The sequence below is a fragment of the Momordica charantia genome (genome assembly GCF_013281855.1).
Source record: "Momordica charantia cultivar OHB3-1 chromosome 1 unlocalized genomic scaffold, Mcharantia_2.0 BLBB01000001.1, whole genome shotgun sequence".
In the NCBI taxonomy this organism is placed as follows: Eukaryota; Viridiplantae; Streptophyta; class Magnoliopsida; order Cucurbitales; family Cucurbitaceae; genus Momordica; species Momordica charantia.
Window position 1 is genome coordinate 9560986 of NW_028275157.1, and position 144179 is coordinate 9705164.

The 144179-nt window shown below is 36.0% G+C and overlaps 6 protein-coding genes and 1 long non-coding RNA gene across 7 annotated transcripts; 1 reads left to right on the plus strand and 6 right to left on the minus strand.

The window, feature by feature from the left end:
* Window positions 1–3093: 3093 nt before the first annotated feature.
* On the minus strand, window positions 3094–6587 carry LOC111022064 (FT-interacting protein 3). Its single transcript, XM_022299226.2, is given in 5 exon segments — window positions 3094–3916; window positions 3919–5589; window positions 5592–5905; window positions 6163–6241; window positions 6427–6587. Coding segments are annotated over 3 exon segments (2325 nt in total). The 5' UTR covers window positions 5869–5905; window positions 6163–6241; window positions 6427–6587; the 3' UTR covers window positions 3094–3539.
* Window positions 6588–14461: 7874 nt separating this feature from the next.
* On the minus strand, window positions 14462–15621 carry LOC148213242 (uncharacterized). Its single transcript, XM_088123778.1, has 2 exons — window positions 15220–15621; window positions 14462–14656 (listed from the first exon to the last, which is right to left on the minus strand). The coding sequence occupies exons 1-2, from the start codon at window positions 15619–15621 to the stop codon at window positions 14462–14464; spliced, it is 597 nt and encodes a 198-aa protein (XP_087979904.1).
* A 6719-nt stretch (window positions 15622–22340) lies between these two features.
* SPC98 (spindle pole body component 98) lies at window positions 22341–25379 on the minus strand. The gene is made up of 2 exons (XM_022299241.2): window positions 22974–25379; window positions 22341–22877 (listed from the first exon to the last, which is right to left on the minus strand). The coding sequence occupies exons 1-2, from the start codon at window positions 25250–25252 to the stop codon at window positions 22586–22588; spliced, it is 2571 nt and encodes an 856-aa protein (XP_022154933.1). The 5' UTR covers window positions 25253–25379; the 3' UTR covers window positions 22341–22585.
* Window positions 25380–53655: 28276 nt separating this feature from the next.
* LOC111022066 (E3 ubiquitin-protein ligase SINAT2) lies at window positions 53656–59571 on the minus strand. The gene is made up of 4 exons (XM_022299228.2): window positions 59237–59571; window positions 57025–57352; window positions 54955–55341; window positions 53656–54379 (listed from the first exon to the last, which is right to left on the minus strand). Exons 2-4 carry the CDS (start codon window positions 57262–57264, stop codon window positions 54059–54061), a joined length of 948 nt encoding a protein of 315 aa, XP_022154920.1. The 5' UTR covers window positions 57265–57352; window positions 59237–59571; the 3' UTR covers window positions 53656–54058.
* Window positions 59572–62724: 3153 nt separating this feature from the next.
* LOC111022077 (uncharacterized) lies at window positions 62725–64746 on the plus strand. Its single transcript, XM_022299238.2, has one exon. It carries the CDS (start codon window positions 62725–62727, stop codon window positions 64744–64746), a length of 2022 nt encoding a protein of 673 aa, XP_022154930.2.
* Window positions 64747–65144: 398 nt separating this feature from the next.
* LOC148213243 (uncharacterized) lies at window positions 65145–66626 on the minus strand. Its single transcript, XR_015792278.1, has 4 exons — window positions 66293–66626; window positions 66093–66227; window positions 65870–65965; window positions 65145–65797 (listed from the first exon to the last, which is right to left on the minus strand). It is a non-coding gene; the product is annotated as an uncharacterized LOC148213243 (long non-coding RNA).
* A 24485-nt stretch (window positions 66627–91111) lies between these two features.
* LOC111022059 (uncharacterized) lies at window positions 91112–111914 on the minus strand. The gene is given in 9 exon segments (XM_022299219.2): window positions 91112–93450; window positions 93453–93756; window positions 93847–93975; window positions 101213–101344; window positions 101567–101938; window positions 102104–102245; window positions 110238–110497; window positions 110590–110958; window positions 111385–111914. Coding segments are annotated over 9 exon segments (3828 nt in total). The 5' UTR covers window positions 111508–111914; the 3' UTR covers window positions 91112–91453.
* Window positions 111915–144179: the final 32265 nt, after the last annotated feature.

Consider the following 144179-nt stretch of genomic DNA (forward strand, 5'->3'; position numbering starts at 1 on the left):
ACAATAATAATAGAAAAAAATAAGTCGGACCAACTACAGTGTCACAACATGCCCCTTTTATGTATTCTTGCAAAATTAAAAGGGTATATAAAGGAGAAAGACAAAATATTGGGAAGGCAAAAATTTTGCTCAAAGAAGGCAAAAGGCAAAATAGTAGCATACCCAACTTGACACCCCAGGCTTGACTTCAACAAACCTGCGCTTAACACAGGCTTCGACCTCGATTTTGGATCGGGTTCGATTTAACCAAGAAGATAATAACATACAAAGACTTGCGCTATACACATGTTTTGATCTTGATTTTGATCGGGTTCGATTTAACAAAAAATATGATAAAATTTAAAGGACTTAGGCTATACACAGGTTTCAACCTCGATCTAGGATTGGGTTCCATTCAACCAAAAAGATCGACAAAATGGAAGGGGCTTGTGCTATGCACAAGCTTCGATTTCGATCTTGGATCATGTTCGATTTGACCAAAGAGATGATAAAATGTAAGGACCTATGCTATACACAAGCTTCGACTTCAATCTTGGATCAGGTTTGATTTAACCAAAAAGATGAAAATGCACTAAACCTATGATAGACACAAGATTCGAACTTGATCTTGGATCAGGTTTGAATTAACCAAGAAGATAAATAAAATGCAGCGGACTTGTATTAGACACAGGCTTCGACCTGGATTTTGGATCGGGTTCGATTTAACCAAAAAGATGATAAAAATGCAATGTACACAGGCTTTGATCTCGATCTTGGATTGAGTTCGATTTAACCAACAAGATAAATTAAATGCAGTGGACCTATGTTAGACACATTCTTCGACTTCGATTTGGGATAGGGTTTGATTAAACCAAAAAGATGATAAATGCAAAGGACATGTGTTATACACACACTTCGGCCTCGATCTTGGATCAGGTTTGATTTAATCCAAAAAAGATGATAAAAATGTAATGAACCTATGCTATACATAGGCTTCAACCTCGATCTTAGATAAAATTTGATTTAACCAACAAGATAAATTAAATGCAGTAGATCTGTGCTAGTTACAAGATTTAACCTCGATCTTGGATCGAGTTTGATTTAACCCAAAAAGATATAAATGCATTGGACTTGCGCTTTACACATGCTTTGACTTCAATTTTGGATTAGGTTCGATTTAACCAATAAAAGATGAGAATGCACTAGGCCTGCACTTCACACAGGTTTCAAATTCGATCTTGGATCAGGTTCGATTTAACCAAAAAGATAAATAAAATGCAGCGGACCTGCATTAGACACAAGCTTCGACCTCGATCTTGATCGGGTTTGATTTAACCAAGAAAGAATGAAATGCAATAGACCTTTGTTTTATACAGGCTTCGACCTCGATCTTGGATCTAGTTTGATTTTATCAAAAAAGATGGTTTCAATTTTTCTAAAAAGTTGAAGTGATTTGATTTGTTAGGAAGTTCTTCACCTAAGTGCAGGATTTAGAAATCCTCCTTAAAAAGATGTCCAAGTGAATGAGATGTGCACTTGAAGCATGATGAAAAAACCAACACAAACCCAAGTGTTCATGAAAGTGTAGACTTCCACACATTGTATGCATTACTTGTCGTGTGAATGACATTTACAAGAATGATGGGTGTATTTGCAAATATGCATTGTCCCAATATCTTGAATGACAAGCGATAAGCAAAAATACTTTTTTAAGTTTGAAATGTAATAATGCATTTGAAAACGTATGAACATATGCTCTCTTTTTGCTTTTATTTATTCAATGTATTTAGCTTACATACATGATACATATACATGTGAAAGCTAGATGAATGCAACAGATATTCATGATATTCGTAGTTGCTTTGGCACAACCAATGAATGTCTCTGGATGCACATTCATGTGCATGATAAAGCTAGATGGATGCAAAATGTATGCATAATATTCATATTTTTATAATTTAACCATGGTATGAAACTGATATATATATATATATATATATATATATAATGCAAGTGATGTGAATGCATGATTTGTGAAATATGGTTGAGAGAACAAAAATATTGTCTACTTTTGAAATATTGTCTACTATTGTTCTTCTTATTAGAAAATATTTAGCATTGAATCAAACGAAAAAAGTATTATCAACATTGGAGGAAATACGTCTACTTTTTTTTTTTTTTTTTTTTGTGAATGTCTTTACTTGATAGAAGATATTGCATCATATTGATTTCTCAACGATATCAGATATGGTGGGAGATTTTTGTTTTTTTAGATGGATCTCATGTGCTAGTTAAAAGAACTATGAAAGATAATCCATTAGCATTGTGCATCTTGCTTGTTTAACCTGCTTCATAACCTCAGTCTCGTAATTGACAAGAATGTTGGATACAAGAAAATGAATTGGGGCTTAGGAACAAACAATGATAGAAATCATGATTTTTCAACAAAGCTTAACAATGACGAAAAATCGACGCGCTTTGTTGAACGAAATTGTGTTTCTTATGTGCAAGTGTACAGTATCGTTGTAGCAAGTAATAAAATGCTCGAATCTACAGAGAATGTTCACTACACACTTTAACAATACCTCAAGAAAGCTAAACTATAAATGCAAACAAATTTTGGCCAACGCAAGTGAAAAGAGTTTTATATAAACAAAAAACTATGCTGCACAATGACTATTGTAAATCCACACCAAGATCGGCTCCAATAGCCCTTAACAAAATGGTAATCGATGAATATGGTTAACTAACTTCTTTTTAACAGGGTAAGGGGGAAGGTTGAATGTGAATTTTTCTTGGTTGCTCAAACAGTGTTGTAGCATTAACAATGTGAGTACAGGCCAAACAGACATAGAGCATTTCCAGGTTTCCTAGATTTTCTGCTGTTAGGATTTATCGACAAACTTACACAGCATTTAAAAGCAATTTATAGCCATGCTATGTGAGCCCTATTCCTAAGCACCCACTCTCTAACACAAGCAGAATCTAGCACAAGTTGAAGTCCATCAACTTTTTAACTTCGAAAAAAGAAAAATTGATTTGTAACTATTTGCAAGGATATGAGGGAAGGTGAATGCAAAAACAATGGCATTGAATGGATAAATATTTTGAAGGTTCAATCACCAAAATAAGAGTTAAACCAATCAAGTAAAAATATTGAAACAAGAATATGAAAATGCTAAATCATCCTTAGGATACATTATGTACAAAATAGATAAATCCAAAAGTCCAAACACCACAAAAAAAAAATGAAGGTCCACAAAATGGCCAGTCTCAATGGAATTCTAGTCATAATCTAAACTGAAAAAGAAAGAGAAAAAAAAAAGAAAAAAAACCTCAGAAACTTAATAATGCCAAGAAATTCTATTTAAAAGATAATTAACATAAAAGAAATCCATAAATAAAAACTGCCTTCACCTGCTGGGGAAGGCCATCATAAGATTTAAACTCTTGAATGCCCCAAAATTTGCCCCCTAAACAAAGATGTGATAAAACCAGCAAACAAAAGCTTCTTCATGTTTTGCCCCATCATTTTTTACCCAGAAAAGTTCAGTTGATCCTCATAGCATGCAGTCCGTTCTTGCCGGCAACCTCCGGAAGAAGTTCAGAGGCACGGATGGGAGCTTGTACCGAAACCTCGGGTGTCTCAGCACGTAGATCCCGGAGAGAAGCGCCACAACTTGGAACGGCGTAACATACAGAACAATGGCAGAAACCAGGCAGAAGATCACAAACAATGCTGAAGCTCTCGGGTCGCGCCAACTGAGTAGAGACTGCAGCCTCTCGCCCTGCGTCGCGAGGTCCCCGACTACAGTCTGGATCCTCCCGGCAATGCTCCTCAGCCGATCGTACCTCATCCTCACGATGTCAGCGGGTCGGGAAGTGGGAAACGTGTCGAACTCCTCGTCGAGCTCGTCGGGGTGAGCGGAGTCGGCGTGGAGAGGCGGGTGTCCATGTGAGGAGGGTGCCTTGGCCTCCATCTATAATGCCAAACTCCAATTAGGAACAGGTAGAGGAAAATTGTGGGAAGAATGAGCTCAGGGTACATGACAAGGATGATGAACAAGATGTGAATTAGAACAGTTGTAATTGGGTTTCTCCAATTGCAAATCTGATCAAACCATTTCCCAACTGCAATCAAGCCACTGAAAACTCCCATGATTCTGAAGAAATTCGCCTTGCTTCTCCTCATACTCCACATGTGGGAGCCTACGTCGAGCATATACTCGACGATCTCTTTTCGCAGCGGGGGCTCGGCACGGTTCAGCCTCATCGAGACGATCTGAGTCGCCTGGTGCCGTAGGCTATCGAGTTGGCTAACAGTCAATGGGTGAAGATAGTGCATTTTGGGGAGGAGGGGATGTGAGTACATGTGCAGCATGTTTAGCAAAGAAGAGCAAGTAAATCTCACAGCCAAATGAATCTCACCCATCTTCTTCACCCCACTTGAGTGCAGAACCAGCAGAGGATATGAATGTGTGTAAACTCGATCGGTTTCGAGCGTAGAAAGGCGAATTCTTACCTTCCCTATCCGTGCATCTTTCGCTGCTCCAGCCTTATCCCCGCCGTGCAGATGGCAGTTGTCGAAAACCCCAATTGTGATGACAGTGCAGGGGTCAAAAACCTCCCAAGTGTACTGCTCATTCCACTTGGGCATGAAACTGTCGATGATCGTCCTCGTTCGAACCCACTTCTGCCCGTATTTCGCCACACAGTACGCATCAGTCGTTCCTCGCCCATCTTTCGTCTTCATTGGCATTAGCCCCTGAGCATTCAGAATCCCCAATTCTAACACCCCAATGTGGTTCTTCCACAGTTGTTTTGCGGTCGGTCGGAGATCGCTACTGTAATGTGTCGATTCATCCAAAACATGGTAGCCACCTTCCAAACAAATCCTCATGTGAATCCTACTAGAGAACTTGATTTCCTTCTTCTTCTCCCCTTCAACAACAACAACGTGTTTCTCAAGATTGAACCACTTTGTGTTCACAGGTCTATGGTCCAATCTCCTATCGACATACTGCAGCGGGATTGCACACCGTCCCAAAACCTCATCCTTGTTCGGTGCAACTCGGTCTTCCACACTTAGTATCAAAGGCTCTTCAAATGGTTCGGCCGCAACAAACATCAAATCCTCATTCCACATTGGATTGATAGTTCTAGACTGCGAAATTCTAGTTCTCAAAGCCTGATTTCCAAGTATAGCCTTCACAAAAACCTCTGGATACCGACCCTTATCACTCGGCTGCAGATCCTGAGCTTCAATGATATTCACCCTCAAGTACCAAAGCTTAGCGGAAAGATACACCTTCGACCGAATATTCGCGATCCCATCAGCTCCGCTCACGGTTGCAGCATCCGAATTCCAAGCCTCGGAAAATGCTTCATCTGCCTGCGTTCCCATCCAAACAGCCAACATCAGCTCTCCTTTCACCTTGTCCCCCTTCCTATCATCCAACCGATACCATTGCGGCGCCAGGGGACTATCGGGCGGTACCCTTCTCGGGACCTCATTCATGTCGAAAAGAACCCTCCCCATGAAGTCATCCTTCACAAAATCCTTATCCTTCACAATCACCTCAAGAACCGAAGCCTGAATCCGATCCTTCGAAAGGCAAACACCTGATTCCATTCGGGATTCGACTTCTTCTCGAAATGGCGAGTGGTACCTTTGTAGTTTCCAAGCTTAACCTCGACGTAGGGGTCGCAGCTCCCGGTGACATCTTTCCCGGGCAAGTCTTTCGCCTTGACGACCCGAACGTAGAGGTAATACATTTGCTCAACGAGGTCATAGGTGCTGGCTAGTTTGTCGCCAGTGACCTTCCCCCCGCCCAGATGGGGATTGGTCTCTTTCAGTAAGAAATCCTCTGGTGGAGGCTTCTGCATCATCTTCACACTTTTTGAATGCAATTTTTCTCAAACAGACCTAAAAAATAAAACCCAAAACAAAGCTCAAAATTCAAAATTTCCCTCTTGAAGAGCCGAAACATCGGATAACAGAGTCAGAGTCAAGCGGTTGCCGGAAAAATCGGAAGAAAAAATTCAAAAAAATCTCTCCATTGTAATACGGCTTGCAGAACCCAAAACGACGTCGTACGAACAGTTCTCGACTAGAAAATAGAAAACTTAAAATAAAAAATAAAAACATAGAAAAAAAAAGAGTTCAAGGGTGCGTGAGTTCACCTGAAAGCAAAAATGAGGGAGGAGAAGAAAAAAATTCCGGCAAGTCTTGAAAGCTTCAGATCTGGAAAGTTCTCAGGCGCTGCAGAGAAATGGGAAAAGAAGAAAGAAATGCAGAAGAAGTGAGTTTGATGAAGAGCCGTAGATCCAAAGAAACAAAAAAGTAATCCGCCACATTGTTTGCTGTTTGGTTGCCGAGAAAATGCCAGATTTTCCCTCATTTTCCAGGGAACCAAACAGAAAAATAGAAAAGTTAAAGGTACCGACCGGCAGCAGTGGTGATCTTCCATGGCATTGCTGAAAAGAGGAAGAAAAAGGAAACCCCATGAGAGAGGAAAATGGAGAGATGGGCCTTCGGTTTTAGAGAGAGAGAGAAGTGGGTTTTTTTGGTTTCCGATGAGAAGTATATACGAAGTGAACTTTATTGGATTTTCCATTTTTTCTTTTTTAATTTCTTTATAAAATTTTTTTCTGTTTATTCAGTGAAGGAAAGCATGTGAAGGGAGCGTCGGAAGTGTAGTTGGAGTCTGGTGTCGGTCCGCTGGGGCCCACTCGCACGTGTGCAACGGTGTACTTCGCACGTGTGAGTTGTATTTTTCTTGGGTCAACTATGAGCCATTGTGTGCAATGCATGTTCTTCATTTTTCATTTATTCTACGGTCATTTTAAAAATTTCAATACTACCTGCAATTTTGTAAATCTTTTAATAACTACGAGACTCCATAATATTTTGAATAGAATATTGACGTGGTAAAATTTAAAATGCATAATAATTAACGAAGATTAATTTGTTGTAGTACTAATTAATTGTTCTAGGCATGCTTCTAATTGTTCCATAATTCTAGATTTTGTCATGCTGATTTTTTTTTCAAATTTTAATGAACATTTGTAAAATAGTACCCTTTGAAACATTTACGAAAGGTTAAAAATAAATTGAATTTTTTATAAAAAATTTGGACGTTTGTTCAAATGGTACCCTTAAAACATTTTTGAAAGATTAAAAATAAATTGAAATTTTTTAAAGAATAGAGATTTTTTTTTAACAAATGACAAAATGTAGGATACTTTTTGTAATTTAGTCTAAAATTTCAATAATATCGAGATAGTTCATATTGGCCATTCAATTTCTACCTTCAACTTTTGATTTTATTGGATTGAAAAAATAAACCTTAAATTTAGGTTAGTGTGGTAATTTTAATAGAAATTCTTTAAATCACCCCCTAACTTTAATAGAATAGAATAAAGTAAGAAATTCTAAAATCATTAATATAGTGCAAACTTAGTTCGGTACCAAGTTAAAGTTTGATTAATGCACAAAATTGGTTATAAATAATTTTCCCAAAACTTACCTATTTCAACAAAAGAATCTCATTTTTTTTGTCCGAATCCTATTAATTTCATATAAAAATATATGTTTTAATTTATAGCTCATTTAATAATTTTCAATTATACTCTTATTAATGGGTGAATTCTAAACGTCCCTCGTGATAAATTTACTATGATGTGATATACTTTGTCCATTAATAGAAATTTAGATTAGAAATTAGGGCACCCAACAGAAAAAAAATTCAATGCCGACTCACTAAATGTCAAGAGTTTATATTCTCACTCAATTTTAACATTCACCAAATAAAATAGTATAATTAAAAATTGTTAAAACATAATGGATTAAATTGAAACATTTTAAATAATAAGGACTAAATTGAAAAAACCCACAAATGTCAGACTAAATATTATTTAGCCTGGTATTGGTTCTCATAGAAATTCAATTTTTGCTAAGGTAGTTTTCGTCTGAATCTTAAATAATTTCATACAAAATATGTGTTTTCATTTGACACATATGAAAATACTTTTTTCAACAATTTTGCAAACGAAAACTTATTCAATGATAAAAATTACAACACCCTGGAAAGTTATAGGGCAAAAATTGAAATATTTATCCAAGTATAATGTACAATTCACTGAAATGGAAAGTTTTACCTCCCTAAATTTAGGGTTAAATTAATATTTTTCCTTTTTTTTATTTAGTTCAAATATATATTTTTCGTTCCTCATGTTTTGGTATTTTTTTAATTTAGTGTTTAAAAGTTTCAAAGCTAATCTATTACATTTTAATATTTTTCAATTATTATCTTATTCATTCGTAATTCTAAATGTGGCTCATGTTTATTAGATTTATGATATATAAGTGGTGCATTTAGAGGAGAAATTAAGACACTCAAGAGAAGAACAAGTTGAGATTTATGTCAACTTCTTAAAAATTTGGAGGAATTTTAAATTATGGAAATGATTTCAAATCAATAAAAATAAAATTTTTTATTTGATTGATTGCAGGAAATGAAAAGAAATATTTATTTTATCATCATGTCCTTGTAATTATATATAATTTTTAAAAATAATATCCTAACAATATTCCTCTATATTAGAGGAAAGCAAATGATGCCCTCGTTTTCTAGCCAGTAATGACGAATCTTGTATGTGTTCCGAAGAAAAGTTGTTCGGTTTTCGGGGTCTTGAAGGAGCGTGGAAATACATAAAAACTCTAGAATAGAAATGGAAAAGAGATGTAACTCCAGTTCCTTCGGAAATGGTAAGATCAAATATTTTTTTAGTATATATTAAACTATAGGCGGTTCATCGAAGTCTTCTCGGGTGATCGATCGGAAGGGCTTAAGCTTTCTATTATTTAGTAAAGGGCAAATGAGGGACGTGTGCAATAGTTTTCTTTCTTTCTCCCGCTCGATCGCTTCAATGCCTCTAATTTGAGAGATAACTAGAAAGCCTTCTCCCGAATGAGAGGATGTGTACCCTCGGAGGCTCCACTTTGTCGTAGATCCACTTAGGTTTTGTCCCGAACTTCTCCTTGACCCATCCTCTTTGATTCAGATTGTGGAGCATTCAATGCACTTGATGTAGACTACAAAGAAGAGGCTTGCCCGTGGGCTGGGCTAGGAGAGTAGCCACCTCTTCACTCTCCTTCAGTCGATTCTGATACCAATCTTATCTCTTGGAGAGAGGTGCAGAAGCTCTCTCTTTGATTTAGGAGAGCGTTCCACCACTTCGATTGATGTGGGTCGTATCTATAGGGTTACCAGGATAAGGTACCCAACCTTATCCATGTACTACAGACCATTTAGGTTATTATTGGAACATTATCCACTTGTATATCGAATGTATACTGTATATCAAAAATATACACTATATATTAAATATATACTGTATATCAAATATATATTGTTCCGGTTACAGTAAATAACCTTGGATATTAGTTTATTGGAATACGAGTAATGCAAATAAATAATAAGATAACTCTTTATTGAATAAATAATTTGTTCATAAATTACAAATATACGAGCTAAGGGCACCAAACCCAACAATCTCCCACTTGTCCGAAAGCGAGTGAGATGTACAAGTATTACAATGAACTAGGATATACAATATACCCAATAACATCTCCCACTTGCCTTAGACTAAATGATACATGTCTCGTAAACCTAGACTCTCTAGATGACCCTCAAACACTTTAGCCATGAGAGCCTTTGTAAACAGATCAACAATATTGTGCTTCTCCCAAATCTTTCATTTAGAATTGTGTTGCCAGCCAGTTTTTTAATGTTGGTGAGAAAACATACATCATTTCCAATGGTAGGATATCATCAATGTATAAAACTAGGAAAGCTACAGTACTATTAACGACCTTCTTGTAAACACAAGGTTCGTCAACGTTTTGGTCAAAGCCATAAGATTTGACTGCAGTGTCAAACCTTATGTTCCAGGATCTTGAAGCTTGTTTCAATCCATAAATGGATATCTTAAGTTTGCAAACTTTTTGATCTTACCTTGTTCTATTAAGGCGGAGCATCGGTAGTCGGCGTCGATTTTTGGCTAAAATCGGCGCTGAAAACCGACCTAGTTGGTTTCAATTTTAGGAAACCGACCTTTTCTTCAAAGCTCTTTTGCACTGATCGAAACGACTTCAGTTCGGTCGGTCGATTTAGTCAGTTTCCACCAAGAAGCTGCATAAACTGTGAAGGAGGGGAGATGCGACATTGCCCATGGAAGAGAAGTGAGGGAGAGGTCACAACGGCGCTGAACAGAAGAGAAAGGAGGGACACTTAAAATATTGAAGAAGAAGAAGAAAAAGTGAACCTCCCTCCCGGCGGCGCTGTGAACAGAAGAGAAGGGAGAGGAACCTTAAAATATTGAAAAAAAGAAGAAAAAACGAAGATGTAAAGATAAATATTGAAGAAGAAGAAAAAAAAACGAAGATGATGAAAAGATGAAAAAGCAAATACATTGGGAAGCTAAAAACCATCGATAAAAGAAATTTTGAAAACTAAAAAGTAAACTTAAAACAGCTGCTGTTTTTCAGCTGCGCTGCTTTATTGAGTGCTGCTACCAGTTGGTAGCAGCTTTTCTTACTTTTTTTTCCGGTCGGTCAGTTGGAAAGTAGATGTTTTGACCATTCCGACCGACATATCGGTTTTGCATATTGCAAAACCGACTCCACCATACTATCAACTAAATTGACCGACCGACGTCGGTTTGGTCGGTTTCGTTCGGTCGGATAGGTTTTTCGGACATGTTTGCTCACCCCTACGTTCTATGAATCCTTCTATTGAGACATGTAAATGCTCTCATTAATATAGTCATTCAAAAAAGTTGTCTTGACGTCTGTTTGCCATATCTCATAGTCATAATATATGGCAATCGCTAAAAGAATGCTGATGGACTTTAATATGACAACATGGGAGAAAATTTCTTTATAATCAAAGTCATTCCTGCTGGGTATAACAATTTGCCACAAGTCTAGCGTTAAAGGTCTGAATCTTTCCATGACATCTCTCTTCTACTTGTAGATCCATTTGCAACCTACAGGTTGAAGGGACATTAATCCCGTAGCAGAAACAGAGATCTTGTTCTTTGAATTTTGAGGAACAAAACCCACAAAACCAAGCAAAAATACAGGGGTAAAGAACTTACTTTTGAAGAACCTTTCTTCAAGTGATCACCAACAAACACTACCACTGATTTTCTCGCTATCCTCTGGGAATGACGATCTTGCTTGTAGGAACAACGAATTTGGAATTCAAAAGGATTTTGTTATATTTCTTGAGAGAACTCTACAGGGGAAAAGAAAGACAAGGAAGAACCTCTTTGTTATATTCTGTTTTGCAGAACTATTCTGTAAAACGAACATGACGTGGGGTAACTTCCCCACTCCCCTACAATTTTACAGAGGAGTTTTAATTAACTAAATATTAATAATCAATATATATATATATATATATTATATTAATCTTACTAATCAATTAATTAATAATAATCTAATTAACAATTATATATAGGCCGTCCATTAGGTTTTGATCTGTACGTCCATTAGGTCCCCTTGTTAGCTCACAACAGGTAAAACAAAGATCAAGTTTCTTGGAAGAATTTGAAATGTTCAAATTGCTCAAAAGATTATATATGTATATTGATACATTACGATATATAGTTAATTCTAATTAAAACTATATATTATGAGAGAAATTATTTGAATGAGATTCAAATGAAATTAATATGAATATGATTCATAGTAAAATTATTAATTATATTAATCAAATAAATAAATAACACTTAAGTATTTATTACCAAAATAGAATCATATTCTATAGCATTTCTTTCGTATAACCTATAGTTGTAATGTACATTTTATGTACATTATTTTTTTAACCTATAATTTTACTATGAATAATATTCATATTAATTTCATTTGAATCTCATTCAAATAATTTCTCTCATAATATATAGTTTTATTTTAGAATTAACTATATATCATAATGTATCAATATACGTATATATAATCCCTGGAGCAATTTAAACATTTCAAATTCTTCCAAGAAACTTGATCCTCATTTTACCCGTTGTGAGTTAACAAGGGACCTAATGGACCTACAGATCAGAAGCTCCAATGATACGAGATCAATCGGTCAAATTCATTAACCGAGTTAATCAACATTCATTAACTACGGGTGACTCCACTAAAGACCCGCAATTGCATTCTTCTCAATACAGAATATTTTCGTGTCCACGGATATACAACCATTAATGACAAGTCAATCCTACACGAGTGCTCGTAACTCAAGCTGGGTTAAATTACTGTTTTATCCTAAGTTACGTCTTACTACTTAAATACCACTGCTCTTCTAATGAACAACCCGATTATGGTCCAACCAATAACCGAAAGTCCCTCTCGGGCCAGTGAGAGGGTGAGGCCCATTGTTCAATTCTCAGAGTCAGCATTTAAGAGAATACTCATCTACTCCTCTAAAGTCGGGAGGAGTGAACTCCATCTTATGAAGTTATGTTCCTAACTCCCCACTTGGTCTCGTCCCCACAATGGTAGGAATGTTGAGTCGGCGACTCGGGCCACTCTCACCCATACAGATCAAAGGACGAGCCTCATGGGCAGGAGTCCATAACTCACTCAGGATTGAGAATGAGTTGCTTGGTCATCCTATGAAATAGCAATCAGTTAGTCAATGGCGTTACATCTAACGATTTGTTATTTTGCCATCCGATCTTATACAAACTCATTGTATAGGATACCCTCACTCGCGTGTCTCCACACGAATGATAAGGTACCCTGCCTTATCCATATACTATAGACCCTTTAGGTTATTCCCGGGACATTATCCATTTGTATATGGAAGGTATATCAAATATATACCAGAATATACACTGTCCCGGTTATATGATAATAACCTTGGGTGTTTAGTTTATTGGATTTGGACAGTACAATGCTATGAATTCAACAACAAATTGATTGAATATAAATTTGTTTTTACATAAATACAAACTATGAGTTTAGGGCAACACACCTAACACGTTTTACCCCATCAAGTTGATCCACAAGCTCCTAGACAGAATTGGAGTACATAGACTCCATTTCCTGATCCACAGCTTTGACCTATCCATCTTTTGTCAATATCTTTCATTATCGGTTTATAAGACAACGAGTCCTCAACGCCATCATCAGGTATGACGACCTAGGATTTTGTTAATCCCACGTTACGGCCAGGTTGAGTTACAACCTTCCCGCTACGTCGAGGCCCTCTCAAATCTTGTGAAGTTTGATGTTAGCTCGATGTACTGGCTCTGTCAACAACCCTTGTTGATGGTCCAGCAGTATCGACAACTCTTGCTGTCGTACTGATAGCTTCATTCGGAAATTTCATTTATCACCATTTTACTACGTGGTTTATGATCTCTTACGTGATTTTCTTCTAGGAAAGTAGCATTTGTCGATACAAATACTTTATTTTCATTAGGATCGAAGAATTAACCACCTCTTGTTTCTTTGGGAAAACCTACAAATAGGCATACATTTGAACGTGGTTCCAATTTCTTTGGGTTTGCCACAAGCACATGTACTGGACACTCCCAAGCTCTGAAGTGTCTTAAACTAGGTTTACGACCTCTCCAATGTTCAAACGGTGTTTCAGAGACACTCTTTGATGGAATATTGTTCAGGATATAAACTGCATTCTCTACTGCATAACCCCAGATCGAATCAGGCAATTAAGCATAGCTCATCATTGACCGAACCATGTCAACAGTGTTCTATTTCTCCTTTATGACACACCATTTTGTTGTGGTGTACCGGATGCTGAGAGTTGGAAAGCAATTCCGTGTTCTATCATATAGTCTTAAAATCTTAAGTCCATATACTCACTACCATGATCTGATCGAAGTGTTTTAATGGACTTACCTAATGAATTTTCAAATTCAGTCTTATACTCTTTGAATTTTTCAAGAGCTTCAGACTTATGTTGCATTAGGTAAAGATACCCAAATATTGAATAATCATCTATGAAAGAGATGAAATATTCATACTCACCACGAGCTCGAACATTCATTGGACCACAAAAGGTCTGAATGTACAAGTTCTAAGGGTTCTTTGACTCTATAACTCTTTGTTGTAAATGACCTTGTAGTCATTTTTACCCTCAAGTAATGATTCACATACTAGTAAAGAGTTGTTCTCTAACTCACTTAGGAGACCGCTCTTAACCAGTTTCTCAATCCTATTGAGATTAATGTGGTCAAGTCTGAGGTGCCAAATATGGACATTTTCTTTAGGAGAAATTCTTTGTCTTTTGGAATGTGTTGTTGTAGTTTTAAATAATTCAGTGTTTAGAATTGTTTTAGTTAAAGTTGGTTTTAGTACGTACAAGTTATTTTCTAATTTTGTTGAACAAATTTCAACACATTTTCTTATAATAAACGCTTCATTAGAAAGAAAATAGATTGACATAGATTATTCAAGTAAGCAAGCAACATAAATTAAATTTCTCTTCATTTGAGGGACAATGTACACATTATCTAATAACATGTATCTACGCTTGCTGAAAAATAACTTGACGCTGCCCATTGCAACAACAGAGATGATCTCTCCGATTCCAACTCTCAGAGACATCTTTCCGGCCTCTAGTTGCCTCAAGGAACTAATTCTCTGTAAAGAAAAGCAAAAGTGATTAGTGGCTCCCGAATCAATTATCTAGACATTCTCCACCAAACATGTTTCTAAAACGAGTAAATCGAATTTACCTTATTTTTCTTTCTTCTTCTCGGCCAAGTACTTCGTGCAGTTCCTCTTCTAGTGCCTTTCAACACTACAGTGGAAACATTTTTCTTTGTCTACGACCTTAGCCTTTTTTTTCCTTTTGGGCAGCAGCATGGACAGTTTTATTCCCCTATCTACCCTTCTTCTTCTTGAATTTCTTTAAACACGAAGAAGAAGATCCAGGCTTAGTCCCAAAGGTCGAAGCTTTGTGGAAGTTTTTGTTGGAGGTGATAACATTTGCCTTCCCCTCAGGTCCCCTGTTTTTCATAAGGGACTCGTAAGTCTGGAGCTCATTGAGGAGCGTGGTTAGGTTGTATTCTAGTTTATTCATCACAGTGTTGCTGCGAAACTGAAGGAAGCTCTTCGGAAGAGACTCCATAATAAAACTGACTTGCTAGACTCATTGATGACAACGCCATTCATCTCTGCCACATTGAAGTGGACCATCATACCGAGAACATGTTCCCAGACAGATGTTTTCCCTCCTTCATCCGTAAGTTGGAGATGAATTTGAGAGCTTCATGCATGACTTGTGAGAAAAGTTTTCCAAACATGTCGTACAATGAATCCATGATCTCGAGTGCAGTGATCATGGTCTCATGCTTCTTTGCCAAAATATCAGATATGTTGGCCAAGATGTAGACTCGGGCCTTGGAGTTGGCCTTTATCCTTCTTTCATATGCGTCACGAACAACTTTCGTGGCGTCAAGTCTAACGGCCTCCAGACAGGCCTCCGTTAAGACAAAGTAGAGATCATCTACTACGAGTATGACATTAAGGTTCGTTTTCCACATGGGATAGTTATCCCCAGTCAGTTTATTGGTGTCGAGAAGTGAAATTAAAGACGTAAACATAATTGCTGATAACAAACAAATTATTTACATTAGAACTTTTTAAAAACTCTTTAAACCAATCAAATTTAGCAAATTAAGGAATAATCAACCCTAACAATTAAATAATTTGCAATGATACTTCAATGATTTAGAACAACCGCCACCGAAGGGTAGTCAGTTATTCCTTCACTGAATTGAGACTATCTCAACCAAGCACTATACTAGGACAACTCTTACCCCTATAATGATTAGCTACCATTTCATTTGGTCCAGAAATCATTAACTAACTTAATAATTTCTTGTAAGTATAGCCCTTTCATTTTGTACCCTAAAATTCTGCCCCGACACACCCACCGTAGGGTAGGACAATACCGTCGTAAAAACTTTAGAATCCTATCCATTTATGGAGTTTACCATAGCATTGATCTCATGCAAACACCTTCTGAAGGGAGGATGCTCCCAGGACACCACGAGGCCGAGCATGAAACCCTTGCTTTGCAAACTAATGAAGGAGACCATAGGAATGTTGTCACATGACTTTCTCTCACTTACTTTAAATACTTTCTCCATTCACCTTGATATTGATCCATGCAAACACCTTCTGAAGGGAGGATGCTCCTAAGGCACCATGATGCCAAGTATGAATCTCATAGTGTAAACTTCACGGAGAGCGTGAGGTAAATAGTATATATTATACATATATCGTATATGAAACATACTGGTATGTTATATACATACAGTAATCCTCTCACTAAGTATTTTATAACTTAGGGTTTATTATTTAAGAAAAAAAAACGGCTAAAACATTTTTCCTTAAATAAAATCATTTTCCCAATAGAACTTATTTAAAGTTTTGACTAATGTTTTTAGTTTATGAAACAATTTAATAAACTAAAACATTATTGCATGCTTTTATAGAATTGACAAATTCAACCCCTAGGTCGGTTCCCAGGTAGAGATGTTCCCTAAACGGTCAACTTAAATACCTTAACCTAGACAGAATCTTGCTAAGACAGGGTTCCTTTATAGGCAATATTTTATAATTTTTTCTTTAAAGAAAAAACTCTAATCTTATTAGAAAAATTGTTAACGTAAGGTTTAATTAATTAATTTTAAAACCCTTTTCAAAACAAATTAATTTACTCTAAACATGCAATACTAAGCTTTAAACATACATATAACAATTATACATATAATTAAGTTTATAGGCATGCATCAAATGAAATTCATAAAACAATATAATAATTATATTTACTAAAGAAATTTCATGCTCAATGCAACTCATTTTTCCATTAATTAACATAACAATTATATTAATTACAAGAAAATTACAACATGCTTCATGTAATATAACACTTATATTAATACAGCTTCACGAGGGCAACACTGGACACTCTAGGCAATGTCACAACATTGTGACATTTTATGCAATGCGCATGTAGTTGGGTTAGCGTTTCAACGTGATTTTTTTTTTTCAGATTTTCGAACTCAACCTCGAGTCTTCTCCTTCAACAGTGAAAATTCTGCCTAATAGTGGCGAAAAACCTCCGAATTCATCCAGCAGGAATGATGATTTACAACATTAAATGCCCAAAACCCCGGGAACTTTACATTGATCCAATCAAATGAATTTGTAAATCTAAATGCCAAAACCAATAAACATCCAATTGCAAAACTCATAAACCTTAAACATCAAAATGCAGAAGAAAACCCACCATATTCAGTGCAAAATTTCAACAGAAAATTCAGAACGAAAAACTGCACTCTGATACCAATTGAAGGGGATGTGAATCCCGGAGCGGGAGTAGTAGAACGCGTTCTTGAATTTCTTATGAAATTTAAAATACATAAAAATATAAATAGGGAAGAAAGTTGGATTTTACGTCTGTAGACTTTCCTTCGTGTAATCCCAATGAAACAACACCACTTGATATTCCTGGCTAAGTCTCTCGGTCGAGAATCCAGATTGTGGGATCCAATTGCAAGGGATTGAGAGAGTAAGAGAGTTGAGAGATTTTTTTAGCCTTCCTTTAGGGTTTAGATTACTGTCATATTTATAGAGAGGGAAAATCATAAGACCGTTAGGATATCTTATCATTCTTGATATATGATATTAAAATAAATAAATAATTAACAATTAATTATTTAACTTTTAATTAAATATCACATATTTAATTAAAACTGTATATTTAAATCATATTCAATGCATCTCTCTTGTATAACGTTTAATTTTAATATGAATCCAATTCATATTAATTATTTGAATCCTATTCAAATATTTATCTCATAACATATAGTTTAACTATTGAACCTTTATTCAAAAGTAAACTATATATATAATGTATCATCATATATATTATATACATTCCCTAATATATAATTTGAACATTTCCAATTCTCTCAAAATCTTGATCCTCGTTTTACCCATTGTGAGCTAGCAAGAATACTCAATGGACCTACAGATCAGAAGGTTAGTTAACTGCATATGATTCCACTAAAGATCTGCAGCTGCACTCTTCTCACTGTAGAATATTTCATGTCCACAGAAATTGACCATTGACGGTAAATCGATCCTTCATGAGTGTTTGTAACCTCAATGGATCAAATTACCATTTTACCCCTAGATTACTTATTGTACCTTAAGTACCACTGATCCTCTAATGAACAATCTAGTTATGGTCCGACCAATAACTAGAAGTTTCTCTTGGGTCAGTGAGAGGGTGGGCCCCTTATTCAAGTCCAGGAGTCAGTCCTTGAGAGAACACTCATTTACTTCCCTAAAGTTAGGAAGGAGTAAATTCCATCTTGCATAGTTATGTTCCCAGCTCCCCACTCGGTCTTGTCCCCAAAATGTTAGGATTATCATTCTCACCCATACAAATCAAAGGATGATCCCTTATAGGCAGAAGTCCATAACTCGCTCAGGTTTAAGATCGAGTTACCTAGTCATCCTATGAGATAACAATCTATTGACCAATGGTGTTAGAGCCAATGATTAATTATTTCGCGGTTCAGTCTTATACAAACTCATTGTATAAGGTACCCCCAATCTCATAACTCTACATTTACGACCTGAATAAAGTTGTTTGTAAAGTTGTTTGTAACTATTACAAAGTGGGTCGTATCCATACTGTTACCAGGATAAAGTACCAAACCTTATCCATGTACTATAAACCATTTAGGTTATTACTGGAACATTATCCACTTGTATATCGAATATATACTATATATAAAAAATATACACCGTATATTAAATATACAATGTATATTAAATATATACTGTATATCAAATATATGCATTATATATTAAATATATACTGTATATCAAATATATATTGTTCTAGTTATATTAAATAACCTTGGATCTTAGTTTATTGGAATACGAGTAATGCAAATGAATAATAAGATAACTCTGTATTGAATAAATAATTTGTTCATAAATTACAAATACAAGAGCTAAGGACACCAAACCCAACATGTTTGCCTTGAAAGACATAAACTTGAGGAAAAGATTGGTGTTCCAAGCTATATCAAACCATGGCGCCCTTTTCCAGTTCCACTCGGTGTGGCTGTTAACCACCCTTGGGGTTGGGTCCATATATGCTAGCTACAACTTTCCTCCAAAGGGCTCTTTCTTCTTAAGTGAAGTGCTAAAGCCATTTAAGCAAAAAAAAACATTGTTTCGCTGCTTGAAAGAGCCAATACCTAGGCCTAAATACATAAGTGAGAGCAATGTCCATTCCCATTTTACTAGGTGGCTACACGAGTGAAAAGATCCTCTGTCCCAAAAAAAAGTCTTTCACATATTTTTCCATTGTTTTGATTACAGAAAGAGGGGCTTTCAACAAAGAAAAATAATAGAGATGTAAGTTATTAAGCACTGATTGAGCCAAGATTAGGCACCCCCTTTGGATAGGTTGAAAATTTTCCATTTGCATAGCTTGCATTTGAATTTTTACACCATAGGTTCCCAAAAATCGATAAATTTTACATTTTCATCCAGGGGGAATCCCAGATATGAAAAAGGGAGCCTTTATGTTCTATAACTAATAAGGTTAGCAGTGACCAAAATGATGCGCTCCTCAATGTTTATCCCTATAAGAGATGTCTTATCCAAGTTTATAGAGAGGTTTGCAGCAAAAATAAAGAGGGAGATAAGTCCCCACCAATCCATTAGGTCTTCTGTTTCACCTTGGCTGAAAATTATTGTGTCGTCCTGATATTGGAGGTGTGTTAAAGCCACGTTCTGGGAACCCACCAAGAAGCCTTGGGATTCTTTTCTCATGACATAAGTGGACTAGACAACTAAAAGCATCTCTAATGAGTGTAAAGAGGAAGGGGGAGAGAGGGCAACGTTGTCTAAGACCCCTTTAAGCTAGGATTTTACCTCTGGGCCTTCCATTTATCATCATGAGAAGTTTGTTGAACCAACACAACCTTGGATCCAAGTGCACCATCTACAGCCAAACCCTTTCATCTTTAGCACAACCATCAAAAAGCTCCAATCGACCACATCATAGGCTTTCTCGTAATCAAGTTTCAGATCAAAACCTTGCGTCTTCTTAGCTCTCCATTCACCTACTCCTTCAGAAGCAACCAAGATCACATGCAGGATGTTCCTGCCCTCCACAAAAGCAGCTTGGGAATCGTGAATTACAGATGGTAGAGATCTTCGAAGCCTCCCGGCGAGGACCTTAGCAATAATTTTGTAGAGGGAGGTGACTAAATTGATGAGGCGGAAATCGCTAACTTTGCTGGCTGTCTTTTTTTTTTTTCGCTATGAGTCAAATATAAGTCTCATTTCTTCTCCCATTGATAATCCCATTTTGAAAAAAATCTTAGAATGCTTCAATGGGATCAGATTTCAAAATGTTCCATGACTTTTTATAATATTGGTTTGCCATTCCATTTGGGCTAGGAGATTTGAGAGTACCTAGGTTCCGAATAGCCTTGTGCACTTCCTCTTCACTGAAGAGCACCTCATGGGGAAAAAAAGGAATATTCAAATTATTTTTCCATTTACATCATCCAAAGAGCAAGGAGTAGTTTAGGCTCTAACATATACTGACCCTCTTTATGTAAAATTCAGTAAAAATGTCATTAATTCCCAGCAGTATTTATTTATTTATTATTATTATTATATTTTTTTTACAATAAACAAAATTTTCATTTCTCAAAGAAAATAAGTTCTCCCAAAGGGAGAAAAAAAATGATAAAAAACAGAACAAAACTCCAAATACAAGGGAATAAAATATTGTTCAACAAAACACACACACATTTTCAGCATGTTCGAATTTGAGACCTCTAAACAAACATGATCAAGAGACCTTAAGTGTTTGCCAAGTGGGCTCCCCCTCGCAGCATTCAATTCGAGCTTTCTTCTAGAACGAGCTTCAATGCAAGTTTCTTTGTGAAGCTGTCCAATTATAGATCTAAATGATCAATCCTAGCAGATTCTTTCTTCGTAAATTAGCATTTAAGTGCAGAATCAAAATCATTGCCAAACCAATGTTTCTTTTTCCAAGTTGTAATTTCAATTTCATATAAACAATGTAATTATAATAGTTTTTGAAGAGGTTCATCACACCTAAATCGAAGAAATCTACAAAATCTCTATAAGAATTGTTGGAGGACTTCTTCCATAGTTTCTTGTTAAGACCATGAAAATAGCGTTTTCCCGTAAAATCTTTGCTCTTCCTCAGAAAGTGTGACCACAAAGAAGTTGCTGAATAAAGTCTAGAAGAGAACCACAATTCACTGTTATCAGAGATCATACTTCTGGAAAAATCTTTCATGTAATTTGGAAGCAGAAGAATAGTAAATGAATAGATAGTTTTAACTTTCCAAGTTAGTATTTTTTTTTTTAACAAAATACAAACTTCTCATTGATTAATGAAAAGATACAAGATGTGCAAAAGATACAAACTCCTAAAGGGTTGCGAAAAAATAAAAAGACAAGAAAAAGAAAGATTGTAAACAGAGTAATACAACGCAAAAGAGCCACCGAAGAAAAACTAAAAAAGGCTAAAGCGGTTACGTCCTAAAAGAACCTCCCAAGAGCAAGGAACCAAAGATAGAAGCTTTAGGAATCTTGAACATCAAGGACATCATCAAGGTCATCTTGATCTTCTGGGAACAAAACTTTGAACTTCTGAGAATATTTGACCCGAATATTTCTAACACCTTCTGCAAACTTTTTTTCCTGCTGAGCTTGAATCTCCATCATTCCATCATTTTTATAGAGTGTGCTTCAATACAAAGAGTCTTTTCTTTGCGAATTTTGGCAAGTTCAGACTAGTTCAGACTGAAGGGAGGATAAATAATCATCAATTAAGAGGGGGGGATAAACTTGAAATGAACTTAGGGAAGAAACGATGTCTTCTTTAAAAACTTGAAGGGATAGATCCATGAAGCCAACGAAAAAGACCCCACTAACACACCGAAAATAACTTATGAATTGGAGAAAACCAATAAAAGAACCGCTGCCTCTAAATAAGAGAAGCAAAGGCAAAAGAGACCTTTCAACTCCTCGAAACACCAAGGATAATAAAAGGGGAAAATACCTTCATAGAGAACCGAGACAGGCTGCCTTTGGTAATCCAACAAATAAGAAAAAAATTCTGCCAAAAAGACTCCTCAGATCCCGCAAATACCACCAATAAAGAAGAACATAAAAGCTGGCTAGGGAAAACATGAGGCATGTCCAAAAACCGTAATAAGACACCATTCCTAATCGTTAATGATAAAAATGGCAAAAACCCTTGAGTCTTTTATAAGAACTCAGAATTGCACATAAATGTAAAAACAGCCTCTGCATCAGATTATAAACAAATGAACAACTCCATACCTAAAATTACATGCCAGTCAATGAAATTTTCAATGGTTGAGCCCTGTGGCTGCCATGAAAAAAATTGTTTGGCGCCCTCAATTATGACTAACAATGAAAGGATATACTTCTGTTTGATGTATACATCTGACATCCACTCTACACATGAGGCCGGAACTGACTGTAAAATTCAGTGAAGTCAAGGCGGAATAAGAGGAACTTCAAATCTACATGTTGTTGCAAAGGCAGCTGAGAAATGAACCCCTCAAGCAATGACGAATATTCTTTAGCTAATGCTGCTAGATCTTGCTCAACATTCCGAAGAAATTCACCAGCACGTTGTGTTAGAGCCTTCCTGCCATCAGCTATCCACGATGCTGTCTCTAAAGATTTCTCGGCTGCACGATTCTTTTTACTCTTGTCTCTAGAGGGTAGAGATGATTCTATTGTTCTAATAAAACACAAGATGCACAGAGTCAAAAAAAAATAAAAAAAGAAATAGTACATAGAGGATCATTAAAATAAATAAACAAAAACAAAATATTACCTGCATTGTAGTTCATGTATTCCCTCATATAACCTGTCCGCATGACTTCGAAATCGCAATATTAGATCAAATAAGACAAAAAGTGACTTGCAAAGTGTCTGAGATTGTTCTCCAAGAAGAGACTTCTCAAATATTGAATGAAGATACTTTTCATGAGCGGCAAGTAAATCATCCAGATCCATTGCTGCTTCCATTTCATTCGAGAAATCAGACCACGATACCTCCAAGACTTCAAACATTATATAGTACTGCAAGTTTGTAACAAAATGATTCATCTCAACCCAAAGGACCTGGCATCGCCTCAACGTTGAGAGTAATCGCAACTTAACCGATTGGTGCAGCTTAGTCAATGAACACGACGTGATGCAGTTTGGTTTCATTGTCTTCCAAGTACCTATAAGTGCGTGCTCAACACGTCTAAGCTTCCACAAAAAATTAAAGATCCTTAAATATTTTGACATGACAGACTCTGTAAATACAGTATCTAGTGGAACTCTTGCCTCGTATTCCAATGAGAATACATCCCAACCCCTATCTCCAGTTCCATGAGGCATCATCTTAACCCTCAATCTATCCAATATGTCTGGATCATCATACTGAGCATTAGACGAGCGAATTGCAGTTTCCAGCAGACCAGATAACTTAAAGGAGCTAATAGCATTAGCAGGCTCAGAAAGCTCAGGCCCAACAATATCCATCAAATATTGGACAAAATCACCTTGTCCTAATAGTAAATAGCGTTTAATTGCTAGACAATGTTCTTTGAACTTGTACCGCTTGTGCATTACATCCAACAAGTGTTTATCTATTCTTTTTGCTGCTCCATCTACCAAAGATTCAAGGGCATCAGTCTCACCATATCCAAGACCTCCCCTTTTGGTTGTGGTCCCAGCAGCTACTGCAGCTTCTGTTGCAGCATCGGCCCATCCCATATCCTCACAACAAACACGAAGGAAGTTAATCGATTTCCCAGTCCTTAAAATACGTTGTGCAAGAGACTGTGGAATGAAAGATGGAAGCATGGCAGCATGAAGCCTATAACCCTCCCTCCAAAGAGACTCGGCTTTCACTTGCTGACCAACAACAAAAAACTCAGAAAAAATGTCTTCCAGCTCCCCTTCTAAAACCCAACTCCGTACCATCTCGAACAGTGGAGAGCATACACGCCGCAGCAAATGCCTCATGAATTCAAGCACCAAGGGGTCACCATGCTGAGCATGTAAATGAATAGCCCCAGCCATTGCCCCACCCTTCATGACCCGGCACTTGTCCACCAATACAGCCATCAACCTCATTTTCGCCATTGGCTCAGCAAACCAGACCACTAACCTCCTTAGAGACAGATAGTTTCCCGAACTTGCTGTCTCTGAAACCAAAGGTATTGGATTCATCGACTGGGCTTCAAGAACTGCTAACAATTTATAGTACTCCGAAAGCTCATCCTGTAATGCAGCACAAAAAGCATGCCCCACAGTTCCAACATCCTCAGCTGGAAAACGTTCCATACTCTCTGAAATATAACCTTTAACCTTCCTAAATAGCCACCCCATTTCACAGAGCTTCCGAACCATTGTCCTAGTTGCCCTGGGAGCCTTAACGAAACTGGATAAAACATACCCATCAGAATTATTGTCAAATTTCACATACTTTCCATCGATGCCCTGACAAGCGTACAACACATCCCTCACCAAAACCTCCTCCGTCACTTCATTTTCCTCCTTCAACAAATTGACAAACTCCTTGAAAGCAATATCGCGAAGATTTTCAGGGTCTTTCGCGACCAGCAAAACCCCCTTCTGCCACTCCTTTTCAGCGCTTCCCCGCGGCCGTAAACCCCCAGAATCAGAATCCTTCCCCAAAACGGGATCACTGGCTACCAAATTTGGCAGCAGCACAGAAGACTCAAACTGGGTCTGCTTACATTTCCGATCCTCGGACACAATTTTAAGCAAATAAAGCACAGCCCACTTGTTATCGACACTCCCAGGGCCGGTTTTGGAGGCAAATTTAGTGTAGAGATCAGCGAAGGTGAGGGCCTGAGAGGACTTACCTTCAGTGGCGAGGCGGCGCTTGATGGACTCGGCAATGGCGGCAGCATCGGGAGCAATTGAGGGAGCCATACGGCTGGTGAGGATGCGGATTGCATAGCGGAGAGAGTTGTGGAAATCGGAGGAGCTAGGGCTGGGAGGGGCGGATTCGGAGGTGGGATTGTGGGAAAGAAGGCGAAGAACAAGCTCTTTGATGAGATCAAGAACCTTACTGTTGTCGTCGTCCTCCATTTTTAGAGGGAGAAGAAGGAATAGAAGTGTAGTCTCAGTCTGTTGTGTAATAACAATAACGGAAGATCAAATCCAAGTCTGCTTTTTGATTTTCTTTGCGGGCGCGGATTTTGCCTCTGCGCTTGCTTTGCCTTTTCTTTCTTCCTTTTTTTTTTTTGGGCAAAAAAGAAAAATCAATCTACATATAAAGATTTGTACAATTTCATGGAAATATCATAAAATGTTAATGTGGATAAATATTTGAGTAAAAGTTAGAAAAATTAAAAAATTAAAAAATATTTAAATTAACCAATAAATATTTTTTCTATTTCTAAATTAGTTAAAAATAATTAATATTAATATTAATTATATATATATTAGTGATATTTTGTTGATATTTTTCATATTTTGTCAATTTTCTTGTACTATGATGTAAATGTCGATTCATCTCTCATGTCGATGTCAAACCCATGGAAACATGATATGTCGATGGAAATGTTGACGTGTCGATGAATATTTAGAACCATGATCAATAGATTTAACATTTCTGCTAAACGAGCATGACTCGATAATTGACATATATCTTCAATTAAGAGGTTGTGAATTATTTGACATTTCAAGATATCAATTAGAGATTCGACATCAAGATCAATCCACATTTTCTTAATATTACAAAAAAATCAATAAAATATCGAAAATATCGATGAGTGTCATTAATAGATATAATACTAATATTAATAATTTTTTATTTATTTAGAAATTATGAAATATTTATTTATTAATTTAAATAATTTTTAAAGATTTTTTTTATAACTTTTTCATAGATATCTATCATCTTCGACATTTTATCAATATTATATTGATATTTTCATAAAATTGATACCTCGACATTTTCATCGACGTCAACATTTAACAGTTTGGTTGCTCCAATGATTTCTATTTTACGCTAAATTTGATTACAGATTCTTTATTAATTTAATAATTATCCACTCTCATTCTTTGAAAAACATTGGCCTCTCATTTGATTGTAGGTTTTAGTTTTTTAAAATTATGGGTATGTAATCACAATTCTTTTGGAACGCTTTTAACTTTAAAAGATTTCAAAAATATAAATTAGTTTTCGAAAAGTACCTTTTGTTTTGTTTTAAGAAATTGGCTTAGATTTTGGAAACTTTCTGTCTTATTGGCTATTACCCTCTCTTTCTTTCTGTCAGTCTACTTTACTAACTGAAAAACACGAAGTCGCTCATTCAAACTTCCCGCCCTCCTCAGAAAGAAGTGGATACAAAATAAAGAAATATATTATTGGTGGAAGTAATATTTGTGATAATTCATCTCAAAATGAATGAGGATTCTATTGTATTAATTAAAACTGATTACAGAAATTAATAAAGGCTTCAATAAGCCAAAATAACAGAAAGGTAACTCCTCTTAACAAACTAACGATACATAAGTATAATTAGCATATAATAGTTATCATAACTACTCTACTTTAACAAACTAAACAATACATAAGTAGAATTAGTATATAACAGTTATCATCCCCCTCAAACGAATCCTCAGAGAGACATGAGTTTGGACCGAAAAAACATCAGACGAGAGGAAGGAAGGGGCTTGGTAAAGAGATCTACCACTTGAAGATCAGTAGAAATATAAGCAAGCTCAAGTCTTTGCGAACCACTCGTTCACGAACAAAGTGAAAATCAATTTCTATGTGTTTGGTACAAACATGAAACACCGGATTATGAGCCAACTTGATTGCCGAAGTATTATCACACCACAATAAGGGTGGTTTAGTGCTGAAAATACATAGATCTTGAAGTAACTGGCGTAACCAAGCAAGTTCTGCTACAGTCGATGCAAGGGCTCGATATTTAGCCTCTGTCGAACTACGAGACATAGTTGACTGTTTCTTAGCACCCCAAGATATAGGATTAGGATCTAAGAAAATAATAAACTCTGAGGTAGAGCGACGATCACAAGAATCACCGGTCCAATCAGAATCAGAGTATGCATTCAAACGAAGAAAATCATGTTAGCCTTTACAAAAAATCAATCCAAGACCAAGAATCTCATTAATATAATGAAGAACCCGATTTGCAGCAACAAGATGAGCAACATGAGGCATGTGAATGTATTGGGAGAGCTTACTGACAGCAAAGGCAATGTTAGGCCGGCTGAAAGTTAAATAATGTAAAGCACCAATGAATGCTCTATAGCTCTTATTATCCTCTGATGAACAAACAGCACCCAGATCAGTAGGAAATACCAAAGGTAAAAGAGTCGTGCAGGGTTTAGCACCAAGCATATGAAACCGTTGTAAAACATCATTAGTATATTTAGTTTGATGAACCAGAAGACCAGCTCGTGAATAAGAAATTTCCAGCCCAAGAAAATACTTTAAAGAACCCAAGTCAGTCATGTCAAATTGAAGCTTGAGTTGGGAAATGAGAGTAGTAATATAACAAGGATCAGTACGAGAGTAGTAATATAACAAGGATCAGTACCAGTTACTATAATATCATCCACATACAATAAGAGGTAAGTGATTGAGCATCCCGCACGTCAAACAAAAAGAGAAAAGTCAACCAATGAAGCCACGAATACAAGAGTAAGCAAATAAGAAGTGAAGCAATCAAACCAAGCACGAGGTGCTTGTTTGAGGCCATATAACGACTTAAGAAGCTTACAAACAACAGTGGGTTGAAGAGGATCAACAAAACCTTGGGGTTGTTGCATATAAACATCCTCATGAAGCTCACAATGAAGGAACGCATTCTTAACATCAAGTTGTCTTAATTGCCAACCATATTGAGCAGCCAAAGAAAGAATGATACGAACAGTAGACTTTTTGACAACCGGACTGAATGTTTCATCATAGTCAATCCCTTCCTCTTGATGATAACCTTTAGCCACAAGACGGGCTTCATAACGAGCAACGCTGCCATCAGGATGTCGCTTAATCCGATAAACCCATCTGCATACTATAACATTTTTACCAGGAGGAAGAGACACCAAACACCAAGTATTTTGCTTAACTAAAGCATTGAACTCCTCAGTCATTGCATTCTACCAAACAAGAATTTTAGAAGCCTAAGTAAAGGAAGAAGGCTCAAGGTTTTCACTTGTGTCAGCACCTACATTAGCAAGAAAGAGCCTCTTTTTGGTAATGCCAGACTTGCTCCAAGTTTGCAGTGAGAATTGGAGGTGAGAATTGGTGGAACAGAGGCTATAGGAATATCAGAAATAGTAGGTTCAAATAAAACCACTTCAGATCGCGAAGGGGCAGCAGTCGGTGACCTTGCTGAAACAATCGGAATTGCACCTGCGGAAACATCATTTGAAGAACCCAAGGAAATATCAAGGGAATTAGAAGTAGATGGAGTTGCAGAAAGTGAAGAATCCATGCCAATAGGTGTAACAGGTTGTGATGTTAAAGAAGGTTACAGAAGTAGAAGAGGAAGAGAATTGGAGGATATAAGACTCAAAGAAGAAATGGAAGATAGTGATAAAGAAGTAGCAAATGGAAATAAAGCTTCATCAAATAGAACACGATGAGTAGTGTATAGACGACTAGTGCTCATGTTGTAACAAAGGTATCCTTTAAAGTCAAGAGGATAACCAAGAAAAACAACCAAGTTGCACACCCAAATGTTTTAAGAGAAGCATAGTCTGGTGGTTTATGAAAAAGAAAATTCCAAAGGGTTATTTATGGTTAAGTATAGGCAATGGAAGGCAGTTAATAAGGAACACTGCAGTAGCAAAGGCAAAAGGCCAGAATTTGAGAGGAAGAGATGCTTGAGACATGAGAGTAATGGCTGTTTCAACAATGTGACAATGTTTGTGTTCAACAATACTGTTTTGTTGGGGTGTATAAGCACAAGATTTTTGATGAAATATGGCATGAGTTTGAAGATAAGAATCGAGAGAATGATTGATAAACTCCCCTCCCCCATCAATTCTAAGAACTTCAATGCGTGAAGTGAGTAAATTCTCAACAAGAGGTTTAAAGGACTGAAAAACAGAGGAAACATAAGATTTAAATTTCATGGGATACAACCAAGTGTATTTAGAATAGTCATGAACAAAGGAAACATAATAGTTGAAGCCATTTATTGAACATTTAGGGGAAGGCCCCCATACATCAGCATTCAGCCTGATCAACAGGCTCAAAGCCCAAAGATCGGCTCAAGTCCAGCCTAGGCCTGATCCAAGCCTGGCCCAAGGTCAACATTTGACCGACCCGGCCCAGCCTCGCCCATCCATAAATTGGATTAACCCATTTGGGCCATATTTGGATCGGTCCATTGGGCTGGCCCAAAGATCCGATCCAATATTTATTAATATTAAGATTATATAATAATAATATATTATTTTATTATTTATTTATTATAAAAAATAAGTAACACATAGGTATGGTAGGATGACATGCAACAACTTTGATTTCCACTCTATTAAATAAAAACATCTTATGAAGAAACTTTCAGCTTCCCAATATCTGATTTAAATATTTGTTTTGAAAAATACAAAAGATTTGAAAGGTTACAACTACATGATATTTTAAAATTCAAAATTCAAAATTATTTTAAACATATCTAATATTTATATATTATCAATATATTATTTTATTATTTATTTATTATAAAAAAAATAATACATAGGTATGGTAGGCTGACATGCAACAACTTTGGTTTTTACCCTATTAACATGTTAGGAAGAAACTCTCAAATTTCCCAACATCTCATTTAAATCTTTGTTTTGAAACATTTTACCAAGAAACTCTCTAGCTTCCAATATCTTATTTAAATACTTGTTTTGAAAAGTACAAAAGATTTGAAAGGTTCCAACCCCATGATATTTTAAAATACAGAATTTAAAATTATTTGGAACATATCTAATATTTATGTTGTAATTTTTTAAAATTTTCAATACAAATTTTTCTTATAAATATCAACTTCTTTTCTTTTTCTTCACTCAAATTATAATTCTCAATCTCAATTTCTTTCTCATTCTCAATCTTAAATTCTCTCAAGTTCCAATTCAAAGTGTTTAAGTTTTCAATTTTTCTTGTATTTAACCCCTGTTTATCTCAAATTTTTTCTGTATAAAGTTAAAAAAATAACAAAAAATGTACCAAAAACTATATAAAAATACATATTCTAGAATTAAAAAAAACTTAGTTTGGAAATTATTTAAATTTTCAAATTTAATAATTAAAAAAATATTAATACACGGGCCGATCCAACTTTGGCTCATCAACTTAGGCCCATGGATTGGGCTATGAGCCTAGGTTTGAGTGGTAGGGCTGGCCCAAGCCCAGCCCAAAGAATACTTGAGGCCCGTAAGGCTTGGGCCATTACTTCTTTGATGAGGCTGAATCGGCATGAATTAATTGCAAAGGAGTCAAAGAAACAATATTTGAAACAGGAAAAGGTAACCTATGTAGTTTACAATAGATGCAATGTTCACAACTACAAGCAGAAGGTTTACAAGAAGGTAAATGTAAAGCCGAAGAACAGGGTTGAGAGTGGAGTTACTGGGATGTCCTAAGTGATTATGCTAGACAACAGAGGACACATGTGTTGCAACATGAGCAAAATCAGGAGTAGAAGTTGAGGAAGACGAGCACGAGCAATGGAAGGAATGGTATATAACCCATTGATGTTAGGGTCGCGGAAGAGAATTGTGCCCGAAGATTTGTCCTGAACAAAGAAGTGATCAGAATTAAAAGTGACAGTACAATTATTATCAATGCACAAGTTATGAATATAAAGAAGATTACAAGAAATTGAAGGAACATGTAAAATAGTACGAAGAGAAAGAGATGAATTAGCAGTGTGAAGAACACCATAACTTGTATGAGATATTGGCAAAGATTGTCCACTACCCACTCCAACGTGCCCATCACTAGAGTATTTAGAAACAGAGGTGAGATGGCCCAAATCATTAGTGACATGCGCATTACAAACGGAGTCGGCTAACCATGGGGTGTTTGGAACTGCAAGTGTAGAGTAATTGTGATTGGCAACCATAGCAGCCAACTGAGCAGATGGATGGCAGCCTTGAAAACTATAGTTCATACGGTTGAAATAGTCAAGCGTAGAGTGACCAGCCTTGAAGCAAATTTGACAAACAATTCTGGTAAAAGTATCAGTTGGAGTTTAAGACCAGCAGGCCCAAAATACATAAGTATAATTAGCATATACTAGTTATCATAAGTACTCTACTTAACGAAATAACAATACATAAGTATAATTAGCATATAACAGTTATCAATATTTACAAGTTTAAGGTTTAAAAATGGAAAATTAGAGCCAAAGTAATATAAAAGATTATTTTTATAATTTAAAATTTTGAAAATAGGAAATTAAGAAACATGTTTTTGTTTCTTTTTTAACAAAAAAAAAGAACAAATAAACGAAGGAGAGAATAAGAAATAAGAAATAAGAAACAAAAACAAAAACAAACAATAAAAATGTTACCAAACCCTTAAACACTCAATACCATCCAGAGTAGCCTAAACATTTTTAAAATTAAGATTAAAATACTATTTTGATCGATATGCTTTTAGTTTTAACTTAGGTTCATTTTAGTCCATATACTTTAAACTCTGGTTCATTGTAATCCATGTACGTTTAAAATATTCGTTTTTGTCCCTGTACTTTAAAAAAATGATCATTTTAGTTCTTTTAATTTTATTTTGAATCTCATTTATATCACTAACACTACATTTAATATATTTTTTAAAATGTAACTGTGACTTTATATTAAAGGTTCTCTATTATGTATAGAATTTGTGTTAAAATTTCGCATGTAGAGACCAAAATAGTTATTTTTTAAAAATACAAGAAAATGAACATTTAGAAACTACATAAACTAAAATAAATCAAAGTTAAAAATACCTAAACTATATTTTAAGAGTACAAGATCAAAATAGTATTTTAACCTAAAATTAATGTAAGTTTTTAATCTTTTATCTACCTTTCTGCCTTATTTCTAAGGCCTTTAAGTGGAGATTGTTTAGTTTGAGGTAAATGTGGGTTCAACTTTTAACCCAGCTAGAAAGTATCTAGATTTTGTTGAGTCATTCCTCTTTTTGTGTTTTTGCGATTTTCTTCTTTTTCATGAGTGTCTATTTTGTAGCTTTTGTAGGTTAGAATGTTTGTGTTATTTTGGTATTAAAAAAAGTGTTGAAATCATTGTAGGGTATTAAATTTTCATATTACTGCAAAACTCTTTTTATAAAATATCACCCATATATTAATATTACTAATATAGACATAATATTAATATTAATAAATTTCAACTTATTTTGAAAGAGTGAGATGCTTATTATTTATTTTAAATATTTGTTATCAATTACATTTCCATCAATGTCGATATTTAAAACTTTTGAGTCTTAGTACCACTTAAAGCTAATATACCAAATTTAAAGTATTTCAAATTGGATGAATAAAACTCAAAGGCATGAGTCCCTTTTATAGCATTTGGAGTATACCTCCACTTCATATCTTTCCGACGTGGGGTAATTGAACTAACAATATTTTGCCAAAACTCAACAATTAGTTATGATTATCTTCAAATATGAACTAGGTTAAATTTTTTTTTTTTGGTCCTTTAGTTCATTTTGGTGGGCCTGTTCTTTTAAATTTGGTTCATTTTAGTCTTTATACTTTCAAAACATTCATTTTGGTTTCTTTACTTTTTAAAAGTGACCATTTTGGTCCCTATATTCGAAATTTTATTATAAATTCTATACCTAACGAAAACTCTTTAACATAAAGTTACGGTTGCGTATATTGAGTGTAGCGTCATGTTGAATTGTGATCGAAAATTGAGATAAAAATAAAATGAAGAGATCAAAACGAGCACTTTTTAAAAGTATAGGGACCAAAATAAATGTTTGGACAGTACAATGACTAAAATAGATAAAACTTAAAAGTACAATGACCAAAATGAACAAAAACGGAAAGTATAAGAACCAAAAAAATATTTTAACGATTCACCTATATAATTGGGTATTGTGGTTTTTTCTTTATTCTAGGATTCCTATGTTAAAGTTGTTATATGACTTCTCTAACTCTTTATTAGTGTACTCACCGTTTCAAAGAAAAATTGTTCTTTTATCTTTGCTCTTTATGTAGCATATTTTATTATCATATCTCAGGCATATGCTTGTCAAATGATTTTTTACTTTGCAACTTATGTTAACAAAGACTAATTAAAGTTTTAAAGGGAGACTTATTATTATTATTATTTTTCGAGTTTTTTTAATATGAAAGCATCAAATAGAGAGATTGCTAAGATTAAAAGTTTCTATTATAATTTTCTTTTTTGGTTAACATCGTTCTATTAAGTCAATGAGGACAACCAGATACCTAGCACAACATTGATAGTCTTCCTTTGGACTGACAATATCAACTTACAAGTGATACTCTCAATGTGATGATTAAACATTCATAGCCAATCATGTCAAGTGAAAGCCTTTTTTTGGACGGACAATCACTCACATGACATAATTTTATATTATCCCTATTTATTACCATCTAACTATATGTGGACTTGTTATTTGGCAAAACTGAAGTCTTCCTTTAGACTGACCACAGAGCACATAAACACACAAGCCCACAAACATCTGATAATTTTGAAAGATATCAATATGAGAAATCAGAGGCTATTTTGGCAGTTTGATTCATCAAAACAACACTAACCAAAAGAATCAGAAAATTATGCAACATATATAGCTTTAATTATTATTAATTTTATCTTTATGAAAACAACTTGACATAGGCTACGAGCACTAATTTGTAGCGGACAATAGTAAAATATCAACAATTCATTCCATAATTGTAAATGTATTTGTTATTTGGTCAAATTGTGACTTTCCTTTGGGCCAATCACAATTGCATAAATAACAATACTCAAATCTCACAATTTTTTCTTAATTATTGTTAATAGTTTCCATATGAAAATAAAATACTTCAGTTATTTCCAACAATTAACAATAATATTTTTAAATAAAAACATTCATAGAAGTTTAAAAATTGTGCCAAGTATTGATTAAATTGTTAATTTATTCACCATAATCATCAACCTTTAATTTGCACAATTTGAAAAGGAAAATTAAACCGTCATAAACATCTTATTATACCAATGACAGATTTATAAATAATTATTTAAAGAATTAAATAAATAACCAAATTAAAAAAAACAAATAAAATAAAATAAAATAAAAACACTTCATGTTGCAGTGGGCTATTCCTTTTAATGTTGCTAGGGAACTGCCAATCCTAGCACCTTTCTCTCATCTGGCACTCTTGTAGTACCGCAACTTTAAGGCGGCCAAACCGTTTTTTTTTTCTTTTTTAATTTGAAACTAAATATCTACAATCTTGATTTGTTAAAAATATCAAACTTTATCAAATCAATAAGCATGAATTCGAACAATTTTAAAATTAAATCATGCAAAATTGTTCAATAATTCATCAATCCAAACAATTCTAATAACATGTTGTTTACAATCCAAACAATTCTAATAACATGTTGTTTAAACAAATATGTTATTTAAAATAACTACATATTTATAAGTAATTTTAAAGATCCAGTAATCATCCATGCAAAACTATTGTCTGATACCACTTATTGGAAAAATTAAATAAATCCTAATTCATGATCGTTCTAAAATAAGAGCCATAAAATTCCAGAACAATCAAGACCAAGGATCTAAGCATGGAAATATTAGAATTACCTGGAATCATTAGATAAATTGATCATATCTACTCAAAGCAGCATAGTGTATTAGGGACCATAACCATATATTTATAGGTTAATCCTAGGGTTTCCCATAATCCGCTAAGATTAATGGGTTAGTTTCTACTCAGCAAGCCACACCACTAAATGGAAGTCATGGGCCCATAATCAACAGATCACTCATATGGCCATTAAATAGTCCAAATATTATTGCTCTTTAATTTGTTACCTACATATGAATTAATTATTAAATTAATTCCAACAATCATTTGATAAAATATATATATTCATGTATTCTCACACTTGGTTGTAAGATGAAAATCTGATATGATTTGATATGATTTAGGTTTTCTATTAGGAACTAGAATTACATTTGATTTAGATGTCGTATTCCTATTATAGTTTAGGAATTATTATATTATCAATAAGATGGTAGGTTTGTATCGAGAGTAATAAAAGGTAATTCAAAGAAATAATTTGTTATTATGTTTGTTTATGCAAGGATATGCACAACAGTGTGTTCCAGATTGTAGCTCGAACTCGGCCTCCGGACTGACCTGAACACTTGGGCGGACCTGCACAAAAAGGTGAGCACTCCGACGATCAAGTCAGTATAGGTCGGATTCCCAGTTTAGTTCGAGGCCAGAAATCATCATCATACCTGATCGGGGAGTGAGGCCCTCTATTTATGGGTGGTAGTCCCGCTAATCTTGCGACGGTTACATTTGGTAATCTCGGGACCGTCGGTTACACCCGGTAATCTCGGGACCAACGGTTACGCCCGATAATCACGCCGCAGACAGTTGCTCACATCGGCCCCTACCAAGCTCCCCGGTAGGTCAGACCTGGGCCAGGTTTACCTCGGCCCTCATACTTAGCATTTGTCGACGTTAGTGGAGGCCATCTCGGCTATCCGAGCTGGGCATGACTCATGAGCCATCTTGGAGAACCAATAGGGGTCTTCCACGTGTCCAGGGTATTCTCTTCCCCAAACATTGGCCCCCTCTCTGTCTGGTCCGATCTCGACCTGGCAGAGAAGTTCATTCGACTTGCTTTGGACACGTGGCGACTTCCTATTCGTGGGAAAATACAACCGTCGCAGAAGATTATCGTCGGAATATTCAAATATTCCGACGCTTCGGATCTCAGGGAGGATCCTAGCCGCTTGTTGATTACACGTGTACGGTGGGGAAATTCTTCCGACGGGCTATAAGTGCCCCCAATCCTTCAGGTCATACCTTACGTTCCCTGAATTCTTAAAGTTCGATCTGAAGGCAGCTCGAACCCTTGGTAGGTCGGTCTCTTCCCTCTCTCTTTCGAACGTAGTTGCCATGTCGTCCTCTTTTAGCAGCAACTTAGGATCCGATTTAGCTCGTAGGTTAGGGTCCAAGCTCGAGGAGATAGAAAACTTTAGATTCTCCGATGACGGGGAGGATAGTGACGCCTCCACTTCAGGTCAGGGTTTAGAATACCCCTCTAGGATACCTGAGCACTACCTCGGATCCCTTCGTAGGGGGTTCGCTATCCCTGAGAACATCCTCCTCAGGCTTCCGGAGGAGGGGGAGAGCTGACAATCCTCCAGAGGGATGGGTCACTCTCTACTTCAAAATGTTTGAGTACGGCCTCAGACTTCCCCTTCACCCTTTTGTCCAAGAATTTCTCTTCCGGACTGGGTTGGCTCCGGCTCAAGTGGCCCCCAATGGGTGGGGCGTCATTTTCGCTTTGGCCATCATTTTTTGGCTACGAGCTCGGGATAGTGAGGAGGCCGAGCTGTTGGACGTAGACCAGCTCCTCGCGTGCTTCGAAGCTAAAAGGATAGCTAAGAAGCCTGGTCGGTTCTATATGTGCGCAAGGAAAGGAGCATGCGGTATAGTTAAGGGGCCGACCTCCATCAAGGGATGGGTGAGGAAGTGGTTCTACGCTTCCGGGGAATGGCTCGCAAAGGACGAGTCAGGTCGTTCCTTCTTTGACGTCCCCACTAGGTTTGGGAACCTAGGTACGGAGTAGTTCTTGCTTTTCGTAATTTTCTTTTCTATCATTCAGGTCTAACTCGGATTTTGTCTCCGTGCAGTTTCAATCCGACCAGTCCCCGAGCTTACGCAAGCCTCCTTCGACACGCTGAAATACTACAAGGAGCGCTTTCCGAGGGGTAGGAAGGTCGGAACCCTGGTGACTGACGAGCTGCTGCTTGAGTCCGGGCTGCTAGATTACAACCCTGCAGTTCGTCCCATTGAATCCTCAAGGCCGAACTCTGAACTTGGTATGTCGAGCTTGCCTCCCCCCTTTTTCCTCTAACCTTGTGTTGACCCCTGTTTTTATTTCGCAGCCATGGTTTGCGGATTTGCAAGCAGCGTGAAGCGCAAGTCCAAGGGCCGAGCCCATGCTCTTGAGGCCGCCCAGAGTTCGAAACCTACCACCCCTGCCGTGGCAGGGCTTGCCTCGGAAGATCCAGCCCCAGTGATCGAGCTGGAGTCTTCTGGGGGTCCCTCGAGGGAGAAGCGCCCTAGGGATCAGACCGAGGCGGTGGACGCCCCGCCTTTGGGTGAGGAGGTGAGAGAGGAAGCCCCTCTGAAGCGAAGAAGGAAGAAAAAGAAGGCGATCTCCCCCTCGGAGGTCGGAGCTTGCAGGGTCTTACCTGCAAGTTTCGCAGATCGGGTGGACGATCCTGCGGCCAGGATGGGCGGGACGTCCGACGTGACGGCACGGTTCAGAGTTGAGCCGTCAAGTTCCGGGGTGAGGGACCAAGTGTCCTGCATCTTAGCTGCAAGTTTGGACCGCTGCCTAAGGAGGGCGTCCAAATTTGTGAGTGACCCTGGGTCCGTTCGTCAGTGGTTTTGGCATCGCACCTCGTACCCTTAGGCTTCGGAGGATTGAATTTGAACCAACTGCTGGAATGTGATCGCGTGGGAGTCCGTGGCCCCCATTTAATTTCTGGTCGAACTTGGAAGCATGAAATTAAATCATCACATTTATTCCGATCATAATTCTTTTGGAACAGTCTTTACAGATTCATTGAAAATCCTTTTGGCATTTCAAGGATAATAACGCTTCAGGTGCTCCGCGTTCTTTAACCCGAAGGGCATGACCTTGTAGTAGTACAGACCTTGGTCTGTTATGAAAGCGGTATGACCTTCATCTGGGACATGCATCTTGATTTGGTTGTACCCAGAGTAGGCGTCCATGAAGGTGAGCAGTTCGTGCCCGGCTGTGACGTCCACGAGCTGATCAATCCTCGGTAGTGGGAAGCAATCTTTCGGGCATGCCTTATTTAAGTTCGTAAAATCTACGCACATTCTCCACTTGCCGTTAGATTTTTTAACTAATACAACATTGGAGAGCCACTCGGGATACAAAATTTCTCTTATGTATTCAGCTTTCAAAAGTTTGTTAACTTCCTCAACAATTACATCACTCCTCTCCTTGTTTATAGGTCTTCTCTTTTGTTTCACAGGTCGGAATGATGGATCTATGCTGAGGCGATGCGTCATAATTCGCGGGTCAATGCCAGGCATGTCCTCATGGGACCACGCAAAGACGTCCGAGTTGGATCTGAGGAAGTGGATTAGCTCCTCTCTGTCGGTGGCCCCCAGCTTGGTTCCTATGCTTACCTGCTTCTCGGGACTAAGCAGAGGAACAAGCTCGAGCTCCTCAGTGGGTGCGGCAAACTCCTTCCTCGGCAGGTCGGCCTCGAACTCGAGCGTCCCATCCCTACCGGCGAGAGTTTCGAGGGCGCAGACCGATGAGCCTTTGAGTGCGGAGGCATAACACTCCCTCGAAGCGGTCTGTTCTCCTCGGACCGTGCCCACACCATTGGGGGTGGGATACTTCAAAACTTGATGAAGTGTTGAGGGAATGGTCCGAAATGAGTGGATGATGGGTCTCCCAAAGATGACGTTATAGGCCGATCTACCGTCAATTACCACGAACTCGGCCATTTGAGTGACCCGAGTTCGGTCCTGCCCCAGCGTGACCGGCAAGTCGATACAACCCTCTGGGATGACCGATTCTCCAGAGAACCCATCCAGCGGTGTCGGGCTTCTCTTCAATTGCGACCTCGTCCATCCCAAGGCGAGGTAGATCGGTAAGGACAGGATGTTAGCGGATGCGCCCCCGTCTACCAGCACTCTCCTGACCACCACATGATCAATCAAGGGAGCAATCACAAGTGCATCATTGTGGGGCAGGTGGACCTCCTCCAAGTCTGCACCGTCGAAGGTGATTGGGCAGGTCGGCCCCTGCTCCCTGATGATGCACACCTCGCGCCTGGCTGCACGAGCTAACTCCTTTCTTTTATGTCCGGACTGACCCCTGCTTGGCCCTCCAAAAATGGTATTGATGACCGCAGGTCGGTCGGTGCGCCGGGGTGGCGTCCTTGAACGCTTTCGCTCTTCCTTTTTCTCTGCTGAGCTGGTCCTGGGCTTTCCCACAAACTTCTTGAAGTAGCCATCTTGAATTAGATTCTCAATTTGGCGCTTCAACTCCCAGCAGTCCGACGTGTTGTGGCCGTGCTCCCGATGGAAGCGGCAATACTTGTCCTTGTTGCGCCTCTCCGGGGCTCCCCGAAGTTTCTCAGGACGCTTGAGTAGTTTTTCCATTCCAGACTCCTCGATGTTCGTTAGGATCTCGGAAATTGGAATCGTGGTCGGGGTGAAGCGCTCGTAAGGTCGGCTCCTGGTAGGTCCGTTCTCCACCCTTCGATACTCAGCTCGGCCGCTGGAAAAGGATCCCTTGTCCTTGGACTTGGGATCTGCCCTTTCTACATCTTTTCCACTTCTACCCCGGCCGATCTTTCGCTCCGGTCGGCCGGTTTTCGTTCGGAGGAGCTCCTGTCCATCGATGACTTTCTTCGCCTTCTGAAGCACCTCGGCGAAGGTGGCCGGGGCCTCCTCTCCAAGTTTCACCGTGAGGGCTTCGTCGGCTAGACCGGTGAGGAAATAGCACATGGCTGAGTCATCGGAGCAGTGTGTAACCTTCAACTGCTCCTCCTGGAATCTGGTGACATATTCTCGCAGCGTCTCACCCTCCTTCTGCCTGATGGTGGCGAGATGGGTCGCTGTCTTTTTGTCATAGTGCCGAGAAGAGAACTGGGCGAGGAACTCCCTTCTCAGCTGAGAGTAGGTTGAGATCGACCTGGCTGGCAGTCTCCGATACCACAATCGCGCGCTGCCAGTAAGCGCGATCAGAAAGGCGCAACACTTGATTGCGTCTGATGCCGCTTGGAAGTCTATGAGGCCTTCAAAGACCTCAACATAGTCCTTGGGGTCCTTCGTCCCATCATAAGGCTTCACGGTAGGAGCTTTGAACTTCGGAGGGATTGGTGCTTCCAAAACGTCCGAGGTGAAAGACGATTCTCCCAAGTCGCCCTCGTTAAGTGAATCGTCTTTCTGCTCACATTTGGCCTTTAAGGCCTCCACCTGAGCATCGAGCTCCCCCCTCAGCTGGTCGAACTCCTCCCTTGTGATTATCCCTGCGGGATTGTGAGAGGATTCAGCCTGCTGGTTGGAGCTCCTGTGTGAGCGGGATGGTGACTGCCATTTTCGGAGAGACGAGCCTCTCTTTCTGTTGAGATGCTCACGGAGGTCTCCCCTCTGGCGAATGTACCCCTCGCTCTCGTTGTCTTCGGGACGTTCCTCCTCGGTTGGGCCGAGGTGGGAACCCCTTTGCTCTCGTACGTCCACGCGCGTCACTCGATTTTCAGATCGGGACCTTGCGCCTGCAGCTAGCATCATTTCGTTATACATTTCCTCCATGGAGCGCATTTGTGTGCGCATTGCCTCCATTTCTCTCTTGAGCGCATCAAAGTTCTTGCTTGTTGGAGCCGGGGCTGGACCCTGGGCGCCCTTCTTAGAGGTCCCACCTCGGCCACGGGTGGCCTTGGACGTCCTCGGGTGCGCAAGCGGTAGGGCAGGCGTGGTGATCCGTGCCGACCTGCGGAGGGGTTCTGCTGCTAGGCCGTCGTGACCTTGCCCCTCTACCGCTGCTGCTCCGACCTCCCTTTGGTGGGCATCGCTGGCAGCTAGAGTCCTTCGATCTGTCGTATTGGTCGAGTTCGCTGGTTGAACCATGTTCGCTCGCGTGTTGGTTTAAAAGAATTGGGATGACTTAGATTGTCGTCCCCACAGACGGCGCCAAATGTTTATGCAAGGATATGCACAACAGTGTGTTCCAGATTGTAGCTCGAACTCGGCCTCCGGACTGACCTGAACACTTGGGCGGACCTGCACAAAAAGGTGAGCACTCCGACGATCAAGTCAGTATAGGTCGGATTCCCAGTTTAGTTCGAGGCCAGAAATCATCATCATACCTGATCGGGGAGTGAGGCCCTCTATTTATGGGTGGTAGTCCCGCTAATCTCGCGACGGTTACATTTGGTAATCTCGGGACCGTCGGTTACACCCGGTAATCTCGGGACCGACGGTTACGCCCGATAATCACGCCGCAGACAATTGCGCACATCGGCCCCTACCAAGCTCCCCGGTAGGTCAGACCTGGGCCAGGTTCACCTTGGCCCTCATACTTAGCATTTGTCGACGTTAGTGGCGGCCATCTCGGCTATCCGTGCTGGGCATGACTCATGAGCCATCTTGGAGAACCAATAGGGGTCCTCCACGTGTCCAGGGTATTCCCTTCCCCAAACAATGTTTATCTTCTCTGCTCCCTAAAAGCTTCCTAAATTTAACAAGGTATCAAAATTCTAGGTATTTTCTTAGGGCCATTACAGATTTTTAACTCTAATACGTGGTTTTGTTTAGCACGACGATTTTGCTAACGTCTGTCACCTGAAATCAATCCTGGAGACTGTTGTTGCAATTAAAAGCAGGTCGTAGCTACTACATTGTTTCAGATGTTGCAATTGTTCGTGGATATAGAGATGCTTGTACACCAGACTCACGTAGTTTTCTTTTCCCACTGCTCGTGAGTCACCGTGGTTCAGAATTTCGTTTTTCGCGATATTGGGTTTTAGCAAAATATTAGAATTAAAGTTTGTCCCACATAAGAAAGATACAAGGAGAGAGTGTGCTCACAAAGTAGTAGAAGTTGTTGTTGGGTTCTTTGCCCCATAGCTCATGTATTTGTAATTAATAAACAATTTATTTATTCAATAAAAGTTATTTCTTTGCATTACTCATATTCCAATAAACTAAGATCCAAAGTTATTTAATGTAACTGGAACAGTATATATTTGATATACAATATATTTAATATATAGTGTATATATTTGATATATAGTATATAATTAATATATAGCATATATTCGATATATAAATGGATAATGTTTCAGTAATAACCTAAATGGTATATAGTACATGAAAAAGGTTGGATACTTTATCCTGATAACATTATGGATACGACCCGCTTTGTAATAGTTACTATCCAGGTCGTTTATGTGGAGACATGCGAGTGGGGGTATCCTATACAATGAGTTTGTGTAAGACCGGACCGCAGTCTATAAGGGATCGTCTTTTGATTTGTATAGGTGAGAGTGGCCTGAGTTGCCGACTCAATAATCTTACCATTTTGGTAGCAAGACTGAGTGTGGAGCTGAGACATAACTACGCACTATGAAATTCACTCATTTCCAACCTTTAAGGTAAGTAGATGAGTATTCCCTTACATGCTAACTCGGGGACTTGAACAACATGCCCCATCCTCTTACTAGCTCGAGAGGTACTTCTGTTTAATGGTCGGACCATAAATAGGTCGTTCATTAAAGGAGCAGTGATACTTAAGGTGCAAGATGTAACTCATGGATAAAATGGTTATTTGACCCAGTAGAAGTTATGAACACTCGTGAAAGGTTGACCTACCGTTAATGGTCAATTTCCATGAACACGAAATATTTTATAGTGAGAAGAGTGCAGTTGTGAATCGTTAGTGGAACGACTCATAGTTAACGAATGTTGATTAATATGGTTAATGAGTTTAATCAATTAATCTCGTATCGTTGGAGCTTATAATCTATAGGTCCATTAGGTCTCCTTGCTAGTTCCCAATGGGTAAAACAAGGATCAAGTTTTGAAAGAATTTGAAATGTTAAAAATAGGGAAGATTTATAATCTATATTGATACAATATTAATTTTGGATAAAGATTCGAAATTAATACTATATATTATGAGAGAAATATTTGAATAAGATTCAAATAATAACTAATATGAATTGAATTCATGTTAAAACTATAGGTTATGCAAGAGAGATGCATTTGAATATGATTCAAATATATAGTTTTAATTAAATATGTAAGGCTACATAATTAATTGTTATTTATTCATTTAATTAATTAATGATTAATTAGATAAATAATTATTAATTAGATTAATAATTTAATTTAATTAATTATATTATTTATTAAAAATTAATATATTAATTATTAACTCCTCTACATTTAGTCGGGGAGTGAGCAGTTGTTGTGACGTGGGGTAAGTCCCCACGTCACCTCCCCTTCATAAGATGTGCAAAAAGGTTTTGTACAGGTTCCGTTCTTCCTGCAAAAGGAAAAATAGTGAAAATAACAATCTCTCTAAATCTCTCTCTAGTTCTCCATCCCTCACAGTTTCCACCAATCGGATTCTCGTCAAAGTAATAGTAAGGAAGATCCATTGGAGGTGTTCTTTAGGTTTTATTTGAAGAATGTTTTCAAAGGTCAAAACCCCATTCTTGCCTGGTTTTGTTTTGTTTTCTATGTTTCAAATTTCAAAGGAAAATTCGAAGAACACATTCTACGATTTCTGCTTGGGATTCACAGCTCATTAGTTATCCCACATCAGAAAGGAACAAAGAAGAGGTGTGTTTCAACTACTATAAAAGAAGTTCAGGGGCTTGAGTTTTAATCATCTCAATTGAAATACTTTAAGCTTGGTATACCAGTTCTAGTTAACTAAGTAATATTTGCTTTGAAAAAGTGTTTTGTATCATTGGGGTTGGGGAGAGAAATCTGTGTGATTGTAATAATTTTTCACATAGTGAATTTTCTCTTATGGGCTGTGGTTTTTTCTCCGATTTTGAGTTTTTCCACGTTAATTCTTGTGTTTATTTATTTGATTGCTTTCTTTAAATCTCTCAATTACTTTCTACTTATTTCTGCAGTAGAAGTAGGAGATTTTTTCCCATCAAGTGGTATCAGAGCTTTAGGTTGTAGTTTCTAGAATTTCTGAGTATGCTTTGTGGTTGCAGTATTGTCTGAACTTCCACATCAAAAAATATTTCTTGAAACAAGCTACAGTTCTGTGAATAGTGTGAGTTGTTCACTATTTGCAGATTCGTCAGGAGTGTGAAGCAGATATATCATTCCTTATGAGTCCAGTGAAGATTGACGTGGAGAAATTTGACGAAATGATCAACTTCGGCTTGTGGCAAGTGCAAGTCAAGGATGTGATGATACAGTCTGGGTTACACAAGGCGTTAAAGGGAAGACCAAGTGAAGATGCTTCTGAAAAGCTAAGTGGTGATGGTGGTCCAATGGAGTCCAGCGATGGCTCCGACAGAGGTTGAAAGAAGTCCAGCATGAGTGATGACGATTGGAAGGAAACAAATTTGAGAGCTGCAAGCGCGATACAAACAGGTTTGGCTAAGAATATTCTTGTGAATGTGCATGAAATTTCGACAGCCAAAGAACTTTGGGAGCAGCTCGAAACGTTATATCACGCAAAATGCATCTCAAATCGACTGTACCTGAAAGAGTAGTTTCACACTCTGCGAATGGAGGAAGATACGAAAATTTTAGATCATCCGAGTAATCTCGATAGCATAATCTTTGAGCTGGAGGTGATCAAAGTGAAGATAGATGACGAAGATAAGACACTTAGGCTCATCTTGTCACTTCCACTTTCTTGTGAACACATGAAATCGATCTTGATGTATAAGAATGATAATTTGAATTAGACTGAAGCTACTAGTAAACTGTTGTCAGAGGAAAGAAGTTTGAAGAGTGAAGGGCATACTTCACATTAAGATTCAGCACTGATAGTTAACAATTTGAAGATGAAGAAAGACTTCGTACAAAATAAAGTTTGTTGCTAGGGATGCAGACAAACTAGGCACATAAAGAAAGATTGTCTTAACAGAGCCGGTTCATCAAATGGCTCTAGGCCAAATGCTAAAAGTGTTTTTCTCTCATCAGGGGAGAGGATGATCAATTCCTTTTAAGAAATATAAAAATTATCCTTATGGTATGTCCGTTTTACCATTATAAAGGATGAGATGTTAGCAGTTCCATAGGTCTACACATGGACATTGGCTTGACGGTTATACAGGGTATGTGTGGTGGAAGTTATGTCGATGACTGAAGAATTTTCAGGTGAGACAAGTAGGTGGAAGTTGCACCATAAATTCCAGCAAGATTTTGTTGGGAAAAAATATACAGTAATAATAAAATATCTCTAATTCTTAAGCAAGAGCAATCCAACACGATTTAACTAAAATTTTTCCCATTCCACAGTTATGAGCAAGTCACAGTTCTATCAATGCAATAAAGAAAATACGAGATATGAATAGAAAAGCAAACACTAGAAAATATATTGGTTCACTCCAAGCTCAGAGCTACATCCAGTCTTCTGCAATATGCAGGTTCCACTATAATGAGAAAATTACAATGGACCTCACTTCACTTTCACGCTCTCTAGATGCTATAATAATAGCCGCCTAGCTTCTAAGCACTACGACATAGCTACTTTTTAATACATATGAAAAAACTCACAAGAATCGTGAGAACGGATTGCAAGCAACGCTCTACAACCCAAATAACTCTTTTCTTCATCTTCTCTACTAAGATTGACCAAGTGCACCTCCAGACTAAAAAATGAACTTAATTCATGTATATAATAATAATGGCAGTAGATAGTTAACAAAGAAGGAAAAAACAAGTTGGCCCAAAAAGTGATTTCCTTGGTAAAATAACATGTGACATTTATTACTATTATCTTTTTTTTGTATCCACTTTTCCAACAATCTCCCACTTAAAGACAAAATATGCCCCCACTACAGCAACAGTGTCAATCTTCTTGGTAAACAACCAAGGCTCTACTCCAACTGCAACAATAACATCTAATCATCTTGACAAACAACCAAGGTTCCATCTGTGCTTGCCTTGAGACTGGACAACCTACGTGGTATTATCTCTCAGACGTAAAAGACACAGCCACGTACTCCCACTCGAACTAAGTGGTGTCTCCTGATGCTTCCTTCTTTGATCGCGACCAACGACTTCCAAAGAAAGAATTATTCTTCGATGACTTGACACTCCCACTCAAGTCTGTTACCAATCTAGAGACTTCAACCTCGACCTCAGCACCAACTACAGTCTTGCTCTTTGATGCATCATTTCGTCTATGCGACTTTATCAATTCGCTAAACCGTCTGACAACTAGGGCTATCACCTAACAACCAACTGAATTCTTCTTGTTTCTCTGACCTCCCAATTGTTGAACCTGAATTGATAGATCTATCCTAGTTGTCATTGTTGCTGGTTTTGTCCTGTCTTCTTCTAAAGCATCTGCAGCTCTGTGCATCATTTGTCTATTTGATCCTTTGGCAACACCAAATTTTGTTGTGTACACTGTAGATGTACTACGGCCAGTAACCACCAACTCGGATCCTCTAGTGAGTTTCCACATGTTTCCAGCAAACTCACTTCCGTAACCATTGTCATCCAGGTTCCCTGCAGATATTAAATTCATTCTGATTTTGGGTATGTACCTAACATTATGCAGAATCAACTCAGTCCAATTATCGGTCTTCAGACTAATATCTCCAATTCCTCTGGTCTTAGAGAGCCTACCATTTCCCATCTTCACCATGTCATAGTTGCCTGCAGTGAAAGATGTGAACAATCTCCTATCTGAAGCTATTTGTACTGAAGCTACATTACCTACTACCCATTCTGATGACTGGTCTACCGATGTTGTGTTACTCTCAGTAGAAACAAGAGCATCATGCACAACCACGTTTGCATTTGCATCTAGCTTATTCAAATCCTCATTCAATTTTCTACAGTGGCTCTTCTTATGGTAGTAATAACATTCGATTTCACCATTCTCATTTCTCCTGCTATTTCTATTTTATCCATCATCATACTAAATCTTTTCTTTACCTTTATGAACAGCCAATTCTTAGCTAGATGCAGAACCAGAAGTGGATTCTTTTCTACTCTCTTTCTTACGAATTTCCTCAGCAATTTCAACATCATAAATTTCTGTAAATTTCAAACTCTTATCTCCTAACGAATCAAACATAGCCATCTTCATCGTTTCCCAACTTTCAGGCAAATAAGTTAATAATAAAATAACATTCACCTCATCACTAAACGTAATCTTCAGAAAAGCTAACTGATTGATTAAATTAGTGACTTCATTTATATGGAAATTCATAGAAGCATTCTCATCCATACGAATATTAAAATATCTTCTAACAAGATATACCTTATTATTGACAGACGATGTTTCATACCTATTTGTTAGTGCATTCATCAATCCTATCGTCGTTATCTCATTTGCCACGAGACTTGCTACATTTATTGATAGACACAATCTAATAATTGCAACTACCTATTCATCCATATCTTCCCAATCTTCAAGCTTCATTCCAGTTGGCCATTCCTTCAAAGCTTTGGGCACCTTTTTGCAGATTAAGTAATCCTTAATTTGCATTTTCTAATACCCAAAGTTGGCTCCATCGAACCTCATAATTCTTCAAAACTTGACTGCTCACCAAATCCCATGACTCTAAACCAAATGCTCTGATACCGGTTGTTGGGAAAAAATATGTGCGATAATAATAAAATATCTATAGTTCTCAAGCAAGAGCAATCCAACAAGATCTAATGTTGGGAAATTTACTTACCAATAATCTTTTTCCCTTCCACAGTTCATCAGTGAAAACTAAGTCACACACAATAATAAGAAAAATAGGGAAAACACATAAACGACACAAGCAAATTTGTAGTGGTTCACCCCAACTATGAGCTATGTCCAGTCTTATGCGACAACAGGATCTACTATGATATTAGGATAAATACAATGAGTCTCACAAATGCTCTACAAACCTCCATCTAGATGCCACAACAATGGCCACCTAGTTTCTAAGCACTACGACAATAGCTACTTAGGAATACAGAATAAAAAACCTCACTCACCTCAAGAGAACGAGTTGCCGACAATACTCTACAAGTTAACGTTCTTCTTTTTCTTTCTGCCAAAGAGCTTCATTGCCACCACAATTTTTTGTTTTGCAACTTCTTTCGACCAGTAGAAAAACAACTAAAATACACAATATATATTTTATGTGTGTGGCAATTTAGTGAATAAAAAAAATATTAGGTTTGGGCTTTTAGGTTTTTTTCTTGGCCCAATAAACTTGTTTTGACTCCACAATTACCTAACAATCTTCCACTTGGAGACAAAACAACAATCTCACCTCCCGCTGCAACAACAGTGTCCCTCATGACTTAATTTTGACTGCACCAATAGATTCTAACTCATCAACATCCTCTTGGCACCAACCAAAGCTCAACTCTCACTGCACTGACAGCTTCTAACTTCTTCTTAGCACCAGCCAAGGCTCCATCTGTGATTGCTCTGAGACTAAGCAATCTTACGTGATTTTGTCTCACAGACGTTAGAGACACAACCACGTGCTCCCACTCGAACTAAGTAATCTCTGACGCTTCCTTCTTCACTCACACCCAACGACTCCTGAAGAAAGATTTTCCATCTGATGACTTGGCACTCCCACCCAAGTTCGTTGCCACCCTAGAGACACCAACATCGATCTCAACACCAACTGTAGTCTTTCTCAATGCACCCTTTCGCCTACGCGACGTCATCGGCTCGCTAATCCATCTAACAACTGGTGCTCAAAACTGACAGTCTATTGAACACCTCATTGAGTTGTTCCCCTTTCCCTTTCCTCTACTTCCCAACTGTTGTACTTGAACTGATGACAGATTATTTTGATCTGTCTTAACTGTCAATGCTGCTAGTTCTTTCAAGTCTCCCCCTGAACTATCTGCAGCCCTGTGCATAACTTGTCTCTCTGATCCTCGAGCAACGCTAAAGCTCAACACATACACTGAAGCTTTTCTGTGGCCAACAATCAATACCTCGGATCCCCTCTCGAGTTTCCATCTGTGCTCTGCAAACTTACTTATGTTGCCTTCGTCATCCAACTTTCTCACTGATATCAAATTCATCCTGAAACTGGATACATACCTGACACCATGCAAAACTAACTCGGTCCCACTGTCAGTCCTTAGATTACATCCCCAAATCCTCTGATCTTGGAGCATCTCCCATTTCTCATCCTCACCGCACCATGATTTTCTACAGTAAAGGACGTGAACCAATTCTTGTATGAAGATACATGCACCGAAGCTGCACTGTCCACTACCTACTCTAATAACTGGTCCACTACAAGCTAACGTTCTTTTTTTTCTTTCTGCCAAAGAACTTCACTGCTGCCACAATTTTTTTTTTGTTTTGCAACTTCTCTCGGCCAGCAGAAAAACAACTAAAACACACAATACATATTTTTTTTGTGCGGCAACTTAGTGAATAAAAAAAACATTAGGTTTGGGCTTTTAGGTTTTTTTTTTTCTTGGCTCAATAAACTTGTTTTGACCCCACAATTACCCAAAATCTAACTAGTATTTTTCCCCTTTCACAGTGATGAGCAAGTCACAGTTCTATCAATGCAATAAAGGAAATACAAGATATGTCCAGTCTTATGCAATATGCAGGTTCCACTATAATGAGAAGATTACAATGGGCCTCACTTCGCTCTAACGCACTTTAGATGCTACAACAATAGTCACCTAGCTTCTAAGCACTACGACAATAGCTACTCAGGAATACAGAATTAAAAACCCCACAATAATTGCGAGAACGAATTGCCGGCAACGTTCCACAACCTAAAGAACTTTTTCTTCTTCTTCTCTGCCAAGATTGAGGAAGTGCACCTTCCTCACAAGTTTTTGCTTCTCCCTTTTTGATCTCTCGAGTGAAGACTAAAAAATAAACTTAAATCATGTATATAATAATAGTGGCAGTAGATACTTAGCAAAGAAGAAAAAAACTAGTTGGCCCAAAAAGTAATTTCCTTGGTAAAATAACCTGCAACTATTATTATCGACATGTGACAAGGAATCTTAGAATGCGACATTCCAAGTGGTCTACTTTTATGGTGGAGTAGGTTATAGTTATCTGAATTGAGAATTATGATTGTTGATGAAGACAATGAGTGCAATAGAAGTTGTGAATTCTTCAATATCTTGCCAAGGTGGAGTTTATATGGTTTTAGTAAAATATTATAAATGAAATTATCCCACATCGGAAAGATACAAGGAGAGAGTGTGCTCACCAAGTAGTAGAAGTTGTCCCACATCGGAAATGTATAAGGAGGAGGTGTACTCCAACTATTATAAAAAGAGCTCATGGGCTTGAGTTTAATCATTTCAATTGAAATACTTTAAGCTTGTTATACAAGCTCTAGTTAACTAAGCGATATTTACTTTGAAAGATTGTATAATTTGGGTCGGGAGAGAAATTTGTGTGATTGTAATAATTTTTGACATAGTGAATTTTCTTTTGTGGGTCGTGATTTTTTCTCCGATTTGGAGTTTTTCCATGTTAATTCTTACGTTTCTTTATTCTACTGTTTTCTTTAAATTTCTCAGTTACTTTCTTCTTATTCCTGCGGTAGAAGTAGGAGATTTTCCCCATCACGCCACATATGTTGTAAGTCCTTCGCCCAATCATGAAGGTTGTCTGCCTCTGGGTGTTGGGGGAGTGCCATTGCTACTATTGAAAAAAAAACTTCAATTGTCGCTGTTGAAGTCCCCCACCGAGCAAGACATTTTTGTGCTAAATTTTTTAATGGCTTTGTTTTGCGAACTGGCTTGGTTCATTTTTTATTTGATTTGGTTTATCCAAATTTGGTTTAGCTTCGATTTAACCTTGAAAGTAGCTGCGAAAATTGATACAAGTTCACTGTTTGAGTTTGTGGTCTCTCGTGCCAGAAAATCGAGTTCGTGATCTCTCATGTCAAAAATCAGTTTGTGTCTCGTGTCAAAAAATCAATTCGTGGTCTCTCATGCCAGAAAATCGAGTCTGTGGTTTCTCGTGCCAAAAAAACGAGTTCAGGATTGTCATCATGATCTTTTTATGACTTGCAAACGATTTGATCTTCTTCTTTGCAAGTGGGCCATTTATGACTTGCATACTCCCATTTGAGGGAGGGTGATATAATTTGATATGATTTAGGTTTCCTACTATGAATTAAAATTACATTTGATTTAGATGTCTCATTCCTATTATGATTAGGAATTATTCTATTATAAATAGAATGATTCGGGTTTGTATCGAGATTAAGAAAAAGTAATTGAATGAAATCATATTTTGTTATTATGTCCATCTTCTCTTCCTCTAAAAGCCTCCTAAATTTAACAAAATCTCATCTATAAGAAGGAATATTATACTTTTGATATATACTCTAAGTGCTATAATACTATCATGGAAGCTGCATAAACAGAAGTTCATAAGTAATGAAATAATTTTACAATTCAAGTAGAGGATTAGGATTTCGATATGGAGCACGTGACATGGCTCATCAGACCTTACATGAGCCAATGTTAGAGTGGGACCAGTAACGCACTCAACTACAGAACAAGGTAGTGCAGCAATAGGTGCAGGCAAGCAAGATCGAAGCATGCATATAGACACTATTGGGTGGCTAGTGTCACCACGGATGCGAGTGGCAAGCTAGCATAGGGCCAATGTGACATGGCCAAGTGTAGGTCGACGTAGGTAGGTGTGCATGGCTGCATGACGCCGACACGAGTATGCTGGCAGGCGACACAACGGGTGACAATAGGTGGGCGTGTGCTGTGCACATATATATGTACAATGGGCATACTGTGTAGGCACATGCAGGAGGCATGTAAGTGACAAGGTGCGCAGGCAGCACGCGACAGTGTGCAAGGGCCACGTAGACATGGACATCGAAGGCACTCGGGCATGTTGGGTGCAACATCCACGCTGAAGCATTGGTAGACTTCTTATGGGCTTCACGAGGCGGGAGAATCGGTCCAAGAATGAATGAGTGTTCCATAATAATAGTTCTACATTCCTAAAAATGGTGGATAGTGGACTTAGTGGAGAGTTTTTTCTAGAATGTAGGAGAACATGACTTAGTGGCTAAATTTAGTACCTAAATCTAGCTAGCACTATCTTTTGGGAGATTTAGTAGAGTAGTGGCTCCATGATTCTCTCCAACCTCAGTGGGAAGTAAGCCAAGCCTTGGAGAGGACTCCAAGTAAGGATAGTATGTCTAGATTTAAGATCCCCTTTGCCTATAAATTAGAGAGCTTGAGGAATGTTCAAACATCTAATCCAATCAAATCGAATCCAGTTCAATTCCTAGTGTCCATTTGTGGCCAAGAGGCACGAGAGAATGTAGGCTCTCTAGGAGGAAGCATTATTCCTCTAGGGAGAGTCGAGTTCCTTACGTGAGGGAGCATTGTCCATCAATATCCGTCTTGATGGAATACTTCAACTAGGGAGTTGAAGTAGGCCTCTTGTGAGCATAGCCAAGCTTAGAGCAAGGTCTTGTTATCCTAAGGTCAGTGCCTTCGGGCGTGTTTGTGAGAGAGTGACATGCGTTGTAGCATTTATCCTGTATACAAGATTGTATATAAAGGTTGGAAAAGAGGTTCCCATATGATTGACTTTGCGTATGTATGTCTTGTGTTGCATTAATACTCAATCAAGTTGGGAGAGTTGATGTGAGTTGTGCTTCTGCACTAAATTGACGATAGAACTACAGGTGTGAGGTGAAAGGCTAAACTAAGGTGGTAACCTTAAATCGCACAATACGATAAATTATACTCGGAATTTAATTGCGTTATACATAGTTAAATAGATAAAAACATATATTATTATCATTTTAAGTTGAAGGTCTTCACCTCGTATTTGTTGAACTAAAACAAAAAGGTTAAACAATCAATTTAATCCTTTAATTGAGTAGTGTTTCATAGTATCTAAATTTTAAAACTTGTTGAACTAAAACAAAAAGGTTAAACAATCAATTTAATCCTTTAATTGAGTAGTGTTTCATAGTATCTAAATTTTAAAACGTGTCTGACAATTCCTTAATTTTTAATATTAGTAGTGTCTAAAAATTCCTTAATTTTCAATATTATGTCTAATAAGTTCAAAAACTTTTAATTTTTGTGTCTAATAAGTATATTCAGCACCTTTTAAGATTTAAGAAAATAAAATAAAATTAGATCAACATTAGATGTATTTTTCGAATGGGTAAAACATAATTTAAAGAGGACTTAAATCTAAACATTCCATAGGCTAAACTGAAAACCCAAAATCAAAACAACACAAATTGAAACTTTTAAAACCATAATCAAAGTTTCTAAAATCATAAAGACAAATTGGTAACCTAACATACTTTTTTTTTTTAATAAGTTAGCCAATATCCAATAGTACAACCTACATTCTAAAAACTGATTCATATCCATTACAACACACAAATCCCTAAAAGATTCAAAAAGTTCAAGATGAAATGAAAATTGCTTAAAAAGTTTCTCTCAACAATTATTAAAAAGAAAACAATTGCACTAAAGCAACTTAGAAAGACATGTCAATCCGAACATAGCTTAATAGATAAGACGACATGACTTAATAGACAAGACATTTATTACTATCTCAAACGTTGATGATTCAATCCCTCACCCATGCAACTTTCGAACTAAAAATATAAAAGTTTACCAAAGCTCCATCCTCATGGAGAGCCATAAAACCTGCCCAACAATGTGTATAATTCAAGGATAAAAGGGAAAGAGTGAAAAAAAAAAAAAAAAAAAAATAAACTTATCTGTAGATATATAGAACATACAACAGCAGACTGCTTGTTGATTCATTTGGTAAATTACATTTTGATATTGGATTGGAAGCTTGAACAAAAGCTTCTTCATCACTTGAACCAAACCCCTGCTGTGGTCTAACAAACTTGTTTTTAACTGTACAGTAACACATTCACCTTAACACCGTGGATCATCGTCCCTCACTCGATCTCATTCATTCTTCTTTCCATATTCGACCCGTGATTCTCAGCTTCAGCTCTTGCCTTTCCCCTCCCGAAAAATACAGCGCCAGGTTTCTTTGAATGATGAGACCATCTTGACTGTCGCGGACTTTTCGGTGACTGTCACGGATGCCCCTAGGAATTCCGTGCCATATCAGTTTACGGCCATTGCCACCCACTTCCAAACTGTAGCTGAACTTTTTTGCTTCATTATCGTCGCCCATGAATCGTAGGAATGCCATGTAAACAGGTGCCATTCCAAGCTGGAACGCCTCGAAATGCAAGCAGAATTGCCTCCCAAAACAGTTGAAAACCTGCGAGTGCAAGGTATAAAACAACATTCTAACGTTCAAAGATGGAAGAAAACCAGGTTTATCACATCTTCATCTAGAAATTAAAAAAAAAAAAAAACGTAATATAAATTTCACAAGCCATCCATGAACTATAGCAACAATAGTAGTTGTTACTGCACCTACAAATTTCTAATTATAAAAATTAAACCTAACCTTCAAACTTGCTTAAGTTAAAAAATTAGGCCATTTAACCACACACTAAAATATTCTCTCTACTACACTCCTATCTCTAAAATAAAGTATCTTTCTCTCTCTACCACTTTTCTATCTAAACATTTTCTCTAAAATGTCACCCTCTCTCACACACTTCTTTCTAAGAAAAGTCTCTCCAACATATTCCTCTATCTAAAAAGGTCTCTAGTCATAGTTAAAACATCTTAAAACAACCCTTCTTAAAATTCATTAATTCATGGGTGCAGCGGTAGCCATCAGTCATCACTATGAATTAGGTTTAAATTGTGCAATAAAATAAATTAATGTTATGTAAAATCATCAGGTGAGATAGTATATTAATGTTATATAGGGCGGGCACCTACCGTTAGCATCCATGTGGCATTTTCGACTTCGTGTGGATTTGATTTCACATAGCGATGATTGAAGGTACACCCATCATGCATGTCAACCTTATGATCATCTTTGAGATGCGTAACAAGAGACGGGATATCACCTGAGACCGAGCACTCGGATCCAGCATAAGGGCAATTGTAAGGACGGAATCGACAGTGCTGCTCGTGCTTCAGCTTACTATAGTAAGGAAAAATATCTAGACAACCCAAACTGTGGTATCTGCAGGGGATCTCTAATGATTCAGCTACCTTCTCCAACGCCAAGCACCTTATATTGCCAAGCTCATGACGACAGGTCGGGCAACAGTTGCTAACTCTGATCTTGCAGTTTGAACACAATGTGTGGCCATTCGGGCACTAAAGTTTGAAAGTCGGTCAAGCAAGTCCAGTACAAAGCAAAAGCAGAAAAACATTTCATTCCTCCATGACATAAAGAGTTAAGAATAAGGAGGTGTTCTTAAGTTTTCAGAGTAAATTTAATTTTATATTGACAAAAAAATGTTAAGAACAAGCAAGAGGGAAAATTTGCCAGAGTACAGCGTCCAAATCAACCTTCCAATGAAGAATAAATCAACAAACAAGCTATTAGGCCATTAAAATTCATTGTCTGTGCCTCTAAAACTGCAGAAATCAATAGTTTATCTTCTCAACAAAATAAGATGCATCACAAATAACTAACACAACTAATGATTCTTATTCTTATGGTAATTCAAGTAAACAAGGATTACATTTATATGCTTCAGAAAAATATATATATATGTTTTTCCTCTCAAAATTTAATTTTTGTCCAATATTTCTATTGGTGACTATTTTTTTAAAAGTAAATAAACAAATAAATAAAATTTTGAACTGTTTAGTTTATGAGTCCAATAATGTTTGGCCTGACACATGTTTACTATGCTTAACGAGGGTTTAATGTGGGTCCAACGACTATCGTACTTCAGTTCAATTTTTCCAACTAGTGTTTGACAGGTGTATATTGAACTTAACAAGCGTTAGAGTGTTCATGTGAGGTGTATATTGAACTTAACAAGTGTTAGAGTGTTCATGTGTGGAGTGTTTGTGTCTTACATCATACACATTGCCTAGACTAAAGTGAGAAACTAGAAGTAGAAAATGCGAATATGGTCAAACTTTAGAATACAATATTTATTGCTTAAATAAGCTCATAGGAAGGTAAATACCCATTCCAATATGCATGCACTCTGGAAACGTTCTAAAAAATTCTGGAAAAGAATGAAACCAGCAAGTTATGAAGATTCTTAACAAAATTCTGCACACTCCATTCAACCTTAAGAAATGAACAGCAACTTTCATCTATTGGGCCCAAGCACTGAAATGGCTCTAAAGAACACTGCGCACAATATGAAAGCTGCTCTACAAATGGAATGGTAATTTGCAAAAGCACATCGACACTATTAATCACACATGCCTTGTGACCCATAACCGAATCGCTTAAGCTTACAAAATCAATTTAACAGTGTGTTTGAGAGTATTTTTATAGTACATGAGTGTAACAAATTTTAGTTACAACTTACAAGCGGACTAAAATGTGGGATAACAAATCATTTTAATATTTGGTTCTACAATTTTAGGAGTGCTTTCAAAGTGCTTCCTAGTCAAGCACTTGAGCCAAAAATACTCTACAAATATTTTCTCACAGAGTCTTTAAGAGAGATTTTGACTTTGTTTTATATTACGCTCAAACATGTTTTTTATCAGTATGTTACTCAAAACATAATGTGTGTATTGTCATGCCTTTTAAAGTGCTTATAAAGGACTAAAAGTGTTCTTTTTAAAATTGGTAGTGTTTGGTCAGAATTTCAAAAAGTACTTTTGACCAATTGAAATCAAAAGTATTTTGGTAAAAATAGATTAAAAGAAACACTTGAAGTGCTTTCCGACAAAGCATCTAATTATTTTTCTTCCAAGAGTGTTAACAAAATCGATACTTCACTTAAAAATATTTTTTTTCAACAGACATCCCACTATTTGAATGGGAATACAGTAAAATAGAAAAACAGGGAATAAAGCGCATACCTGGTAAATTGGAGGGTACATCAGATTTGTGCAGACAGGGCACTCAAGCAATTCCTGCACTCCATTGGTTGAATAAACTCCAAGTTTCCCACCCAAGCCAAGTAGAACTTTCGTCGATGCAGAATTAGAATTAGAATTAGAATTAGAATTACTCTCTGATTTAGATACTGCTATGTCATGACCTGAAACTGAAGGATGAGAATCAACAACTTCTTTGCAAGCACTGGTTCCAGGAGCCATGGCTTTACTTAGATTTAATAGAATTCTTCGAGCTATTAATGGAAACTCTTCACCATATTCCGATCATCACCGATCAATGAGTTCTATCCTGTTGAACCAGACAAAAAATGGATAGGGCATGTGCATGTCAGTAAGCATATCCGGTCGCATGTTTCGTGATTATTTGGAGATTCATTCATAGAATTCCCTCATTTATTGAAATCTGAACTGGAAAATGATGACATTTATGCCATAGATTAGGATACTAACATAACCTGAAGTCCATTCCTATCTAATAACACTTGCAGACCATTATTAGGTGCCTTTCTAACCATCAAGGGGTGTTTGGTTCATGGTTAGGGTTGTATACCTGAGTTCAGAAGTCAAGCCTATGTTGATGCTTGGGTTTGCTTATTTCAAGCTACAAGTTTGCTGATCCCACGGGCTAAACAAACTCAGGTATTGAAACTCACCTTTTATGCTATATATGAACTAGAACTATGAATCATAAATTTACAAACCACACTCCGAACTCAGGTTTTTACAACCCATTCATTTGTACAATCCAAGCATAGAGTATAAAAAATCAGACTTCCCACCCCAAACTTGCTTATCAAAACTATAAACCAAACATTTCATGCAGGCTTTTATGGGAAAAAGAGCTCCAAAATACTGAAAGATCTAGCTTTGAATCTTTTTAGTTTGACAAACTCTGGATTTGTAATTCGAGATGAGCTAAATAGAAAGTCTAGATTCCTTACACATCCGAAGCAATAACCAAAATCCCAAATAACACAAAGAGCTCCACACTATGGCTCAGCCTCTGGGGTTCTCCATCTACATTAAAAACTAAAAAATAAAAAATAAAAAATCTTCCGTTGTCGCCCCCTACCCCCAACTGCCACCATCACCTGAATCATTATTTTTCTGAATAATGAAAGAATCAGGGTGGAGCTAAGAACAAAGGAGTGGAAATATTGGGTTCAGAAAATACATTAAACAAATCGAGATTTTGAAGTCTTTTTTCTAACTTCCCCCCACTTTAATTTTTAGAATTGAAAGAGTATATATAAAGAAGAAGTTACGAGGTAAAATTTTGCCCCTCTACACGATTTTTTTTTAACTCTCCTCCTAGAAAGAATAAACAAGAAAAAGCATACAAGACCTATTATAATAAAAGTTTAGCGAGTACAAAGATGTACAATCATGAACACAAAAGGAAACATCCAACAGTAATTTAACTAAATTATTTAGTTGTTGGATGAAAAATAGAAAAGAAGTAATAAAGCTGGATGGAAAAATGTACAACGGCATTATCTTCAATAGAAAAGGAAAAAATAACACATCATGGTCTTACAAAAAGTTGCAGTTCATATCGAATGCTCTTTCTCTTCCACAACAGAGTATGGAAAAATGTATGATGAAAATTATAGAGATAAATCAAATCACCAAATGAAATCATTAGCTCATCAGAATCATGGAAGACCAACATGGTAAAACAGACAGGCATCATTTCAGAGACTCAGATGCCAATAAAAAAAAAAAAAAACTCTAGTTCTGTCAGATTCTAAAAAATATTTTATTAAAACTAAACTTTACCCACCAGAAAGCCCTTAAAAGTGGCTTGAAATCGAAAAGAAACCAGACCAGGCAGCCAATTGCAGAAACAGGTTCCTACCCTTTTATGAATTTCCAAGCGAGTTCCACAAAATCCATTCTCATATTAAAAATAATTGGCGTTCAAGAATGAAACAAGAACTGCACGAAACCTTAGGGACGCCCCCACGGGAACCAAAGAGAAAATAAACGACAGAAGAAAATCTAAAGAATAAAACAAAAACAAAAAACCCATCTCCCCAATTGAGAATTCCAAGCCCAATCGCAGAAACAGACGATGAATTCGAGTAATAAATTCAGGGCGTGGCTCAAAACTGGAAAAATCGATACAAAGAAAAAAACAAAAATAGAAACGTAGAAGGGGGAAAAAAACAACCTCCACCCCACGAGGCCCGGAGCTGCGCTGCGCCAAAATCCTCCTCGGATTTGGAATCCGAACAAAAAGTGATGATTGTTTATTTGGGCGGAGACCATCAATGAATCGTCGGGATTTTGCAGGTGCTTTCACCACCGCTGCGGGTCCGCGCATTATCATTGATGGGTTTTCATTGATGGGTTTTTTTTTTTTCTTTCTTTTTCTTTTCTTTGTTTTTTCCTCGGGAAAACTATATCATCTGTTGCCCAAAACGAGGGAGGAAGAGGAGAACTTTCGAAGAGGAAAAAGAAGAAACGAGCGAGGAATGATAAACGGGAGCCAACCCAACGACTCTGTAAATTATTGGCAAATTTTACAAAATAGTCTTTGATCTTTTTCTTCCTCAATTTTACAGACTAAATTAGTTCCTTCTATTAAAAAAAAAAGAAGTTAGAATTTGCTAACAATAAGTTGGTAGATTATTAAATTATCAACTTGTACTCAAAAAAGAAAATATTATTAAATTATAATTTTATTAATGTATTTGAATATGTGTCACGTTAAGTCGACTTGACTAGCGAAATCCAACTTCGTCCTTCAACTATTTCTTCTAAGGAGCGTCTACAAGATAAATATATTAATAAAGTAATAATTTAATAATATATTGTCAACATGAATGTTGGTGGTCAAAATCATAATCGACACGTGTAAACACCTACTCACTTTGGAGTCATCAAAAGGCAAAAAACCGATCCTCCGTACCTGTTGACTTGACCGCGAACGAGCTGAGGTGTTGTCCATATCAACCGACCTGAGGAACCCGACTACCGACCCGGGTGCCCGACAGTTGTAACCGCTAATCGGAACGGCTCCAACGACTTTGTCTCCCCCGCCTGCCTATAAAAGGAACATCCACCCCACAATTCAGGTACGCAATTCCTCCAAGAACGACTTAGTACAGCTTGAGTTCACACTAATTTTGGCGTCGGAGTGTTTGTTCCTTGTGCAGGTTTCCTCGCACATCGGAGTTCGTCCTCGTTAACTCGTGACCCGACCTGTGAGCTCGGTGGAAACAATGAGCAATAGCTCAGCAGTTAAGATATCTTCACTTATTCTTTTGAAGTTTTAGTACAACGCATGTAGGATGAGAATTCGAACGTACATGTTTTAACTGGTTGAGAGGTCCAAGTTGGTTAAAATATTTTTTTACAAAGGTAAATATATTAAATAAAAAATAGAGGATCTCACAGATGAATGATCAAAGAAAAAAATTCAAATACGAGACAAGAAGACAAAAAAGTAAATTAAGAAAAGAATATTTTATTAACTTAAAATAAGACAGAAAAGTTGGCTAAAATATTTTATCTTGAATTATTAACTTTCAAATATTATACCTTATTCTTTTTGAACTTTACTTTTAAAAGTCTATTAATTAGATAACCAATTTAGGTGTTGTTTACTTACAATTAATTAGAATAAAATTAATTGAGATTTCCTTGTTTAGTAGAAATTTTTTAGAATCAAAATCAGAAATCATGTATGTTATTTACAAACTATTTAGAATTGGAATATAAATAAATATATATATATATATCATTTTCTTATTTCTAATTAATTACAAATACATTATGTTAATCTTTTTTCAATTAAAATGATAATAAATTTTAATTTATTTTATTACTAGTAAATATTTGCTATTATAACAATTTATTTAATTTTAACAAGTAATAAATAATTAAAATAAATTACATCAACTGAAATCATTTTTTATTAGAATAACTATCGCTAAACATAAAATATAAATTTTATCATTCAAATAATTAATAATAATTGAATATATTTTTAAAAAAATATTGATATTAATTAATAATAAGAAAAAAAATTTAAAAATTAAATAGAATTTTATAATATTTTATAATATAACATCAAGTCATAAAAGTTGTATAAATTTTTACTAGAAGAAAAATTATTAATGGTAGAAATAAAATAATAATAAAAGTGTAAAACAATTAATTAAAAAGTTATGAATCTCGTCAGTGGACGATAGAGAAATGAATAAAAATTGTAAAATAATTATTATTAAGGTGTGAGACGGACGAAATAAAAAATGAGGATGAGATTATGAGGCGGTAAGAAATGAATATGATTACAATTTTTTCAGGAAATTTGACCGATTTGACCTAAAAATGTTTTAGGTTTGTTAAAATGACCCAAATTCAGATTTTTCACTTATATGACCCAATTCCTCTTTTTCTGACACATCAAGGTCCGTGAAATGACGAAACTGCCCCTGCTTTATATAAAAAACCTGACAATGTATAGCTCTAAAAAACTCGACGGAGATCGCATAGAACTCGACGGAGTTTTTAATATATTTCACAAACCTAGATTTTATTAGTCACCAACCTCTTGTACGATCATTAATGCAATTAATTTCATTCGAAATGGATCAGTTCTTTTTTGTACTTCTCTTCATCTGCAGAAAACAATTACTTTCAGTGTTTGAAACGTGCCTTTCGTGCAAGATCCATTGTTTTTTTTAACCCCGGAAATATCCATTGTTTGGACGTGCCTTTCGTCATCTTCAAACGATCAGGTTAGTTTTTTTGTTTTCAGAGTATAAGTTATATTTTCTAAGTGTAAAGGCATCATTTTCCCTTTCTTTTTAAGTTTAAAAACATTGTTTGCTGGTTTTTGATCCGTTGAGAGTAAGAGAACGAGTTGTATTTATAATGTAGTTTGGTTAATCTCGGGTGAGTTACATAAGAAACTCGATGGAGTTGTGTGAATTTCGAGGGAGTTGCGTAGAAACCCAGCTGAGTTTTGTAAATTTGTGGAATCCCGAGGGAGTTGCGAAGAAACCCAGCCGAGTTTTGGAACAAAAATTTCCTGGTCGAGTTTTGGTATATCCCTGTAGAGTTGTTGAAACTCGAGGGAGTTTGGTACGAACTTCACCGAGTTTAAGAAAAATTTCGCGGTAGAGTTTTATTAGATCCTAGTTGAGACTTATTTCTGAACCTATTATTAACTAGAGATATTCTATATTTTTCTTGCAGAATGCATCGCCTATTTGTAATATACGGGGGTAAGTGGAACGAGGTAGGAACTGTGTACGAAGGTGGCGTTATGGGAGGGTTGGACGTTGATGAAACGATAACATATACTGACCTGGTAAATGCCTTGCATAGGCTCACGAGGGTTGATCCTGACAAGTTTAATATTGTTATAGAATGCATGTATAAATTTGAAATGCAATACGAAGTTCCAAAGTACTTTATCTTTGATGATAGTAGCCTAAGATTCTATTTGACTGGCCCTCCAGACCCTTCTCAAGTGCTGTTATATGTATCTGTCTTATCGAAGAAAATATACGGTAGTGGGAGCAAACCAGGAGATTCGTCCTCATTTCGATACTATCCAAGTCAAAAGATCACATCTCTTGGCCCTTCAACTTCTATTGATTCCCCCCCACCCCCTTATTCCCACAGATAACTCCCTTGACCGACAACATGGTCCCGTGCAACCTAAGCGATGATGATCCACCTTATTACGATGAATTGTACGAGAATGAGGTTGAGTATGATATTCGAAATGAGGAGTATGATCTTCATGAAGACGACGTTATGCATGGGGTTGAGGATGAGGATGATCAAGCGGAATCTGAGTTTGAGGGTGAACATGGGCATGATAATGGCAACGATGATGAGATTAATGATCAACCCGATAATGGATCCGATCAACCTGGTAATGAAGGTGAGCCTGTCTTCGAGGTGCAATCAGTAAGTGCGAATGCATGTACTCATACTGTTCAGGAATTGCCTCGTTGTTCAACGCAGAATATCACATCTACAGATGCCAAAGATTGTGTCGGTGACATCGTCGTTGGGGGTATTTTTCGCTCAAAGGATGAGCTCCGCTTCAAATTGTTGGTGTTGGCAATGAAGCTTAATTTTGAATTTCGTGTAAAGAAGTCTACGAAGACTTTGTACATAGTTGGATGTATTGAAGTAGGTTGCAAATGGGGGTTGCATGCGAATAGGATCAGAGGTGCTGATTCGTTCACCATTTCGAAGTATACCGATGTCCACAACTGCACACAGGAGGTACTCAACCATGATCATAGACAAGCAAGAAGCTGGGTGGTTGGTCAGTTACTAAAGGCAAATTTGGAGGATGTAAGTAGACTGTACAGACCGAAAGATATAATGACTGACATGCGAAAGCAATATGGGGTCAATATTAGGTATGAAAAGGCATGGCGTGCGAAGGAAGTCGCATTGAATATATTGGTGGGATCACCAAAAGAATCATATAATTGTTTACGTAGGTATGAGGAGGCATTAAAAGTTGTGAACACTGGTACGATCTTTGAAATGGAATTGGAGGAAGACAAGTATTTCAAGTACGCATTCATGGCGCTGGGTTGTTGTATTAGGGGGTTCTCTAGTTGCATCCGCCCAGTACTTGTGATAGATGGTGCACATTTGAAGGGGAAATACAAAGGGGTTATCCTTACTGCTTCTTCTGTTGATGGTAATAATCAGATCTATCCCATAGCTTTTGGAATTGTCGATATAGAAAGCAATGCATCATGGTCCTGGTTTTTGGAGAGGTTGAAACATTGTATAGGAGAGGTGGATGGGTTACTGTTCGTATCAGACCGACACGTTTCCATTACGAAATCGGTCCGAGAGGTGTTTCCAGAGGCTGCACATGGGATTTGCATGCATCACTTGTCTATGAACCTGAAGGACAAGTTCAAGAACGATGACATACAAGGAATGTTCATTTTGGCAGCTAAGGCATTTCAGAAATCCGTTTTTAGGTACTACTTTTCACAACTGGCAGGCTTCCCAGACGTTCAGAGGTACTTAGAAGGAATCGGTTTTGAGAAATGGACACGTGCATTTCAGCCGAAATTGAGGTACGACCAAATGACATCCAATAACGCAGAGTCAATAAATGCAGTCCTCTCCCATGCACGTGCTTTGCCAGTTACCGCGCTTCTTGAACAGGCGTGCGCTCTCGTTCAACGATGGTTTTATGAGAGGCGAACTTATGCATCTAGCAGAGAGACAATTCTAACTGACTACGGAGAGGCAAAGATGCGGGCCGCAGAGAACCTCTCTAGAATTTACTCCATCACACCCATTGATCTACACGAGCTGGAAGTACACGATGGATTGAAAAGGTATCGTGTGAATTTAAATGCTAGAACCTGTGGATGCAAAGAGTTTGACTTCTACGAGCTTCCATGTTCGCATGCTATTGCTGCGGAAACGTTTCAGAATGTCAACAGGTATTCTCTATGCTCGCCTGCATACAGCCTCCAAACACTAATTAACGCGTATGCCGAATCTGTGTATCCTCTCGGGGACGAGGAAGATTGGGTTTTACCTGATAATTTCGTCCACCGAAACGTTGAGCCACCGAAGATAGTACAGCGACTAGGGAGAAGACAGACCGTACGTATACCTTCGGCTGGAGAGACTCGCCAAGTCCACAAATGCGGTCGTTGTGGAAACACTTGACATAACAGAAAAACATGTCGACAGCCGCTTAGAACTTCGGATACTTAGATATACGCGTCCATTTTTTACGTGATTTTTGTAAGCTCAGACATTTGAAACTCAAGTTTCTTAAAGTTATTGAATACTTTCCTAAGTTTCTTTACATTATTTCTTAGTATTATTCAAATCACTTCTGAATGCTTTGAGTCAAAAAATGCATGGTCCGGAAAAAACTCGGGGGAGATCGGTTGAAACTCGGGGAGGTTTAGGCGGTTGTGTCCTCTAATGTTCTGGAAACAAACTCGGGGGAGATTTTGACCAGTGTGTATATATTCAAAGTCAGTAAAATATTTAGATAGGGATTTATAATATCTCGCTTGGGATTTCAGCCAGCTACTTGTATACAAAAAAATGACCAATACAAAAAACGTTCATAACAAACGAATGTCAATTTCCGAATAAAAATACAACGCACAAAATATCGAAAGAAAAAAAGTTCAATAACTTGAGGTAATCAAAATACCGGTATGTTCGCCCATATTTGGACTGCGAACTGCCTCCTAAATAATAACATTCTATCCTGAGTTAGGGTTCTTGTATTAGAACCCGTTACATCGTATTCAAAAAATTTTACAGCAAATATACCACAATCCCCATCACCTTCCTGTTGGGGTGCTGACACCACCCGCCGAGCGCGCCACAGCATGATTGAGAGACTCGGGCGAACAGACATCATCCCGCAGTGATGCAGTAATGCTGGTAAAACTGTCCGCATGGGTTTCAACGCCGCTTCTAACTCGACGTCCGACGTTAATGACAGGAGGGAATCCCACACGACCAATTCACCCTCCTCGAAATCGACACAAACCATAATCCAGTGGTTTCCTCCAATGTTCATTGGCATGTAGACTGCGTCCACGTCTTTCCATGCATGGTCATAGTCGGAGTGTGTTCCGTATACGTAGCTCAATATAGACTTCGCGTTTAGCTCCCAATCGTACTTCATTCTTGTCGCCACGGAAAAAGGTGTCTGAAGTTCTTAAAATGGACCGTCCGTCCTTAGAAGGAAATCCTGTAGCCAGATGAGACATGGTTACCAACTATTCATCTTTGCAATTAAGTATGTACAAGTTTGTCTACATACCGTAAAGAGTACGTCGTCGGTGGTAAATTTTCGAGCACACAGGTCCATCCGCTGCGCGAGCTTCTTGCTCGTGAACATGAAGAGTGTATCGATAACCTACACATATATGTAACATATCATATGAAAATTAAATAATGGAACTAAACACCGAATGATATTTAATCTTTAAGAACCACATATATCGCCGGATAACCATTTCTGGGGAGTCAATAGGTCGACGAACCATGACTTCTGCCGATTGGCGTATACCGTGCTCCGCGATTTACACTTCCGGAGTATGAAAATCAGCTCGTGAGTCCTCAGACTCACTACAAGCTACCACCAACTCCGCTTGCGAGTGCACGTCAATCGATGGATCCTGAAACAATTCAGAGGGTTAGTACATGCAAACGTGGGCCATAACATATGACTTAGTATACACACCTTCGAAGAAACGATATCAGCGGTGACCGTGTCAATAGGCGGGTCCTTATCGTCGGGTTGCGATGCAAGAAAATTGTCTGCGGCCGCCACCTCACTAGTACAGGCATCGAGACGGTGATCCTGAAAATCGATGGCCAGGTCCCTAACACTAGTACCTGCGTCCAGTATGGGATCCTGAACATCGATGGGCGGCACATCTCGTTCTGTACATGCGTCCGGGTCCCTATCACTAGTACGGGCATCGGGCAGGGGATCCTTTGGAGCCACGACCTCGACGGTGGTTGGTCCAGATTTGACAACTGAATGAGGTGATTTCCCAACCTTTTTCGGTGTCGCATCGATAACGTCCTGCAAGGTTTCGACTTTATACTATACATCTATGAAACTATTACATAACAATAACTAAAAAAACAATGTTATTACCTCCAAATCGTTCTGTTCCAATTCTGCAGATTCCAGATGCACATTTCGTTGCGATTTCTTAAGCTCGTTAGGATCAACGGCCTCACCTTGTCACGTTCAATACAACCCATTATAACTTCACGTGTAAAAGTAGTATAACTTGAATCAAACAAATACCTTAGAAAGATGCCGCAGGTACTTCCTAATCGCCTTCAGGTCATCTTCCATCCCATCTAAACGCCTGTCCATTCTTGCAACTTGCTGATGAAGACCTTCAAGAGTTATTTCGGTCTGCCCTTTTCTGCATCCTCAACAGGAACAGACTTATCCACTTCAGGAACAAGCTTATCCACTTCAGGAACAGGCTCTGCGTCAGCTATTGGTCGTTCGATAACTCTTTTCATGAAAGCCTTCTCTTCATCGGACGCATGTAGCTGTACAGTGACTCTCGCCTGCATAAGAAAATACATTCACATGTCATGCAAGTTCAACCACAAATTAACTTATATAATAAATAATATTAACGTACAGTTGAAGATCGGAATATATCGCTCTCAAGAACGTTATATGCAGTCGAATGTGAGCACGACCATCTCAGAATGCGCGGGATTGCGTCACTCTTGCTAAGACTGGCAACGCGTCCACTCAGTGATGATATGCACTCGTACGCCCAAACCTAATCAATAACCAATTAAAACTTATTTCTAATACAACACTATACGAACTTCATTAAATATTTTATAATACATACCTGAAATGCATATGGATACCCATATAGACTATACGAAGGCTTTAACTTGCTCTCTTTCCCCTTCTTCTTTATATACAAGCCACGACGTAGGCTTTTCATGGTCTTTCTAAAGACATCAGTGCCCCAATCGTAGTTGCAACATGACTCCCAGTCATCTACAACTCCGAAATAGTTGGTGTCCACCAGTTGCCGCTTCTCTCTCCCCATAAGTGCAAGCTCCATGAAGTAGACCATACTAACTTTGACAGCATCATCGTCGTTTTCAAATTGTGCTACCTCGTACATCGCTTCAAATTCACCTATCGTGAGGTCTACGCTATCCTGAAAATATAGAGATCGTAACCTTGCAGGGTGCCCACCTTTCCGATCTGTCCTCCTCCCGTACTTCAGTCCAGTTATAATGTCAAATTCCTCCCGGCCGAATGTGCACTTATTGCCGAAGAGGTCCACGCTGACCACGTCCGGTCTTTTGTCCTCAACCTCCCTCAACAACAGATGGTGAATCAATGGACCATTGAAGGTAATCTTGACATCGAGGAAGTGCCCAAAACATGTTTTCCTAAACATGTTAAGTTGACGATGGCTAAGCTTCTTTTTGATAAGCTTGACCGTTGTCCCTATGTGAGACAAGTAGTTCAATTGGGCACTAGCATACCTACCAGGAGGAATCTTCGGTACCATCTCCATATCCTATAAATGCACAACACAATGAAACAAATAAGCAGATGATGAAAATATAACATATAGGACCAGGATTTTATGCTCGAGTTTTAACAAGGTTTTAACAATTTGGAAAATTTGGTTATAATATAGGACCAGAAACAAATAAGCAGATGATAGAAATATAACAATCTGGAAAATTTCCCCACGCATCTCGAGGGAGTTTATGCTCGAGTTTTAACAAGGTTTTAACAAATTTTCAAAATTTTCTCTCAAAATCCCGAGGGAGTTCGCGACCAGGATTTAACCAAGTGAGTGAGCTTAAACATGAAGGAACTCCTCAGAGTTTTAACAAAAAATGAATAGTTTTTCAAATTTTCTCTTCAAAATCCCAAGGGAGTTCGCGACCAGTATTTAACCAAGTGACTGAGCTTAAACTTGAAGACTCCCCAGAGTTTTAACCAAAAATGAACAATTTTCCAATTTTTCTCTCAAAATCCCGAGGGAGTTCGCGACCAGGATTTAACCAATTGAGTGAGCTTACACGAAGGAACTCCGTAGAGTTTTAACGAAAAAGGAACAATTTTTCAAATTTTATCTCAAAATCTCGAGGGAGTTTGCAACCAAGATTTAACCAAGTCAGCGCTTAAACTTGAAGGAACTCCCCAGAGTTTTTGAGTTTAAACTGAAAAATTTTTCAATTTCTCTCTTTGAATCCCGAGGGAGTTCGTAACGGGAAAAATTTCCAGTGAGCTTCATTCTTTAGAAAACACTCTCGAGTTCGAAGCCTTTGAAAAAAATCTCGTGTAAAAACTCCGTCGAGATGGATAGATAAAATTGGGGCTTTTTTCACCTTCAACCCTAATTTGAAAAACCCATATGAAAATCGCCCTAACTAAACCCTAATTTGAACTCCCCTACATTAGATCATAGTTTGAAACTTGTAAATAGAACCCTAATCTGAAATCCCCCTACCTATGTTCTAAATGGAACCTAATTTCAGATCCCCTAGTTCGGAGTTTGCAAACATACTTTTCTCGAAAAAATTTGAAGAACTCGATAGGGATTCATCAAAACTCTACTGGGATGGAACGAAAACCCAGATTCCTTCCTAGTTCAGAAAACCCATACACTTCTTTTATTTTTTCCACATTTAACAGAAAATATTTAGACACAGGACCTCAACAATCAACTTTAACAGAACACAATCAAAATAAAATCGTTTGAAAACAGCTCTATTATCAATGACCAAAACTCGATGAAGAAAGTATAAAGACTACAAGTATCCCAAATACTAACCTTTCAGTTTGTTTGAGATCACTTTCGATGAAGGAGGAAGACTGGATGGTACTCGTTCAACCAAAGAAGAGGAAATACGAGAAATAAGAAAGAGGGAAAAAGAGGAAAGAAGAAAGAAGAAGGGAAGAAGAAAGGGGAAATCGAAGACCAACGGTTAGTAAAATTATGGGGAATTTTGTAAAAACTCCGTCGAGTTTTGTGCGATCTCGGTCTAGTTTTTTAAGAATAGATGTGTCCATTTTTTTCATATAAAGCAAGGGCAGTTTCGTCATTTCACGGACGTTGATGTGTCAGAAAAAGAGAAATTAGGTCATATAAGTGAAAAATCTGAATTTGGGTCATTTGAGCAAACCTAAAACATTTTTAGGTCAAATCGGTCAAATTCCCATTTTTTCAGAGGGGTGATTACAATTACATTCCTATCATTTTTTTTAATACAACAGGTAGGAATTATTATTCATGTGTTTACTAAATGGTAGGAATGCATGAATGAAAATCTTGATTCACATCCCGTCGAAGTAAACATGGCTTAAGTACTTGTGACTTTATGTTAGGTTTCAATATAATGTCTTGTAGGGTATCAATTGTTTAAAAAAGATTTAATTTAATTTCTATGATTTGACTCGTTTGTGCATAGATTCCGTCCATACAAGCAATGTGGCTTATCCCTTTGTTTAAATGAGTGTCCTGCAAAATAGAGGGGTGAACACTATGATGCCTAAGTTAGTAATGAAGTTCGATAGTGAGTAATGTATCTCATAAAGGATTTGAACCTACCAAAGTGACGAGATACTCAGTCTTTCTATAGGTGGTCGTAGGTGAGTTATTTTGGTAAGGAGGAGCGAGATTCTAACCTCCCATAAGTGTTAGCCTGATGGTGTTACTGACTGCGCTCAATAAATCCCGCGCTAATGCACGCTGATGGGGGAAACAACCTGGCGAATTCAGGCTGCATCCTTCGACAGACCTGGTGGTGCCAACTCCATGCGTTCCACATGGCAAGCAAATTTTCTTTTTCATAACATGATTAAATCTCTTATGTCCTGTTTTGGCACTTCAGATTGTGAGTAATTTTAAAATCATGACAGTTTGTATTGAATTTCGTATAATTTCAAAGTAAATTACATATTCAACCTTCGTATTTGAATTTTTAAATAATATATTTAGATTAAAAGTCTAAATAGTAAAATTTTTATTTTCTTTTCATTTTCTGTAAAACATCCCAACAAAGAAATTTAATTTAATTCATTTCAAATCATTCTCGTTCCAAACAAGATAAGAAATTTAAAATCATTTCTTAGATTTCAAATCACAGAATTTAAAACAATTGGTTAAACTTTCTTGACACTAAAGAGAGGGTGAGAACGCTCTTGATTTTGCGATAATTATACTAAAAACAGTAACCACATGTAAACAAAAAGAACGTTGGAACACTATTTTGGTCCTTTATTTTTAGTTTTTTTTTCATTCTGGTCTCTATACTTTCAAAACGTTCATTTTAGTTTTCGTATGTTCCACCTTTTATCTATTTTAGTTTTTGTATTTTCAAAACATTCGTTTTTGTCCCTAGCTATACTTTTGGCCATTTTGGTTCCTTCATTTTCTTTTTTGTCTCATTATTTTTTCTATCATATTTTTAGAATGACATTTCACTCATTCAATTTCTTGAAATATAGTTATAAATTTGTACCGAAAGGTTTCCATTGTACATAAAATTTGTATTACAATTTTACAAAAAATAACTAAAGTAGTCACTTTTTAAAAGTACAAGGATCAAAACTAATACTTTGAAAGCGTAATGGCTAAAATTAATAAAAGTTTAAAGTGTAGTGACCAAAATATACGTGTTGAAAATGTGGGAACCAAAATGAGCCCGTTTAAAAAGTATAGTAACCAAAATATATAGTATTTCAACCTAAAAAGAATTGCATAAGAAAATAATTCAACTAATATCCACGTGGCTTTTTATTTTATTTTTTAAGTATAAATTTGATAATCAAAGTTTGGTGCACGATGACAAAATTCGGTACTCACATTTGTAGAAGTATACCTCATATGACCATAGAAGATGATATTCATGGAGGTGGTAACTAATTTCTAGAATTCTTGGTAGCTTGGATGAAAGATTTTTCCATTAATAGGAGCGGAGAAAGAATTGCTCCATCCTAGCTTAGTCGTTGTGTTTGGGCTGCAAGGACTCTCAGCCACATGGATAGTTAAATGTGCTCATTAGTACCTGAACTTGAGATGTAGATCATCCAAGACACATCAGCATGACGGTCTTAGATTAAAATATATATGTATATATAAAAAAAAATTTGAGATTTAAATTTTTTTCTCTAGTAATTTGTCTTCCTCTCTAAACGGGAAGATTATATATATTATAAGATTTTGGACATATAATTTTGCTCTTCTCGTATAAAAATTTCTAACTCTACCCTATCTATAAATCATGGAGATTAACAGTGTGTTTGAGAATGATCTTGACATATCAAAATTACTTTTGTCGTTGCCAAAATCACTTCAATTTCCATGGATCATGTTTGGCAAATTAAAAATTGATTTTAGGAAGGCATAAAATCACTTTAAATTGATTTTTAAAGTATCACTTCGATAGTGATTTTGAAAAATCAATTATACGTACATCTTTTTTTTCAAAATCACTAATTATACTATCACTCCCAAACACGCTCTAAGCACATGTCTACTTGGACCTAGCTAAGGAGTTATGTCGTGATAGAGAAGCAATGTTATGATGAGTTGTATTGATGGATTGACTAGTTTTACATGAAAATTATGCATTTTTATTGAGTTTTAAGGTATTTTTTTAACATATTTATTGAGTTTTAAGGTATTTTTTTAACATAATTTTACGGACCTAGTTTTATAAGAAAAAGAACCATAATTTCCAAATTGTTTTACGTAGAAAATTGTTTTGATTGGGAAAACTGGTAGATGAGATTGGTTTTTTATTGGTAATATTTGGGTAGCTGGTAGGAAGTCGACCATTTTTCAAAAATTGAATGTATTATTTTTGGACTCTGATTGTTGGGGGTAAAAATATGACCTACCACGTGGCGAGATTATCTACGTCTGACCTCATCAACTCATCTATGACTGAGCTCTTAAGTCCATCTAGGAAGAGCTCCTAAGCTCATCTATGGAAGATATCTTAAGCCAATTTAGGAAGAGCTGTTAAGCTTATCTACGAAAGAGCTCCTATGCTCATCTACGGAAAATATCCTAAGTCCATCTAGGAAGAGCTCTTCAGCTCATCTACGGAAGAGCTCCTAAGCTCATCTACAGAAGATATCTTAAGTCCATCTAGCTAGAGCTCTTAAGCTCATCTATAGAGGAGCTCTTAAGCTCATATAGGAAGAGATCTTAAACTCATCTACGACTGAGCTCCTAAGAGACAAGCTTTGACGTCATGCAGTTCCATCAATAGTTCGATATTGGAGGGTAAACTGTCGCAGGCCGAGCTGTTCTCCAAGGATCATAGGCCGACCTCAAATGTCGGGCCTGGTTACTTAGACGCAGATGAGAACCTTCCAAGTATCATGCTTCAAGGCAAGGATAAATCTAAATACCAACATGAACCGACAGTCCATAGCAATTCACATGATCCTAGCACAGTGAAATACCCCTAATGGAATGGGTAACTACTTCTCAAACCCCTATAAATACACCTTCACTCCACCCACTAAGGTATGTAACTTCTGTCTGAAGCTGACCTACCTAGCTCGAACTCATACTAACTTGAGCATCAGAGTGCTCTACCTGTTTTTGCAGGTCTCCCCTCTCTAGCTCGCTACACTTCAGTTCGCTATAGAGACCTTCCTTACCCAGCTTGCTCTGCAACAGCTCGCTAGGGCCCAGCATAGGTCGTTCCACGACACTTGGGTAGATTTTTATATCAACAGTTGGCGCCGTCTGTGGGAACGACATTTTAAGTCATTTCTACCAAAGCATGCTATGACTCACGCAGTTTCTCAAAGCTCTAATATTCCCGATAATCAGGTGGACCTTCAAAGCTCTTGATGGTCTTCCACTGCCACAAAATCATCTTGTTCAAGATCTTCCTCGGACGATGACCTTCCTATCAAGGAAGACTTTCTCCTCACGACGACTCTCCCAAGGGAGACCTACTCCACGAGGAAGACCTCATAGTTGAGGATGACCTTCCCCTCGACAACGACTCTCCAAAGGGAGATCTAGTTCAAAAAGAAGACCTAATAGTCGAGGATGATCTTCCCCTTGACGACAACTCTTCCAAGGGAGACCTACTCCAAAAGGAAGATCTCATAGTTGAGGATGACCTTCCCTCAACGACAACTCTCCAAAGGGAGATCTACTTCAAGAGGAAAACCTCATAATCGAGGATGACCTTTTCCTCGACGACGACAAGTCTCTCAAGGGTACCTACTCCAAGAGTAATACCTCATGATCAATGATGACCTTCCCCTCAACGACGACTTTCTCTCAAAGAAGATCAACTCCGAGAGGAAGATCTCATAATTGAGGATGACCTTCCCCTCGACGATGACTCTCTCAAGGATGACATTCCTCTCAACAACAAATCTCTCAAGGGAGACCTACTACAAGAAGAAGATCTCATAATCAAGGATGAACTCTCATCATTGGATCATATTCGAGCTAGCACGACAGCCGACCTAAGAGTTGCCGACGTATACTCAATGGAGGCACCAAAATATAAAGTACGCGTATCATCAAACTCCTAAGTGCCCAGCTTAGGCTGAGTTGCTCCAAGCTCAACTTCAAATTCGCAAGCACCAAGCCTAGGTCGAGCTGCTCCAAACTCCAACTTAAAAACCTTAAGCGTTCGACTTAGGTCGAGCTCTTCTAAGCTCCAACTTCAAACTCCTAAGCACCTAGCTTAGGCCAAGCTCATCTAAGTTTCGAGCTCAAACTCTTAAACACAACTTGAGCCGAGCTTCTCCAAGCCTAAGCTCAAATCTTTAAGCACCCAACTTAAGCCGAGTTTCTCCAAGCATCAAACATAATCAACATGGTAAGCTCAAGTCAAGCTTCTTAAAGCACTAACCTTGAACAACACATAATCAATCATTCTTAAAACATCAAGCTTAGCCGAGTTTCTCAAAGCTTTTAACTCAAGCAACGTGTCATCAAGATGAATTTCCCCTAAGGCCAGATAGTGAATACACCCAAAGGCGATAGCTTGTAGAGAGATAGAGCTCATCTTCACCTAAAGGGGGAGCTTCCATATAAGCTCATCACCATTAAAAGGAAGAGTTGCAGTTATATAGCTCACCCCCAATCAACAGGAGAGCTTCCATCAGATAACTCATCTCTACCTAAAGGAAGAGCTTTCATCCAATAGCTCATCCCCGCCTAAAGGAAGAACTTTAATGTCAGTTCATCATTGCAAGAAAAATTTCTTGCTAAGCTCATCATAAGAGCTTCTTGTTAGGTTTTATGCCCTAAACTCGTGGATTGTAAACATAAAACAAATATTAATCCAATAAAGTTGTTATTGATGTTTCTCTTACAATTGCATTAACCCAAATCCAATAAACTAACATCTGAGGTTAGGTCATGTAACTGGAATAGAATATAACAGATACACAGTATATATTTAATATGAAGTGTATATATTTGATATACAGTGTATATATATACAGTATATATTCAATGTACAGATGGATAATGTTTCAGTAGTAACCTAAAGGATCTATAGTATATGGATAAGGTTGGGTACCTTATCTTGGTAACACTATGGATACGTCCCACTTTTTAATAGTTACAAATGACTTGATCCAGGTCGTTCGTGTGGTGACATGCGAGTGAGGGTATCCTATACAATGAGTTTGTATAAGACCGGACCGCGAAATAATTAATCTTTAGCTGTAACACTGATAGCTAAGATCTGCAGTAGTGACATATTGGAAGTTGAAGAGCCGTTTTGTATTATACTTTAGCCTCCTCCAATCATTACTTAGGCCGACATAGGAAATTAAGGATGTTGTTGGGTAGTGTTTTCGTCAGTCCCAAAGTATGAGGTTTTAATACCTTAGCTATTAACAACCTCTCTTTTTGGGTCACATGGAGTTCATGTTTCAGTCAGCTTGCCGAGTCATGGGCTCAATTCTTGTCATGTTGCCTCTTCAATCACTTTTACTCCAATTTTTCTCTCTAATTTATCTAATTATTTTATGTTTCCTCCCAATACTTTATTCCTACAAAATATATCTTATGTGCGTAAATCTATCATGGATAAACGAAAATTAATGTATATTTCCTATATAAATCTCTTAAAATATAGCTCATAAAGCGTGCTATCAACAACCTCTCTTTTTTCACCACATGGTGAACGTTTAAGGCGGCCCAACACATTTTGTGCAAGCTTGAAACTCTACGACCAAATGCACATATATGCTTCAAATCACATCTACAAGTATCTTAATGTTCCACTTTGTTCTTTCAAGGAGAAAAAATAAAGGGACTTGTTTCTGTTGAATTTTGAAATGTGCGAGATTTGAGCGAGCTGACTGGTGAGATGAGCTAGACGGCTGAACAGGAAGACCTGCACAAGGAACAAATACTCTCACGCTCAAGTCAACCCAAAATCTGAATTTTTAGGTCAATTACAGACGAAATTGCAAACTTGACTGAGAGAAGTGGTGATGTATTTATAAGGGCTATGTGAGAATCTTTCTATTACGACAACTGTTAATATGTTACTAAGATTGTTGAATTGTTTGAGGCTCCAAGTTAAAGGCAGCGAGCTGCGCAGGTTGGTACCATTAGACTGATGGTAGACCTCAATTCTTGGTCCATATGGAATCCTTTGATTCTTCCTCCTAACAGGACTCTTAGCCTTTAGCCTTTTGCTTGTTGAAATCAAGCTATCTGGTGTCGACTTAGTTTTGGAGATAGGATTTCATAATGTTGAAATAGAATCAATCTCAACCAAACTATAAGCTTGTTCAATAGAGGTATTTTCATAACTTGGATTGTCTCTGCAACTAAGATAGAGAGATTACTGAACGTAGTCCATATGACACGTTTACTCATAATGATCACTTTTTAAAAGTAGAAGGACCAAAATGGAGATTTTGAAAATATATTAAAAGAATTCATGTATTTGGTTTCTTTGCCTTAAACGAACAGGGTTCAATAGTTCATGTTGTTGATTGGTGGCAATTCATGACCTGACTGTTTCTTCTCTCTGTGATTTCTATGGATACTATCGAAGAAGGGGACTATTTTTTGCACTATTTTGAGGAATGAAAGTTCAACAATTGCCCATTTTCCCTTCGATCCTCATGAAAGAAGAAAAAAGGCAGTATAGAGATGATTGTTAGTTAACTCAAATTGCAAGTTCGAATTTTAGTTTTTGAATTTGTCTAGTCCAAGTCCTAGTTTCTAGAAGTTGTTAGTGTTATTTTTTGTTATGGTCAAGTCAAGTAGGTTGCTATTCTTATGGCTAGTGGAGTAAGTTGCCTTTTATATAGAATTAGTTGAGTCTATTTTTAGACTTGGGGTGTGTATGTATATGTAGCATTATTGAATGAAATACACACTTCCCTGCTTTTTTTATTTCTCTCTCAATAATAAGAATTATAGTGATATCATAGCCTTAAATTCTTAAGGAATCTGTGAGTGAGGATTAGTGAAATATCCTCAAGAGAAATCGAGTGATACACTTGTGAGAGTTGTGTTCAATGGAGTTAGGATCAAACAATCTTTCTTTACTGCCTCCACCAGTGTTTGATGGTGAAAACTACCAAGCATGGGCAATCAGAATACAAGTCTACATGGAGGGTTGTGATTATTGGGAAGCAATTGAGCAAGATTATGAAATTGCTCCACTTCCTGATAATCCAACAATGCATCAGATCAAGACTAATAAGGAGGGTAACCAGGAAGGCAAAGGCTCGAGCTTACCTATATGCAGTTGTGTCTCTTGTCATTTTCAACATAATTATGGCCTTGAAGTCAGAAAAGGAGACTTGGTGATGCAAATCCAACCACGGATCCATTGACTGTACCCGGGGGACCAATTACAAGAAGCAAAGCAAAGAAGATTCAAGAGGTTTTCATAATACATCTTCAAAGGCTAGCTAATGCACACAAGGAGACAAAGATTTCTGAGGCAAAAATTCTTTACAATGTTAATTTAATGAGTCAAGAAGAGAATGGAGCAAAGATGGCACGGGAAAAGTTGTCTATTTTGAGAGATGGCACGGAGGACAAAAAAAGTGTGCAGATTGGTGAACAGGTGCCTTTGCAGATTGCACCTCTTGGGAGTTTGTGATGTCAAAGCTTGTCAAATCTCATCCAAACGTAAAGCGCCTCCTACATGTGATTTCCAAGACAATTTAAAGCAATTTTACGTTTTTGGATTCACATTTAGTTGTCTAGTTTGATGTGCAATCATGTTTTAATTTGCATGTCTTATTTTCTACAATTTGCATTAAATAGGATTTGAAAGACTTTTGGTGTTCCTCATGTTGAACGACCCTTTGGCCTATTTAAAGGCTTGTAATCACCTTGTTTTGGAAGATTAAAACATATTGAAATTCAAGAACTTTTATTCCTTAACACTTTTGGTGTTGCTTCTTTCAAATCTTGCTTTAGGTTTGATGTTAAACCGATTCATTGGATTAGTCTCGATCAAGCTAATTCTGGAGTGAGTCGTCTTAGGATCTAGGAGTGACCATCGTAGATTCTAAGTCCGATCTAAGAGTGATTCATCTTCTAACCTTACTCTTGGTTGGAATCATTCGGTAAGTTAGTCGTTTTTGTGAATATTTGCAAGGATCCTAGAAGGACCTCTAGCTTTGTAAACCCGAGCAACCTTGGCGCTTATCATTTGGTATCAGAGCCAGGTTGACATCCTTTGGCCGGTTCTAGAGGTGAAATATCTTTACTTTATTTAATTTTATTTTTCTGTTATTTTCCTTTTTCGAAAGTAGTTTCTTACAAAGTGTAACAAGACATAACTTGTCTTGAAATTCTTGTATTTTGCTCTCGGATCATTAGCAAAGAAAAAAAAATTAGAAGCAAAAGAAAAAAAAAGGAAAAAAAAAACAGAAGCAAAAGAAAGAAAAAACAGTAGCAAAAAGAAACAAAAACAGTAGCAAAAAGAAAGAAAACCGTAGAAAAAAAAGCACTCGAAGATCCGAGGCACACGAAAGGTTCTTTTCATTATGTTGTGTTTTGTTTAAATTATCAAGTTGTTTATCCTAAGATTGAGTTTCTGTAGTCTTAGTTTGTGAGAGTTGATCATTGAATTAGTTATATCAAGCTTTAAGCAAGATTGCACCAAAATTTAAGCCAACCCTTACATCTTTGACCTAGTACCAAAAGCCTACCCTTGAGTGATAAACACGAGTGTCCTTGAGTGAAATCTTGGTGAGAAGAGTGGTAAGGTCCTTATTATCATTATTATTGTTTCTAACAAAATGGCACAGGATGGAGTACCACAAGTACCGCAAGATCCTAACATGGTGATTCTTCAAGCAATTCAAGGAATGATGGAAATGATGATGGAAGATAGACAAGAAAGGAGAGCGCAACAACAAATAGAAGAACGAGCCTTACAAGAAGATGATGCGTTTGACCTTGCTGAACAAGAAAGACAAGTTGGAGGAAGAAGAAATGGGAGAGGAAGAGGACGAAATAACTTTGCCAACGTCATGCAACCTAGAAGATTGGAAAGATTAAAACATATTGAAATTCAAGAACTTTTGTTCCTTAACACTTTTGGTGTTGCTTCTTTCAAATCTTGCTTTAGGTTTGATGTTAAACCGATTCATTGGATTAGTCTCGATCAAGCTAATTCTGGAGTGAGTCGTCTTAGGATCTAGGAGTGACCATCGTAGATTCTAAGTCCGATCTAAGAGTGATTCATCTTCTAACCTTACTCTTGGTTGGAATCATTCGGTAAGTTAGTCGTTTTTGTGAATGTTTGCAAGGATCCTAGAAGGACCTCTAGCTTTGTAAACCCGAGCAACCTTGGCGCTTATCATTTGGTATCAGAGCTCGGAGTTAAACTCAAAATTCCACCCTTTAGTGGAACGGCGGACCCCGATGCTTACTTGCAATGGGAAAGGAAGATAGAACATGTGTTTGATTGCTATACATATAGTGAGAATACGAAGATGAGACTCGCCATTGCTGAATTCACCAATCATGTCGGTGAATGGTATCAAAATCTCAAATTAGAAAGAAGAAGGAAGGAGGAGGATCCATTAGACACTTGGGAAGAACTCAAAGAAGCCATGAGAAGGAGGTACGTTCCAAAACACTATGAAAGAGATTTGAAAACTAAACTGCAAGCTTTGAGGCAGGGAACGAAAAGTGTTGCTGAGTATTATCAAGAGATGGAGACCTTAATGCTAAAAACCCAAATCCGAGAAGAAGAGGAAGACACCATGTCTAGATTCCTTGGAGGTTTGAATCGAGAAATTGCTCATGCTGTTGATAGAAATCCACCGCCTTACCTAGAAGATATGTACCATTATGCTGTCAAAATTGAAGATCAATTGAAGGAAGAAAAGGAGTATTCAAAAAGGTACACATCTAAAGCTAATACATATTCTAATTCTAATGCTTGGAACAAGGCTGGTTTTGTGAATAGGAATGAATCATTGCAACCAAAAGGAAAGTTCGTAGCTGCCAAAAGAATGGAGGGAGAAAGTTCCAATACTAAAAAGAATGAAGCTCCAAAGGAGGTAAGGGAAAAGACTAGTTCTATTCAATGTTGGAAGTGCAAAGGGTTTGGACACATGAGTAAAGATTGTGTCAATAAAAGAGTTATGGTGATAAGAAATGGTGTAGTTGACTCGGATGATGATTGTGAGGAACATGATGAAGAATTTGAAGAACGTGATGAAGAGTATATTGAAGAAGGTAACTTCATATCCTTGATAACAAGAAGGATACTTAGTGTACAAATCAAGGAAGAGAAAGTTGATGATCAAAGGGAAAACTTGTTTCACACAAGATGCTTAATTGAAGGAAATCCGTGTAGCTTGGTGATTGATAGTGGAAGTTGCACAAATGTGGTAAGTAGTTTTCTTGTTAAGAGACTTCAACTTGCTACACGTCCACATCCAAACCATACAAACTTCAATGGTTGACAAACAAAGGAGAACTAAAGGTAAACTCCCAAGCTCTTATTCCTTTTACATTGGGAAGATACAAAGATGAAGTCCTTTGTGATGTTGTCCCTATGAATGCGGGGGATATACTATTGGGCCGACCATGGCAATATGATAGAGAGGTCACATATGATGGGCTGTTGAACAAGTATAGTTTTACTTTGAAAGGAAAGAAATTTACTTTACTTCCGTTGTCTCCATTTGAAGTACATTGTGACCACTTGAAATTAGAGTAGAAAAGAAAAGAATTTGAAGAAAAAGAGAGGAGAGAAGAGAGCAAAAGTGAGACTAGTGAAAAAAAAGAGAAGAGTGAAAGGCAAAATGAGAGTAAAAATCAAGAAGAAAAAAAAGATGAGTTGAAAAGAAAGAATGTGAGTTTGATTGTAAGAAAGAGTGCATTGAGAAATGTGTTGTTAACCCAAGAGCCACATTTTGTGCTTATGTGCAAAGGTATGTGTTTAGCAATTGAAACAAAATCTCATGATGTTTTGCCAAGTGCATTTAAGTCTCTTTTGCAGGAATTTAATGACATGTTTCCCCATGAAGATGCACATACGGGTTTACCTCCTCTTAGAGGGATTGAACATCAAATTGACTTTATACCAGGTGCAACTCTCCCAAACATGGCTGCCTATAGGACCAATCCCACCGAAACCAAGGAGATTCAAAGGCAAGTGGAAGAACTCATGGAGAAAGGTTATGTTAGAGAAAGTATGAGTCCTTGCTCGGTTCCGGTAATTTTGGTACCCAAGAAAGATGGCACATGGAGGATGTGTGTTGATTGTCGAGCCATCAACAAAATCATGGTAAAGTATCGACATCCTATTCCTAGATTAGATGACAGTTAGATGAATTACATGGTGCTAATCTGTTTTCAAAAATAGATCTTAAAAGTGGTTACCATCAAATTCGAATGCATGTGGGAGATGAGTGGAAAACAGCTTTCAAAACAAAGTTTGGGTTGTATGAATGGATTGTTATGCCATTTGGCCTTACTAATGCACCAAGTACTTTTATGAGGCTAATGAATCATGTTTTGAGAGAATACATTGGAAAATTTGTTGTTGTATACTTTGATGATATTCTTGTTTACTCAAAAAGCTTGAATGATCATATTTTGCATGTCAAGACAATTTTACTAAAACTTAGAGAAGAAAAGCTTTATGCCAACTTCAAAAAGTGTAGTTTTTGTCAAGACCAAGTCAACTTCTTAGGGTTCATTGTTGGAAAGGATGGGGTGAAAGTTGATGAGGAAAAGGTAAAGGCTATTCGAGAGTGGCCAACACCCACCAATGCAACCGAGGTAAGGTCTTTTCATGGGTTGGCTAGTTTTTATAGGAGGTTTATTAAAGATTTCAGTAGCATAGCCTCACCATTAAATGAACTTGTTAAGAAGCATGCTAAATTTGAGTGGAAAGAAAAGCAAGAAAATGCATTCAATGAATTGAAAGATAAATTGAGCAATGCACCTTGTCTTATTTTGCCTGACTTTGACAAATCTTTTGAGATTGAATGTGATGCAAGTGGGATAGGTATAGGAGCTGTTTTGATGCAAGAAAAAAGGCCGATCATGTTCTTTAGTGAGAAGCTAAATGGAGCACAGCTTAACTACCCAACTTATGACAAGGAACTCCATGCACTTGTGAGGGCTTTACAAGTTTGGCAACACTACTTATGGCCAAAAGAGTTTGTTATCCATACCGATCATGAAAGTTTGAAGCACCTCAAAAGCCAAACAAAGTTAAATCGGAGGCATGCTAAATGGGTGGAGTTCATCGAGACATTTTCTTATGTCATTCATTACAAAAAAGGTAAGGACAATGTAGTGGCCGATGCATTATCAAGGAGGTATGCTCTATTTTCTTCACTTAGTGCAAAAATTCTTGGTTTTAAGCATATGATTGAGTTGTACAAAGTTGAGAAATCGGAATTTTATGATGTGTATGAGCAATGTTTGGAAGGGAAAAATATACATGATTATCTTGTGTTTGACGGTATGCTTTTTAGGAAAGGTAAGCTTTGTATTCCTAAGTGTTCCATTCAGGAGTTGCTTGTAAAGGAGGCTCATGGGGGAGGACTTATGGGACATTTTGGAGAATTTAAAACATATAGCATGTTGTGTGAACACTTTTATTGGTTACAAATGAGGAAAGATGTGAACAAAGTGTGCAAGCAATGTTTCAAATGTAAGGAGGCTAAGTCTAAGACTCAACCACATGGTCTTTACACACCTTTAGAAGTTTCTAGTGAACCGTGGGTTGACATTAGCATGGATTTCGTTTTGGGGTTACCAAAAACTAGAAGACATCATGATAGCATTTTTGTGGTGGTTGATAGGTTTAGTAAAATGGCACATTTCATTCCATGTAACAAAACAGATGATGCTACTAATATAGCTAATCTTTTCTTTAGGGAAGTGGTTAGACTACATGGCGTTCCTAAAACCATTGTTAGTGATCGAGATGCTAAGTTTTTAAGTCATTTTTGGAAAGTTTTATGGGGCAAATTGGGTACCAAGCTTTTGTTTTCTACAACTTGTCACCCACAAACCGATGGTCAAACTGAGGTGGTTAATAGAACATTAGGGGCCTTGCTTAGGTCACTCATTTCTAAAAATCTTAAGTCTTGGGAAGAGACTCTACCTTTTGTGGAGTTTGCATATAATAGAGCTGTACATAGCACCACCCATTGTTCACCATTTGAGGTTGTTTTGGCTTTAATCCTCTAACTCCTTTAGATTTAACACCTTTTCCACCTAATATGTTTACAAGTGATGCAGCTTTGTCTAAAGCCGAATACATCAAAACGTTACACAAAGAGATCAAGGAACGGATTGAGAACAAGAATCGAAAGCTAGTAAGTCGCAAGAACCAAGGGAGAAAGAAAGTTATTTTAACCCAGGTGATTGGGTTTGGGTTCATCTACGAAAGGAACGGTTTCCAGATCAGAGGAAGTCAAAACTTCAACCAAGAGGAGATGGTCCTTTTCAAGTGCTTGAACGGATCAATGACAATGCGTACAAATTGGATCTTCGAGGTGAGTATAATGTAAGTTCTACTTTTAATGTGGCTGATTTGACTCCTTTTGATGTAGAAATGAAGACCTTGATTTGGGGACAAATCCTTTTAAAGAAAGGGGGGATGATGCAAATCCAACCACGGATCCATTGACTGTACCCGGGGGACCAATTACAAGAAGCAAAGCAAAGAAGATTCAAGAGGTTTTCATAATACATCTTCAAAGGCTAGCTAATGCACACGAGGAGACAAAGATTTCTGAGGCAAAAATTTTTTACAATGTTAATTTAATGAGTCAAGAAGAGAATGGAGCAAAGATGGCACGGGAAAAGTTGTCTATTTTGAGAGATGGCACGGAGGACAAAAAAAGTGTGCAGATTGGTGAACAGGTGCCTTTGCAGATTGCACCTCTTGGGAGTTTGTGATGTCAAAGCTTGTCAAATCTCATCCAAACGTAAAGCGCCTCGTACATGTGATTTCCAAGACAATTTAAAGCAATTTTACGTTTTTGGATTCACATTTAGTTGTCTAGTTTGATGTGCAATCATGTTTTAATTTGCATGTCTTATTTTCTACAATTTGCATTAAATAGGATTTGAAAGACTTTTGGTGTTCCTCATGTTGAACGACCCTTTGGCCTATTTAAAGGCTTGTAATCACCTTGTTTTGGAAGATTAAAACATATTGAAATTCAAGAACTTTTATTCCTTAACACTTTTGGTGTTGCTTCTTTCAAATCTTGCTTTAGGTTTGATGTTAAACCGATTCATTGGATTAGTCTCGATCAAGCTAATTCTGGAGTGAGTCATCTTAGGATCTAGGAGTGACCATCGTAGATTCTAAGTCCGATCTAAGAGTGATTCATCTTCTAATCTTACTCTTGGTTGGAATCATTCGGTAAGTTAGTCGTTTTTGTGAATGTTTGCAAGGATCCTAGAAGGACCTCTAGCTTTGTAAACCCGAGCAACCTTGGCGCTTATCACTTGGGAGTTCCTCAAAACAAGGCAAGAGCATTAGAAACTGATCTATCTGACAATAGATTGGTTTAGAAGATTCTGGTTTCATTGCTTCCTTAGATAATACTAAAGACGTCTCCAAACTCAGGGTGATAGAAGTAGTTAGTGCTTTACAAGCACAGGAGCAGAGGAGGTTGATGAGGCAAAAAGGAAGCATTGAAGGGGCACTGAAAGCTAGAATGTAGCAGGGAGAAGGTGGAAGAGAGAAGAAGTGGAAAAGGAAGAAGGTGAGTGGCAACAGTAGCTCAGAATCCACTGCAAAGGATGCTGGTAGTGCATGCAAGCACTGTGGGAAGCAGAATCATCCACACTTCAGATGCTAGGAAAGGTCAGATGTGAAGTGTAGTGGGTGTCATTTATTGGGGTACATTGAGAGGCTATGTAAGGAAGCAAAGACTCAACAACAAGGAGGAGTACATGCTACAGTATAGCAAGAAGAAGATCAACTCTTTGTGACTACCTGTTTCTCACCAGCCACTCAATGTGATGGTTGGTTGGTTGATAGTGGGTGTACCAATCACATAACAAGTGACAAAGAGTTGTTCAAGGACCTTGACAAGTCATTCAAGTCAAGGGTGAAGATAGGGAATGGTGAGTATCTAGAAGTGAAGTGAAAGGGCACTGTGTCAATAGAGAGCTGTGCTTGAACTAAGTTGATTACTGAAGTATTGTTTGTTCCTGAGATTGATCAAAACTTGTTAAGTGTTGGTCAACTAGTAGAGAAGAAATTTAAAATGTTATTTGAAGAAGGAAAATGTCTCATTTCTGATTCTAGTGGGAATGAGTTGTCAAAATTAAAATGTAGCACAAGAGCTTCTCACTAGATTCCTTCGAAGGAGCAGATAGCTTTTAAGTGTCAAGTGAATGACACTGAATTATGGCACATGAGATTGGGGCATTTTCATCAAAAAGGGTTGCAGTATCTGCAGAAAAATTAGATGACAATAGGAGTACTAGATATGGAGGAGCTGAAAAAAAAACTGCAGAGCTTGTTTGACAGGGAAGCAAACAAGATTACCATTTAAGAAGTCGGTCTGGAAAGCAACCGAGAAGCAGCAGCTCATCCACACCGACTTGTGTGGACCTCAACCAACTCTCTCACTGAATGGTAGTAAGTATTTCATTATCCTTATTGATGATTATACCAGAATGTGTTAGATATATTTCATGAAGCAGAAGTCTAAAGCAGCTGAGGTGTTTCTAAAGTTTAAAAGATGGTTGAGAATCAAAGTGGCTGTAAGATTTAGGTGGTGAGGACCGATAATAGAACTGAATATACATCACAAAGTTTAATTCCTTCTATGAAGAAGCTGGGATAGAGCATCCCCTCACTGCTCCATATTTTCCACAACAAAATGGAGTTAGTGAAAGGAAGAACATGTGTATTATGGAGATGACAAGATGCTTGTTGCAAGAAAATAATTTACCATAAGAGTTTCGGGCTGAAGCAGCAAACACAGCAGTCTTTCTATTGAATAGACTACCTAAAAGGGTCTTGGAGAAGAAGATACCCTATGAAGCTTGATTTAATACTAAACCAAAAAATGACAAATTTGAAGGTGTTCGGTTGTTTGTGTTTTTTTCATGTTCCACAGGTGAAGAGAGACAAGTTAAGTGAGAAGGCAGGACCATGAATCTTTGTAGGCTATAGTATGGTGTCCAAAGCATACAAGATCTATTAACCTCACACAAAGACGATGGTAATTAGTAGAGACGTTCAGTTTTTGGAGGATGAGGAGTGAGATTGGACAGAAGAAGTAGAGGTGAAGCAACAAGAAGTCTCTCTAGATCCTAATGAACTAGTTGATGATGCACCAGTTAGAGGGACTAGACTACTGACTGAGGTGTATGAAAGAAGCAGCGTAGTTGTGTTGGAGCCTACAGGATATGAATAAGCTAAAAGAGATCAAAAGTTGATGGAGGCAATGAAAGAGGAGTTGAGAATGATAGAGAAGAACAAGACATGAGAGCTAGTGGAGAAGCTTACTGACAAAAAGGTGATTTGAGTCAAATAGATTTTCAAGACTAAATTAAATCCAGATGGTTCTATGAACAAGCTCCAGGCCAGGTTACTGGTGAAAGGGTATATACAAGTATGAGGAGTTGATTTCTCCGACTTTTGCATCGGTTGCAAGAATGGACACAATCAGGATGTTACTGGATGTGCCAGCTCAGCATGGATGGAAGATATATCAGCTAGATGTGAAGTTAGCATTCGTAAATAGAGTGTTAGAAAAAGAGATCTATGTTGAGCAACCAGACGGATTCATCACACCAGGATAAGAGTAGAAGGTTTATTTATTGAAGAAGACTCTCTATGGGTTGAAGTAAGCTCCTAGGGCATGGTACAGCAAGATGGATGACCACTTACTGAACTTGGGTTTTGTGAAGAGTCTGAGTGAATCCACACTCTATGTGAAAAAATCAGGTAATGCTGATGTGATTGTATCTCTCTATGTAGACGACTTGCTGGTGACATGAAGTGATAATGTTCAGATAGAGGTGTTCAAGCAATGATGAAGGTGTTCGAGATGACCGATCTAAGTCTGATGCATTAATTCCTTGGTATGGAGATTCAGCAAAGGCGGAATAAAGTGTTTTCTCTGTCAGAAGAAGTACATGAGAGAGATATGAAGAGGTTCAATATAAAGGAGTGTAAGAGTGTGAACACTCCAATGATTTAGAAGGAGAAGTTGCAAAAGGATGATGGAGAGGAACCTATAGACGAGAATGCGTACAGAAGTCTACTTGAATATTCATGTATCTCACATCCACTAGGTCTGACATCATGTACACTGTAAGTGTCTTATCTAGATTTCTTCACTGTGCAATCAAGAATCATATAGTTGTTGGAAAGAGGGTTTTGAGATATTTGAAAGGCATATTGTCTTTTGGGATCAAATTCAGTGTTGAAAATTTTGAGTTGCAGGATTACTCACATAGTGATTGGGTTGGGTCATTAGATGATATGAAGAGCACCAAATTTGAAAGTACATGAACCAAAGTGAATATTTTGAAAATGCAGGTACCAAAAAAACTAAAGAAAGTACAAGTACCAAAATGATAATTTAACCTTTAGATTTTTATGAGGGGCAATGGTAGCACTACTAAAAATTGTCTTTTTCTTGACGAAAAAAGCGTCAGGAAAGGCTTGAAAAACTTCAGACAAAATCCTTCCCGACGTTTTTTCCTTTGTCAATAAAAACATCGGGAAAAGTCCGAGTGGATATAATCTAAAGTTTTCTTTGGTTCTTAACATATACACCCAAAGTTTTCTTGAATAATCATCAATCAGACTTAAGAAATATCTCCATGAGTCATAACTCTCGAAGGCCCCCATAGATCCGAGTGGATATAATCCAACTTTTTAGCAAATTTATGATTAGCAGCCGAGAAACTTTGTCTGGCTGCTTTTCCCAAGATGCAATGCTCACAAAAAGTTAGCTTTGAACGAGCTAATTTTCTAAGAAGTCCCTGTTTATACAAATTATCCAAGCCTTTAAGACTAACATGACCCAACCTCTTATGCCGTAGGTTGGTCCATCAGTAGTAGTGTTAGTTTCTCCAATCAGTGTACTTCCTTGAAGTACATACAGACCATTTATAAGAATACCTTTCAATTTTACAGCTACATCCTTACAGAAGTATAAGCAAAATCAGTTTTGTGTAATGTACCAAGAGAAATCAAATTTCTTTTTAGACCAGGGACATATCTAACAGATGACAGTTTTTACAGACCCATCAGCTAGTTTCAAGTTTACTGAGCCATTACCTTTGATTACACAATATTGATTGTTGCCCATTACCACATTTCCTGAATCAAACTCATTCAGTTCAGAAAAAAGTGCTTATGAGGAGTCATATGAAACGTGATCCTGAATCCATGATCCACTCATCTGTTTCATTTCCATTAGATACCATCAATACCTCAGCCGATTCATACCCCTCCATCACATTTACAGCAGTTTTATATCCCTTTTTTTCAGGCAATTTTCTCTTCTTTTTTAGCTGAGGACAATGGCAATAATGACAAATTATTTTATGTTCCTTACCATCAGTAGGTTGAGACTTTTGAAAACCTCTCTGACTTTTATTTCCTTTATGGTATTGATTTCTCTTAAATTTCCTTTAGAAAATAAGGCCTCTTAATCTTTCTTCTCATTTTTGAACTCAAGTTCCTTAGATCTCAAAGAATCAAGTACTAAATTTAAGGTAAGAGTATCTCTGCCATATTTAATGGCTGCTTTCACTTTATACTTCTCTAATTTAAGAGGATTACTGCTTGATTCTCTCCACTTAATTTTTCCCTCGAATTAGCCAAGTCCAAACAAATGACATTAAATTCATAAATATTATCCTCCAACGATTTTGAAGGACCCATCTTATAGCTAAATATTCTTTCTTTTAAATAAATCTTGTTTGTCAAAGATTTGGACATGTACAGTTTTTCAAGTTTCTCCCAAAGTTCTATCACAGTTTCGATGTCACTAACTCTCCTCAAAACATTATCCGAAAGATGAAGTATTAAGGTACTACAAGCAATATCATTCATTTCTTGTTTCTTCTCTACAGTGAGAGTTTCGGGCAACTTACTAGGATCATCGAGAACCTTCGCCACCTTCTGCTGGACAAGAAGCGCTTTCATTCTCTTTCACCATAATCTGAAGTCACCCTTCCATCGAACTTCTCCAATTCAAACTTTGTTGACATCCTGAACCTCAATTTCTGAATCTTGAAAGTATCAAAGTAGAAGAATCACGCATTAACAACAAGAATCCACAAACCTGACTCTGATACCAAATTGTAAGATGTAGAAAAACTAGCAATTACACCTTAGGGGAGCAAACAAAAACACATATCTAGAATAGAAGAAGGAAGACACAAAAATTTAAGTGGTTCGATCAAGGATGATCTACGTTTACTACTGCTGAATCAGAGTTGATGAGTTGTATTGATTTCTCAAAAGAGGAGCAAACACACCCATAAGCCAAGAAAACTGATCTTTATCTCACATCCCCGAAACCTCCGTACACGCAAACTCTCTTAACTAAAAAAGACTGGATTAGTTAGCTTTAGCTAATTGGGTTTAAGGGATAAAACTACTTACAAAGTATGAGGATTATGTGAAATCAGTAAAAAATAATAACATAACAATACAGTAACAAAAAAAACTAAAGAATGTACAAGGACCAAAATGATATTTTAACATTTAGATTTTTACGAGGAACACTACCAAAAATTGCCTTTTTCTTGACGAGAAAAAGCATCAGGAAAGGCTCGAAAAACGTCAGCCAAAATCCTTTTCGACGTTTTTCCTTTGTCAAGAAAAACGTCGGGAAAAGTCCGTTGGGAGATCCCATCTCGACAAAATTTATCAAAAGAATGGGATGTTTTTAGACATTTTGAAAAACGTCGGGATGGCTCACATTTCCCAATGTTTTAACAACACGTCGGGGAAAGTCCCGACGCTTCAGCTAGACATTGGGAAATGGGACTTTTCGTGATAGTTTTTTAAACATGGGGAAATGGGACTTTTCCCGATGGATTTTTAGACGTCGGGAAAAGTTTATTTATTTATTTTTAATGTCCTATTCCCTAGCCAATATACAGTTTTTCTAAAAAAATATATATTTTTTGTACCTAAAATTTCAATATTAAATCCTAAATACTTGTTACACAAAGAAAACAATATGATAAAACGAATCTATCATTAAACTACAGATAATCTGTTACAATTGTTTTCTTGTGCAGACTAGTACAAATAGTCTATTACAAAATTATCATAAAACTAAATAAGTAATCTAGAAAGCTTCCATATTCTTCTATGGCAAGATCTTTGCAATAACATCAAACTTGAGCATGACGTGTAAGTATATATATATAATTTCGTAAAATTTAGGTGGCCATGACCCTCAATGACATCAAAAGAAAAATAAATAAATGATACATTATATGCCCATTATATAAATGTTGATTGGTTTGGCACAGACAAATGATATTTTATCAAAAAAAAAAAAAAAAAGACAAATGACAGAAGAAAGTAGATAATTGATTCCACAACTTTCACAAGTTGGAATTTGTACATTAAAAAATTTTGAACTTCATCATCTCTATTTAATTTTATCAAATTAAATTTTATCAAATCTAACAAGATAACAAGTATGAGACCTTCAAAAAACGATATAAGTATTTTGATTTCTCGTCCGAAGAGGAAAGAAACTCAAAAAGTGACTTTTCTGCTATATAAATGAATACAAAAAAAGGGCAACCACCAAGTTTTCTACTTCAATCAATAGTTTTCTACTTCAATCAATAGTGCTCCTAACTTTATTGCGAGTTAAGAATCTCATCAGATCCTACACAGTGATAAAGTTTTTATCGTCGTTAAAGTCGAGAGAGAAGTCTCTAAAACCGTAAAAAGTAATATGGTATGATAAGTGAGAGCCAAAATGTCCGAAGGTCACAACCAAAGATATACATGCACACAAAATTTCAAGTGAAGCTACAGAAATTCTTCAGAAAACTGATCAAAACTGCACAGTTCCATTCAAAGCACATATGTGCAGCAAAATTTTCATATCGACATATATTCGTGATAGAAAACACCTCATTTCGAAAACTTTCAAACACAATAACACTCTTTCATCCTTTTTTTTTCTTTTTTCTTTTTTGCTTTTTGTTCTCTACACCAGTGAAAATAATGAGACAAATTTGAGAGCAATCAACTACAGAAGAACTTATAAGTAAAATTGAGATTTCAAGAAAACTTATTATGTAGCAAGTCCTGTAAAATTCCATTTAAAAAAAAATTAATATGAAGATAGGGACTAGAAATTCGAAAACAGCCCCCTCATATCTGTTTCCACTCAGAAGAATGAAAACCTCATGCCATTGCTTGCTGCAAACAAGTTGTACTCTTCAATGGCAGTGTCCTTCTTATTGAAAGCGTGACCATTGTCGACAACATCTGCTTCACTATTTCTCGGAAAAACCCCGGTATCATCTTCCTTGGAAGGCATGAGATTTAATTTACCTCCTGTTGAAAGTGCAACAGGCCCTCCAAAATGGAATAATGAAAAGCTTGAGCTGCCTTTTTGCAATTTGGAAGTATCATTTTGCTTACAATCTCCGCTTGGTGGCGAACCAAGTGCATATGGGAGTCCAGCAGTAACGACAACGTCTGGGTTAGCTACATCCGAGCTTTCTGCTATTGCACCAGCTTTGGAGACCTGACTTCGATCTTCGACATATATACCATTGCTGGCTTTAGCAGCTGGCTGATAAATAGGAACCGGGCTCGGGTTGAAGACGGGAGTAGCTAGATGATGCAAATGGCCATATTGCATGCAGAACCGTGGATTTCCATCTAAACCATACCCAAGAGGATTGGCATATAGACAGTGGTTTGAATAGGAGAAAGGCATCATCCCATTAGCATGAGCTGCTGGCCATGAAACTGAATTTTGATGGTAATAACCCATTGATGGAGGAACCTGAAACACTGGAAAGTGAATATTTTGGTTCTGAATTGAAGGAAGTGTCACTTGACATGGGGAATCCAAACTAACAGCAGAGAATCCTGCTTCAAAGTTATGGGGAACGTTCATCGGTGCGTTTCCTAGAACCTTACATCCCTCATTATCTTGTGGAAGACCGAAATGAATTCTAGTCCCCATGGATTCTCCTCCATTTACTTTGTCCATCCTTATCTCATGACGTTCAGAGAAGCCATTCTGAATGGATGCAGAAGATTCTTTTCCCTCTGATGATTGATGGCTAGCATCTTCTGAGTCTGATGTGGATGATGATTCCAGATTTCCATGGTTCGAGCAGATGGTATTACTGTCTCCTTCACTTAGGCATGATGAGCAGTTATCAGAACTTAAAGAGCTGGTTCCTACATGGTTATTCTTCCCACTGGATCTCAATGTTGAGTTTATTGTCGAATTTATAGAACACTGTGTAGCCTCCTCACATGCATCTTCTTCTACGTTTTTATGATCTTTTGGTTCAGTAGGAAGTCCATTTTGGAAGACTTCATCTGATTCAATACCAGAGGTTGATTCGGTGGAATTACTCTCCTCTTGATCAACTTTACCCGAAGCTACACTAACTTCACCACTGCACACGTCATGCCTTGACTTTGCAAGGTCATAATCAGGTTCCACACCGAACTTGAAAGTCGAAGACTTCATTGCAACATTTGGGTCTGAGTTACTTCTAGGATATTTCTTCTGTGATTCCATGGGCTCCCAAACTTTCTTTGAATAAACAAAATCTTTACCAGGAGAATTGTTTGATAAAGCAGCTTTGTTTTTCAGTCTTCCGCTGTCACGAGACTGATCTCCATAGCCGTACTTGTTAGAACGATAACTTTGCTTGGACATATCAAATGAAGATTCTGACTTGCTCACAGATTTGGCATCTCGGTTAACTCTAACTGAAGAAACAAATAGCTCTACCTTTTTGTTAAATTCATTATTTTGGCTACAGATGCAGGAACGGTAATCATAAGACACCCGGTTGTTGGAAGAGTGCAACTTCTCATTGAACTTAGAGCCATGTCGACCATAGGCCTTTATTGAGTTTGATCTTAATTTCCTGTTTGTCCCATTCATACTCCTCGAAGGATTCTCCAAACTATCACCATAATATCTTTGCTCAGATCTATTAACCAGAGCCCCATTTTCTGAAACAACTGTAAATCGGCGCCTCTCCGACCACTTGAAAGATTGATCTTGAACTTCCTTTGGAAATTTTAATCTCCAGCGAGAAAATTTTGATTGGTCAACTATGAAAGACTCATTTCCATCGTTCCCATCAGTAGGTTTCCCATCAAAGCTATCATCATATGAATTTTGCACTTCAGAATAATAGATTCATCTAAAAATTGCTCATCCAGCATATCAGAAGATTCAGGCATGCTGGCATCACATGCATCACCCACTGAATCGGAATTTGGCTCCAAAACACAGGGGGACAAATCTTCCAAGACATCAGAATGAGCACATACTTCAGCTGATTCAGAACAAGTCTTATCTTTATCCTTTTCCTTTCCTTTTAATCTTTCTTTTCTTCGGAGCTTCTTCTCTCTTTCTTTTGTCCTTTTGCGCTCTTTGCGTTCTTTTTCTTCACGCTTTTCCTTCTCTTCTTCTTCAAGAAGTTTCATCTGCAGCAAAATCCGCAAAGGTGAGCAGTAAAGAGAGATCTTAATTTTGGTAACTAAACTTCTGAGTAATGATATAGCTAGCAGTGAAACCTGCTTTTCTAGAGTAATGATTTCTTTGCATGCTATGTGAATTCGTTCTTCAAGTAATTTTAGTGCAAGACAAACAAAGATGCTATGTGCATTTTGGCGTGCTGTTCCTTCTCTGAATGCTTTTTCAACCTGAAAAAGGCCACAAAGTATAAGAATAAAAATAATCCACAATTCCTAGGCAAAACTGAGATTGGTACCAGTAATAGATTTCCAGTCAAAGAAGCTAGAAGAATAGATAGCACTAGAAAATACCCTTGATAAGCAGGACTGAGAAGAAAAGAGACTACAATTTTGAACTTTTCAATCGGATTTTAATAAGCAGCTGGGCTAATCTGATGAGAGGAAAAATTCAAGAGAAATTTCTTTGAAATGAGAAAAGTATCATTCATGTAGGAAAACAATAGGATAATATTCCACTTTACTTGTGCATTGTTTTAATGTCAAATTGGATAATATTTTCTACTCGAAATTAAAAAAAAATTGTAATACAATACAATGTAAATAGATTTAAGTTGAACTTCACTTAGACTTTCATTAAGAATGGAGGATATAAAAAAAATGGAGATGAGATATCCCACCAAGCCAAGGTGATGCGCCAGATTTAGTTTAATGGTGCCACTAGCCACGGACAAGAAGGAAATCTGTTTAGAACGGAGAAACCTCCCCAAATTCTCTCTGACAACCCTTCTATAGAATAATGTCCAAAAGTTGTTTTTTTTTTTTCCATAAGAAACATCACTTTCATTATCAAAAGAGACAGTACAAAATGGGGAGATGAGATATCCCCTCAGGCCGTGGGATTACAAAAAAGACTCCCAATTGGCAAAGATTTGAGAGATACAATAATTACAAAAAAACCTTTGTACTAGCAGCCTATGAAGAAGCAAAAATTTTTACAACTTCCCAAAACATTTTCCTATCGGTCTCTTCTCCTCAAAACGTTCCATTGTTCCTTTCAAACCATAATCTCCACACCAAAACAACCACCCCACGAGTCCACAGAATCTTCGCATGCTCTTTCAGATAAGGACCTTGGATGAGCTGAAGGAGAGCGTCCGGAGCCGAGTTTGGAAAGCACCAAGTGAGCTTGAAAATCTGGAAGAGCTCCTTCCAACAACTTACCGCAAAAGGACAATTGAAGAAAAGATGCCACATGGTTTCCTTACTCTTCTTGCATAAAACACACCAGCTAGGGGAGAGATTAAGAAAGGGTATTTGTTCTTGGAGGGTACCATGGGTCTTCAGCTCCCATGCATCAGCAGCCACATGAAAACTTTTACTTTTTTAGGGACCTCTAGATGTCACAGAAAAGCTCCCTCGAACTGATCTCCTTCTATATTCCGTTGATTTAGGCATTTAGTGAGGGATTTGACAGAGAATAAGACGGAGTTTTCAAGGGACCAGATTCTCCTGTCATTCATGGTTGACATGTTAATGACTTCTAGAAGAAGTATCAACTCAGCCCACTCATCTACTTCCATTTCTGCCAAATTTCTTCTTGCTCTACAGTGAGATTCTTTGTTGAAGACACTCTGAACAATCTCGGGTAGACTCTGGAGAGAGGTTTGAAGCCAAGGGTCCTTCTAGAACAAAGTTTTGTCTCCCTTGCCCACCTTTGTTTTATACCATCTCTCAGCACCCTGACAGCACTTGACAATGCGGACCCAGGGACCTTTGAACAGCACAACACCTTTAATGGTTGGCCACCATTCCGTATCCTGGAGATGATATTTGCTAGCAATCACATCTCTCCACAGAGCTTCAGTTTCGGTCATAAATCTCCATCCCCATTAGCTAGGAGAGCATAGTTTTTGTTTGACAAGTTACCTAAACCTATTCCTCCCAACTTAACCGACTTAGTGACCACCTCCCACCGAATGGGGTGAGGACAACCCCCCTTGTTGACTGTTTTCCAGAAAAAATCCCTTATTAGCTTCTCCATTCTGGAAATGACTTGCTTTGGACATTTAAACATGGAGAAGTAACACAATGGGATGCTCGAGAGCACGGACTTAGCCAAGGTAGCCTTCCTTCTCTGGAGAGATTTAGAGAGTTCCATTTCACTAGCCTTCTTTCTACTTTTTCCTCCACCAGCTGCCAAAAAGCTTTCTTGTTAGCTTTACCTGCAAGCGGCATTCCCAGATAGGACAAAGGCCAAGACCCTGCTGCACAATCCCAAAGATTGGCCGTGGTCATCAGCTCCTCTTCGGACACATTTACACCAACCACTCGCGATTTGGCCAAATTAATTTTAAACCCTGAGATCTCTTCAAAGCAGCAAACCATCTCCTTTATATTTACCAATAAAGATTTATCATCTGTGGAAAAAACTAGTGTGTCGTCTGCGAATTGAAGGTGGTTAACATGTACCCCATTAGCACCCACATGGAAACCTTTTAAGCAGCCTTCCATCACTCCTTTGTCAAGCAAACTACTCAACACATCAGCAACCAGGACTTAAAGGAAAGGGGCTAAAGGATCACCTTGGCGTAGGCCTCAAGAGGCTTTGATTCGGCCACGCAGTCTTCCATTTATTAAGATGGAGAAAGAAGTATTCGAGATACAGCCCTTAATCCACGAGATCCATCGAGCCCTAAATCCTTTCCTATGAAGCACTTTGAGGAGAAAATCCCAATCCACCATATCATAAGCTTTTTCAAAATCTAGCTTTATATGATCCATCCTTTTCCTTCTTGGTTTTATACTCATCAACCAGCTCATTTGCCACTAGGATTGGATCCAAAAGTTGCCTTCCTTGTATGAAGGCTGATTGATTTTTTCTCCCTGTCCATCCATTACCTCAAAACTAAGTCCATTACGATTTAAAAGGGGCTCCTTATAGCCTCACAAACACTAATTAACAAATTTAAAAAATAAAAAAAAACAAAAAAAAAACTAATTAACCCAATACTAATGATGGGACTAAAATAATTAACTAAATAAATAACAAATTAACATGTTATTCGTCTCACATCACAAGAGAAAGATTGGCACCAAATCATAATTAACTCTTTCAAAAGAGAGCATTGAGTAGAGGTAAAAAGTCTAACTAGATCTCAAAATATAATGGACATTTCTCACACCATTAGTTTTTAATGACTTGGAATCAAAGCAGTTTAGCTCTTTCCTATAATTGGGAAAATCCGCACCTACCCCAAGGCCCAGACCCAGGAGACATCAAGGCTGGCCAAATCATGAACTCCTTCCCAAATTCTATCCCTATCATCGCAAATCCAATAGTTTCTTTCTAGCCAAAGCCGCCAATACATACTTCAGTTGCATTATTCCAGACTCCAGAGGACCTTAGTCCTCCATTTAAAATTATGTCCCCTCAACAGTTTCTTTTATAGGAAAAATACGAATTCAATAACCACAAGAGAGAGGATATACTAGAAGGGAAAGGAGATGAGATATCCCCAACCAGCCAATGGGATTGCAAAAAGGACTCCTCGTTGGCATAAATTTGCATCAAGCCATAATTACAAAAATCATTATAAAGGGAACAGAGAAAAGTTTGACTTGATCCCAGCAACATCAGGATAAGAGTCTAACCCCCTGAAAAATTCAAACCAGTCACCACTAAATTATACCACATTATTCTTGCTTTGCCCCGTTTCAAAAGAGAGCAAAAAACCCAAGAAAAATTGAAGCTGAGGAGGACCTCCCAAAACTTCATACTCCAATAAACAAAGAAACAGCTGATGACTTTGAGTTGCATTTGCTTCCGTACACAGTGGATAACCAACTTAGTAGCAAGATAGGAAATGAACATCTTCCTGTGATCTCTCAACTGTATTTATTTAGCACCTTCAGACAAACCAACCAACACAAGAACTTGACTTATTTGGCCCTTTACCTCCACATTGATATAGTTGGTAGCATGGAATTGGTACTCATTAACCTTTAGAATAAGGCAACAAAACTCATTAAGCTCACTACATTCAGATTCCTCCTAGTTAAAAATTTCCAGGACTTGTATTGTCTGAAGCCTTTGGTGCCAATGTGACAACAAAAAAGGAATGAATATCTACGTCAATGATTGCACGACCAGCCACCAATTCTTCCTAAAACAAGTTTTATTACCAATACCAAGCCTGGTATTGGAGAATTCTCCTATTATATTGTTGGTTTTTATGTATTCCACCAAGGACTACGTAAATCCTTTTTTGGTCTCTTGTAAACCACCCTTTCTTCTCTTCCCACACAAACTTGTCTTTGATGTGGTGCCAAAGTTCATTTTTTAATAATGAAATCTCGGTACCCACTTAAAGAACTCATCACTAGTCATATTTCTGACACAGTTACCTCTTTGAAAGCAAGCTTTATTTCACCAATGAGAGGATTTGGATAGAGAAGTCAATAGCTGGATAAGTTTGTTGAGCAAACTGAATTCTTTTTGGGTGGGAATGGGGGACGATAAGCTGGATTGGACCCTTGAGAGTGGAAAATGTTTTACCACTAGATCTATGTTCTTGAAACTTTGAGAGACACAACCCAAGCTAAGAACCCTTTGAGGGGGGGATGGGATGAGTTGGATGACCAATGAATTCTTTAAAAATACCTGAACATCTTGAAAGCATATCTAGTAAAGGTGTTCCAAGACTTTTTTGAGAAAAGTATCATAAACAATTGTTCCAATGAAACTTATATTTGCCTTATTCCTAAGAAGGTAGGGCTTCAGACACTAGGGATTTTAGGCCTATAAGTTTGGTTTTCCCTTTACAAGCTGATTGCAATAGATGGGGAAAGTGGATAGTGGGTTGTATCTCCTCTGCGAATTTCTCTATTATGATTAATAGTAAGCCTAGAGGCAAGATTTTTGCCAAAAGAGGTTTAAGAAAAGGGGATCTCCTCTCCCTCTTTCTTTTTACTATAATTGGTGACTCTTTAAGCTGTTTGATTCATTTTTTGTGTTGAAAGAAATATTGTCCAAGGTTTTATGCTGGGGGAGTCAGTGGAGCTTCACTCATTTACAATTCGCAAATGACGTGCTTCTATTTTGCCCAGATATTTTTGAGTTGATGGAAAATTGGTGGGGAATTTTTCACATCTTCGTCCTGGTCTCTGGGCTGGTTTTGAAGTTTGAACACCTCAAAAACTTCTTTGACCAGGATAAATTGTAGTAATTCAGAGGTTGACAGATGGGCTTCTAAGTTTGCCCGTAAGAGATAAGAGTTGTCTTGCTGCTACCTTGGATTCCCTCTGGGGGGAAATCAGTCTGATGTGGTTTTATGGGCCCTTGGAAGATAAAATGAAGGCTAGAATCGATAAATGGATAAATCTCCCTCTCTATAAGGGGGGAAGACTCATTTTAGCGCAAGTAGTCCTAAATAGCCTTCCGGTTTATTATTTCTCAATCTTAAAGGCGCCAAATGCTGTCATTGTAGCAATGGAGAAGCTGATTAGGGATTTTATTTGGAGAGGGGGAACCAAAAGAAGGGTAGTCGTAAGTGGACCTCTTTGCCTCAACAACGTGGTGGTTTAGACGTCGGTTCACTGAAACAGAGAAACAAGGCACTTCTCCTTAAATGGATATGGAGGTTTTCTCATGAAGATTCTGGGTTATGGCACAAAGTCATTGCTGCAATTTACGGCCTCAAGGCACATGGCTGGTCAACAAGAACGGCAAAAGATACGGCTAGAGCTAGACCATGGTTGATATTTGACAAAAATAGGCAGGGCTTTATGAATTTCGTGACATTTAAAGCTTCAAATGGGGGAAGAATGAGATTCTGGGAAGATGTGTGGATAGATGCCTCCCCCTCTATCTTCTCTCTTTCCAGATTTCTATGGCCTCTCTAGGAAAGGTTGTTCTATTGCTCATTGTTGGGTGGAAAGTTCCAGTACTTGGGATCTTGGCTTCAGAAGGAATCGTTTTGATAGGGAGATTCCTAGATGGATCTTACTAACAGAGAAGCCAGACTTAGTGCAAATTTGGCATTGGAAGGATACAATATGGTGGAAGGCCGACAGCGGCGGCAACTTCTCAACCAAATCTGCTTTCTCCATACTATTTAAGCCCCTGTGGTATAAATTACAGCTGGAATTTCAAAGTGCCCAAGAAAGTTATATTCTTTCTTTGGTCATTGTTTTACAGAAGCGTGAATACAGTGGATAGGCTTTAGAAACGGTTTCCGTGCTTTATCTCCCTCTTGTTGCTGCCTGTGTAAGAGAAATGAAGAAACGGTGGACCACCTTCTTTGCATTGCTCTTTTACTTGTGGTAATTGGTCTTTCATTAGATCTCAGTTGGGTTTTATCCTTCTGTCTTCCTCAAAGAATTGATGATCTTATTTTGGAAAATTTTGGTGGCTCTCTTCTAAAGGGTAAACTTAGGATATTATGGAATTGCACAGTTTGACCCTTACTCTAGATGCTTTGGAGAGAACGAAATTGTACAATTTTAGAAGGGAAAAAGACCCTTCAGGATTCTTTTTGTCATAAGCATATAGCACACTGTTTCTTGGTGGGTTACAAGCTATAAGAAATTCTTCTTTTGTAATTATATTCTCTTTATGATTGTCAAAGATTGGAAAGCTACTCTAGTTAACTTGTGGGGAGACTACTTGATCACTATAACACAATATAAATATTAAATTTGCAAATATAAAATGAATTAAACTTAGAGTTTTGTGTGATATAGACTAGTATAAAAAAGGCATTTGGATTCACGGGTAACTATAATACATTTCCATGCATAAATCTTACAAGACAAATACACAATCCAAATATTTTTAGACATCAAAAGCGTTAGGGTAAAATAAAACAACTACCTAATGATGCTGAACATTCAGATTCTCAAGCATCTGAATGCTATGCATCCAAAGATGTTGAATTCAAATTCCCAACAAAAGAATTGACCCATTGGTAAACTGCAGCAAGTAGACTTCAATATTGAAATTAGTTTTAAGTTTTTGAGAACTTCTCCTCCTATCTCTCTTCTCCCTAATTCTTTCCAATTTTCCCTATCTTATAGTTCTCTATTATCCACTCTTTCCATTGTCACAAGCCAGGGAGGAATTACCTAGAAGAAATTGTAGCCACCTTAGTCCTCTTTTCTATATCTCATTAAAAAATAACTAAGTGAAAACAAGGAAAAACGAAAAAAAAAAACAAAAGAATTGTGTGTGTGTGTGTGTATGAACCAATAATGTCACTGAAAATAAGGCAAAATTTTTTCACCTGGTTTTATAGATGTAGTAATTTAACTTTTAATTGGTTTTTCCTTGTAAAGTGTCTAACTGGTAATAATATCCCTTGTGCTTAATAAAATTTCTTAGAGCAATAGAATTATCGTAGAGAAAGAATAATGCCACAAATGCAAATTGGCAAGAAAGCACAACCCACAAAGGTTGCAGACGACATGCCTGTTCTTTAAAGATGACAGTTGCAGCATCTAAAAGAAACTCCCGAGCAAGTTCAGGACTCTTAGCATGCTTTTGAGGACGAGAGCAATCTCCATCCAAATCGTTTGCATCTTTATCCATCGAATCATCCTCCTAAAAGCCACAAAATTCAGAGAAACAATTAGAGTTGTCAAGATTTAGAAGATGAAAAATTTGTCACCCACAAGAATTTTAAGTTCTTGAAATGTAAGATTGCACGGGCTTCTTCATAGCAGAAACAAGAAAACATTTAAATATTGAACATATGATTGACATACAAAAGTTTTTACAAAACAAAAAATTCCAGAGAGACAAAATTGCAAGAAAGAGAACAACCTCCTCCTCCTCGGCCTCTTCAGCATGCTCAAAAAACCTCCTAATATTTTCGCCTCTTGTGATTGTAACAAATCCATCACCAACTGAAAGCCTGCGATGAACACATTGTTGACCTTTCAATGCATGAGCTTTCACTGAAAGCTCAGTGCAGCGTCCATCTAATTTCCAAGCTCTGAGGGTGATAAAGCATGAATTTAAACCACCAAGATCTAGGCCATTCATTTTGACACTTCCGTTCATGCCAACATTTTCAAATTCCAAAATGTCAGATTTTCCTTCTCCTGTTCCAACAGCCCACTCAAAATAATGATAAGTCTCCACAGAGTCAGCAAAGGTTTGACGCCAATCAGCCTGGACAGTGTCATCCGATACCTGAAACAATAACAATTTTAAATTCTTTCACGCTGGTTTCAACAAGCACACAATCTTGAGAAACCTTACAGGATCAACAAAGTCATCATATTCATTCTAAAGTTGAAATGATAATCAATGACGGTAGAAGAGTGCTTAAAGTTGAATAAAAGTGCAAGGATGCACCTCATAATGAAATGCCATATCTGCAACACAAAACCAACTAGTGCAACAAGGTTCTCTCCTTATGCGCTTCAGCTCCTTCAGTTCCTTGAACTCACGGATTACATTTCTTCTGCAATCTCTACAAAACCTCTTGCTGTCAAACCTGTGAGAAAATCAATGTAATTAATTTAAGAAGCCAAAAAAAAATAATTACGGAGCAAGAAAAGTGCTGACAAGAGTAATTAAACAGAAATATATACACCAATGATTGCTCACCTTAATAGAATAAATAAGGCCCGTCTCCTATTTTCCTCAATTAGTAATGTTTTTAGTAGGAAACGAAGGATTTTATAAACAAAAGAATAAGATGTAAAAAATGACATGAGGTATTCCTATCAGCCAAGGGAGTTATAAAAAAGATTCTCAATTGGCATAGATTTGTATCAAATTGTAATTACAAAAATCTTATGAGATTAGACACCTATTTAGAAGTGAAAATTCTTATGCGATCCCAAAAAATGTCAAGGGGAGAGTCTTTGAATTCGTGCAACTAAATTAAGTGCCAGCAAAATATGCAAAATGATTAACTAGAACCATGTTTCAAAACATTTTTGGGGCTTAACCATCGTGGGTGGCTCATTGGTCCAAAGGAGTTAGGATTAATTAAGAGAGAATGGGTTTAAATCCCATGATAGCCACCTACTTTAGAAATTACTAATTCCTATGTATTTCCCAGCACCAAATGTTGTAGGATCAGACGGTTGCGCCATGAGATTCGTCGAAATGCACGTAAGCTGGCTTGGACACTCACGGATATCAAAGTATATATATATTTTTGGGGCTTACACCATGAGGCTCATCTCAAGTTTAGGCTCAAATTTTTGGTCTGGAGTCTTATGCTTTCTTTTGATCAAAAGAGGATTATGTCTCTTAAAGAAAAGGCTTATAGCTACATAAGATCCACTGAAGAGGCATAAAAACTAAAATGACAATAAAGGGTAGTACTAATTTGTCATATTCTTTAAACATATAAAAGTTCACTTATTTAATGTGAATACAACACAAGGCCGTAATTTAGCCCACTACTCCTTTTACCCCCGAGCCTTAAAAAATTAATGACAAAAAGTAAAGAATAAGTTGATCCATAATGATAATGTTGGGAATGAGATTTATAATATTTATTTAAGGTACTATTCATAGACATGATTTTTGCTATTCTTTCTTTTTTTTTTTAATACAACATCTGGGGTGGGGGACCGAACTCACAACCTCTTGGTTGTGGATATATGTCAATTACCGCTGAGCTATACTCGCTTTGACAACATGATTTTTGCTATTCTTTTCTTATACTTAAATATTTTTTCTTGCGAAAACAGATATTTCATGGACGTGATGAAATATAATATACAAAAAGGGGAAATCCCGAATCATCCAGTAGCTAATTTATATGATTATTGCGCTCAATACTTAATTTACATTTTATGATTTTATTTTCTGGGGAGAAACACAATTTTCATTGATGTAGGGAAAACATGCAATATAGTAAATATCAAAGAAACAAAAAGACTGAAAAATCTCAAAATTATAGGTACAAATAAGACCACAAAAAGACATACTAACCCACATCATGAAAAACAACAACCCTTGTGCAAAAACTCACAAAAAAAGCCCTCCAGTTGGATAACAAGAGTATAATTAGAAGAAGAATTGGAAACTAGAAAGAGCCCTTAAGGGGCAGCCCAATTGGCAAGGAGGGTCTCTTGGTCATACTGGTTTAGAGGTCTCAAGTTCGAACCTTCTGATGAGCTTAATACAAAAAATCTTTGATGTCTCCTGGGTCCGGACCTTGGGGTGTGGGCGGGTGACCCTGGTGTAGGGTAGCAAAGCTCCGATTCCCCGTTATAAAAAAAAACAAAAAAAAAAAGAAAGAAAGAGAACATAGTGAAGAGCTATGGAACTTAGCCAACTCGGCTCCTTCCTTTCCCTTGTAGATCCATAGTTTCTTTATATTCAACTTGCCAAGAAAAGGCATTTTTAGTATGGACCCACAAAATATTTTCCTTTCTCCTGCAACTTTGACTAATCAATAATTGCTCGAGATTATCTTCAGCCCACTCATTAAAACCCAAGAAACTTGAAACATTTGCAACAATCGAAGCCAAAAAATTCCAGCTAAAACCCAATGGAAGACTAAGTGATTCACCTCTTCCTTTTCACATTTACGTAAAGAACAATTTGGCAGAAGAACCATATTAGGACATCTCTTATGAATTCTTTCCATCATGGTTAAGCCATTATGACACAAAGTTCAAAGAAAGCGTTTCACTTTCTTTGGAACTTTCTCCTCCAAATTGTTATAGCCAAAATTTTCTTGAAACAACTTCTCACGTTTGATAAGTAAAAAATCAAGATTTAACTGGAAACATTTCCAATGAATGCAGTAGCTTTTATCTTCCTTTGGATTCAAAGAAACCTAATTAAGTAGCTATTGCAGTAATTGAACTTCCCTTCCTCAATTTCTGCTAAATTCCTTCTGAACATAAGGTTCCATTTAGCAAACTCCTCCTCCAAACACTTTTAAACCAAGTCACTTTTTCTATACTTCAAAATAATTGCAAAAGAGGTTGAGATCCCAACCATTTGTCCTCTAAAACAAAGTTTGCTCCCTACTTCCAACTCTGATTGAGGAATAATGTCTTAACCATGAAACATTCTTTCCATAGGCTGCAATAACTTCCAGATTTCCTCTTATTTGTGAACTAAACAGAAATATCCTTGCATAGATGCAAGAAACTATATCATTCCATGGTTCCCCTCTCTCCAAATGAAACCTCCAAAGCCATTAACAAGCAAATCCTCATTTCGTTTTTGTCAAATTTCAAATTCCAAGGTCACCTTTTTCCAACTGGCAAAGATGCTATTCCCCCAATTAACAAGATGGCTAATACTTTTTTCGTTTCCTCCATCCCAAATAAATTCATCAATATTCTTTCAAAGGTTAACAATATTGTTCTTTAGATAAGAAATATAGACACATAATGAGTTGAGAGGTTAAAAAGTACCGAATTAGCCAAAGTCAAGCACCTTTCCTTTCAGAGATGGAAATTCTTCCATTTCCTAATTTTCTCTAAGCTTTTTTCTTTCATTTGTCTCAAAAAATCCACTCCCTTCAAATTATTCCCCCAAAGCATGTCCAAATATGTAATGGGTAAAAATCTTAAAGAAAAGCCCAACCTAGTAGCCATGTCAACTACTCTTTGCATCTTGATATTAATTACACAAGCCACTTCTTTTTCAATAGATTCACCTTCAATCATGATGCCATATAAAAAATCCTAACAACTTTAAAGAGTTCTTGCATCATACTTTGACCATCTTATAAAAACAATTGTGACATCAGCAAATTCCAAATGAGTTATGGAAATGCTCTTCCTTCCTACAAAAAACCCTTGCAAGACTCTTACCATCACTCCATGAGACAACAACCAGTTTAAGATATCACTCCATCTATGTAAAATATATATATGTATATATCACTCCATAAAAAAGGAAAAAAAAGGTGGATCCACTTGTCTACAACCACTCAAAACCTCCACCCTCCCTCTAGGTTTTCCATCAAGAAAAATAGAAAATTTTGTTCCTAAAACACATCCTCTCATCCAATCAACCACCTCAAACTGGAACTTTTCCTCCAAAACCACCTTTAGGAACTTCCCAATCAACCATATCATGACTAATCTCTAAATCAATTTAAAAATCAACCTCCATTTGAATAATCCTTTCCTCCACAACTCCATTTGCAATTTTTCCAGTCCATTGATATGAGGCAACAAGCGGAGCAGCACCAAATCTGCAATGCTATAATATGGGGGCGCAACAGCTTCTTATTCTTCCTCCTTAGCTTCTCAAGCTCCCGATAGAAAAAAAGTCCACCCTCGTGTCCCCACTTGTGCCCAATGCGTATAGTTCCGTGCATCTGCAGAACCATCCTTGCCAGAAGCCAAATTAGACATCCTATAATACGTTTCCCCTTGTCATTAGCTGGAATCCTGATATCAACATACCGCATTGGCGAATTAGTGCCACAAAAGGCTATTGTAGGAACGTTTCCAAGGCAGCTGCCTAGATGCGTCAATGACCAGTTCGTTGGCAATTAGAATCAGAATACACTATTTGTCGACCACCTATAAACCATGTTGAAAGCAAGTAGCAATAGAAGTGATGGTCCTCTTTAGCCTTTCTACTAGAACCTTGGATATAATTTTATTATCCCATTCACGGAACTAATATAAAGTTTTTTTACACAAAGCATCTTTTCTTTCTTTTTAATCAAACAAATAAAGTGTTCGATGAGACCTGCATTTATCTGATTTTGAGGATACTAATTAAGGAATCAACCCATAACCATTCAGCACAGGGTATTTACCATTACTCTTCATGACCTGAAATACTTCGTTTTTTCTTTTAGGGTTTAGTGTTTAGGTCGCTCAATTTCATCTAAAGGTCTCTAGCTCCTCCTTTATCAACTTTAGGTTTCCCACATATGACTTGCTCCACACTTTCAGCTTCACCTCAAGTTTCTTAGGTTCTTAAGAGTTTAAACCTTCGCCAATCATATACGAAGTCTTCCTCCAAGCATTCTTGAACTTGTTTAACCAATCCAAAATGTTTCAACCACCCATTTTCACAACGAAACAGCATTAAACGCCACTTAAAATTTCCTGTTTCTAATAAACAGGGGTATGCTTAGAAGTAAGTAATCTTGGTTTCTTCATAGCTTCTGTTTCCCAAAAACCATCAAACCATTCAAATGAAACAAAGAATCTAAGTAAAGATTGACTGGGTATTTCTTGCATATTTAACCATGTGGAGCTTCCATTTGTTAAAGGAATTTCAATCAATTGTAGATCCTCAATCAAAATTCAGTATATAGAATCCATGGATTAGAAGAAACTTTACTTTGTTAAAGTAATTTAAGCATGTGGAGCTTCCATTGTTAAAGGAATTTCAATCAATTGAAGTTCATATGCCCTCTTAGGGGTAAAAATTTTGTAATTTAAAAAAATTGCAATTTTTGACTTCCAAATTGCCAAAAACACCTCTTTTGGCAAAGGATTAGAAGAAACAAAATGCTTTGGCAAGGAACTTACTGAAAACAATCCCAAAGGGTCAAGTTTCCAACTTTACCAAATCCAACTTGGCCAGCAAAGAACTAAAGTCTTCAAAGTTCAGCCTCTTTCAAATTTCTTCCCATCCCAATTTTCCAAGAATAGTAAGATGCATCCCGATAATAAAAAACAGAGCAGTTAAGTAGTAAAACACCCTCCAAAGTTGCGGAAAATGGACTTAAAGAAAGTAAGCTCTTAGCCAAATATCATGACAAAAAAGAGATACATTTACCATCTTTCCACTTTGACATATTGCAGCAAAAATCCCCATGGAATATGCATTACTATCTCCCCAAATTTTTGCTCTATATGTGCGAAGGACTCAGAAACGCAAAGCCATTTATTTATCACTTGCCCACTGGCAGAATCTTTTTGAATGATGATATCCTCTTTTGGTTGGGGTACACAATCATCCCTAGAGGCATACAAGGAATGCTCGTCATCAGCCTAACCGGGGATCCGTTCAAAAGAGAGAAGAAGCTCCTATGGGTCAAGTTCATTAGAACATTCTCGTGGTCTACTTGGATGGAGAGAAACAATCGCATTTTCAATGACAAAGGGAAGTCTATGGACAACATTATGGAACCTTTAACTTATTTGGCTCTCAATTGGTGCAAAAATTCTACATACTTCCATGCCTATAATTTATCTTCTTTAATGGCCACTTGGAGGTGTTTCTTGTAGCCTCTTCCAGCTTAGGACGATCTTCCCTCTCATTTTGTATGATTTCATGATATATATATTAGATGCTAGTATATTTCCCTGTTTCCCATCAAAAAGAAAAAAGGAAAGATTTTCCACAAACTTCCACTGATTGGAAATGTTGATTCAAGGACACCTCAAACAACCATCCAAAAGTTCAAGCCTATATATTGGCCACCACATGACGCCAAAGAGAAGAAGTTCTATGAAAAAATCACCAACCCCATTTTGCCAGAAGAGCCAAGTTTCTCCATTTCAGCCCGTCCATACATAAACTGTCATCTTCTATATATTGAGAAGCTAAGTTCCATCTAACCAAATGCTTCAGTTTCCCAGCATCATCGCCTCCCCTTAAAAAATTCTTATGCTTCTCTCAATTTAAATACTAACTTTCGAAGGTATTAGAAATATATACATGAAGTAAATTGGGATATTAGAAAAAAACCACATTACACAAAGTCAATCCTACTCCTCTAGGAAGTTGAAATCTCTTCCATCTATCCAAACTTTTTCATAATCTTTTTAGATATTGGAAGCCAAATATTTGGGGATTCGGATTACCTCCTTGGGGCACACCCAAATAGGAGATTGGCAAATACTCCACCTTACAATGAAGCCTAGAAGCAACTTGAATCAAAAGAATACACATTAGTTCCACAAACAACTTATTTATCCAAATTGACCTTCAAACCCGATATCCATTCTAAAGCCTTGATATAGTCGAGTAATTTATCCATCGTTGCATCATCATATTTGCAAATAAAGAAGAGTATCGTCGAAAAATTGAAGATGTGAAACATGAATTGAATTACTTATGATGGTAAACCTTCAAAGAGGCCGTATGAATATATGTTCTCAATAAGGCTACTCAAAACCTCATTGATCATTAAGAAAAGAAGAGATGAGAGTAGTTCACCTTGTCTTAGTCCTCTTTGAGACTTGAATTATCTCTCGAGGCCAATCATTTATAGAAAATGAGAATTGTGTTCCCCTTACAAAGCCCATCATCCACTGAATCCATATTTTGCCAAATCCTTTTTGCTTTAACACTTTTTCTAAGAAACCCCATTACGCATCCCATCGTCCACTAAATCCGTCTTTTGTCGAAGCCTTTTTGCTTTTAAAACTTCTTCTAAGAAATCTCAATCCACCCGTCCAATGCTTTCTCAATATCAAGCTTCAAAAACTAGCCACTCTACTTTTTAAATTTATATTCCTCCAAAATTTCATTGGCAACAAAGAATTGGATTAAACCAAGCAATAGGAAATTGACTCATAATGGTTATTCTAACCATGTAATAACTAGCTCATTTAGTGATTTTATCTCTTTGCTTTTTACAATTTTCCCTTTTTCTTTATAAGCTAAAAAATGTACATATATGTGTGGAAGTGGAAGTTGTCACTAACGTAATGCAGATGTGCCATTGTGGCAATTATCCCCCTCTAGGGTCCACTATGTTGTGCTAGAGAACATAAGAGGAGTCAAGAGATGAACTGCCTGCCACAACTTAGAGAAGTTTTGGCATTGGTGAATGCTCAAATTGTACAAATATTTATTGGTTCTTCAAACCTTCAAATTATAACGTGCAATACTTGAAAAATGAAACTTCAAATTCTTAAGTCCAAATCTAAACTTATTGTCAATCACCATAATCTGATAATCGTCAGTAAGGGTACTTTTTCCTTCTCTCAAGTAATGCCCTTGCTCAGGTAAAGGTTTTTTTTCCTTCCATCGAAGAGCATATCTGAAGGTATGCTATTATTTTATGTCCAAGAATCTCCTGAGTCACCCTCTTGGCATCTAAACTACAATTCTTGATAGTTAAACTTAAGATATTTAATGTCTAAGGTACCAGGGAGTTTTAAACCCATGACAGCACAATACACTACCAGGTTGAAGCTTGGCTTGTGAACCAAAGAATATCTTTAAGCTATAGGGTCAACTAAAATTATATCTATCTAATAAATCAAGAAAGCATAATACAGAACCAGGTTGAAGCTCGGCTTGTAAACCATAGCATCTGCTTAAGTTATAGGTTCCTTAACTAAAATCATATCTATCCAATATATCAAGACAACACAATCTTGAAACTAGCTTAACTCTTAAACATGCAGACAAAAATCAGATTTATTCCTTACTAAGAAGTTGCTACTATTTCTGTTAGTTTTACTACAAAATGCATTCATGATACTTCATATCTCTAAAGGTTACGTTCATCAACAAATAAAAAACACATTTATTTAAATGCAATGCATGAAACAAGGGATGAGCTTTTGCTAGAGACCTGTACATTAGTCTCTCAATAAAATCTTCTTCTTTCATTCTTAGAAGAGATTGTCGAGTTTCTTCTCCTAACGCTGACCAGAAATCAACCAATGTATCACAAGAAAGCCTAGCAGTGTGCAAGGCACATGTTTCCCTTGTTCCATGTCCCCTGCCAAAACCTGCCGTCCCTTGACTTATCCAACCTCGACCTCCCCCACCACATGCATCAGGATAAAGCAATTCACGTTCTCGCTCCCTAGCACGGGCACTATCAAAGACCTGCTTCAAGGCAAATCTTAGCCATTAAAAAAGATGATCTACTACAGAGTGCATAATGACTAAGAAAACCCCAAAAAAAAAAGTGCACTTACATTTTGGAGACCAAGGAAAGACTTTGAACACAAATAGCAATCCAGAAGTGTCAGCAAGCCATCACGGGTTGTGGTTAAACCACCCCAAGGATGGACAGATGGATCTTGAATTTCATCTTGAAATCCATTAACTGATAATGATCCATCACATGTATGATTTTTTGAAACCCCTAATCTGTTGCAGGAATGATTCACACATGTTTTTCCTTGTTGTAAAGACTTCCCATATATGACAATCTGCAAAAATCCTTCAAGCAGCAAACCATTACATCTAGAGCAGTACATATTCTTACGAGCCTGCTCAAACAGGGTTTGCTTGTCGATTCTCAGGAGTTTCTGCCTAGTGTGGGGCGGCAGCTCACTCCAGAACTACATTGAGAGCAAACACAATTTTATTAGCCAATGGTCAGTTCACCACGTAAGTTCCAAGTAATGCTGGAATTAGATCATACTTATCCCAATTAACGATTCAAGGTCATAACTAAACGATATGATTGCAATGAAGATTTGGAGTTCATAGAGAGCAGATACACGTAGAGGAAATATGGAAATTCAGCATAACGTTTTTGAGTAAAAAATAAAAAAGTCTACAGTGTCAAACTCACACATCTAAAATGCTAGACACTCCTCCGGTAAATTACATCGGCGGCAGTATTAAATCCAGACTTGTATGAAGTATAATTCCGGCAAAAAGCCAGAGCAGAAAAGTGATCTACTGTAGTGGCAATTATTCCCAGAAAAATAATGAGAATGAGAACTCGAATTAAATCTTCCGGAAAGGAAAGAAACAAATACCTTCTGGAGCTGATTGTAGCTAACATCGTCGCGTTGCTGGGACCAAAATCCATTGGGCGAGAGCGAGTATATAGCCGATGACCCACCATTTAATTGGTCATTTTTCTGTGTTAACCCCGGCATCCTTTCAAGCTCTCGTAGTTACATTTCTCAATTCTTCCATTGCCTCATAACCCACCGAAATCAACCCAATCTGATCGGCAAACAAAAACCGAGCCGAAATAGATAGTATCTCAGAATTACAATCGCAATAGGTAATCAGAACAAAACAACAGATCGTCGGCGGATCGAAATAAGTCCGTCCAGAAGCAAATCTGATCAGGATTATATGGAATTGGATTGGATTCGATTGGAGTAGATTGGAGTAGCATAATATAGAGGGAATTGAAGGGGTAACAATCAGAAGATTCAGAAGGAGAGAAAACGGATGTAGGGGTTTCTGGTTGATGACGATGAGATTTGGCTGCTGCGTTTATATTGCTAGCTAAGAGAGAGAGAAGAATTGAGGCTGGGTAATGGTTAAAGGAGAGAGAAAGGAGAAACAAAACAACTGTTATATTATACAAATCACTAATTAACCGAATCATGAAATTTGTGTTAAATTATGGTGTCTGTTTAATTTGTAAATTTTTCGTTTTTTTATATATATTGGTAACATCTCTCAATTCTTGGGACGTAAGCTTTATGACGTAGGATCTTTACTTTGTGCTAATGAAAAGTTTACGGGTGTAGATTTGAACTTTCAATCTTTTAGTCGAGAATATTTGTTTTAATCAATTGAATTATGTATAAATTGGCAGGTTGTGAATAGATTAAATATGAATGATCGAGCTAATGGGATGGTCGAGTGTAAAAGATGAGTTGTTTTTGGAGCTCAATGCTCCAATATTGTTTGCCACATGTTGTCATGTCATGCTGGGTAATTTGTCAACGTCGGGGCTCCGATCAATGTATCACGTTAACATTAAACTAACGAAGTCAAGGACAAAAACTTGTTAAAAATAAAATTGAAAGTTCTCCATATAAGCATAGTTTAGTGGTTAAGTTCTTTGTATTTAAGGATGAACACATCTTCACAATGATATGATATTGTCTATTTTTGACATGGCCCTCATAGATTTGCAACCAAAAGGCCTCGTACCATCTCACATTCCCAACAACCCTTCAGGCCAACTCCTTTTCTTGTATAACATCCAAGGATTCTACCGACATGGCTAAATCAAGGGCATGGCTCTGATACCACTTGTTGGGTCAATGGTAACCCTCACACATCTCCACAAAGGTCATATTTTCCACTTTGGGCTTAAGCCCTCATGGATTTGCTTTTGGTTTTAAAAAAAATAAAAAATTCATACCAATGGATCTCTTACTCATATACTCATGATTTTCTCATTATCTAGCCAATGTGCATCAGTTCAAACATTCACACCATATTCGTGCTATGATATTTTCCAAAAAAAAAAAAAAAAAGTTTAAGGATGTAGTTAAAATTTAAGTACAATTGTCAAAATTGGCATCAAAGTCAAAATTTAAGGACCAAATTTGTAATTCGACCTTATAATTTTCATTTAACTTTATCTTTTATCTCTTAATTGAAATGTATAAAATATATTGTTTCTATTAACCAAGCATAATAGAAAACGCAACAAGCTATTTATATTTGAATTTCAAAATAAGTAATAGATATCGAATAAAAATCTCAATATTTCTTCATATATTTCAATCTAAACAATACCTAAAACTTAGATTCAAATTCATGATTTTTTAATGATATTATTATGTTAAATTATGAAACTCAATTTGCCACATTCACGCTACGTTGGATTTTTAGCTCTCCTATCTATTAATAAGTCTTGTATGCTTCTTGACCTTAGAAATACAAGATAATACAAAACATCATATAAGCAAGACTAATGGTATAAGAAAATCCAAAACCATGCCCAAAAATTTCTCTAAAAGTGAGAGTATAATGAGGAGTAGGCAACCAATTGATCATATAACAAAGCTTGTGAAAGGATAAGTACTTGAAAGTAAGGTCATGGACTGTGAAACAATTTTTAGCATGCTAAGAATCATCAAGCAATAATTTAAAGGCAAGAAGGTCCATAGTTAAAGAGATGTCATAGGTAGGAAAAAGTAAAAAGCCATACAAAATGGTTGGCTATGACTTTGGGTGAGAATTCATAGACATGACCCATCACAAAGACTTTTTGAAAAAAATGATTTTCTTAGTCAACAGCACCTATGGAAACTAAAACTAGCATAAAGTTCAAGTATAATCCTCCTAAAACTAGCATAAAGTTCAAGTATAATCCTCAAGACAAACATAGGCCTTCCTTTCAAGGTAAAAGTAATTGAGTCTCTCCCTTAAGGTAAGAAACTTTAACGACTTTAAACGATTGATCAAAGTTGAAGCAAAAGTCTCAGAGCCTTCGTACTCACAATCGAGGTGAATACTAGTGCAAGTGTACACTATATTCATCCGTTGTAGTAGGTAGAATCCACATGGACTTAGTGTTAAATTTCAAGCTTATGCTGCAAGAGTACCAAATGTGCAAACAATAAAATGAAGATATTAGTGCTAAGAACCGTAAATCAATTAACATAGACCACTGCAGTAAATGACCCCAAGAAATAAATACAACCTACGAATGTTGGGGCAAGAAAAGCTCTAGCACAAAGAACAGAGTAAGGGAGTACATATATGGGTTAAGGCGGGGGAGATTTCCTACATTCACTCACTTTCAACCTATACTCTAGCATAACATTACTACTGCTGCTCAACTCGACATGGTTACCTTCCAAGAAACTAAAAAATTAATATCTACAACTTTCATGGCTAAATACCCAAGCATAAAGAACGGGCAGACTTTGTCCCTAAGCATCCATAAATCTACTAGAAAAAAGTTATCTAACCACAAATAGAACCAAACACACTACCTATACACCATTCCGAGTCATGCAAGAGCAAACAAACTGATAAATGTGACTAACAAAGATCAGTAAGATGAAAATATTATAACAACTCTATTAACAACAACAAAAATAGACTAGAAGCCCTCTGTTCACAAGCTATAGCAAAGGATCTCCCTCGAAAATAGGGTTTAGTTCATGGATAAGGGGAAGAATACAATGAGTAAAGAAAAGAAACAACTAATTTCGTGAAAGAGTGCTTTTAAACCCGTCGAAGCCTCCAGCTCAATGAAGAAACTAGCAGCTCCAACTTCTTATCAACCGCTCTTCCTCGAAATGGGTGCACAATATTTGGGTTTCAACTCCTTTTTTGCTTCAACACTAAATTTGGAGTAAATTCCTCTCTTGGATCTATTCCTTTATTGGGGATTGATAATGAGACAACCACATGTTGTTGCTTTTATAGCTTCCAAAAATTATGGCAAAACCTGATAAAACGTGTGTATTACGGACATCAGTAAAAATCCAGCATAAAACTTGTTACTGCATTGTCTAAGAATTTATGCAGCAAGCGATGCTCCAACATTGAGGGGCTCTAGCATCTGAAAGCCCTAGTAATTACTTCTACTTCTCAGCTTTGCTTCCAATACTTCCATATTTTGTAAAATCAATTAAAAAACAATAGAGATGAGTTCAGACTTCTCCAAAATTAACAAAGCATGGAGCTTTTATAGCTAGAATTCTCTCATTTAATCCTCATTTTCGTGAGCTTTTATAGTTGGAATTCTTTCATTTGCCCTCCATTTGGCCCAATATAATTCACAATAACTCTCTTTTAGAGATTTATCAATGTGCACATAGTAGAGTTTATTTGATAAAGGATTTTAAAGAGTTAACCAAACGGATCAATAGAAAAACTCATTTTACTAAGTTTCTTAGGGTTGGTAATTTAAACACATCTTGGACCACCATACTAGTGATCTATTTACATTTTCTTTTATGGTCTTATAAGAAAACTATAAATGTATAGTGGTCAACCCATAATCATATTGTATATGATACATTTATTCATGGCTCCATACGAACAATCTAGATAAAAACACAATTACAAAGTAAACCATATCAATAATATCACTAGGATAAAATCTTCAACCATCAATCTATGTAATGTAGACTATTTAGTAGGAGTGAAAAAAAGTCGGTTCGCTTCGGTTTTCAGACATAGAGAAGAAAACCGAAACCGGTTCGATTAAGTAGATACGATAAACCGAACCGAACCAAATCGAATCAACTTATTATTATTACTTTTTTTTAATATTAACAGCCACGCCTCTTCCATTCCATGTTAATTTCCAAACTGATCAAATAGCCAAACAACGGGTCGTTGAGAACCAACATATATGAGGTTTCTTATATATAAAAAAAATAATAATTAAAAAAACTCTAAAAGGAAAAAATAAAAAATTCTTCACCAAACTTAAAACCATCCAGATCTTTTCTCAAAATCCAAACAAGATCTTCCAAAAAATTTCCCTAAAACCTACAGATCTAAGATGTAGACCTTGAAAAGTGAAAACCACGAAAACAAAGAACAGATCCTGAAAAAGCCTCAAACCTTTTCTCAGAATTTTGTTGATGTAGAACTGCTCAAAATTGATGCATGATCTTCTTGCTGAATACCAAGCCCTTGCTTATCCCCAAAAAGAAATGGTTGAAATCATTCAATAACCCAGTTACTAAAAATCACATAATCAACCCATCTGGATTTTCAATAACCAACTTCTCATATTCATCCATTTGTTCCAAAAAAAAGAAACCCACGAATTTGAACTACTGAAATCACATAACCCATCTTGATTTTGAACACATCTCATAAATTGATCAGCAAATACAAAGAAAGAGAAGAAAAGAAAAAGATAGATAAACAAGGAAGAATAGAAAATCGCCGCCGCTTGTGGAGGGCGTCGCCGCCGCTGGTGGAGAGCATCGCCCCCGATGGTGGAAGGAACCCTGGGTATGCCGTTCGGTCGTGTTGTGCTTGAGGGTTGCATTTGACATTTGGAATTGGATAGAAATTATTTTAAATTCCAAGATTTCAAACGATGATGGAAGTGATTTTGAATTCTTACGTGTGGTTGGAAGCAAATTAATTTGAAATGATTTGGATGTATAAAATTTTACTATTATGCCCTGATATTGTATAAATAAATAATAATAATATAATATTTTAATATGAAATAGTAACGTTAACTCCCTCTAAAAATGAAATCTTTTAATCAAATTAACTTAATAAATTAAAACTTGTCAATGAAATGAAAAAAATCAAAAAACTAGTAAATTTCTCTATTGAAATATATATTTTTAAAAAACTTAATCGTTAATTATTTTAAATCTAAACCAAAATAATTAATATGTTTATAATAACTAAACAAACTTAAACTACAATCCAACTTGTACTCATCTTTTTTCCTTTATTTTCTTTTTTCTTTTTATGTTCCTGCTTTTTTTTTTTCAAAATAATACTTCAACTAATAAAAATGCTAAAAAAACTAAAAATTAGTTAAATGTATCAAACTACCAATTTCTTTGCAAATTTATTTGGAAATGAATTTTTTTTTTTACCCACACTAGTGTTATAAAAAATGAAATAACAAAAACAAAACTGATCGAAAACATACTAAAAAAACACAAAACCAACTTATATTGTAATTGAAAAGTAATCAAAAAGATGTATGTAGAAGAGAGGCAAAAGAGAAAACGATATCCAGTGCCTAAAAAAATAAAGGTGGAGTGATTAAATTTTTTTAAAGAATGAAAGATCTATTTTTTCTCCAATAAAATAGGGTAAATTTGGAATTTGTTACTTATGGAAAGTTTTTTTTAACAAAATGTGATTTCAAATTCTGTTATGATTTTAAATTCCTTATTTTCTTTGCTAACCAAACAGAAGAAATGATTTTAAAATCATTGTGATTTGCAAATCCATACAAATGAGTGGTTCCAAACGCTGGATTAATGATTGAATGCTAATTAAGGATATATTTTTTATTTATATTCAAATGTTTACAACAATATTACAATGCATTTGAGCATAAACCTGACTAAGGTTCGGATACCTTCTCTCCTAGCTACCCTATTATCAATTGCTTAATTCGAAGCGTAGTAGAAATTGTCAACCGTCAAGTGTACGAGTCAAGATTTCATATAGAAGGTAAGTAATTGCTGATATTGTCATTTGGATTGGATTTCTAGTTCACTTGAAATACCACGAATATGAAAGCTTAATTTTATATATAGAGAATAAAAATCAAATGAGAGAGTATATCAAAGCAATCAAACATGTAATAGAGAAAATTGGAAAGAAAAGTTCTAAAGAATTGATTTTACTGACTGAATCTATGAACCACTTATTTAATTACTCAAGTCTAAACAATTAATTTTACAGGCCAAGAACTCTCAAATCTCAACTGCCATTCCTGACAGAAAAATTAATTCTTCTTACTGATTAAGAAACCAATAGTCGTATCTAGTTCCAATAACAAGTAAGGGCTTTAATGAACAAGCCTTTTAACGCTTTCTAAAGGATTTTTTTAATCTCTCAATCTTAAACCCCTTTAGTTATCATCTCAATTGTTACTTTAAACCACCTCTCTTGAGCGTAGATTTTAAGTATAAGATCAGTAAAGCTATGACCAGTAGATTAAAAACATAAATAGAACATTCAAACTCATTCAATCAAGAGAATCAAGCAATCAATTCATAAAGTTTGATGGTTACATTAATCCCTAAGATAATGAAATTATCTATGCATATTCAAATAAAACAACAAAGTTTCACCCTAAATTTCATAACAAAATTCCAATATGTCAAGGAAAAGGAGAAGAAACTAAGTTTGGCGTGTCAATCGTCTGTCCTTGAAGTGATCTCCACAATTCCTGGGCCTTGAGAATCTCTTTCCTCGACATAGTCTTTTTGCCCTCCAAATTGGTCAAAATTGCAAACGCTCAAATTACCTTTCGAAATTCCTCCATTTTAATGGTTGAAAAACCCTATTCTTATAAGAAAAAAATGTTACGATTGTTGAGTGTGTTGCCCTAAACTCGTAGTTTGTATTTATGCAAAAACAAATTTATATTCAATCAATTTGTTGTTGAATTCATAACATTGCATTGTCTAAATCCAATAAACTAAACATCCAAGGTTATTATCATGTAACTGGGACAGTATATATACTGGGTATATATTTGATATACCCTCGATATACAAGTGGATAATGTCTCGGGAATAACCTAAAGGGTCTATAGTATATGGATAAGGTTGAGTACCCTACATTGGCAACACTACGGATACGACTCACTTTGTAAATGTTACAATCGACCAGATCCAAGTTGTTCGTATAGAGATATGTGAGTGAGGGTATCCTATACAATGAGTTTGTATAAGACTAGACCGCGAAATAGCTCAATCTTTATATATAACGTCGTTTACTAATAGATTGCTATTTCATAAGATGATCAGGTAACTCATTCTCAATTCTATGTGAGTTATGGACTCCTGTCCATAAGGACTCGTCCTTGGATCTGTATGGGTGAGAGTGGCCCGAGTCACCGACTCAACATTCCTATCATTTTAGGGACGACATATAGTGGGGAGCTAGGTGAAGGGATCGAATCCCGTAGCGGAAGCGTGTGAACGTGTGTGCTTCGATCTTGTTTTATGAAAATACAACAAAGAAAAGACATAAGCATTATTAAAAGAAAGTAGTGAACATACCTTTGAAGACACTTCTTTAATGTAGACACCAATGCCACCAAAAAGCCTTTCTTGCTATCCTCTGGATGTTAGAAACTCGGTTTGTAGGAACCATCTTAAAATTGAGAGGAAGATCAGAGAACGATTTTTCGTTCGAGTTTTGGTAAGCTCATTTAATCGGAAAAAAAAAAGAAAGAGAGAACCTCCATTTTACAAGGGAGGAAGAATGAGGGGAAAGTCACTTCGCCACCCACCACCTCCCAAGTGGGAAGTGGGAAGTGGGAAAACATCTCTCATTCACCACCATAATGGTGGGGGAGGTTTTCTCCCTTTTTTTTTTCTTTTTGTTTAATTAAAACTATTTAATTAATAATTAATTAAATCAAATTTAATTAATTACAAAAAATCATTAATTTAATTTAATCAAATTAAAATACCCTATTAATTTAATTAAATCATATTTAATTAAATTAAACATAAATTAATCAATCACATTGAAATCAAATTCTAATATACATCTCTCTCATTATTTTAAATTCAATTCAAAATTAACTTTATATCATAATGTATCAACATAAATTATATTAATTGCATCTCATACAATTAACTTTAATTCCCTTTAACAAATTTGAACAATTCAAATTCTTTTTAAGACTAAATGTTCTTAACTATCCTTTACAAGCTAGCAAGAGCATCTAATGGACCTACAGATCAGAAGCTCTAACGATACGAGATTAATTGATTAAACTCATTAACATATTAATCATCATTCTTTAACTGTCGGTCACTCCACTAAAGACCCACAACTGCACTCTTCTCACTGTAGAATATTTTGCGTCCTTGGATTTTGACAATTAACGAAGAGTCAATCCTTCGCGAGTGTTCGTAACTACAGTTGGGTCAAATTACTGTTTTACCCATGTGTTACATCTTGGACCTTAAGTACCGCTGATCCTCTAACGAACAACCCGGTTATGGTCCATCTCGGGCCAGTAAGAGGGAGGGGCGCCCTTTGTTCAAGTCTTGGAGTCAACACAAAAGGAAACACTCATATACTCCCCTAAAGTTAGGGAGGAGTGAATTCAATCTTGTGAAGTTATGTTCCCAGCTCTACACGTGCTCTCGTCCCCAAAATGGTAGGAATATTGAGTCGGCGGCTCGAGTTACTTCACCCATACAAATCAAATGACGAGCCCTAACAGGCAGGAGTCCATAACTTACTCAAGATTGAGATCAAGTTATCTGGTCATCTCATTGAAATATTAATCTATTAGCTAACAGTGTTACAGCTAAAGATTAATTATTTTGCGGTCTGGTCTTATACAAACTCATTATATAGGATACCCCTACTCGCATGTCTCCACATGAACGACCTGGATCAAGTCGATCATTTGTAACTATTACAAAGTGAGTCGTATCTATAGTGTTACCAGGATAAGTACCCAACCTTATCTATATACTATAAAACTTTTAGGTTACTACTGGAACATTATCCACCTGTATGTCGAATATATATTGTATATATATACACTGTATATCAAATATATACGCTGTATATTAAATATACTATATATATGTTATATATTGTTCGAGTTACATGACATAATCTTGGATGTTAGTTTATTGGATTTGAGTTAATGCAATTCTAAGAGAAACATCAATGACAACTTTATTGAATAAATATTTGTGTTATGTTTACACACCACGAGTTTATGACATAAAACCCAACACTGGGAACATAATTACACAAGATGGAATTCACTTCTTCCCAACTTTAGGGGAGTAGATGAGTGTTAAGGGTGTTGCACTTCCTGCAGTTGTTTTTCCCTACCAAAAAAGAAAGGTCTCTCTCACAAATCTCTCTCCAGCGCTGGATTCTCGCCGAAGATATATATAGCAAGGAAGATCGGTGGTGTCGTTGCTGCAGTACGTAGAAAGTTTTTCTTTAAAGGTGAGAAAACTCATTTCTTTGTTTTAGTTTTTCTTTGTTTTCAAATTTTAAAGAAAATTCCAGAACACGTTCAACCGCTTCCGCTCGGGATTCACATCCCATCAGCGACAACGCCATGACGCTAAGCTATAAAAACCATAAGAAAAACTTCATAGCGATATGGCACTCTAGGCAAACAATGCAACACTATCTCCTCATGTGCTGCCTACTATTTTTTTTAGGTGTATTGACGTCACTCACTCAAGTATTTGGGTTGAATTGTATATTGTGTTGTCCTCCTTATTCGTACGGGCTTTCTCTCAATTTGATTCAATTAAGTTACATTTCCTCCCGATAATTCGTTCTTGCAAATATATGTTTTATGTGCATCAATCTATCACATAATATGAAAAGTAACAAATAATATACCTATAATTCTCATGAAATATAGCTCACATAGTACGCTATCAAATATCCCAAACCTAAGTATATGATAGTCCTCAATCAAATGAAGTCATAGCATAGTCATGTAATAACTCAAACCTCAAATATTTTATTTCATCATCTGAGCAATAAAAATCAAGGATTTTGAATATTACACTTAACTAAGGTAGATTCGATCTCATTTTAAATCCCAAAGGTGAGAGTGTGAAATCCTTTCTATTCTAGTCCTCATCGACCCAAATAAGACATAAAAAATTCAACTTTTATAATTTATAACAATTTGCATTTAGTAACATACTCTAAAGTCTTTTTTTTATTCCCCGAAATTGATGCAGTGTGTTTTATGGTGTCGATCCTTATAACTGGAGTACATAGGTTGAGATTCTTCAATTAGAATCAAATGGTGGGACCCACACAACTTTTTCATTCCCTCTCATGGTGTTTACCAACATGCAGGAATGCAAATAGCGGGACTCACACAATTTTTTCATTCACATTCCTTAAAAAGGGACAATCTCATTCATCTGCTACACACTCATCAATCTCAATCTCATTCTTTATTTCGTGGGCCTCACACATTTATTGCAATTACTTTTCTATTTTTGCCCTTTCTTTCTCATGTATTAATGAGACTTATAACATTTTTAATTAATTGTTTTATACTTTTATCATTTCTTTTTTCATTTATACAACTAATAATTTTTTTCTAATAAAAATTTATACCACTTTTATTAGTTGACGTGATTTTATTATAAAATACTAAAAAATTATATTTAATTTTGAAAATTTTACTTTGTCATTATTAATTAATATCAATAGATTTTTTTAAAATAGAATTCATTATTATTAAATATTATAAAAATAAAATTTAATAATGTTTTATATTAAATAATGATGTTTCTAATAAAAAAAATATTTTAGTTGATGTAATTTTATGTTAATTATTCATTATTCATTAACATTAAATAAATTGTTATAATAAAAATATTTACTATCAATAATATAGTAATAAAATTAATTAAAATTAATTATTATTGTAATTAAAAAAGATTAGCACAACACTGTATTTGTAATTAGCTAGAAAGAAGAAAATGGTACACTAATAATGGTTATATATCTGATTTTGATTCCATTTCCAGAAAATTTTAGTAAACAACATCAAAGGAATTTTGATTCCGATTCTAACAAATTTCTGGTAACAATATTAAAGGAATAATATTCACATTTCGATTGATTTGATTTCAATTGATTTTTATTCAAATTATTGGGAACTAAACATGGTCTTCAAGAGGAAGGGAATAAAGGAATGAGAATACTTTTTTCATTCTCATGGTGTTTACTAAATTGGAGTAATGAGAATCAAATGGTGAGACCCACACAATTTTTTCATTTTCATTCCCTAAAAAGGAACAATCTCATTCCTCTCCTAGATCGTCTGCATTCTCATTCTTTATTTCGTGGGTCTCACACATTTATTGCAATTACTTTTCTACTTTTACCCATTCTCTCTCATTATTAATGAGACCTATAACTTTTTTAATTAGTTACTTTATCCTTTTATTACTTCTTTTTCATTTATATTACTAATAATTTTTGTTCTAATAAAAATTTTTACTACTTTTATTTGTTGATGTAATTTTATTATAAAATATTATAAATTTATATTTAATTTTTTTAATTTTTAATTTTACTTTGTTACTATTAATTAATATCAATAGATTTTTTAAAATAAAAGTCGTCGTTATTAAATATTATAATAATAAAATACAATAATATTTTATATTAAATGATGATGGTTTTAATAAAAAGCTATTTTAATTAATGTAATTTTATTAGCTAATGCGAGCATAGCTCAGCGGTAATTGACATATATTTTTAATCAAGAGGTTGTGAGTTTGATCCCCTACCCCACATGTTGTACTAAAAAAGGAAAAAACATTGATGCAATTTTATTTTAATTATTCATTATTTATTAATATTAAATAGATTTTTATAATAAAAAATATTTACGATCAATAATATAATAATAAAATCAATTAAAATTTATTATTATTGTAATTAAATTCGATTCCAATTACAGACAGTTTTAGTAAACAAAATCAAAGGAATTCTGATTTCTATTCCAAACAATTTATGTAACACATCAAAGAAATAACATTCTCAATCTGATTCATTTTCATTCCGACTCATGCCCATTCTGATTCTTGGTAAGCAAACACGGCCTAAATATATATAAAAAATTAAATAAAAAAATAAAAAATAAAACCAAGAGGAACAAAAATATATATTTGGGCTAAAAAAAAGAAAAAAAAATTTTATCCCTAAATTTAGGAATGTATATCAAGTTTTACTGTAAGTTTTCAATTTCAACGAATTGTACATTAAATTTAGGTCTGTTTATCTACCAGGAATCGACATGGAAATGAATCGAAATGAAAATTGATCGGAATCTAAACAATCGGAATGAGAATATTATTCCTTTGATGCTGTTTACCAAAAATTTTTGGAATTGGAATTAGATCTCCTTTGATGCTGTTTACTAAAACTAATCTTATATATATTACTAGAGATAGGTGCTTTAACCACTTTGAGATATACTCAATTTAATTACAATAATAATTTATTTTATTAGTATATTATTGATAGTAAATATTTTTTTTACCAAAATAATTTATTTAATATTAATATTAATATTAATATTAATAAATAATAAATAATTAAAATAAAATTACATCTACTAAAATACTATTTTATTAGAACCATCATCATTTAATATAAAATATTATTAAATGTTATTTATAATAATATTTAATAATAATTTTATTATTATAATAATTAATAATAATAAATTACATTTAAAAAAATCTAATATTAATTAATAAAAACAAAATTAAATTAAAAAATTAAATATAAATTAAATATTTTATAATAATATGACCTCAGCTGATAAAAGTGACATAAATTTTTATAAAAGAAAAATTATTAGTAGTATAAATGACAAAGAACTAAAAAATATAAAACAATTAAATAAAAAGTGATGGGTCTCAACAATCACGAGAGATAAAAGGTATAAATAGAAAAGTGATTGCAATAAATGTGTGGGACCCACTGAATAAGAAATGAGAATGAGGGTGTAGAGGAGGAATGAGATTGCCCATTCTTAGATACGAGAATAAAAAAAAGTGGGTGGATCCCACCATTTGATTCTAATTCCAAAAATTTGGTAAACACCATCAAAGAAAACAAAAAAACTTATTCACATTCCTTCATTCTCATTCTTTTGAAATAAACATGGCCTTAGATGAATGTTTCAATTTCCGCCTTATAACTTTCAAGAGTGTTGCAATTTTTATCATTGGATAAGTTTCCATTTGCAAAATTGTCGAAAAAAGTGTTCTCATATCTGTCAAATGAATACATATATTGTATGAAATTAGTAAGACTCGGACAAAAACGAAATTAGCAAAAATTGAATTTATATGAGAACAAATAATAGGTTAAATATATATTTTAATCCATAATATTTGGATGCTTATCTATATCTATATCTATCTATACTATATATATATATATATATATATATATATATATATATAATGCGAATGTGAAAGAAATTTTTTCGGACAAAACTATGTTTTATGTTTTAATATATACCATTTACACTTCTTTGCTCGCAATATTTGTTTTTGTTAATTTTTTTACTTTTTTTTTTCTTTTAACACTATTAAACATTGCCACAAGTTTTGTTTTCATTGCTTTTTTTACTTTTTTTTTACACTTATATATGTATTAAACATGTTTAATTGGTTTATCTATTGGAGTCTTTTTTGCATTTTAAAAGTAGTTAATCAACTCACCATACTCCACTATTCAACTCACCATACCTCATTTATTTATAAAAACTAACACAAAGACTTTTCATTTCTCCCAAAACACAAAAACATTTTGACATTAAAAGAAACTTCTCAGACTTCATACTTCACTAATTTAAAGGAAAAAAAACTGCACCTCAGACTTTTCATTTTCTTCCTAAAAAATAAATACATTTTGACATCAAATCATAAAATTTTCATTTAATTAAATGATTTTGATTTTCTCAGTTACAACAATACTCATGGTAATAACACAAATTATATTATATATATGGAAAAAATTAAAAACTTTCTAACTTCTCCATAACCCAACTTCACTAGTACTAAAGAAAAAAGAACTCAACTTCACTTAAAATATTAATCATCACTAAATAAATTTATAAAATAAACAATTATACATTAACCATAAATCTTTCATTTAAATTAAAAGCTCATCATCTTCTCACATTTTTATTATATATATGGATTGTCTTGGATTTGAGGCATACCTCATATTCATCATTTTTTTCCATTGTCAATTAAAATCACATATTTGTTTTTCAATTTATTATGAACATGTCTCTAGAAAAATATGTTATGTTGAAGAAGTTGGAGCAATTTAAAAAGGAATGAATAGTAAAAATCATGGTACTTCGAAGAGGAACAATTGAGACTTATACAAACCATCGAGGTCCACTCCAAGTGTTGAAAGTTGATCCTGATTGATGAAGATGTATTTTTTCCAATGAGGATTTGTTATTTATTCATAAAAATTATTTTGGGATTATTCATTTCATTTTAATGTATTTCTATTTTCTATTTGGTTGTTTTCTAATACATATTTCTTTCTAGGAAACTCAAATTCAGGAGGTGACGTATAATGAAACTATTGCAAGATTGGAGCACACTTTGAAAAAAATGATTCCTATTTCATTATCAAAGAAAATGTGAAACCAGTTGATACTAGATTCCTCAATGTTAACCAAGATATTGAATTATCTTTATCAACAAATATTAAAGTTCGAGAGTCTAATGAAGTAGTTTCAACGAAGAAAGTTAATCACAATTTCATTGATTTCAATGACACATTGAATTTGTTGAGCGAAAAGAAGACAATAATTTTTTTTATACACATTTAAAATAGTATGATAGTTTACAATTTTACTAATTCAATATATTATTTTTGTAGTTTACAATTTTACTAATTCAATATATTTTTTTTCTAGATGTGCACCGTTGTAAGACCAATTATAAACATCAAGAATAAAAAAAATGATGGCCGAACCATGAAAAAGAGAGATTATTTTGTACAAAAATGTTTATAGTTAGGTTTTTTATTCATAAAGTATAAATTCTTAGAGATGGAAATAATTGTTATAAAAAATTAAAGAGAGAAAGATAGATTGACTTGATTAAATCATTGCTTAAAAGATAATTTTTTTGAATATATAAATATATATCTAGATTTAGAATATGATAATTTCAATATTTGAAAAAAAAAAGGTTTACGATTAGGTTCTTTGTCATACTACTCTATTGTTAACGATTATTTTTGACCTTTGCCTCTTATTAAAAATTTGTAAAGATAATCTTTTTAAACAAAAACAAAACAACTATGCATTTAAACTTTATTCTAAAATATTCGTAAAGTATAAATTCTTAGATATTGAAAGCATTGTTATAAAAATTATTAAACTATTAGAGATTAATTAAAAGATAAATCATATAAATTCTTAGATATTGAAAGCATTGTTATAAAAATTATTAAACTATTAGAGATTAATTAAAAAGATAAATCACGTTAGAAAGAGCAAAAAAATTAAATAAAGAGGAAGATAGTTGACTTGATTTAATCATAAATCATTTAGCATTAAAGATAAGTTTTTTTTATTATTTTTTATAATTAAATTATTTAACATTAAAGATATGTTTGTTTAGATTTTTTTTCGTTTTTTCTTTTTGTCAAAGTTAGATTAAATGATTTAGTATTAAAGATAACTTTTTAAAATTTTTATATATATTAAATCCAATAACTTTCTAGTATTATAAATTGTGTCTTCAAATCTTCTTAGGAAAAAAACCCATTTTTAAAAACGAAAAGTCAATTTCTTTAACTTTACATTTTAACTCAATTCACACAACAATAAATTTCAATAAATTATAGAGAATAAAACAATAGTTAAGGTTTAACAAAAACATTACATTATTATTTTCCAATTTTAGATAGGTTTGAAAGTACGAAGATACATTTTTGGGGAGATTTAGCACAAAACGAGGGACAATTACTTGAACATGAAGTGACAAAAAACCAATTGCATCTTTCCACAATGTTAAGGGAGATTTGCATGGAGGTATTATATAATTGGGTTTTTAATAATATCAAATTAATAATATTGCTATGATTATTACATGTATATTTGCAGATGAATTCATTTTAACAACTACAATGATTAGTGTCATCCAAATTAATCCCGAAATTCATAAGGCTGGAGAACGACATAACTGATATAATTTGTAATTGATTAATTTAACATTTAAGATAATTTTATTGCACATCAATTATAATTACTTTTTTCAAAAGTGTAAATCTTCTAGACGTGGAAAAAATATTCATCATATTATCTCAGCATCAAAGAGACTAAAGAAAGCTGTAATGACTTATTTGAAAGATATAATTGAATCATCAATTGATAAGTTGCACCGTTCATTCAACGCGACCATAGTCAAAGTTCTCGACAAAGAACAACTATGGCATGAAAATTACAAGACTTATAACATAAGAGTTTACTACTCATCTTTGGACAGTGATACCTACTTCACGTTTCAATGTAACAACCAAGAGCTTCTTACATGAGAAAGTTTTTATTAAAAATTATTATTTCATATTGTTGAATTGAAGCCTATGTTACTCTTTTTGATGTAGCAGAATATCTATTATTGAATATGCAAAACAACTGAAAAAGAAGAAATAATTTTTCCTTTTGTTAATTTTAATGTGTTTATTTATGTATGTCTTTGATATAAATGATTTGAATGCTATTAATTTGTAACATTTATAATGTTTTTAATGTTGCAAGTGTCAATATTACAAAAATTTGGTGAAAGGAAAATATTTTTGTTGTGAGGAATGTAAAAAGAAATACAATGAATCATACAAGGAAACAAATTGTTACACAAGAAATATAAAAGATTGAAGTTGTGGAAGTTGATAGAGATGAATAAGAAGATCATGAAATAAATAAGTTGAAAAAAAGTAAGATTTTTGTGTACTGATGTTATCAATCTACTTGAAACTTTGAATTCTGGGTTTAACAATTTTTTTGGTTTGAAATTGTTTCTTTTAATATATTTTAGTTTCACATTTGTCCTATTTAATATATTTGAATACAGAAATACTCATTTTCAATTATTTAGTGTTTAATATATTTTATCATCGTCCTATAGAAAAAATATATTGTATAATATTTCAAAATATTAGTTAATATTGTGAATATTATTTATTTAGTAGAGCCCATATTTTGTTGTCTTGGTGTCAAGTACACACCAACACAATAATATGCTGCACAAACAAAATAACACGTGTTACCCATCATTTGCTCACTAAGGTGTGTATGTCTAACTTGTATACTATAAAAGAGGGTGAATTTTTTTTTTTTTTTTTGTGTAAAATACACCCTAAAAAGGGAAGAATTATGTTAGACTTTCTCTCCCAAATACATAACAAAATCAAGTGGAATTTTCTCCTTACTTTGATTTTCTTTCTTGGATCAATGGTGGGTTGGTTATATTTCTCAATTTCATACACGTTATCAGCACGAGCCTCTACTATTTTTGTCCGACTAAAGGTAGGTTCTTCTGCTATTTTTGTCCGACTAAAAGTAGTTCTAAAGGTACATTATTTGTTTTTATTTTATTAAGAGCTTAGTAAATTATATGTTATTTTATATATTTAATAATTTGTGAAAGTTTTACTATGACAAAATGATAGAGTTATGACATTAATTGTCAAAATAATTGTCATAGATGAAATCTATGTGAATGCCATGAATCCTGAAGATTCGCATTGAGTATATATATTTGATGGCAAAGTTTAAACAATATGCACCTAAAGTTACATAATTATAAAACAAGGGCTCAGTTTGATTAAATGCACCAGAAGTTTCAAAACTTAAAATCAATAAGTGATTTTAAGTAGTGAGCTCATGTTAGAGAGGATATATATGATATATGCTCCTAAATTAGCAATATCAAGAAAATGATATGAAATGCATATCATGAATTTATTTGTATCATGTTTTTTGTGATGGAACAAATCAATGAGCTGTTTCATGAAAATTCATAAATCTCACAAAACCATTATTCCTTGAAGCGAATATGGTAACAATTGATCATTATGGCAAATGCTGAGATCATAAAAGTATTGAAAAATCATTCCCTGAAGTGAATGATATAAAATGGGCATTGCTCTTGTACCGGTTGTACATCAAAGTTTATAGTGCAACTCTAAAACCTCATTAAAGAAAAAGAGGAAGAATGTTTCGAAACAAACTTTACATGTTGACCCTCTTAATATGAAGTATTTGGATGTTCCAAATGTCTTTGAATCTCCTGAGGAGATAATAAACAATATTGAAGTGGTTTTTAAATCTCCTGAAGAGATGATGAATTCTCCTGAAGAGCGAATATGCAATGAAAATATATGCTTGCCAGATAATGCAACTAGGCACACAATACTAAAGAATAGAAAAATTTTTTCCAAATTGACAATACTGTAAGCAAAAGTCAATACAATATCAGGTACAACGAGCTTGATTGAAGGTTGGAAAAGCAAATGTTACTTTGCCTAGAGGAACAAAATTTGCAATTGATAATGCATTGTTCTCTAGTAAATCAAGAGAAATCTACTAAGTTTTAAAATATACGTTGCAATGGTTATCATATTGAGACTTATAACAAAAGTAATATAGAATATCTCTATATTATATCTACTGTCTCACATGAGAAACGTATACTAGAAAAGATGCATGCTTTATCTTCTGGTTATATTATACTCATATATGAGTAATTGAAATATATGCAATAATGAACCTGAAGTTCATGAATCTAGATATATTTATTATTCGGCATGACTGGTTAGGTCATCCTGGATCTATAATGATGAGAAGAATTATTGAAAATTCACATGGACATCCATTGAAGAACCAGAAAATTCTTCAATCTAATGAATTATCATGTGATGCTTGATCTCAAAGAAAATTAATCATTAGACCATCACCAGCTAAAATGAGAATTGAATCACCTATGTTTTTGGAAAGAATTCATGGTGATATATGTGGACCCATAAATCCACCAAGTGAACCCTTTAGATATTTTATGATATTAATAGACGCATCAAGTATATGGTCATATGTGTGCTTCTTATCAAGTCGAAACCTTGCTTTCGCAAGATTACTTGCTCAAATAATAAAGTTACGAGCACAATTTCTTGATTATACAATTAAGAGCATTCATCTTGATAATGCTGGTGAATTTACATCCCAATCATTTAATAATTATTGTGTGACAATTGGGATAAGTGTTGAACATCCTGTAGCTCATGTTCATACACAAAATGGTTTAGCATAATCCTTTATAAAACGATTGTAGTTAATTGCTAGACCATTACTTATGAGAGCCAAGCTTCCTACATCTGTATGGGGTCATGCTATTTTACATGTAGCATCATTTGTACGCATTAGACCAACAACCTATCATAAGTATTCCCGTTACAATTAGCTTATGGCCAAGAGCCAAATATTTCCCACTTGTGAATTTTGGATGTGCAGTATATGTTCTAATTGCTCCACCACACAACGTACTAAAATGGGTCCTTAAAAGAAGCTAGGAATATATGCTGGATTTGATTCCCTGTCAATTATTAGATATCTTGAACCTTTGACTGGTGATGTATTTACTACACAATTTGCTGATTGTCATTTTAATAAGACAAATTTTCCAATATTAGGTGGAGGAATTGAGAAGTTAGAAAAATAAATTATATGGAATGCATTGTTATTGTCTCATTTAGATCCCCGTACATATCAATATGAACTTGAAGTCCAGAAGATATTCATTTGCAAAATATAGCAAACGAATTACCAGATGCATTATAGATACTAAGAAAGTGGCCAAGTTATATATACCAGCTGCAAATGCTCCACAAAAAATGATATTCCAATGCAGCAAGTTGTCATAACTAATGAGTCTGCGACACGCCAGAAGCGTGGTAGACCAATGATTTCCAAAGATAAAAATCCTCGAAAAAGAAAAGTAGCCAATATTCAAAATGACTCAATTAAGAATGTTTGAAAAATGAGTTCCAAAGATAAAAATCCTTGAAGATTGCTGGAAAATTGGAAACAAATTTGATAATTGAGTTGATTGACCGGAATATATTTTATTCTATCTTTCAAGATCTATAGATCGAAATTTGATCATTCAAACAAGACCTTGGTTTTCTAATAAAACTCTACTGATTTTAGATAAGCCTACATCTTTGCTAAAGCCCGTAGACCTCCCTTTTAACAAAGTTTCCTTTTGGATCCACTTTTACGATCTCCCCATGACCGTATGAACAAGACAATGGCATTGAAACTTGGGAATGCTATTGGATCGTTTGAGGATGTGATTTGTGACAATGTCGGGTTTTGTTGGGGTAAAAGTCTTCGGATGCGTATCTCCATTGACATTTCTAAACCTCTTCGGCATGGAATAAAACTGAATCTTGATGGCCTGATCGGTGGATTTTGGATCCCTATCTAATATGAGCGTCTCCCAGATTTTTTTTATCATTGTGGTAAAATTGTTCACGTGCTTAAAGATTGTGATATTCCTTATGATGATGCAAGTACATCTATTGGGAAGAAACATCAATACGAACCTTGGCTTTGATTTCAAGGAACGCAAAAAAAATCTCGGCTTCCCTCTGCTTATGGTGATATTTGTTCAAAGAAATCTGGAAAAACTGGTGATCAGCAAGACATTTTTCCACCATCTGCAAATTTAGTCAAGACTCCTACTCAGCCACCAATTCCTGCCACTTCTTTCCCGACGTCCACCGCCCCACAGCTACAATCTCCTTCAATTATGGAAGAACAACTGTTACCAAATTCTGCTCTAGTATTTAATGCTGCGTAACCTCAGGAACCCAACACGAATCATTTTCTTCCCCACATGCTGATTGTGTAATCAATTCATTTATGGAAAACTCAACGGACATTCCCAAAAACAATATGCATGTAAACTCCATTACTGGCACTCGCGCATCTTTAGGCCATGACCATCAAACTATAGCTATCCGCTGCGCAAATTATGGTACACTCCCCAAATAGAAAAAGAGGACCCGTTGAGCCACAACAACAAACATATAAGCTACTACACTGTTGGCGGTTGCATCGGCTCCACTAAAAGGAAGTTTGATGCTAAAGCTGATCATTCTTGTTACAAATAAGTACAGACTCCTTTCCCCTCAGGCAAATGCGAACTCAAAGGAATTTTTATCGGCGGAAGTTGTTAAGCAACCTCATCGGGAGCAATGAAAACTCTATGTTGGAATGTTCGAGAGTTGAGGGACCCAATGGCATTCACAGTTGTCAGCGATTTCATTCGCATTGCAAGCCTTCATGTTTTATTTCTCGTTGAAACGAAATGCAACGATTTCTTTACTAATAAACTGAAAGTCTCTTGAATTTCAGTGGTTGCTTTACTATAACAGTGCAGGTTTGAGTGGTGGTTTATGCTTACTTTGGAAAGACTCCCGTTGATGTCACTATCCACTTCTTCTCTCTACATCATATCAACTCTTTTGTCCTTTGGGATGTCTTTGCTTGGCGTTTCACTAGTTTCTATGGCCATCCCGTTAAACACAAACGAGTTCATACTTGGGAACTGTTGAGTGTGTTGCCCTAAACTCGTAGTTTGTATTTATTATGTAGAAACAAATGTATATTCAATAAAGTTCTATTCAATAATTTGTTGTTGAATTCGTAGCATTGCATTGTCCAAAATCCAATAAACTAACATCCAACATTATTATCATGTAACCAAGATAGTATATATACTAGGTATATATTTGATACCCCTGATATACGAGGTATATATTTGATATACCCCTGATATACGAATGGATAATGTCAAATCTAAAGAGTCTATAGTATATGGATAAGGCTGGGTACCTTATCCTAGCAACACTATAGATACGACCTATTTTGTAAATGTTACACACGACTCAATCCAGGTCGTTCGTGTGGAGACATGCGAGTGAGGTGTCCTATACAATGAGTTTGTATAAGACCGGACCGCGAAATAGCAATTTTTAGATGTAACACCGTTGACTAACAAATTGTTATTTCTCAGGATGACCAAGCAACTCATTCTTAATCCTGATGAGTTATGGACTCCTGCCCGTGAGGGCTCGTCCTTTGATCTGTATGGGTGAGAGTGGCTCGAGTCGCCAATTCAACATCCTACCATTTTGGGGACGAGACTGAGTGGGGAGTTGGGAACATAACTTCACAAGATGAAATTAACTCCTCCTCGACCTTAGGGGAGTAGATATGAGTGTTATCTTAAATGCTGACTCCAGGACTTGAATAAGGGGCCCCACCCTCTCATTGGCTCGAGAGAGTCTTCCGGTTATTGGTCGGACCATAACCGGTTGTTCATTAGAGGAGTAGTGATATTTAAGGAGCAAGATGTAACTCAGGGGTAAAACGGTAATTTGACCTAACTTGAGTTCGAGTACTCGTGAAGGATTGACTTGCCATTAATGGTTGTATCCGTGGACATGAAAATATTCTGCAGTGAGAAGAGTGCAGCTGCGGGTCTTTAATGGAGTGACCCGTAGTTACCGAATGTTGATTAACTCAATCAATGAGTTTGATCGATTAATCTCGTATCATTGGAGCTTCTGATCTGTAGGTCCATTAGGTCCCCCTTCTAGCTCATAACGGGTAAAACGAGGATCAAGTTTTTGGAAGAATTTGAACTGTTCAAATTGCTCATGGGAATATATGTATATTGATACATTATAATATATAGTTGATTCTAAATTAAAACTAATATTATGAGAGAAATTATTTGAATGAGATTCAAACAAAATTAATATGAATAAGATTCATATTAAAACTATAGGTTAAAAAAATGTGCATAAGATGTACATTACAATTATAAGTTATATGAGAGAAATGTCATAGAATATGATCTATTTTTGCAATAAATAAATAAGTGTTAATTATTTATTTGATTTATTATATATAAATTGTTAATTTGATTAATAATTAATAATTATTTATTAATTAATTAATTATATTTAATTAATTATTATTATTTATTAAAAATATTAATTATATTAATAATTACACGTAAAAATGCAGGGAACGAGGAGTTAAGTGACATGGGGAAACCCCCACTACAAGTTTTTGTTTTAGTTTTTTGGTGAAAGGTTATGCAAATACAGAATAGAAAAACTCTTAAGCAATTTCTCTCAAGCTCTCCATTCTCCATTCCCTAGAGATCCATATCGAACGTCCCACAAGTGAGTTCTTGCTACCTAAAGGATAGCACGGAAGGTCTATTGGTGGTGTTCATTGGTTTAATCCATTGAAGAAATGTTCTTCTAAGGTAAAAGAAAAGTTCTTTCCCCTGTACTTTCATTATTGAATATTTGATTTTGTTTCTAAAAAATTCATGAACGATGATTTGCATCCGCTTCGGGATTCACATCCCCATGAGGAACTTCTTGACGAATTTACAATATGGATGATTCTCCATGGCTTGTGGATGGTGATTTAAATGCAATTCTTTGGCACAATGAGACCTCTGCCCCAAGTTGCAATAATGGCAATCTCATTTCAGACTTCCGATCAGCTCTTGATGCTTGTTCTCTTTTTGATATAGGTTTCTTCGGAATCAGTTCACTTGGTGCAACTACCGGTTTGCAAATGCCCAAGTTTGTAAGTGTCTTAATCGTTTCTTATGTAATAGCTCATTTTTCTCTACTTTTTCGATGGCTGCCATTACGGGATCCTACAATAACCCTCCTTCCCTTGATTTCATACCATCCATTTATTAGAAGATGAATTGACAGGTCTTCTTGAGCAAGAAAAATTTTATTGGAACAAAGATCCAGGAAGATTGGTTAAAGTAGGGGGATCAGATACCAAATGGTTACATGTAAAAGCCACTCAAAGGAAGCGAACTAACTTCATTCATGGGATTTTCAATGGCAGATGGGTCTTGGATAGAAGATGAAAATGAAGTTGAGAACACTTTTGTTTTTGTTTTCCAATCTAATTCCAAACCCAAACAGATTGATATTGATATGGTTCTCCAGCACCTTCCTCCCAAAGTAACTCTTGCTATGAATACTTTTTTATTGGCCCCATTCCTAAGAGAGGAAATTGAGATTGCAACCAAACAAATGTTCCAACGAATGGGTAAGGCATCAGGCCAAAGCATTAACTTTGTGAAATCTGCTTTAGTTTTTTTGCCCAATTTTCATCCAGAGAGGCAGCGTATCTTTAGTCTACTTGGTATTAATTTGGTGACTGATTGGGTAATTATCTTAGGTTGCCGTCTTTTTTCTAGGTTGGGTTTATATTAAGGGCAAAATTTGGAATGTCATGCAAGGTAGGAAGTAAAAACTTTTTTTTTTTTTTTGTTGGGGGAAGAAGATTCACATAAAGAGTGTGGGAACTGCTATCCCGTCCTATGGCCGGAGGAGTGTTTTTTTCGCCTTTCGAAAGCTTTTACAGGGATTACAAAAAAATTTACTCAATTTTGGTGGGTACTACTAATACACATAGGAAGCTTCACTGGATGTGAGTTGGAAAAAGATGTGCATGCCCAAGGAGTTCTAAAGGCACAGTACTATTCTGACTCCCTCTTCTAGGTGTTGAGTTACATCCTTACTCATCTTATTTTTGGAAGAGCGTTCTTTAGGGTCGTGATTTGCTAGTTCAAGGCCTTCGTAAGCAGGTGGTATAATGGGGCTTCCACAAGGGCTTTCTTTAATCTTTGGATTTCTCGTCACATTCCTTCAAACCTACGAGCTCTCCTCCTAAAGGGTAATGATTTATGAGTCTCTAATCTAATGAGCCCAATGGGCCACTGAAATATTCCTAAGCTTCATACTTTCTTCCTCTAGGAGGATACAGACCTAATCATTAAATACCTCTTATCTCCAGCAATGCTTGAGACCACTGGCAGTGACATTTGTTGGATCGGTATGACAAGGGGGTGAATAGGGTTTAATTAATAAAATATAAACTTTTTAATAAATGAGCCCAATTTAAACAAAATAATACACTTTTTGAGATATGCAATTTTAACAAAGTAAGATAAAATAAATCTAAGGCAAACAAGAGAAATTTAAGGCAAACATAAAATTCTAAGATTAAATGCAAAAATAAATAAGAGAGAAGGTTAGAGAAATTTGACACCGGCAATTTTTATAGTGGTTCGCACAACTGTCCTACTCCACTTCCCAAGCACCTCTTGGGTTGTAAATTGAAATTCTGACTCTTTCCACGGTAGGAATCAAACCGATACACTGCTCTTCACACAAGAGCAAGACGATCCTCTCCACGTGAGGATCACAACCGTTACAATGAGTTGAAGATTTTTAAACACACACTTACAAACTCTCAAATAGAGTAATATACAAATTTGAGCTCACAAAAATTTCAATCCTCACAACAATAAAATTTCTCTCACAAATAAGATAGAAAGAAAAATTGAGAACTTGGAGAAATTAGCAAAATGCGAATTTTGAAGTTATGGAGTGTTGAGAATAAGAGAATTGTTGTGTAATTTTGAGAAGTTTAGTTTAAATAGAGGGGAATAAAATGGTAAAAAATCAAGTTTAATTTTAAACCATTAGATCTTAATCATTAAGAAGGAACGGTTAGATAATTTTGAAAAAAAATAAATTAAGAATAATATATATATATATATATATATATTATATAAAAGATATGCGACAAGTTATTTTAATCTTTTTTTTAAACAAAGTTACCGTCGGTAACTTTTGATTTTTTTTTAATTTTTTTTTTTGATTTTTTTTAATCTTTTTCTTTTCTTTTTCAATATATATATATATCTTTAAAAAGAAGTTTGTCACTGTCAGCATCGGGTATTTTTCCTTCCAATTTGTTTCGATCGTAACTTCTCCGTTTGAGCTCCGATTTGGATGATCTAACAGTAGTTTGAATCATTGTAACCGCTCTACACTGTGGACACTTTAAAATACAAAAAATGTCAATAAATAAAATTAAGTTTGTTATCATCAAAACATTAATTAATTAATTAATTAAAATTATTAATTTGAGATTAAGGCCAAAAAGCCAACAACATTTTTGACAAGAAGGATTTTTTCTCTATCAAAAGTACTTATAAGCTCTATATGCAAACATAATCTTATAAATGAATCTAATAGTAGTGTGGCAACTCAACATTCCCTTTAAGATAAAAATTTTGTTTGGAGGATTATTCACATTTTTCTTCCTATTATGTTTAATCTCCAAAATAGAGGAATGGAAGTCTTACCTCTCTACACTTGCTGCCATAGGAAGGTCAAACCATAATCCACACTCTCCTCTTCCACTGTCAGAGAGCAAAATGAACCTGACCATTGGTATTCCCTTTGGCTTACTCTCCCCTGGATCTGCATGTCTCGTTCTCCAACCTGTGGGAGAATTTTGTGAGTTGTCTTAGTAAACCAGATTTGGAAATTGTTGGAGAAACTTGCTTGTTAACCAAGATAAATCAATACATGATGTGGACGTTCGTAGTGCTTGGATTCTAGCGTATGTTGACTCGTTCAGGGTGCAAATGTGCGGCAACCAGCAAAGCCTCCAACGGGTCAACAACGGGCGGACTCAAACTTGGGCTGCCCTCCTTCGGGTTGGTTAAAATTTAACTCGTATGCAACCTGTTGCATGCGAAGCGGATCAACTGCAAAATCACACTTTACACCTATTACTTACCCTCCTCTTGAAGTAGAAATTTTAGCTATCCTCGATCAAGGAATCAGGTTTGCGCATGCCACCTCTTGCCGTCACCTCCTGTTGAATCGGATTCCCTCGGTGCAATTGCTCTAATCAATGGTGAATGTGTAACTTTGGGTTAATAAACGATCCCTAATTCACGACATGCCGCATTTGACCCACCTTTTTTATTCAATTTAATTAAATCTCAAACCACTTCTTGTTGGCTTTTTAATCTTCCTTTTTGGCTTAGAAGCCTTGTTGGGATGTCGCTGACATTTCTCCTTAATCAAAGTATCATTTTCTTTAAAAAAAAAAACCGAATTATACATAGATTACCTAAAAAAATTAAATAAAATTTAAATTAGGTTGAATAAGAATCATTTTGAAGTTTTAACTATTAAAATTCAAACGAAAATGTAAAATTCTAAATAGTATGACTCACATGCTTTTAATTTTGTCTTAGTGTTGCAAAATGTACAATCCCGCATAAAATATGGTTTTTACAAAACTTAAACTATGCGATTTATATTTTTTTTAGTACAACATGTTGGGGAGGGATTTGAACTCACAACCTCTTGATTGGAGGTATGCAATTTATACTCAAACAAAAATTTCATTTAAAAAATTATGTCATTTTTTATTAATGTATTATTTAAAAAATTAAATAATTTGTACACTCAGATATTTAACTCAAATAGTATAGTGATTAATGTATTATTTTATTTTGCAAGAGTTAAATCGATGTACCAATTATCAAGAATATAACCACTCTTTCGTTTGGAGAAACGTCAACGAAAGTTCGAGACAATGTCCTCTACTGAAGGTAAAAAAATGTGCTACAAATAATTTACGTTAAAATTAAACATTTCCTAATATTTTTTTCAAAATTTTAATTTCCAGATTATACCAAAGATCAACGAAGAAAGAAAAACAAAACATACGAAAAATTAACCGATGATAAGAGAAGAACAAAAATTCAAATGTGATATCAAGAAGGAAAGGCTAAGTGGTGAAAGTAGTTGTAGGAATAAGAAGACAGAAACTTATTCCTTATTACGACCAACAATGCACAGATGAACAATCAGGTTTGTACATGATTTGTATTTCTTAATCTAAGGGAGTACTATTAATTTTAATATTTAATTTGAATATATGTTTCTTATAGGTCAAATTTCATACTATCTGTTATGCTCAACATGGCAGGAGTTAAAGAAACCAACATATTGTGTTTTACTGTGATGCAGAGAAATTTGAACATGAACTACTACCCTCTTTTTGTTGCTCTATTGGGAAAGTGTAATTGGTTGAGATCAATGTTTCCAAAGAACTATAATCACTATTTACTTCTAAAACAAAAGAAGCACAAATGTTTTGTAAGAATATTAGAGCCTGTAATTGTATTTTTGCATTCAAATATGTGTTTGGTGTTAAATTAGATAAGGAAATAGCTTTTTCAAAACAAGGTTTTTTATAGTTTTGGGGCATAAGAACAAATATATCATGAACTACCTCCTCTAATACCCAAAGATGATCCATAATACTTTCAGTTATATTTTTTATAAAACGGCAAATGAACTTCAAAATAGAATAAACGTATTAGAAGAGACGCAATTGGACGAAAGTATTATGGAAAAGTTGATCGATATATTGAGAGGAAACCCGTATGCTAAATTCTTGAGAAGGTTAAAAGACATGTCATCTTTCTATAATCTATAAATTCGAATTGAAAGTAATATAAATTTAGATCAGCAAGTGTATAATACACTAACAATTGATCAAGTTGCTGCAATATGGATTGAAGGAAATGATACTAACGTACCATTTGAGAGAGACGTTATTGTACACCACATTTGGGAGATAAGCAAAGAGTGAAACACTACTTTAGTTGTTATGATTTTTTACAATATACTCTACTATTTCCTATTGGAGAAATGAGAGGCAACAAAATTGGTAGAGAATAGTACTACCTGCTTCTTCTTTCATTGGAGGGCTAAGAGATATGCAGCGTTGGTACTTAGATGCTATGACCATAGTGCAAAGATTTGGAAGCCATATTGTTTTATAACACAATGACGTGCAACTTTGAGTGGAAAGAGATTAAGGATGAATTGAAATATGGACACATTCTCGAGATAGGCAAGATTTGACTTCAAGAATATTTTGTAGTAAACTACAAGATATGAAAGACCAAATATTAAAAAAGAAAATATTTGTAATGTTGTAGCTTATGTATATGTTATTGAATTTCAAAAGGAGACTACCACATGCACATATGTTGATCATCTAAGACAAACCTTTAAGATTACAAATCTAGACTATGATAAATATTTCAGTGCTGAATTACCAGATAAAGAAAAGTTTCAATCATTATATGAAGCAGTCGTTAACATACATATGTTACATGGACTTCTTGGAGAAGCAAACAAGAAAAACACATGTATGATAAATGGAAAATGTTTAAATTCTATTATCCAAGAGATTTTTCTTCAAAGACGATGCAAGGAAAAAAATAATATCCCATATACAGAAGAAGAAACGATGACACTTAGGTTAGTTTTTTAAAACCTTTTTTTATTATGTTTTTTACTTTGTTATTATTTTCATTATTCAAATCATGATGATTCTATTACATTTAATTACCAAATAATTATAAACATATCATGTAGCTTGTTATTTAATTAACTTTTGTTTGTTGGGTTGAAAGTCAAAGTAGGAAAGACGGTATTAGATAATATGGTGCTGCCTTACGATCAATATTTGTTGTCAATATATAATTGTCATATCAATGTGAGATATGTTCTGGCTTGAATGCTTTTAGTATAGTATATTTACAAAGGACAATAAAGCCTTTGTTGATATCATATGACGATGATAATATAATTTTCAATGAAAGAGTTTTCCAAGATGCAAATGAGCCTCAGCACAAGAATTAATATGGAGAACTTTTGAATTTAAGCTATGGGATATATCCAACATTCGTAAACTTATGTTACAAAGTCCTAACCAACAACCAGTTCATTTTGGGATAATAGAACTTGCAAGTTGTTCTAAACCAAGATCTGTCTAAAAACAATGTTATATCTAGTTTTTTGAAATGTGCAAAACATGTGAAGATGCAAAAAAAAAAATTGTAGAGAATTTTCCAATACTTATGTTTGGAATAATAGTAAAAACTTGGTCTTTAAGAAAAAAGGGAGACGTGATCTCTAGAGTAAATGATGTCAATCCAATAGGAGGTGAACCATACTATTTGAGATTGCTATTGAAAGTTAAAGGACTAATATCATGTGATGATTTGTTTATTGTAGATGGAATACAATATTCATCTTTTAAGGTAGTAGCACAAAACGAGGATTGCTTGAATTTGATAATAGTATCATAGAATGTTTGGATGAAGCATCCACATTTCAGATGTCACATGCATTTAGAAAACTTTTTGCCACCTATTACATTTTGAACCTACAGAAGTTAAGAAAATTATGGGATATATACTTTGAAACATGTCAGAAACTACAATAAAATTGGATGACACTACTGTAGAATTTCTAACCCAGCTTACTTTGAAAGGATTTGCAAGTGTTTCTGAGACCCATAGGAAAATATTAGTGCTTATGACTTGCAAGCTAAAAATCTAACTCATTTTGAAGTAAGTTCAAGGAGTACAAAAGAAATACTCGATGAAGAATCTATAAATGTCTCAAAGGAGGATATTGACATTGTTTCAAAGTTGAACGGATAACAAAGTTGCTTATATAAGATATTGGAAAGAGTAACAAGTAATAAAATGGGTGTATGATTTGTTGATGGCCCATTAGGGATTGGAAAAACATTTTTGTATTGTTGCATTACTTGCAACAATAAGTCACAAAGGACTACTGGCACTTGCAACTGCTACTTCAGTTTGCTGCAATAATACCAGGAGATCGAACAACTCATTCACGATTCAACATACTATTGCAGACTACCAAATCTTCTATGTGTGCCATATCAAAACAAAGTAGTAAAACGAAATTACTAAGAGGACAATAATTATTGATAGAGGATGCAACCAATGACAAGGAGATTTGTAATTGAAATAGTTGATAGAACATTTCGAGATATTATGGATAGTCTCGAACCATTTGGTGAAAAGTTTTTTTTGTGTTTGGATGACTTTCGCCAGGTACTCCTTTGGTACCACAGACTACAGACAACGAACAATTAGTCTTAGTGTTTGGTTTGTAAGGTGATTGCAAAAAAAGTCCGACATTGTCTAGAAAGGGACTGATCATGGGTATATAAGAGAGACAATTATCTCCATTTGGTATGAGCCCTTTTTGGTGAACCAAAAGCAAATCTATGAGGGTTATTGATAAGCCTTGATTAAAGCTAAAAAAGGGTAGGTTTGCATGCTTAAGTAACTTATTTTGGGATGAAAATGTTGTTCATGCATATAATTTAGGAAAAATGTGCATAATTTGTGATTACGGACTTTTGAATTCAGTTATAGGTAAATGAAGGCTAATTTGTGTAAATATGCTTATTTTGTAGAGGAAAATGAAGATTTATGATCACAATGCGTCAGGCACATTGCAAGGCCAGAATTTCTAACTTACTAGAGGAATGAGCCAGCCAAGTTACTTTGAAAGTTCCAGCTTCACATGCTTCCATCCGCCACATTCGATGCCTAGATTGTCGAAACGGGAATAACCACTTTTGACCAAGTATTGGCCACATTTGTTTTACTCCTAATATCTCTACAACAACAAGTGGTGCCAACTTCCCTTGAATTTCTCAAATCTTGTTACTACTCCATGGCCTATAAAAGAGCCTCCAAGCAATCACTTCTACACATCTCATTTCCATGCTTTTGTTTCCTTTCTACTTTAGTTTTGTTAGTTTTTTTTTTAAAGTTTTGTTTTCAATTATTTTTCTACAATTACTCTTGTTTATTTTATTGCAATTCCATTTGTTCCATTTGTACTTTTTTTCCAATTCTAATTAAAATGCTTTCTTTTGTTATCTTCTCTTGTGTTTTAATTTCTTTCAATTCCATGAGTAGGTAAATTGTTTCTTCAACCTCTCTACGAATGCTTTAGTTCTTATCACTATAAATTACATCTATCGAGCACGACGTATTATGCTCTCTTTGCTTATCTTGATTGATATAATTTATCTAGTTGATTTTTCTTGTTGGCCACTTGTTTAATCACACTAGTTTGAATTTAATTCTGAGAAGGTTAGACTCAAACGGATCTCATCAAGGTAAAACGGGAAGTTACTTAGAAATAAAACTAAAACAAGATCCTAGACATAGGCTCTCTTACCCGTTAAACGTAAGTTGGCACTTGATTCATTTAGGATTCTAGAGTTGCATAGACATATGTAAACACTACCTAAGCTCTTAAACAAACCAAAAGCGGTATGGAATAGGATTTGAACAAGTTTGCATAAATTGAGTGTAATTACGGGCACATTTGGTAGGTGTAATTCATCATTTTAGAACAAAACAGTAGTAGGGGGTTTGGCCTTTTAAATTCTATTATTTTCGTGTGTTTTTTCGTGTTCCCAACAATTCCACCAATTTTTATTCCCAAACTCGATTGCTCATTCAAGCAATTTACAAAATCAATTTTAAAAGAAAACTAGTCCCTTGTGGAGACGAACTTGGATATTTTTCCAGATTATTACTTGTGACAGTGTGCACTTGCACTTATCCTCTCTATTAAGCAGAGGCGCAACAGTTATGCCCAAGGCGGACAATCATCACATTGTGGAGATACGTGGGGTACGAGGGGTACCGTTGTCACTGACAAGTAGTATCAGAGCCATGGTCTGAACCTAGCTGTATCAGTGAATTCTCGAGTGCTGAATAAAGAAGTGATGAACCTTAGAAGG

Coding starts and splice junctions, on each gene's coding strand:
- LOC148213242 (XM_088123778.1), bottom strand. CDS start 15,621: ATGTTTACGTCTTTAATTTCACTTCTCGACACCAATAAACTGACTGGG. Junction 14,657..15,219: donor TGTCTGGGAACATGTTCTCG/GTATGATGGTCC, acceptor TTTTCTTTACAG/AGAATTAGTTCCTTGAGGCA.
- SPC98 (XM_022299241.2), bottom strand. CDS start 25,252: ATGGAGGACGACGACAACAGTAAGGTTCTTGATCTCATCAAAGAGCTT. Junction 22,878..22,973: donor ATACATGAACTACAATGCAG/GTAATATTTTGT, acceptor GTGTTTTATTAG/AACAATAGAATCATCTCTAC.
- LOC111022066 (XM_022299228.2), bottom strand. CDS start 57,264: ATGGCTCCTGGAACCAGTGCTTGCAAAGAAGTTGTTGATTCTCATCCT. Junction 55,342..57,024: donor TGTACCCTCCAATTTACCAG/GTATGCGCTTTA, acceptor TTCAAACTTTAG/TGCCCGAATGGCCACACATT. Junction 54,380..54,954: donor ATGCCACATGGATGCTAACG/GTAGGTGCCCGC, acceptor TTGCACTCGCAG/GTTTTCAACTGTTTTGGGAG.
- LOC111022077 (XM_022299238.2), top strand. CDS start 62,725: ATGGTCCCGTGCAACCTAAGCGATGATGATCCACCTTATTACGATGAA.